Raw genomic sequence first — 144179 nt, forward strand, 5'->3', positions numbered from 1 at the left:
CTCATCTATAAACCTTGCTGATTGTCGTGACAGCAGATTCACCAAGGAAACTGAAACAAAACAAAACACACACTTAAGTGCAGGATCAGAGCATAACAGTTCCAAATCGAAATTCTGTCGTGCACAAAGGACCACTGCACCTGTGTTTGTCATTTTGTCATAGCTTCAGAAACCTGATAAGAGACCTGAAGTACATTCCTTCCCAAATATGTAATGTGTATGTGTTTTAAAAATATAACATAAATTTGTGGTTATTTGAAAATCAAGTTTGCACACATAATGCCCATTCATTCAGTGTTTTCATTTGGGCTGGTTTGCACTTGGTTTTGTTTTGCTCAAGTAACATTTATCTAGTGCGGTGTTTTTAGTGCAGTGCCAGGGAGTGTAGTGTGTGTGAAGTGTAATTGTGGTAAAACAGAGACGAATAACCATCCACGCACCCAACCACACCTAAGGACAATTTAGTATGTCCAAAACACCTGCCATGCTTGTTTTTGGAGTACGGGAGAAAGCCCTGAGTGCTCAGAGATAACCTACACGGGCTTGGGGAGAACATGCAAACTCCACACAGGAAGATAGGAGAAATGCTGATTTGAACCAGGACCTTTGAACTGTGAGGCAGACGTGCTATTCACTGCGCCACCGAGCCGCTCTGCCAGAGAATCAGTCATTGGTAAATAATTCACCGGGCGGAACTATTGTTATGAATGGTGGGTTCCCACCATTTGGGTTTGTTAGGATGATTGGGTGTTAGTAAAAGTTGTGTATTTTAATGTCAGTAAAATGCCTGTTTTTGGCTCCATTATTCACACTGTTGGATTTGGGCTTGAGTCCCTGAATTGCGATTTACCTCTGAAAAATCCCTGGGACTCGCAATACTAAAAAAAAAAAAACTATGGGTCACGACACCAATGTTTGGAGTTCCATAAGTTGGCCAATACAAACGACAAAGTAAGTCCAAAGTCCAAACTGCATTTACAAGCAAAATGAGCAAAAATCAACATCAGATATTAACAAATGTCACAGTAAAATTTATTAAAATAGAAAGGACTTACATCTAGAGTCTGTGATCCTTTTATTCATATCACAACCACTGATGTAACAGTCCATTTTGGTAGAAAGGTCCTCTTTTACTTTGAGTGTTCGTTTCTTTAATTTGTCACTGATACTAAAAATTTACCAGGTTTAGATTCTTTTTAGAAAACATTTTTAGAAGGGTGGGGGGGGGGGTGGGGGGGGGGGGGGGGGGCAGATCCCAGAGTCTTTGTCAGGATCGACAAGTCCATTGTGCAATTTACCTCTGAAACAAATGTGAATGATTAAAAAAATTGGCCTACAAATTGATGATAGGGAAAAATGTTTTTCTTCCTGAAGGTAGCCCATTTGAGAACCATTGCATACTATCCAGAGCAGGGCCGTCAAACTCATTTAAGATTGCAGGCGCATAGAGGGAAATCTATTACGATAAAATCACTGAATACGTTTATGTAACTTTAAAACAACATTGTTTTTAAAATACTGTCTAAAACAAATACAAAATCACAAAAAAAATTAACATTACTATTAATCATAAAACCTTTTCCAGTTTTTTATTTACTAAAAACTTCAGCTCATTTTTACACTTCACAAAATCATCCCGCAGCCCGGATTAAATCCATTTGCGGGCCCGAACAGTTTGACAACCCTGATCCAGACGCTCTATCTGTCCACCAAGACAAGCTTAATGCGGTATTGTGAAAATGATCATCGTTTCATGCTGGTGAAACTCACTGCAAATTCCCCCGACAGCTCGTACAACAAGTGAATATGGTTGTCTTAACGCAAGAAATAACGTTAACGCTAATTTAACATGAACTTAAGACAGACTTGTGATGCCTGGCTAGCTAGGACTTCATTTTCACCATTCCTTGCTGCTGCGGGCAAATAACTTACTTTCTGATATCTATCTTGGAGTTACACTTTAAGTCAATTCAAAATAATATTTTGAACATGTTGTTGTATTTTGCTGCTGCTTTCCACAGTGCTTTCACCAGCATTTTGAAACCTTGTCAGTGAGATCCCTGTCGCAACTTGCAATAATGACAGGGTAAGCCAACACTCATTGTCACTGTACAATTTCCATTAATAAAAGTCTATAAACAGTTGTGGTCAATGTGTAATTGTGTGGTCAATGAGTAATATAAAAGTAATATAACATTAGTGAAATGCCATTTGTAATATAACAAAATATATGACATTATTATTTTGAAATGACATTATGATGTAAAAAATAATAATGAAGCATACAAAAACTTGTTAAACAATATATTAAACACAATAACGATGATGTGGCCTAGCTGCTAACATTAGCCCCACCGAAACCATCTATTTTGGAACGTCTGTCCATAGCCGACTGTACTAGCACTGTTTCTACCTAAAGCATAAACAATGCATCACTATGCTGTGAAGCTAAGTAATAAAGGGATTAAAAAACAAAAAAAAATTCTCTAATCTAAAGGTTTACGATACAATACAGATTAAACGATTTGCACTGGGGTTTTTTTTTTAGGCTTAAACCAACCCACCACTAAATGTGTAATGAGCGAATACAGAAATATTGTAACAAAATACTTTGAAATTACAGTAATAAGTAATAAATCATGCATTACAGTATTGAAATAACTTGCCCAACACTGAGTTTCTGATAACTGACACATTTGTTCAGTGAAGTAATACGCCAAATGAACAGATCTACTTCACTAATCAACAAGTATAATTCGGTTGTTTAGTGATGAAGTGCTGCTCCATGAGTGATAATGCAGATGATGCTTTTACCTCATCTTCATGGAGTCTGTTTTTTTTTTTTTTTCTACAGAATTTGAGCTAATAGCGAGCAAGTGGCTTCGTCTCAGTGCCTTTGTTCTGATCCTGGTCAATAGGGTAACAAAAGAGGCCCCGTAGTACAAAGGGTGGATGGGGAGTTGTGGCTCGTTTTTTCATTTGTTTTATAGTGTGGAGGGAAACAAAAATGCATAACATGTCATCTCGAATTGTTAAGGGCACCCAGTCACTTTCTCCAGATTACCTTACAACATCCTGCAGACACAAACACTTGAGGTTTAAACAGTTGTGATATCAGATGAATGCGCAGGATTGCATTACTTTATAGCCACTACAGCTGCAAATGGTCATTTCTTTAGCTAGTACTTTTATGCTCCAAGCTCTATCATTTGACATATTGGCACTATGAACTTGCTTCCATAAAAAAGAAGCAAATATTCAGTGAATGAAATAGAGTCAGAGGCAGCCAAACAAGGCACAAATATGTAACTGTTAAAAGACAAACTTAGTCAGTTCTAGAACACCCAAATTATTTCATGGTCCCTCGGGCCACGGTCCCCGAGGGGTCTACGGAGACCACTTTGAGAACCGGTGCCATAAAATAACATGTTAAAAAGATTGACCTTTAATTGTAAGGACACCATATCAATGTCAATGGTCTTTAATGGAAATTTTCAAGTGACTGTGAAATGCAAACCCTAGCTGAGGCTGTGGTTGGAACTGTAGTCTGTGTGACTCAGACGGTGCCGTCATCATGATGGGTCTCACTCGGCTAAATTACAGAAAAGCTGTCCAAGACAGTTTCCCCCAAAACATTGAACTACAGATGGAAATCCATCATTTTACTTGTTGAAAGCCTCAATGGAAGAAAATAATCGCTCACTGATTTCCTGTTTCCAATATGTTTAAGCTATAATAGTACTTGATGACCCTCAACACTGATTCTGTAATAATACTTTGCTTTGGCCATCTCAGTATTTCATGCATAGAAATGTATTATGCCCATAACAAGCATTATACCTCACAGTCTACAACATCTTTTTATAGTTCTTGTCATGTTTAATTTGCAAGTACTGTATCCATTTTGGAACGCTCAATACAGGAGTCCCTTAAAAAAAAAAAGAAAAATGTGACAAAGAAATCACGCTCTTTCCTTCCAAGCCCCAGATTCAATCACTTTCATGTTAAACAGACAAACACCAAGAGACTTCACTAAAAGCCAAGACAGTTTCCTGTGTCCCAGTAACCTAAATTTGCTTTTAAAAGAATTGGACTATAATTAGACTGCATTCACAACCATTTGCAATGTTAATGAATGGATCAACCTACTACACAAGTCCCTTTTCTCTTTTGAGTGTTATGCGTGTTGCGACACAGAGTGACAATTCTATGAAAAGGATATTTAATTGCATGCATGAGAGAATTAGGATGGCTAAAAAGAATAAAACCACTTCAAAATGCAATGCAACTGAGCACTGGTATTTTATGATATACAGATACGGTAAGTAATGCAATTAATTAAGAAGATACTCTTAGTTTTGCCATCACTAGTATCCGATAGCAGCCATCCTCCTTGGTTTTTGGTTTCTGGTATTGCCACTCCTGTTCTCATTGACCTTTTGTCGGTGGCGATTTTAAGTGATACTATGATTGTGCATTTTTCTATTCATCGTGGTTGGTACTTTGCATTCTCCTTTTTTTGGAAATTCATGCATCAGTGCACGCTCGCTTTTGTTATTAAATTTTTATTACGGTACAGTCATTGTCTTTGTGTTCAATCTGCTTGGGTCCTGTTAATGAACTACTCATACGGTCAATAACAATCCCTATTTTTGAGAACAAAAATGTGTTTAAAGTTTTGGCACATTCATCTTTTAATGGCGCACATGGTCTACTAATCCCTTAAGTTTATTTATACACTCTATACACTTCAATTACAATTTTGACCTTGTGGCCGCTTGGTAATGGAAGTTGAGACCTTAAGGATGTTGCCTTTGTCGAGTCCTGAAATGGATATCTGCCTGGAAAATTCATCTTTTTCTCAATAATTCAAAATTAATCACTGTGGCATGAGCCTAGTTTTATGAAACCACTCAAGCTTAAAATTTAATATTTGTGTTGAAGACAGACAATTTAATGATCGTAAAAAGATCTCATGAGGCATGTTCGATAGAACTTACACTGATATCCTGACATATGTGAGCCACATGCGGACCCATAGTTGCACACACAACATATCTTTTAGTGTGTGTTGCCCTGGATCTCAAGGAACTTTCCAAAAGTTCAGAAGCTTTGAGTCTCAAAGATATCACTGTTGTTATGTTATTTGCGCTTGAGAGTGCCTATAAGAGAGGGGAACGGTGGAATGGCCTTTTAAAAACTGTGACAGAAGATTTAATATCAAGTCTGCATTCTCATCACGAATTTCATGGAAACTTAAGAAATCATCAGAAGACGGCTTGATGGATAGCATCATGTCACACATGCATCAAGATGGTGTATCTAATAATATGCATATTGATGATCCATGTCATTTGGCAAATGAACCATCAGAAGTCTGTCTAGCTGTCGAAGAAAATCCGTTCTTCAGAAATGTAGCAATTTTCTATCTCAGAGTGCAAGCCAAGTTCCTCCTTCAAGCCTCTGAGTTCATCTCTTCCGCATTATAATTTGTTTGAAGACTGGCATGCAAATGAGCACATGCAACTGGTGTTTCTCTGTCAAGAACAGGACTTGAAGTAATTTGGCCAAGCGCTTGTGCTGGGCTCTCTGTTAAATGATCTAAAAGATCTTGAGACAGGTGGCATTACCAGACCTGATGGTAAGACCTACAAAGGAAACATCTGAGCTTTTATAGGTTCACACTGCCCAGGAGGCTTTATTATATTGTATATAGACTCAAAATGTTGGAGTCAAATTTGACTAACTTTTCAATGGAGTTATATTCATGTTTGCCAACCTGGCTTACCTCCCTGTCTAGGCCATGGCTGTTTTCAGGGCATTATTACTTCTGATTGGGGGCTCTGTATTAAACATCTTGTCACAGTGGAGAAACAATTCACATATCTAGATTTTAATTGCAACATTACTCAGTTCAAATATTTCTCCAGTGATGCAAGCTATAAACCCCGTGACGTGACCCCAGGAGCAGAACCTTTCTGGACATGCAGTTCAAAACTAGAGATTTCACATGATATCAGTGTTGATTGGTGACAAAATGGAAAACCCAGACAGTGAGATATGGTGTTTCATTTTATAGCTGGGGGGGGGGACCTTATCACTGCTCCTGCTATTTCCACAGGTCGGATGCTGACAAATATAAAAGCATTGCAGGTGTTGGATCTTTCCATGGAGGACTGTGGACAAGTGATTTGTGGAGTTTTTCAAGACCAAATCCAACAAGCATGGTGTTCAAGCTATTGTTTTCTAGGGTTTGCATGAGGATTTGACACTTTGTGTGGTCCATCTTCTCATTGCTCATTTTGGTAAGAGCCCAGATGAACTGGCGATTCATACCATTGTGAGTATTGGAATGATATTGTGGTGTAATATTTGTGGCGGAAAATTAGTTGTTACTAAGTAAATTCTATCTCGTACCTTCACTGTTGGCTTTTTCTCCATTTGTTTCCTTCTCTTCTCATCCCCTAATTTATTTGGTTATTAAATGCGTCTGCAAACGCTAGTGTTCTATTGATAGTATGTCCTTAAATGTTCCAGAATATATTTTCCTGTCTCCCCCTCACTCCACCCCCACCTGCTTCTCAAACTCGCTCCTTAAAAGTCTGATCTGATTCAAGGTCAGAGTTCATAATTGATTCAAAATAACATTTAAACACCATTTACTGATGATTATTCTAAGAAACGGCATCAGTGTGAGCTCTCTGTATTCTGAGAAGCATTGCTGTCAACAATTTCATTGTCACTAAATTTGATGTGGTCACAGCAATCCAAAATCCTCTGCTAGCCTATCCTGCCCCACCAGAACAAAAATCTAATGTTTCTCATTCCAAAGTAACTCGTTTCAAAACAAACAAACAAACACAACTAACATTTGAATATGCAGCAAGTATCGAGAAGATCCTACGGAAACATAAAATATGTAAATAATGGTGCATGGATGCATTGTGCTGGATGTGTTTGTGATAGGCTTAGAAACACAGAAAGGTCCACAGTTTAAGTAAAATACAAGAAAAGTAATGTTTTGCAGGACTTCCCTGCTGTGAGCATGGTTTATGGACAGGAATGGGTCCAGAATGTACTATATTGTATAATTTTCAATGGCATTTTATATTACATCAAACAACTTTAGAGTGTAGGTGTAATTTCCTCTTGATCCTGTAGTTCTCTGAGACAATCATATAACTGGTGGCAAAGTTAAATTATTAGTCCTAGATAATGTTTAGGTAGGGTGTTATTCCTTCTGATCGACCCATATTACAACAATGAAAACAAAAAAAGAAGTACCGTAATTCAAAAATTAAAGTTGGATGGATTGACGTGGGAGGTGCTGACCTCAACTCGAGATGACAGGAGGAGCAGGTAGGGAGAATACTTCAAAGGCCTCCTCACTGACATATAGAAAAATGTGCATTTTTAGTTGAGTTTACTGAGCAAAGGGAAGTAAAATAAATAGTCATCTCTGCAGTGTGGCCCGGGTCTAAGATCATTAGCAAATGGGCTTGGTATGACCTGGACGCTGTGTATCGAGCGGCGTTCATCACATTTAGGGAGAGAGAAAAAGCAGAGGTGGGCCTCTGACATATTTTTTTTGCTGGTCCGTCAGTCTTCGGTCCACCATTTTTTTCAAGTCGAAAATTGACTTCCTCATAACAAATCGGGCCAATTTCCCCCCAAAAGGTCAAAAACAGGATCAGCAAATAAAATGCCACTTTAGCTTTGATGGCTTCACTGCCTCGTTTAGCAAGCAATTGAAGACACAAAACACATTTTTGCAAATTTCAAAATTATTACATTTTTTAAAAATATATTAAACTGGTTGAATTGATTGCTTCATTGAAGCATTATGAATACTTTGAATATACAATTTAAATTAGAATGATGTTCTGTCCTTTCTAGATGTTCCAATGGCTTCTATCTAAGTAGACTGCAAGCGAACAGCAAATGTGTGTAAACCTTATTCCATTTAGTTGTGTCAGTTTTGCAGCTTTCACTCATTTATATTGTAAAACTGTAAAGAAAAGAAAATACACCAAACGACTCAGGTAAATCTCATACGCAAAAATTATACATTTTACCAAATGTAAAAAAATTGCATGGATTAAATAAATCATATAACCGAATTACAAATACTGTATATTATAATCCTTTCAATATAAAACGTTCATTAGATGCACACAAGTATGATTATCGATGCAAAACATTTGCTTATGTTAACATTTAACAAAATGAAATACCTAGCACAAACGAAAATGCTAACGAGCTAAAAACATATAAGGCAATACTATATAACACGCTGTTACTGGAATGACATCCTGGCTAAGAGTCAGTCAGTCTCTTTGGGATGTGCCCATTGGTTACTGGAATGACATCATTTCGTTGCCCACAGCAAGGCATCCCAGATTGTTTTGTAAATTAATGACTTAACTTTGCTTTAATTACTTAGTTGGTTTAGGCAGATGTAAGAGATTCTTAAAAAACACAATCATTAATAAAGTTCTGTATGCTTTTAGAACAAAATGAACCCCCTCAGTGACCTTGGGAGACTACTATTGTAGATACATAATATAATGCAGCAATACTCTTGTATAAAGCATTCAACTAATTATTACCCACTAACATAGAGCAGTTTTTCTTGATGAAAGAGAGGTTATTACCCTCAGTATTACCCTCCCTAAAAAACAAAGCACTTGTTGATGTTTTTGTGTGTGCGTGCGGAGTAAGAATTTGGAGCAATCTGGATCTATACATCAAGCAATGCAAAAATGTTTAAACTATTATACAAACAGACAGTCTGGCCACAGTACTGTACTTGCAAGGAAGGTCTTACACATTGATACTCGGTTTTACTAGTGTATGTGTGTCGCTGTTGTAACTATTGCTGGTGCATTGTTCATTATCATTGTTGATAATAATCATGTTTTGTTGTTTTGGGCTTGTTTCTTACCTTGTGGGAACTGGATATTTTTAGCATTGTTGGTATGAAATAATGATTGCTCTGTATTCAGTATTGCCATGCTAATGCCACCATGATGTAAATCTTAGTTTTTTTTAAAATTATTAACATGTTAACAGCTAAATAGTTAATTGTTCGAGCTTTTTCAGCTTAAAAACATATATGGAGCACATTGAAGTAAGACGGATATATCTCTTTACTGAAGGTAGTATAAAAAAAAAAAGTTGTGTTACACTTATTAAAGAATCTGTGAGGGATTAGATACAATATTTTGCCTACTCCCTTTTCCGGCTTGGCTGAGTTGATACTGTTAAGTTGTAAATTGTTTGTACAAATGCCTGGAAAAAAAATGAAAAAGATATAAATAAATAATATACAAAGGCATTATGTCAATGTAAACTGTCACATGTGACATGAGCAGCTTTTCTTTGATCAAGTCCATCAATTTAAAACTCCCATAGGGAAAACACAAAAGTATCCAATCTAATTTTATGCTTCTTGTTCATTTTCATAAGCTTCAGAAATGTCACTTTAATGCACACCTGTCACACCTAGGTTGTTCTTATTCGCTTTTTGTCATTGTAGTGAAAATTTGCATTTACTTTCATCCCAATATCTCTTTTTTTTTCATGAAAGGCAATAGAGAACATATCACATTCATAAAAGATGCACTATCTGATCTTGCAATGCTATGGAGAGAAAATAACATTTTGTGTGTGCATGACGTTTCACAAGATGAAGCTCATAAAAAAAAAAAAAAGTCCTTTGTCAACATGAGTAGGTTCCTTCTCATGGTGGTTAAAAGACTGCACCCTTATAAAATGTTTTTATATACTGTATATACTGATAATTTGTATTCCCCCATAGTAAGGAAAGTGTGGTGTTTATCAAGGTTGCTTATTCAGCTTAAAAACAAATTAACCTTATGGTGCATTAATGGTAAAATGGATGTGTCTCTTTGGTACAAGTCTCAAAGGGTAATACATTAATAAAATGCATTCTACAGGACCATCGAACTTGAAATAAAACTCTCTCTGGCTTTGGCATAAATGTTTGTTTGGCCAAAAGGAATTCTACTGTTTTAGACTGATGCTTGTTTCCACTCCCCTTTAGACTCACATCTTTGCATATAACAACACACACAGTTATTAACTGTTATGGAATGAATCTTTTATCACCTTGAAACAGATTATTTCCTCAGGACGAGGTAGAATTAATAGAGAAAACAGTGGCTCCAAATGAATGCTCATCTTCCCTTGAGTGCAGTAAACATTTATAACCTGTAGTATAGTCCATGCTTGAACTATTGAAACATTTGATTTTAATAACAGTAAAATGTGCGCAATCTAAATTCACTTAATAATGCACTTCACATTGATTTTAAAAAAAAAAAAAAAGTATACCAGTATAATTTTGATGATGTTTTTCATCAAATTGTGAAACCTTGACTGGCAGATATCTACTGCATCCATATTTCCATCAGGTGTGTCAATGTGGTGATTCCCAGATAAATTAGTAAGGAAAGGCAAAAAATAAATGTCTCTTTCTTTAAAGCTCGCCTGTGATGTTATCACAGCATGCCTATTTAGCCAACTAAGTCTCCCTCCTATCTAGGGTTGGGTAACAAAAGCCGGTTATTAATTGGTATTGGGACTAGCATGTTGGATCCGGAACCATTACAGGGTTCGTGGTATTTTCCGCTTTCCACAGCAAAATGCATGCATATAAATTACATCTGGCACATAGGCCATTCATTTTCTTGTTAAATAGTTTCAAGGTACCGATATTTCTAACCAGGAGGTAAAATGTCTTGTTTGCAGAAGTCGCACATGTTACCATGTGGCTGCCTCGCTCCCTTTATCACGTCGTTCAATGCCAGCTGACCACCAAACATTTATCCTCTTCACCTATTACTCTCACAAGGCTTGCAGATGATGAAGACTATTCAAACAGTGTGAATAATGGAGCCAAAAGCAGGCATTTTATTGACATTAAAATACACAACTTTCACTAATACCCAAATATCCTAACAAATACTTTACTATGACCCTGCCTGTCCCCAATGTCACCCACCTCCTGAGCCTCCATATTCAAGCCAGCCAATGTCACCTGTCTGCCTCCTGTTTTTGCAATCACTAAATCAGCTGTCCTCCACTCTCACACGTCTCTCTAACTGTGAAAGAAGTACACAGGGGCAACCGTCTTTTTAAGTAATACTCAAAGCTCAAACTACTCTGAGCATACTTTTGTTAGTTCTATTTCTTTCAATGCAACCCGCCCAGGTTCTCCCTAAACCTAACCCTATAGCAGCAGTAGTGAAAATGCATTTCTTCTGCAAACTCCAGTAATCTGCAGAGAAACGTCTTTTCCATTGTGTTGCTCTATGCCATTGTCAGTCAACAAATTTCTAAAGTTGCCTCAGCATTGTGGCATACATATTCAGGTCAATAAGTGGCCGATGGATAAGAATAGTGAATGTAAATGGGTGTTTGCCAATGAGTGTTTACTTTCAATGTAAGCATTTGTGTTTGTTGCCTTACGGTCGTTATATTAATTGTTCAGAATATAAAAATTATATTGACTAGGGCTGAGCACTTCAACCCCTTGTTGACTGGTTGGTGCTTTATGATATGCAGCATTGTAAAAATCCACAGATTGAGAAAGGCTGTTTGTACCAGCCCGGCTTGAAGGTTGTGAACTTGATTCAGTTGGTGCTTAGTCGGTGTTTTGAGGTGGAAGAAATAGAAGCTTGATAGATAAAAATTATTCAAGGATATAATTGTCAAGGGCAGAAGACTGAACTGCGGTATTATTCAGCACCTGTAGACATTTCAGAGGAAATCAGTTCTCTAGCAGGTAATATATATTCACAGCTGAACCGAAAAACAGGTTGACACACTCAACGAAAAACTGCCTCGTTAGCCAAGTGTAGGCATTAGCTCTTCAGTTCTTCAAGTACCATCTGCATTTTTCTGTTTCAATTTTGTGGCATTTCGAATGCTATTCTGTGTAGGTTTTTTTTATTACTACTTTACATTTTCTTAGTCGTCAAAAGCATCCCTTTGTCCCCACCGTTCTTTCATATTGTAGTTTCATGTGTTACTTGCACCTTTTGAACATTTTATTTTGCTACTTTGATTGTCTAGTTTCTGTTTGGGTCCAAATATTATTCCTCAGTATACCGTTTGCCACAACATTTGTGACTGGGTTTGTTGACATTCCTTTCAGAATAAAGAATATCACCCTTTCGGATTTGTCACAAACCAGACTCTCACCATTATTTTGTCCATTAATCAAATACTGTATATTAAGTGTAAATGATTTTTACATGATTCATATTTTATATCTAGTTCAGTTACTTTACTTGTGGAATCTCCTGGAATTAGGTCACATAGGATTTGGATTGTCTTTCAAGTACTGTATCTGCATGTGGCTCAAAGCTTTGTCCTCTCTCATTTACTATGTCCATGAGGGCAACCCTCAGTGGTGGTGAGGTTTGCCCCGACTAGCACAGGTAGTAAATATTACCCAAGAATGACAGACTGACCATGAACTAATTTAAAAAAACGAGGACAGCAGGATTTATGTAACTTTTGCGGACTCTCACATTTCAACTTCTATGGAAATGTCTATACTATGCTTAAGTGCTGAATAGGGGAGTCTGCCAATTAGTCAATGTTTGTGTAAATTTTTATGACAGCAGATCTGTGGACTTGTGAAAAGATTTTTTTCCACATTTTTCATGGTGGCGAAACGATTGAGATCCCGGGGGGGAAAAAAAAAGGTACCCAGTTTGCATTCATGGCAGTAATTGGAAATTGGATGTTTAATTCTGCTCATTCTGTTTATACCATCACAGCTCTCGAAATGTGAATCAGCAACACCAAATCTCACTCGACATTCAACAACAAAACCTTTGCGCTTTTGAGTAACGGTCTGTCTGTATTTATTGATAACATGTGGGCACCTGCTTTGAATGTGTCGCTGTAAATCAAAGTGAAAATGATGTCAAAATGTTAAACATTGTGAAAACCTCATCCTGCTCAAGTTCAACTGAAACATCAATGACCTTTCATAGTTATTTCAGAACGATGAATCGTGTGTTTTGACCAAGATTTTCCTGTCAGCAGAAAATATCCTCCATGAATACTCAAGAGGCTCTTAAACCCAGCAGCAAAACCCTTGAGTAATTGCTTTGCCTCATGCCTCCACATCCTAGAAGATGCATGACACGTTATTTCATATCTTCTAACAGATGTTTTGAGGATTTGGGACTGATGATACCAGTTAATTGTGGGGTTAATAGCTATGCTATGTCTAAATAAATCCCATTTATCCTTGGAGACTAATCTAAGGTGTGCAATATATCTGGTCAATTATCACATTCTATAATGGACATCAATTAGGACATCAGTAAAGCAAGTCTGTCACTCTGCATCGAGTGCATTCATTTTTATAATGTGTGCAAAATGTGGTTTAGCATCATCTCACTAAAATATGCATGAAGGCAGCATATGCTGCTCCCAAATATGTGTGTCCAACATAGCATTAGTTGTGCCACCAACTGAGCGCAGGTTAGTGTTGCCAAGGGCATTGACCCTTAACATAAAAGACCCCCAGCATCTGAGCTGTTAAACAGTATGGGTTTGGGTTTGTTATGAGCACAAGACTTTGGTTTCATTAAAAAATAAAAAATAAAAAAAAGGAGAGACAAAATTTAATGATACATAAGAATCATACTTGCATTGGTATTTGCAAAAACACTACTATTTGTAACCAAGGATGAGATCCTGAACTTCAAACTCCGTATTCGAGATGTTTTTTAAAGGAACAGATGTTTATGTGATTGTGTTGGGCAGGCCGACTCTTCTGTGGTGTGTAAATATTCATGGACAGTAAGAAATACTTATACGATGGACAAATGTAATCTTTTTGTACTGCGGCAATGAATGGATACTGTAGTTATTTGTAAACATAATTATAAAACCTATTAAAACATGTAGGCACTGTTATTGCCCATAACAGTTACTGTGCATCATAAATCTCTTAAAATGATGATCAATTTCATTCCACCGGTAGTGCTACAAAAAAAAGAACCATATTAACGCAAGAACAGCAGTGTCAGAATTTAAATTCTCTGTATTCATGGAGGTTTCGAAGGCCTTTACATTCATGAAGATGTGTTAGGTTCATAAAATTTGCAGTCAGGGGAATGAAGCAAAGTTCAAACGAAAACAAAACCAACAACATTAAAAAGCTAAAAACCAATCTATTATTACCTTAGTATAACGACTTGATGATTATAAGCTGTAATGGAACACAAAGGTCAACAGGACGCTGCAATAAAAAGAACACTGAACAAGTTTTTAATGACAGATGACTCGTCATTAACTGATGGCGTGCGTGTGCTGCTCTGTGAAATCTGACCTGGCTGGCCATTATGGTTCAGAACAGCCGCATGGGTGTGTAACATGATCAATGATATCCCCTTCTCTTGGACACCTACATATTAGGAAGGCCATTGGACAGCTAGGTCTCTGTCGCAATGGAAAGATGAATGTTGCTCTTTCATCATTTGTCATGTTAAAATGAGAAGGCTACCTGGCTCACTATGATCCACGGACTTGAGTCACAAAGGTTAGTCAAAGACAACAAAAGCATTGCCACAAGAAAGGAGCAGATGTATTGACTTACAACAGTCCGATAGTTTCACTTTTGCTACTTGTATTGAAGGACATGTATCATGAGATATTAAACTTTCCACTTAGCTGTCTGCCTCTAAGGTCTTGTGTTTTAAAATTGAATTGTCAGTGCTTAGACTTCCATAGTTAAATATTATGCATATATTTGCTGAATGTTTTTTTTTTTTTTTTTTTTTGGTAGCAACATTTCTAAGCAGAAAGTGAAACATCTCAGTGACTGAAAGCCCACCTTGCACTGTGTGGCTGTCAGTGTTGGGATTCATGCGTTACAAAAGTAATGTAATTATTGTAATGCATTACTTGTTGCTGTAACACGGTAGAGTAATGCATTACACACAAAAAATAGTAATATTTTACTCGGTACAAATGAGCAATGCATTAGAATGCATTTTTAACAGGAGAGTGGTGTTTTTTCCCAAATTCGCCAAAAAGACAGCAAGATCAGAGGAGACAAGTCTGGTGCAAAATGTTTACTTTCTGATATTAGTACCTACTACAGCAGAGACTGCAACCTCACGACTGTTTATCTTAAGCTCTGTCGGCACATAAGCTTTCAAACGAGAGAAAATAACACCCTGGACCGAGTCAACAGCAACGTTAAAGGCGTTTACAAGGCTGTCCCAAGCCCTCACTTTGGAAGAGATGACCACATCTCCATATTCCTTTACACATCCTACAGGCAACTTCTCAAATGGGCTCCCCCAGTGAGTAAGGATGTTAAAATGTGGATTAATGAAACTATACTTCGGGACTGCTTTGAATGCACAAACTGGGACGTGTTTAAAACCGCAGCCGTGTGTGAAGCCACTGACACCATAGATTTGAACAAATATGCTTCCGCAGTCACCAGCTAAATTAGCACATGCATAGAGACAGCCACAAGTACTAAACATCTCACAATATATCCCAACCAAAAGCCGTGGATAAACTGTGATGTGAGGGTCAAATTATGTACACGCGCATCTGCTGCTTTTGTTTCGGGGACCACTGAGGTCTTCAAAAAGGCCGGATATGATGTGAGTACAGCTATCAGAGAGGCCAAGACACAGTACAGGCAGAAACTGGAGGGCTATTACTCCACTGCTGAACCTCAACGCGATGCTGCTTCAGCAATGCCTCAGCATTGCATCTACTTTTTGCGGATGATGTGGTGCTGTTGGCTTCTTCAGGCCGTGACCTCCAACTCTCACTGGAGCGGTTTGCAGCCAAGTGTGAAGCAGCTGGGATGGAGATCAGCCTCCAAATCTGAGACCATGGTCCTCATTTGGAAAAGGGTGGAATGCCATCTCCGGGTCGGGGATGAGCTCCTGCCCCAAGTGGAGAAGTTCAAGTATCTCTGGGTCTTGTTCACGAGTGAGGGTACAATGGAACGGGAGATCGACAGGCGGATCGGTGCAGCGTAAGCTGTAATGTGGACTCTGCACCGGTCTGTCGTGGTGAAGAAAGAGCTGAGCAGAAAGGCAAAGCTCTCTATTTATCGGTCGATCTACATTCGTGCACTCACCTATGGTCACAAGTGGTGAAGACCAAGATCCCAGACACAAGCGGCCGAAATGACTTTCCTCCACAGGTTGTCTGGGCTCTCCTTTAGAGATAGGATGAGAAGGTCGGTCATCCGGGAGTGGCTCAGCGTCGAGACGCTAGGACACCCCTGGGCTGTGTGCTGAGCCCCTGCTTTACACACTCTTCACCTATGACTGTGTTGTCTTCCAAAACAACACCAGATAATTAAGTACGCAGACGACACTACAGTCATTGGTTTGGTGGGGATGAGACAGAATACAGGAAAAAGGTGGCCGACCTTGTGGTCTGGTGTTGCAGCAACAATCTCCACCTCAACACGGACAAAACAAAAGAACTGATCATAGACCCAAGAGGTGGAGCCACACAAACCACTATTCGTCGATGGGACTGAGGTGGAGAGGGTGAATTTCTAATTTCTAATTTCTCGGCACCTACATCAGCGATGATCCCACCTGGTCTCATAACACTTGACAGATCATTAAGAAGTCCCAACAGAGACTGTACTTTCTGCGGAGACTGAAGAAATTTTGCATGTCAGCAAAGACGCTTGACAACTTACACAATCCAAAGTGTCCTCTCCACCTCCATCACAGTCTGGTAGGGTAAATGCACAGTACAACACAGGAAGGCTCTCCAGCATGTGATCAGGTCCTCACAGCGTATCTGTGAAGCAGCCTTACCCTCACTGCAGGATATTTAACACACCAGGGTTCCCTGAGCAGCAGACTACATTCCATTCATAATAAGAATATCATTGTGTGTGTCCAAGCCTGCATGGGATCCTTCCGAGCACCCCGTCTTCCACCCACATTTAAAAAATCATAGACGGCAGGAGTATTGGACACTCTAAATTGTCCTGTCATGTTTCTGTTGTGGTTTCGGGTTGGGTTTTCTGTTTTGGGGGAGTTTGGTATTTCCAAGTTGTGGGTTTCTTTTTAGCTCTTGTGTCTTGCTCTCATTCGGTTTCCCTTGCGTCGATCCTCGTGAGCATAAATTGTTTCCACCTGACTGTGTACCTGCCCTCCTTGTGATCCAATCAACTTCCTCTGCCTTTTGTTCTTCCCCAGCTGTTTCGCATTTCCTTGTAAAGTCTCTAGTCTATTTAAGACAGAGTTTGCATTCAGTTGGTGTCGGGTCATTGTCTTTGTCACATTGTCGTTATGCGCCTTGTCCGAGTTCATGCCCAAGTTGCCCCACAGCACTAAGATAAGTCTTTTCGTCTGTGTTTGTGTTAATTCCATGTTTCCCCCTTCGAGCCTGCCCTTGTCTGCTGCGTTTGTTCATAATGTCCTTTTGGTTGCTACTTTACTGTTGCTACCCTGATTTTTGGTCCTCTCTTTTTATTAAATACAATTTTTTGAGTTCAACTCGCGTCCCGCTTCCCTGCCTTGGGTCCACCTCTGCGCACCACCATGCCAAATCATGACATGTCCTTAGTGTGAATGAATGCATGAATGATTGGTCGTCACGGCGTGTGCTGTGTTTGGCAAGCAACCAGTTGAGGGTTTCCACCGCCTATTGCATGCCCAAAGACAGCTGGGATAGGTAGATCTTCCAAAGGGAGATGATGCCTCTTCATTGCAACCTGGAAACATACAACTGCCATCACAATGATAATGTGCATTACCCCTTTATGTACCAGAGGTTTTTTTCTTCAATAAAAGATTCAATTTTCATGAAGGGATACTGTAAAAATTGCTTGTGCAATATTGCTACTTTGGTGCTTAAAGGGTATAAGCAGTTAATGCCATGAAGGCATCATTGTTTATTTTAAATTACTCAACCATTTTTTTTGGTCCTATTTATGTCAAACAATATTCATGTGTAAATACAGGAGAAGGGTCAGAACCTCTGAATTGAATGACGCAATGCTGCTGCTATTACACGTGGTTGCAATAAGTAGAACCATATTCAGAGCAAAAATATGCAATTAAACACGCAAATTCATGTGTCCCCTTTAATTGCAAATTGTTTGAAATTCACAATAGTTTAGGGTGTTAAGTGTTCTTTTTTTCATCGGAAGAAGTTATTGCTAGTCTGACAAAGGTGGAGTAAAACAAATAGAACATCAAACGGGATAGTGATTGATTCAAGTCAGATATCAGTGTGTCAGAATATTAACAAATATGTGCTTTATTCCGATGGTTAGAAAAATGGAATGGAAGCCGCTTCATATTGCATGCCTTATTAAAAAAAAAAATAATAATAATATTGATAGTACATTGAGCAGTATTGCAACTGTAATTATAATGACGCCCATTTCAGAAAATGTTTCCATGCAAGGTATCGTTGAGCTTAACAGAGCACATCAGCATATATTTGAGATTCTTTCCTGCTGTGGAAGCTGTGAATACTTGAGCCGCATGGCGTGCCACAGTAATCATTAAAGACTCAACACATACTACAACTCTGCTGCAAAGACACTGGGGACATCTGTCATTCAGATGAAGATGAATGTAGGTCAGCGTTCCTTGTGCCTTAGCTGAGCTGGATCTGATTAATGGAGGAACATGCATTAAACCAAAAAGAACCTAAACAAATTTGGCAATATTTGCTCCTTGGGGCATCCTTATTCAGTGTCCCTCATCACCGATGAGCTTTACGCTGTGTTACTCCTACAACAGCACAGACTGGATCTTCCAACTGTCAATCAATCATAAAGGAGATGATACGAGCCCACAGTGAAAAATGCCAAACAGATGGCCGGCCACCAGCACATGCACACACCCCCTTCCAGCTTGGACACAGTCCTTTGATAAGAGACTGTAAGCTCCTTAGATTTTTTTTTCATGCTTATCACTAATTTAGTTTATTCTATCAAAGCTATCCTATCAATTATTGTTATTATTTTTATTTTTTTACAAGAAGTGTCTTTGCAGTAAAGTAAGCCGCTGTAATTTGCATTGCCATATGATCGTGTAACAGCTGAGGAATGTGTGGAAAAGTATTGATGAGTGCATAAATCCGCTGCAGTGCTTAAGACAATAGCATGTGAGGGGGCTGAGAGATGGGTATGATTTGGGGCAGGGCAGCGACCCCCGACACCCGGGCCAAGCAGGCAGCATTGAAGGAGGCTGAGCCAGAGCAGGTGTCCGTGCTGACATCTGCTTCGATTCTCTGGGGAATCACAAGGACGCAGCAGCTACAGCACCTACTACGTATGCCGCTGGAGTGCCCTGCCTCCCTATAAACAAGGTAGACATCTTCTGGCTTTACCTTTCCTACACAGAGGGATCAATCATTAGCAGTTTTTTGTTGCGAACTGCTCTTTTGTGACTTTATACAAAGTGGATAATATACATATGTTTTTTCTTTTGATAGTTTGATCATCCTGTTTCATAGAAATAGAGAGAGTGGTTGTAGCAACTAAAAATGCGCTATACATCTGCTTTGCAATTTTTTCCAGAATTACTCTTCTCATTTGAGCTTCCTATGTCTCATATTTTGATTCTAAATGTAGCTCAATATGTGAAAAAAGGAGCCTTTCATGCAGAGTATTAAGACGATTCGACCCAGATCTCTTAAAGACATTAAAGAAAGAAATCCTTGGATGCTCAGGCTCATGTAATATTGATGCTGTCATGTGTACTTATCAACCCACTTTGCTCTGAATCTAATCAAGTTGCCAAACATTCAAGGCTGTTGATTTAGGCACGCCATCGATCTTAGTTTGTCTCATATTGACCCAAGTGCATTCAAAAAAGACATTGAGGTGTAATCAAAGCCTCTGTGGACCCCCTTGCTTCTGGCTGACTTGCACCAAGCGACTGTAACAGATACTGGTTATTTTTGTCGTGCTAATTTGCATGCACATCAGAACGCTTTTCCTTGTGAGTTTACTGAAGTGACATCGATCCCCCAGAGCTCCTTTTACCCAAGGATATCATAGGACAATGAATGATGTACAATGTGGGGGCGGCAGGTGGTGAGGGGGTTGAGCTGATATTGAACTAGGAGCAAAAGGGGAGGCGGGAAGCTTCGAAGGGTACCTGTTAAAGAGTCTGAGCATGCAAAGGGGTTGCAGTGAATTCCATGCAAAGTGTGAAAAAACGTTTTGGACATGACCTATTTTGAAACTCAGTGGAAGAAACAATAGATTTGAAAGTGGTCCGTGTCAAGTTGAAACTGAACTGAAAAGTAGAAAGCTGGGTAACCTTTACAATTTGAATTCCAAGCACTTGGAAATAAAAGCAATAGAAAAACACACAGTGACTAGATGAAGTGTCCTTGTGATGGCCTGTTCTCAAGCATTGTAGCCATCATTTCATTCTGATCACGCAATCTTTTTTCTTGAGCCAACACGGTGTCTCAGCATCCCGCCGTTTCCATTAAGCACTTGTAAATACCAAATGTCAGAAGGTGAAATTGATCTTATATTATAGAGAGCTTTGTGTGTTTTGACGATGCTTGAAAAACAGTGGAATGTGCCATAGCTGAAACACTGTGATTGTAGAGGAAATTCAGGTGGCGGTGAAAAGTGGGATGGACATGTGTATAATGATGATGTTGAGAATAAATATGGCTCCCATTCCAATGATAGACTTTCGGGAGGAGTACAAAATATCGTACCGTTGTCTTGATTGTGGGATGAGTATTTTTTAAAGAGACGCATGCCCCTTGTAACATTTGAACAGTGAAATGTAAATGTACTTTGTTGTTCACAATTAATGTCAATAATTCATTTAAAGACCAAATATCAGATTTCATTTTTATACCCCGTTCCAGCGCATCATTTTGCATGATGATGTGCAGGAATAGCAGAAAAGTTGCATGACACACATTCACCAATGCATTTTAGTTTTGAAACTTGTAGAGTGTGATTCGTTAACTAGCGAGCAGTATCGCTGTAATTATTGAGAGAGGGGTCCCTTCAGGCTGAAGTCAGCTGGTCTGCCATCAGTCTGTCTGGGGACAGGATTAGGGGGGCTGTGGAGGTGAGCGCTTGCTGTTAGATCAACAGACACTGGCTGAGCCATTCATGCAAACAAGCGCATTAGATTCGCAACAGGAACACTTAGCTCAACATACCACTTAGCAAGTGCTCAGTACCATTGGATTTTACGAGCAGGAGCTTGATACATTCAGTGGGGCTAGAACATAATATCAGAACACAGGAGATATGTCACGTATAAGTGATCTTACTGATCATATGCGACAAAAATGAAATGACATCTCATTGTGGTACGTATGATCAGGGCGCTTAAATTCTTGCACATTTTAGTTATATATTGCATGTGGTCACATTATTCAAAGTGGACAGTTGTAGTTCAAGTGTAAAGGATTATTTTAGTTGGCCTTCACCTTTGGCCCAAAGGTGCAGCGTTTTTAAATGTTCCTTTGTGTTAAGTTTCTTCAAGGCGTTTGGCTAACTACAGTAAGTGATGTTTTTATAAAGGCTACGGCAGTCTAGTTATCACAAACCTCTTAGATGGAATAATGAAACTTCAAGATGCTTGTAGATGGCGCTGTTGTGTTGAAGAAAGAGCTTTAAGTGCAAATGGTTCAGCTCTGAGTTGAACAGACTGCCACCCAGAGCGGTTAACTCTTTGAGTGCCAAGCGTTATCTGAAAAGGCAACCCCTGGAGTGCCAGCCGATTTCGAGCATTTTGACACATCTTTCAAGGCCGATAGAAAACTGTCTTGTATGACCATATAGACATTGGTGGCTTCATATGGATTCCATTCTTTACCCAGAAAAAGAAAGTAATACAGTGATCCCTCCTACTTCGCGGTCTTAGATATCGCGGTCTCAGTACTTCGTGGATTTTTCCAGGAAAAATTAAAAATATTTCAAAATAAAAAATCATTTAAAAAATGTGCAAAAAAGTACATTATACAGTACTGTATTCATCAAATAACGAAGTAATATTAGTTAATAACTATGTTAAGAATTCTTCAAGCGTTAGAGTTTGTGATGTTTTTTTTCATCTTATTTTGAAATGCATGCTTTTAATTTGTCGGGTCGCGTTGCATTTCCGTTTCCTGCTTTGCGTTCCCTGTGCGTCATTCGGCTCGTTACGGTGACGTAATGAATGACAACGTAAGCTCATATTTATAGTTTATTATCATTTATGTTGATAACGCACGTTACTGCCTATGTTTAGTAAGCGATGAGTGTTTAGTCTGTCTATGTGTTCGTTTGTGTAGAGGTTGCACTTTATAGTTAGTAGTTGTTGTTAGTTGTTGCTAACCCGCTAATGTCGGCTAAAAATACAGTAAATTCATAGATTAAGTATTTATATGTTAGTTGACTGACTTTCAGATTGTTGTTGATTTATTATTCAACAGATACTTCATGATACACCATACATGAGCCAAAATAAATGTGAAGTTCAACGTGATGACTTGCTTACTCTTTCTTGGTGCAGATAACCAGTCCTGAGAACAAATTCTCAACAAACTAAGTAATATTAGTTATTTAATGAATAAACAATAATGTTAATAAGGATAATGTAATGTTAAATAATAGGAGAAAGGAAATAAAATAGGCAAAAAATACAAAAAAAAAAAAGGATTGTTTATTGTTACTGCGGCTATATTGGAGTGTACATAGACCCTACTTCGCGGGTTTCAGACTTCGCGGGGGGTTGACAAGCCCCCATTAACTGCGAAGTAGGGGGGATCACTGTATTCTATCTTATTCCGCTCTTTAGTCTTCATTGTTTGAAAATAGGTCATTTGAGTGACACCAAGCTACTGTACGTTTGGACAAAAGCAAAATTGTGCTTATTTTGTTAAAAGATGTTTGTTTTCTGCACAACATTCACTTTTACACAAACATATTTTTAGTAGCATCAGAGAAATCTCAAACGTGAACAAAACTACATTCGATATAACTACTCGATTGGCATAATACAATTATTAAATTGTCTCACCGTGTTTATACATTTCATATCTCCTTTGTAGTACCTGCTTACTGGTAAAAGTGCTCAAATAACAACTGAACATGAAGCCCACGCACCACAGAGTTGGCTGGAGGAGCGCTCACAATGCTCTGAGCAGCCGTGCAGCTCCTGGCTGATAAGTACATCTCCCTTCTCCCTCTGATATTGTTCCATGTGATATTTTTTCTCTTTCCCAAGCTCAAGGGGGTCATTACACCGACGCAATTTGAAAAAGTGAAGGACATCAAGATGGCCATGATGAGGGAGCAGCAGAGGATTCTTCAAAAATCCTCCCAGGAGAACATTAGGGCATTGCAGAGAAGTCTGAGGAAGTGTGTTTGACTCCAGAAGGATTACTTGGATACGCGGAAGGGAAAAACTTGTAGTTTGTAGTTAAATTGAAAAAACGTCTTCTGTGACGTCCAACATCTACAAGTGTTTCCAAGGGCAACAGACACAGCGGCATATTCCTATTTATGTTGCTATGCGACAGCTTTGCAATCGATAATAAACAGACAAAACAAAGTTTGGGGTCAACCTGTTTCAAAATGGGGATTTTAAGGAAGGATAGAAAATGAAACGTGGGTTGGAAATGGTAATTTAAGCAGTTTGAAAATGGAGCAGACCAAAGCTCTTGAACGCTGGCTCACTTTCGCACTCTGTCGCTGTCACTTACACACACATACATGCATTCACTCACGCAAGGAGGGTTTTCTATCCTAGTGGGGACATCTTATTCACATAATGCATTTCCTATCCCCTAACTCTAACCATCACAACAGATTGGGTAATCCTAATCCTCACCCTAAACTCAACAAAAAACTCATTCAAACCTATATCTCTAAAAGCAAGTTTGAGCCTCAAAAGGGGTCTGAACTTGTGCCATCCTCCAAAATCGTCCCCACAAATGCAAAAGGTCCCCCACAAAGACAGTGAAACCCAGAATTTAGTCCCTACCACGTAGCAACAACCAAGTGCACTCGACCACACACACACACACACACACACACACACACACGGGCAAAGACTCACGCACACGCCCCTCCAGCAACGAGATCTGCAGGAGATTTAGTTTCCTTTTGAATATATAATGAGTTTAACATTCATACTGAGCTGGTGGTAGACTCCTGGCAAAGCAGCTGTGATCCATGCAGCAAATACAGGATTATCTGCAACCAAAGATAAGGGGCTCTACAAAGCTTGAGAAATACTGTAGCTTCAGGCAGAGGAAACCATGGCCATTCAACAGTGCCAGGCCCTCGCAGCCAGTTGATTGGAAAGCGCCTTTCCATGCATACGCTACCTTTGCATGCCTCCAGGCGCTGCTCCACTTAAGAGTAGGTGGCCTTGGGCATGACGGTATTGGCTTCGAAGACAGCACGCATATGCTTACGTCTTTAGAGGATACGGCATAAGTTCTAAGGCCCGCCTTCCATCAACCCAGCTTTGATCTTTGCCGGGCTCCCGGGAAACTGAGGGCTGATGAAGTAATGACATTCATCTGAGGGATCTACACTGTCATTGTATTTTTCTGATTGAGACTTTTGCAATTTGGACATACATAATCATACAGTGGCCGTAACAGATCATTATATTTAACATGCAGGAGGGGTTTTTATATGAGGTATGTTACAGCACTTCAGGAGGTACATGAGATATCAACCAGATTTCAGAAGTTATCAGCAAATCTCATCATGCTTTTGAATACCGTAGGAGTAATATTACATTTTTAATTTCAAGGTGTAACATGAAGCAACTTCTTTGTTAAGTGTAATATAGTGATTCCTTTGCAAAACGTTGTATACCCTTATTTGCTTAAGTTCTACATGGATATGCAATATCATTAGTGATGCCATTTTCCTGTAGATGAGCCAGAAATAAAAAAGATGATGTTACACAATCTGTCTTCTGGAATTGCTGAATAAAATACTTTCTGTAGCAATAATTCATTAGACGTGGATGGTGCAGCTCTGTTTTAAGTCTTTTCTCATTCAACCAAAAAATGCTTTGACATTGTTAGTGGGTACTTAGCTGTGAAAAATATTTCACAGGAGTTAAATCATTCAAAAAAGGTTCAGAACCACTTGATGTGCAGTATAGTGTAATACAAGAACTATTGCTAAAGTCAAGCACAAAGACTTTTTGGGGTCAAGCTCTAAGGAAAGTCTGCACATCCCATGATTCAACCTTTCTGGTAACACGATTAGTGAAAGAATTTTCCAGGAAATAACAAAAATCTTCCTTAGCCACAAATGACTATGACAATCACTTTTTTTTGGCTAACATCAAGGTTTCTGGAGAAAGGCCTTTTAACTCCATGAGACCTTATAACCCAGAACTAAAATGATTTAACCACTTTGCAAACCATTGGATGAATCTACGATTAACTACATGAATATGAAGCTCAGCAATACTACGTGATACATGACAACTTATTGTCATTTAGTTTTGTGAAGCATGGAAAGTCATGTTCACATTAATAAACCGTTATAATTGATATCTGTCCGTTGTCTCTTAAAACAAATGAAAACTATGTGTCCTGTTAGAATAATCGTGTATAGTTTATCCCATATTTGTTTCTGCAACATGTAAATTGGTATACATGGAAATTTTCTGTTGGAATTGTCATGTTTCCTGCAGCTGTAAGGAATCACAGGCATGAATGACCTAACAACCTAATCACAGGCACGATGACCTAATCACAGGATGGAACAGTATGGGTTCTGTTGCCATGTTCCTGGGAAAGTAGATAGCAGTAATTGCATGGACTGCTAGTTATATGGACTTTCACCTACATCCCCACCACTATCAGAAACTGATTGTTACCTTGCTATCATAATGTCTCCCCTAATGTTTTAGGGCAGCAAGTGCTTTTGTAACTAGGGCCAACCCTAATGAATAAAAGAGGGGCGGACAGAAAGTGTATCGAGACTGGAAGGGGCTCTGAGAAGGTGCGGTTGTTCCTCTCTGCTCTCCTTGCGAGTAAAAGGCCCTTGTCTTCCTTCCTATTTGTACTTTATAAAATGTTTTCGGTTGCCTGAACCTGACATCTCCCTTGTTCAGTACAAAAAAATAATTAAAAGATAGAGAAAGCTGTTCAAAAAATAGTTGAAATTGTCTTTGAGAGAACAAACAAAACAAGAAAGAACAAAGCTGCTTCAATGATGCCATGGCCATTGCCTCAAATCACTTCCTATGAGTCTAACCAGATTTCTGTGGTGTCATCCCAATGCTGCTCTTTTGGCGCGTCATAATTTCAAGACATGCGGGAATTGCTTAGTGCTATCTATGTCTGAGATTCCTGAATTGAGCTCATAGACATAAAGCGCATTTTATGCTTGGGTTAATAGTTTGAAAACTTCTAAAGAATTTAGACATGCAGTCACTAATTATCTCGTGACATCAAGGCCTCTTCTGTTACCAAAGGTTGGCTAGTATGTGTCATGCTTTGAACGTCCTTGAGTGCAGATGTTTCAAATTAGCCTGTGGGCGCATGGTTGAGCAACAATTTCCCTTCATAGTTTTCGGTGCCACCTATTAACAAGCTCTACTGTGGTGTGAGTGTACGTGTATGTCGGTTTGTAGCGGTGGTTAGGGCAGTTGCGCGGGTGAGTGGTGTGTGGTGCATTCTGCTATCCTGACTCTCGCTTGACTTGATCTAGTGACCTAGTTAGGAGATCAGTAGTTTCCCCGTCTTCGTCAGCTCTTGCCTGGGAGCGACAACATTTTGCAATGAGTTGCTGTAAACAGGGATTTCCTCTCAAGGAAGTCCAGAAGTCCTTCCAAGCTAAGCCCAGCCTTGTGTGACCCATAATCTTAATCTAACTGCGAAGCAGCCAAGCATTCTTGCTTGCTAGTATGTTGGAAGTAGGAGCTAGCAAAACCTTTATCTCATTTGGCCCCCAGCTCTGGCTGGACTAGGCATATTTTTTTTTTTTAACTTTATGCAGTCATCAGTTGATCTTGGCCTTTTTTTTTTAGTAAATGGAAAACAAGATTGCATTGTAAGACACACCTTTCTGCTCTGCTCTTTGACATTTTTTTCTAACACTAGTCATCTAAAAGACTGCATTTGGTCAAAAGAGGTGACCACAACACAGCTTCAGCCTGCTTATACCGCAATTCCCCAAATATATCACTTTTTTTTCCCCAAAAAATTAGGGCTATAAGTATTCCATTCAAGGAAGATTGATCCATCAGCTACATAAATCAAGTTTTGACGCAAGGATTATCAGTTTTATATGGGCCATATTCTTACTTACAATAATTACCGTAACAGGATGAGCTCAAGGGCGGAAGTCTGTTAGCTGTTAGCAGCTAACAGCGGCTCATGTTAGCTTAGGTTGATACAGTTAGAGAACACGAAATTGTGTTCCTTGTTTATTCCATAATTGCGGTCTTTTGGTATTAAAACATAATCATGAACTTGATGAAACTGCAACTTCAGGTATTTTTGGTAAGATTAATTTGAGTTGTGTCGCAAAGAAAATGAAAGACAATTACTTCAAGCTCATTGGTGAGGCAATAACTCACCCCTTACGATGTGGAAAATTTGATACACACTTAAAATGCAACAAATATATATGAACACAAGAAAATATGAAGAAAGATGAGATGTATTCTGTTTTGCAATAGTTTTTATATTGTTGCCAAAGTGTTGGTGTGTCTTATTCATTGTAACGTAGAAAATACCAGAATTTGACCATAAAATTAAGGGTGCGTCCTATTCACAAGTGCGTCTTATACAGTATTTAAGGAATTACGGTTGTTCCAATCCAGCTTTTTCAGAATGTTAGTAGCTGTCAGAAAATATTGGAACCTGAAGACTGCTGGGATGAATGAGTTTTCCTTGCCCATTTTTGTCTTAGTTCTCTTAAGAAAGCCTCTGTTTCTCATCACTTTTTCCGCCCTTTTTGCTCCCCCTAAGAGAAGGTGGCACTCTGCCTCAGGGAAGTCTGCCAGCAGTACCAAAGTAGTGCCAACTCCTTCTCATTCACACAGAACAAACAACTGCATTATTTAGATTGCCATCACTCAAAAGAAGCACTTCCCAACTACTGAGTGACATGCTTGTGAAGAGATAAATTCACTGCTCATTTTAGATCTATATCTATTTAAAGGTCTTTTTCAGGGCAACATATGTGATTTCTGATGTGCAGTCATGATGTTTTCAATTGCATAATACATTTTTGCTATGGGAATAAAGTAGCCATAGTTTGTTTGTTAGGAGTGTCTCATATTTTACCTCACAAAAAAAAAAAAATTGTTTCATAGATGGTTTTCTTGGTTTCTTTGCTAAATCATGGCAGCAGTAGCTAACCTGTAAGTAATTAGTCCTTTGCAACTGACCTCTTTTTCAGAGTCTTTGCTGTGGATGAAAAGATATTGATGCTAGTTGTTGCAAAGATGCAAAATAAGCCAAAAGTCCCTTCGGACAAATCTTGCATTTGTTGCTCCCTGGGATGAGCAAATGGAAATTTAAATAAAAATTGAAATGTAAATACTAATTAATCACAGATTTATTTCAGTTTCTTTTCATATTTGTAAATATTCTTCCCACAAATGTTTTCAAATACATTTCTGATGCAACAAAAGGCATTGAAAATAAAATGTTTAAAATGGGAACTTGTTTAAGATAATATTAAACCTTTCTGAAATTGTAACTATTTAGAGCAAAACCCATGAAGCTAGGGTTCAGTTTCATTCACCTCCATAAAGCAGATTCATTCATTCATATCAGTCACGTTCACGTATTTTTCACATGACAAATGTTTTTTGTTGTTGATTTCGAAGAACTGTGTAACAAACCACAATGAGAGACAAAAACCAAACAGTGCACACTAAATAAGTACTGTAGCAGCAATTAAAGGCAATCCTTCTTCTCAGCCTGGTTAACGGCCAAATGTTGATGTGCTGAAGGTCATACAGTAAACTGCTATGCCAGACGCCCAGCGTGTCTGCTAGCCCGCCTGCTGTTTGTTGTCATTGCACTTTTGTGGCCTATCTTCTTTCCACGGATAGTGTTGTTTCACTGTATCTTAAAAAACGTAATGATTCATATGAAAAGCTTGTAGTTGGTGAGTACATATACAGTATAGAGGCCATCAGGATTATCATTATTGACATACTGTTCTTATCATTACACCAATATTCAAAACTGTAAATGGATGGATGGATGGATGGATGGATGGATGGATGGATGGATGGATAGATAGATAGATAGATAGATAGATAGATAGATAGATAGATAGATAGATAGATAGATAGATAGATAGATAGATAGATAGATAGATAGATAGACAGATAGATAGATAGATAGATAGATAGATATACACCACATAATAGATTCAAATCCAGAATATTTGATCTGGAGGCAAACACAACAACCAGATAAAGATAAACTCACAGTTTATGAAATAGTTATTATAGGTGATGCAGCATACGTACAGTATACAGTGATTCCCCCCTACTTCGCGGTTAATGGGGATGTCAACACCTATCAGCTCCTCAATTTCTATGTACGCCGCAATGTAGCCGCAGTGACCATAAACAATCAGTTTTATTTATTTATTATTTTTTGCGTATTTTATTTCCTTTCTCCTATTATTTAACATTACATTATCCTTATTAACATTATTGTATATTCATTAGATAGCTAATATTACTTAGTTTGTTGAGAATTTGTTCTCAGGGCTGGTTATCTGCACCAAGACTCCGGTGAAAGAGTACGCAAGTCATCACGTTGAACTTCACATTTATTTTGGCTCATGTATGGTGTATGGTGATCATGTAGTATCTGTTGAATAATAAATCAACAACAATCTTAAAGTCAGTCAACTAACATACAAACACTTAATCCATGAATTTACTGTATTTTTAGCCGACATTAGCGGGTTAGCAACAACTACTAACTATAAAGTGCAACCTCTACACATACGAACACATAGACAGACTAAACACCCATCGCTTACTAAACATAAGCAGTAGCGTGCATTATCAACATAAATGATAATAAACTATAAATATGAGCTTACGTTGTCATTCATTATGTCACCGTAACAAGCCGAATGACGCACAGGGAACTTAAAACAAGAAGCGGAAATGCAACGGGACCCGACAAATTAAAAGTATGAATTTCAAAATAAGATAAAACGTCACGAACTCTAACGCTTGAAGAATTCTTAAAAATAGTTATTAACTAATATTACTTAGTTATTTGATGAATTGTTTTTCTATTTTTGCGCATTTTTTTAAATGAGTTTTTATTTTGAAATATCTTTTATTTTTCCTGGAAAAATCCGTGAAGTACTGTGACCACGTTATCTGAGCCCGCGAAGTAGGAGGGTTCACTGTACTTACCAATGGCATGAAAAACTGCAAACACTTATACAAACTCAAAAAATGATAGTGTGAAAGATCCAGGAGAAAAACTACTTTTCTCAAGCCATGCGTGTATCAAGCATTTCTAACAAATCGTTCCCCCCCAAAAAATCCCTTTATTCAGTTTGCACTAAAAACAACTGATAGCACATAAGGAAAGCTGATCACTGTTTGACAACTTTGAATGAAGAATAGAAATGTTTTGCTCCAACTATCTGAAGCTAATTGATGCATTCATGTCAAAATTTAGGTGGTTAGATTACCATTACAGTCAAAGACAAGGCCTATCAACATCTTGTTTATAAACAAAATTTGTCCAAATTCCTTGCGATGTCAGGAACTGAACCCCTGGGGAAATTTTGACCCAACTCAGGCTTTTATTATTTTTTTTTTATGTGTGATATCAAAGGAAAAGCATACACGAAAGAAAGAAAGAAAGAAAGAAAGAAAGAAAGAAAGAAAGAAAGAAAGAAAGAAAGAAAGAAAGAAAGAAAGAAAGAAAGAAAGAAAGAAAAAAGAAAGAAAGAAACTTGGAGTCTAAAATATTGCATGGATTGTGGAAACCCTGTCTATTTTCAATACGCCGTGCTGCCATCCCTTCTATATGCTTGCAAACGGGAGATAGAGAGGTACAAGCTGCAGATGTGATATTTAGCCCATGTCAGGCTCATTTACTACCATTAAAAATTAGAAATACAGTGTCTGGTTTTTCACAGTTAATGGGGACCAGAACCCCCTGCGATAAGTGAAAAGCCACAAAGTAGCATCAACACCACCACCACCATCCCCACTGAATTTTCATTTTTATTGTATTATACATGCATGTGTTATGTTCATAGATTTTTTTTTAATGTGAAAAGTCTTCATACTATACATATTTAAGACAAATACTACAACAGCCCATACATTTACTGAAATATTAAATTCATAAACCTGATACAGTAACAGTACTGCTATCCCTTACCATCCATTTGTCTGTAGTCTCACGTTATATTTATAATTCTAATTAAAGTGAAATCTGTAGATGAGCAAACATGATAACAATAAGAGTTTACACTTGAAATACCAATTTATTGCAAAGGAAATCTAGGTGTGAGATTTTGGAGTCCGGAGAAAGTCTGCACTTCTACTACCTTGGTTCTATCCAACAGCGTGTGTGTTTTACGATTGAGACCGGCAAGGCAGGAAAGCTTTTTGTTGTAGGTAAATGTTTAATTTTATGAAATGCTTAACATTATATCTGCATAATTCCATCTGGGAATAATGCAACATTAATTAGCTGTTTATGTAATTTTTTTCCTCAAAAAAAGTACTGTGTTTTCACACTATAAGGCACTCCTAAAAGCCTGAATTCTTTTTAAAAGCTGATGGTGCGCCTTATAATCAGGTGCACCTTATATATGGATCAATACTGAGATTGGGATTCGTAGATGGGGAATGAAGTGATAAAGTAAGCTTCACCTGTTTCTTTTGTGTGTTTACAGTTGAACAAGGTTGCTCATATTGACTGAGTTATGCTTTTGAGAGTTTGGAGTTATTATTTGAGTTATTATTGTTATTACTTTGAGTATTACTATATTGTGATTGAAATAGGTTTAAGTTATGTCATTAATTGAGGGTGCACCTTATAATCGGTGCGCCTTATATATGGAAAAAGTTTTAAAATATCTCATTAATTGAGGGTGCGCCTTATAATCCTGTGCGCCGTATAGTGCAAAAAATACAGTATATATGATAATGGGTAGTGTTGATACTACTGAAGTAAAAATATATTGATATTTGAGGATGTTATGAGCCTTTCAAAGTCAGCCCAAGTTTTACGTCATTTCATTTGTGCATGTTGCCAACAAATGTTAAAGATCAAATAAACAATAGCAGTTCATATTTCAGTGATAAAGAGGAACCTAAATAAGACTAATTAAGAACCTAATTAAGAGGGTAGTGTCGATACTACTGAAGTAAAAATATATTGATATTTGAGGATGTTATAAGCCTTTCAAAGTCAGCCCGAGTTTTACGTAACATTTGTGAATGTTGCCAACAAATGTTAAAAGGATCAAATAAACAATAGCAGTTTATATTTCAGTGATAAAGGGGAACCTAATTAAGACGCACCAAGGTGTCATATATCCAAAGGCGCAATAATCACCTAACATACGGCACAGCTTCATGGATATCTTGTATTACATTATATGAGCAGGTCCACAGAAAGGCAATAACTTGAGAAGCACTCCAGGGACTAATTCACTGAAATGCACTGCTTATCTTGGCTCTACCACAGGAACATATGAACAAAAACAGAATTGAAGTTATCATTTAACGATGAAAAATATTACTGAAATGTATGTGTTTACAAACTCTCCAGATTAGTGGTTCTGGTTAACTAAATAAATTATCGTGTGGGTCATCTCTGGGTTTGGAATGGCCATTGTTGTGTGAATGTTTTCCTCAAAATTCTTGTTTTCAGGATGGATGCAAAAAATATGTGTTGATACGAGAATGGAAACAAAATAAGACAATATTTCAACTGCCACGCCTGAAAATTGCTTTCCTGATACTGGAAAATTGCTTAAGATAAGGGCTTCAAACAAATGGTGCAAGCGAACAGCATAGCAAAGAAGCTGTGCCATCAATCTGAGCTTCGGTTGACATGTCATCACAGTATCTGTGTAGAAGCCCTCAATCAGCCCATGGCTCAGAGCTCTTAACATTGTAATACTTGCACTTGTGTCCAATTTTGCTGTCAGATGATCATTTTTAGGGTTCATGTGAGTTTGTGGCACAAAAAGGTGGAAAGTGGAAGACAGCAAAAGTTGTTTTGAATTAGAAGGAGCTCAAATTGCATTCATGTGCAAGCAAAGTTCACCAAAACTAGGCCTCGAAGTAACGTTCAACTGAACCAGCTGGTGTCTGGTGAGAAAATGTGTTTGTGGTTACAAGCGGAAGGTTGTTGGCAACATTGATCCCAACTAGGTATGGGAAGATATCAGAATCTGTTGGTATGGTAACCTTCAGCAAAAATATCATGGTTCTTTTTTTTTCGGTAGTGATTTTTTTAGATTATATAAACTATTTTATTTTCAAACAAAATATATAAAATGCCATTTGTCACAATAAAAAACATTTACCATGCACAATAATGAGAGCGAAAGCGAGAGATAGAATCCTTTATTTGTCCCATAATGGGGAAATTGCATTAGCAACAGCAGTAGGGACAATACAAGTAAAATGCAAGAAAAGAAAAGATTACACACAGACACTATATATATATATATATATATATATATATATATATATATATATATATATATATATATATATATATATATATATATATATATATATATATATATATATATATATAATGGACATCCCTGGCTTATGTTTTTTTCACTTCACAACGAAGATAGCACCGTTTATTTGTCCCCTTTTTACGGCATATTTTTCGCCTTACAATACCGCAAACACGGCAGTCAGTGCGCATGCGTGTCTCCGCAAGTCACTGCGCGCTCATATTATGTCACTAAAGTGCTGGCCTCCGATTATGTCACTAAAGTGCTGGCCTGCTATGGGTCAGCGTCATGACTCCCTAAGACACTGGTCTACTATTGGTTGGCGTCCTGGAAACACTAAGATCCTGGTCTGCTATTGGTCAGCGTTCCAAAATGGCAGAACGTTAAAGCTTTGTTCTCCTTTGAGTGATTACAAAAACAAATTTATAGTGTATTTTAGTGCTTAATTCAAACTTCAATTGGTTAGCCATGAGTCCAAAGATTATCTGGTGATGTTAGAGAAGTAAGAAGATGATTTATATGGAAACGAAGCTGGAGATAATCAAGAAATACGAAGAAGGCTAAGCAAGCCTCACTATGAAATATGGCCATAAGTCTCTCAAATAAATCCTATATATATTTTTAATTTATGATGTTATTTAATTGTATGTGTGTATAATATACATAAGTAGCACTCACTATATTATTTTGATACCAATTTTTAATACGTATGTACAATTTAGATGTTTTTACCTGGGGTTTTACACCCATTAGCTAATTAACATAGGTTTGGATTGCCTGCAATACGGCAAAGTCACGTTACGATCCCAACTGCGGAATGGATTAGTCTTGTAAACGGGGGGCCCACTGTGTGTGTATATATATATATATATATTATCATTACTTTGTATTGCAACAATAGTATGAGAGTCCCCTGGGTATTCCATATTAATATTGATTGAGGCAATTGTTTTTTAGAAGTTTGAAAAAAAAAAGAAACTTAATTTGAGCCTGAAAGGCTTAAAAAAAGCATCTTTAACTTTAATTTCTGAATGCATTTGTTTGCTTATACTGTACAGCCTGCAAAGGGCTCCTTTGTTTTGTTGCACCATGAATAACACATAATATTTTTCGATGAAGTATGTTGGAATTTCACTCGTCATCATTTTCAGTGTTATTATGTTTGGTCAGCTACAAGCTTAAATCTAATTAGACTTCCGAGCACCGCTGATACAACCGCAACTACAGCCAAAGGGGAGGGATAACAGTACAGTTACGATATGCGGTCTAGTAATTTAAGATTTAAGTCAGTGTGTGTACTGCAGTAATATTTGTCTTAAATAGTTTCACATTTAAAAGATTCACGTACCTACATATACATGTGTGAAGGGGGGGAGGGGGGGGGGGGTGGACAATGTTTGTTGTTTTTCACGTATGGCAGGGAGGTTCCGGTCCCGATTAATCGTAAAAAAACAAGGGATTACTGCATTGCCATTATGGTTATCAGTCCATGCCTAGTCCCAACCATAATTACTTTAAAAAAAAATACATTCTTTGTATTACTGTCCCATAATAGTACTTACACTCATTTCACTAAATCACATGTTTTCATTTGTGAGCATAATTTATTCCTTTGTAGATTTCCCACACTATTTTCCAGGTTTTTTGCTACTTTGACTTTTTGCTATAAAGACTATGAGATTCAAAGCTTGTCAGCCAAAAAAAAAAAAAAAAAAATCGCTGTTTCCTCATTGCGGGTGCATTTAGAAATACATTCCAAGCAGACTGATTCACTCAGACCATTCGGAAATTCAGAATGTTGTTAAAATATTCCATTCCCATTCGGAAATTCAGAATGTTGTTAAAATATTCCATTCCATTTTTTGCCATGCTCCAAATAATGGAGTACTGTACAAGGAAAGTAAAGTGTAACTTCGTAGCCAAAGGTACAGTTCTGGTATATTGATTTGCCTCTTAAAACCTTGTTGCTGAGCAAACTGTAACCAAGTTGCCATGAGTACTGTTTTTTTTTTATTCGCCTTGTTCTCATTATGGCAACTTAGTTTTGTCATGGCTACGTTAATACCATGAGTGAATGTTGGTTCAACCTTGTCTTCTTTAACTGAGGAAAGAAGAGGAAGTAGATGACGACAAGGAATGATAATGATAGTGTGGGATTCTTATTAACCTAAACATTTTTAAGATTTAAAGCCCTCTACAGGCAGGGTTTACTTGCAGGGTTCGCTCATTGCAGGAAATGTTTCTGTCGCTTTATCGCCTTTTCTGGCTCTGTTTTTTTTTTTTTTGTGCTCTTCCTAATTTGAGTTTTGGTATCTTTTCATCAAAAATTCTGTACTTTCTTAGTATTTTAAACACCAAAACCCAATTGAGGGAGATTTTTCGTTTGCCTAAGGTTTGGTTACATATGACTCAATTGCAGCTACTCAACCAATTCTATTCCTTGTAAATCCAACTAAAACTTAGACATAGACTTAGGCAGCACAAATCTTCAGAAAAGCCATATTGTAAGATCTTTTCACCATCTGTAAAGTCAGGAGTCTTGGTGTCTGTGTTTGGTTTGACACAGACCTACTGTATAAACATTGTTCATGTCACTCTTTTCTTCACCTACACATTCACACACTGAGCTCTTTGTGTCAGATCTCAACAGGCACTTGCCTGATTGTGTATATGTTAGTTGAAGGGAAGAGAAGTGGAAATCACTATGAGGAAACCACAGCTCTCTAGCTATTCAGTCCAAGGACTAAGTCTTCATTCATACAACACGGATTTAGCCGCTCACCCGTGCAAAACGATTATTGTAAGAGAAGAATTTGTCAATCAGGCAAGAAGCACTATTCAATGGACTAATGTGAAGGCCAAATATTGTGTGTACGACATTTCTAACCTTTAAAATACTGTAATTCCGGAAATAAAAGGCACACCGGTGTATAAGGCACACACTTAATTTTGGGGTCAGATTCTGGTATTTTCTGTTATCGTGTATAAGACGCACCGACACTTTGGCAATGATGTCAAAACTATAGTCAGGGGTGCACATATTTTGGTTTATCGGCGTGGGACAGATTTTATGCAACGCCTACCTTCTGGAATTCCCCCTTCTGCGTGGACAACATGGCAGACGAACTATTGCTTATGGAAGTTTGCCGGTACAAACATTTTTAAGATTCGGCTGAAAAGGACAACCATGACCTATATGCCGTAAACAATTCCTGGCAAACATGCACACTGCGGAGAGATGAGGAGTCTGTTAACAAAAGCTTGGCAGAATTTAGAGTGTTTGAACCTACAAGGATTCTCTACCTCTGTTATAGAGTAGTGTTGTTTGCATGCTGCAGACTCCCATTTACTGCCACCTATAGTATGGGAGAATATCAGCTGACTGCCGGGGAAAGCCGCTGCGAGTATTAAGTGCTGCAAAATGCATGCCAGCGAGATTCCAAGTGTCTCCTTTCCGCGTGGAGCGTTCATGCATCAAGCATAAACCAATTTGGTATTTGGTACACATCCTTTCTTTCATTAAAAAGTCTTCCTCCATGTACGCCGTACCTCACAAGCTATGCCGCCAGCAAGAGTGCTGGAAAGGTAGTGCACATTTCCTTCTGAAGATCCCCCTCACAAAATAAAAGCTTCTTAGTTAATATGCTTTAAGAAAATATTTTACAGTATGTGTAAATACTGAACCGGTCACCATAAGTCAAAAGCATATCGAAATATTAAAACTTGCTGTGAATTAATTTGGTATTATTATTGTTGTATTCATTTAAAAAATGTAAAGTATATACATCAGAACTCTTGTTTTGAAAGGCACGTAGCAAGGTAATGCCAGTGATGCGTGCCCACAAATGCGCACTTGGCTTTTCCTTCTATTCATGATTATGAAAGCCAAAGTTGTGCAGTAAGTCTCTCGACGAGTATCTGTTAAACCATGGAGAGAAAAAATTCTGGAAACTAATCATTCAAAGCTATTTTTGTGCCACAAAGGAGATTTTTTTTTTATCTTGTGCACGCACTACAAATTCAACACAGGTATGAGCAGCTTTTTTGTGAGTGTAGCGTGTCATGCGTGAGCTGCTCCAAACACTTTGCGTTGGATGGGAAGGAAACACAGCACTTGTATTTTTTTGAGAGCAAAACAGCTGGCAACAGTTTAGTCTACCACTCACGTCATCACCCCGGGATATCTCCCTTCAATCCACCTTACATTAGCAATAAAGTGCACAACATTCACATGCTCCTTTCATATTTCATATAAAGAGAGAAAAAAAATTTTTCAGCTCAGGTTCGGTTTATAATTGATGAAAGTAGGTAGGTATGGCACGCCGCGTTACGCGTTTGTGGTTTCTGTCATGCATGCGTACCCGCGTACCATTTATGTGCACCGGTGACCATAGCAAAACAGAATAAACTCATATTTTGTAAACTCATCTTTTTTTGTGTGTACATATTTTAAGTGTGTTTCAGATTTCCCACATTGTGAGCGGTCAGTGAACAGTGAACGTTGCTACAGTAATTTTTAATGCACTCCAAGTTGTTGTTTTTCTTTTCTTCGTGACACGGTTCGAGTTTGTTTTGCTATGAATACCCGAAGTTGAGCGGCATCTGTATTTCACCAAGTTTATGATTGTGTGTGTGTATGGCAAAAAACGCAATTAATAAAGGAGTCAAGTTGATTACCTTTCCGTGTTCTCTAACCAGTGCACTCCAAAATGAATCAGCTGGAGAAATCACGCATTATTCCTCCTTCATTATTCCTAACACGAGCTGCTGTTAGCTGCAACAGGCACTTGATGCTAACAGCCAACTGACATCCACCTCCTCGAGCTCATTCCAATACGGTAATATTTTTACCTAAGAATATAGCCGATATAAAAATGCACATCGGTGCATCAAAACTTGGCTTATGTGACTGACTGATCAATTTTCCTCAAATGGTTTCGAAAAAAAAATCAAAAATTTAAGTTACTTTTAATAGGACGCACCCGTACTTTTGACCTTCATTTTGCGGGAAAAAGTGCCTCTTAAATTTGGGGAATTATGGTAATATGCAAATATATTACACATACACATTAAAACATATAACACACAAGCTTCGACTGGCAACCAATTCAGGGTGTACCCAGCCTACTATCCGAAGACAACTGGGATAGGTTCCAGCTCATCTGTGTCCCCCGTGAGGATAAGTGACTTTGATGATGGAGGGATGGACGATGCATAACTGCACACACAGTTTTGGGATATTGTGGAATGATTTAAGGTCGCTGGTGGAGAAGCTATCCTGTATTCTGTGTGGTCCAGTCAAAGTTTTCACTGCTATTTTTTTCTTTGGCCCAGTAGAATGGAATCGCACCACAATGCTGCAAAGCCATTGAAGGCTGAGTTTGCCAATATGAACCCTGAATATATTTGGCTTCAGCAAACCCCTGCTGACTCCATGCTATACCCGATGTTGCACTTCTTGGGTATGAAGGCTTCTTTACAAGCCTTGTTCACAATTCTTGTTCACAATCTAAGCGTGAGCAGGAGGCATATTGATTGATACGCTGACACAAGGTAAGCTCAAATCTTTCTTTTCTGCCTTTTTTTTTTAACATTGATTTACAGACGTACAAATATTTTGCTCATTCTTTCCCTGGAAAAAAATGTCCATAGGTCTGTATGTGCCCACTCAGCGTCACGGCTGCCAGCTGTCAAAGCAGTCTGTACATTTTCAGCACCTAATCTGTGAACCTTTAGTGTCCATTAGATATGTGACATTCACCAACGAACCGGGTTTTTGAACGGCATTTCTCTGTGAACAATGGGACTCAAGTCATACAGTAAATCGTTCATACCCCCCCCCCCCCCCCCCCCCCCCCCGAATGAAAGATAATTCAAATCCCATTTGGAAACAAATGTCAAACTAATACTCCAGAAGTTAGAAGGTTGCAAGGTTTCTTTATTGTCATTAGGGCCTCTACGACAGCAGATGTTGGGACTTGTTGTGCACTGTCGGCTTGGTGTGGCGAAACACTGCCGGAGAATCGGAGTTGCCAGCAGGGAGTCAGTAAAAGGTTTCAGACCGATTCAACGTCTTGAATCGTATCATTCTTTTTCAACATTATCACTGAGTGGTCTGTTACCTAGTGAATCGGTGCTCGAGAAGAGGGCCTAAGTGGTGGGTGCAAACTATTTACCCATTTTTTGTCTTTTGCGGTTATATATTACACAAGTTATTCATTAATTTGAGCAAATGACCCTCAGATAGTTCCAGTGTCCAAGCAGCTTCATTGAGGGTGTCCAAAATCCGGCTTCTCTACCAGAAGACAGAAAACATGTAATATAAGCATGCTTAATGAAGGCTTACACAAATATTGTGCATGGTGATATGAATGTTTACTTAAAAAATTAGGGGTCGTAATCATTGATTCAGTCGCGATTCAATTCAATTCTGATTTTGGGGTCTCCATTTCAATTCCGACTCAATTCAAAACGGTTTTCAATTCGAAACATTTTGATTAGATCCATTTAAAAAGTATTTCTGCTTTCATCTACAGATGTGCAAAGAAACATCCTACTACTTCAGTCTGCCTTGCAAGACAGAATTACAAAGAGACAAAGTGTCAAAACATACAAGAATATCATCAAATACAACAAATGTCTTGTTGCAGAGAAACATGTGCAGGGCTCCCATTAATTACAACCTCTAAATTCAGAGTAATGGGGAGCTAATGTCATGCCATTTGTTTTGTTTGGTGTTTGTTCAGGTTTATCTCAACTAACATAAATCCATTGACTTTCACTTGACTTGAATCACATTTTTGTTAGTAAACGACAAAATAGCTTTAGTTGTTCAACCTCTACTCAATTGCAAAATAGCAGAAGAGGTTGTTATTATCAGGCATGTATGCATGCCGAATGCCCCTTTTACAGACAGAAAAACAAAGAGATGTAGAGAAAAACAATACATAGAGTATTTCATGTAGACTCGATTGCTTGACTTGATCCATTACAATACGTGCTGAAAATAAAGGAGCCATACTTCCTTTTGCACTCTTGGTGGCAATTACCCAGCAGGCAATCTCTCTTAGAGCTGCCTCTATAATTATATGCTTCTTCTATAGCTTGTCCTCTCTGTAGACCAGTCTTGTGTAAGCAACATGAGCGTGCACGTACAGGCATCCAAGCACCAACACACACAGCTATGGAATTTGCAGAAAGCACATTTACCATATAGGCCTATATGCATTTAAGTAGTAAACAATGTATTAGAGGTTGTGTGAATAGAGATAACACAGCTGAACATATCTTGGTGCCTGAGCAACGTGTGATGTCTTTTTGTCTGAGCCACACTGTGCATGTGTGTAACATACATATGGAAGCCATTACATTCCTATGCTACTGTTTCAAAGAGTGCACCTCTGCAGTATGTAATCATTATCCTGGACAGGCAGAACAGCAGGCAGCCTTCAACTGCACTCACTCCTTCTAGGATGCACTCGTAGTTTCTGCTTGTGGCAAACAGATGTGCAATAGAGATGCTGATTCATAAAACGGATGTAAATCAAATTTATTTAATATCAGGAAAACACTAATTTGTTAAAAAAGAAAAAAAAAAGAAAAGTGAGGGAAAAATAGTCATAGACTCCCCCTTCCCCCCACCTCAACTCATTATCCAAAGTTACTGGATTTTTTTTTAAATGTGCCAACAAAGCTCAGATCCAACATTATTACTACAGAAGTCCGCGGCCTCGTACCGGTCTGTGGATCGAACAGGTACCGGGCCGCATGGAGTGCACCTGAAATAATTATGGTTTGGAACCAATTTACCGGTAATTGATCGTTTAACAGTTCATTCATTTGTGCTTTGTTTGGCTTGATCTTTGTTTTTTGGCCTCGCTGCTGATATTGCATTTTGTAGAGAGGAAGGACAGTGTCGCTTCAATTGAGAGCAGTCACTGTCTGTGACGCACATGTTGTTCTTTCTCTCTGTGCAATCTGGCCCACGGGTGTAAGTTGTACATTCTTTGTAAGAATGTTGTCATTTATGATAATATGCCCAAAATTAGTTTGTTGATCCAACAACTTGTGACTGTGGATAACATGCTAGCTAATGTTCTTGTCTTCAGCATGATACATAATGCTGCCTTGTATGCATTTAGCTCATAAGCATTTTCGTTTGTGCCAGGTATTGGCCTTTGGTGTATGTTAGCATATGCAAAGATTTTGCATCAGTAAGTAATCATTTGCATCTAATGTACTTTTTGTAATGAAATAAATAGCATTTGTTATTCAGTTATAGATTGATTTGATCAGTGTAATTTGTTTACATTTTTCAAGATTCATGTAAGCTGAGTGCTCCTATTAGTTTGTCTTTAATGGTGAGCTCATATTTTATGTGCACTTTATATTTACCATTCGAAGCCCCCCCTCAAGTGTTAGCCGGTGATTAAAAAAAAAAGCTTGGGGGCCCCTGAAATACACTGTTTGGGCTAGCTGTGATAGAGATACCACATATGTCGTTTATTTACACATGAATATACACGAAAGTAAACACAAAAAATGATAATATTTTTAATTTAATTATTCACTTGTGGAAAATTTGCATAGATCTTTTGCTTCATTCACACCACAATTGGGGTGAATGTTGCATCTTGCAGGACTGCACAGGGAACCAGCCACTTCATTTGCATGCCCCTGCGAAAGGGAGGGGTGTTGCTTGATAGACAACTATTGTACTGCACTTTAGCGGGTTGAAAAAAGAGAGCACCATGGAGCACTTTCCCTTCATTCATTGGACTGTGGCAGAGACACTTTTTTTTTCCTCTCCGACAGTACCTTTTTTCTATGACTTACACGTCCCTGGAGCACTCCGCTTTACACTAAAACTGACAGGAAAAAATCAGTTTCACCATCGCAAGTGAGCAGCCGATACTGTACTAAATGCGATTGTTTCTGCTTTCAACACGTAAGTTTTGAAAAAAATAATAGAATAAAACAAGGATGACACTAAATCATAAAATAAAACGATGCAATTTTCTACCACAAATGCATGAGCTACTTCCTCATATAAATACTGATGACAGCATAAGGAGGTTGGTTGTTCTGCTCAGGGACTCTTCGACTACGGTCATTGATTGAACCCATGCCCCCTCTTTTAGAAGGTAACCACTCTACCATTAATGTATGCAGGACAAAAGTAACATACTGTACATACTAGGTCTCCCAAGTTCCTCGCTCCAAATGCCATATTTATTTATAGAGCCCTTAATCACAATAGAGTCTCAGAGGGCTGCATAAGTGAAAGAGTCACAGAGAACATCACAGATTCACAATGGCGTTCCCTTATCCAAGCTCCGACATGGGCAAGAAAAAAAACTCAAAGATGTTTTTTTTTGCCCCTTCCCAATGCTTCTTTTCTTTCTTTTTAAGAGCTAGTTTGTGTGACCTTTAGCATGATTGGTGTGCTGATAAGAGCGTTTATAAGAAAAGCTTTAGCCAACCTGAAATCGCGTCATGTGGTCTTGATCCCAAAACGTTGTACGGTGAAGCTTGTTGAGAATGGGAAAAAAAAAAAAAAAAAACATCGTTCAAACCTTCATAGATTGGACACATAACAAATTACTAATTGTAGTAGTTAATGATAGTAACTCACGTGTATTTCAGAGATCCTCAACCTTAGCCAAATATCAACCATTTTTACAATAATTCAACAGTGAATTAACATCTTTTGCAATCTGGGTATACACGTAAGCGAGGGACCACTGTATTAAATTCATTGAGTCAACTTTTGTGAAAATATGCACATCAATTTATTGTAGTTAATTTTGGGCTCCTGCTTACCCAGTTTTCTGCCATCTTTGAAAATCAATTTGAGTGCAGAAGAGCCTGTTGGTGGGGGGAGTGGTGGTGGAATCACAGTATAGGTATGTGTTGTGTCATTGAGCATTCGAAAATTGAAATGTATGAGGGTACTATTCTGTGCATTGGTACCATAAAAATAGACATATAAAAGACATTTAAAAACACATTTTTGCTATCGAACTCATGATAGACAGTATGTGATACTCTGTGGCACCCAAGTGCTGATGAAAGAGTTCCCCATCCCTAATTTAGACTGATTTGAGACCGAGGGTAGACTGACTCAGTCCCGCAACTGATTAAGTAGAGATGAATTTTCTCTGAGTTTGGAAAAGTCATGTTGTTATTCCGAAGACTTGGATGCTGAGGAGATTGACAACCTCTTGTGGGATGGGTGCACTCATTTGCTGAAGGGAGGGTGCACAGCTATCTCAATTACTTCATAAATGTACATCTGTCATGGGGGTCATTGTGTTGGGTGCTGAATGATGCCATATTGTGGAAAAGACAGACATATCAGTCAGTAGAGAGGACTCGTCTAGTTTGGGGGATGACCCTCGGTTGAACCCATTTAATTACTATTTTAATTCCCTAGTAAGACTGTCTCTTCTGACCTGAACACTCGGCCTTTAGCTAGCCCTCTTTGTGTTGTACCTTTTTCTCCTATTGGGGTTGAACAATTTCCTTTTACTCTTGATGACTTCAACAGGTGAGATATTTCGTACAGGTTTCCTTTGAACATTAATCTCGCAGCAGATGCCATTCTGGTTCTGAAGGGTGTTTCTATAGGTCAGCATGAAAATATCAAGACTTTGATGTTGAGTTCCTTGTCCTTGAGATTACTTTATAGCACAACACTATCAGTTGAGCCATTCCATTCATGGCAGTGTGATAAAGTGATGTGGTGTGTGGCCTACAGAAAGAAAGACATTTTCTGAGACACCAATTTGAGCTCAGCTCCGCCAATGAGTTTTAAAGGAAGTGAAGACACTGTCAATGTTTCAGTAAAAATGCCTTTGATGGAGGTGAGCTAATGGATGGTTGGCTCTGCTTGGGTGGTATGTGCATAGGGCAATGAGGATGTAACTTTTTTATTTATTGATCATCTAAAAAGTTAAAACCATGACAACCTCACCTGTAAAGAAAAGTTAAACATGAGTTAAACTAAGTCTCGTCAAAAGTTATATATGGCTTGTGATATTCTGGGAATTTTTTTAGGTGAGATAAAAAAGATTAAATACATCAATTAATTACACATTTTAATTAATCTCATTTTTTAATCTCTTGACATCAGTAAACTATAAATACATAAAAAAAAAAAAAAAAAAAATATATATATATATATATATATATATATATATATATATATATATATATATATATATATATATATATATATGTATATGTATTTATATGTATTTATATGTAAGAAATACACAAATAATGCCATGTCCATGTCATATCCCCAATTTCCAAATGAAAACGGTTGAGATTGATTGCCTGCTATTGTGCCACTTAAATTTACGGATTTGAAATCACACCTGCAATTCAATAAGTGTAACGCATTAAAGAGAAGCAAGAGGTTTTTTTTTGTGACTTGCTAGGCCGGAAGTGCAAAGCAATACACAGATGGAAAGAGAAAATATTGATCTGGAGGATATTGAAGAAGAGGAATTAAGGGATTTTCGGTATTGAATGCAGAGTCTGAAGTCTACAAACAAGCTCCCCGCATACGTCTCTGTGAACTCTGGTGGACTGCATCCCCATGTTGAGTGCATCATTCCACAATCTATTTTGCCTGGCAGGCAAACTGCAAGCAATCCTGAAGGGGTCCGGTGATGCAATTCATTTAACCCAGCCTGTGGCATGCAAAGGATTTAATGACCACAAACGGCAGTCCAACAGCCTCATTTAAAGTCCCAAAGGTTTCTTGGGACTGGTGGAAAAAGGTGGAGTGTTTGTAGCAGGATGGGACTTCATTGAGCTCCAAAGAGGTGTTCATTATCTGAGTTGGACTGGAGCTAGATGATCAACACATATTTTCAGGCAGGAGGGAGAAAGGTGATTGAGCTCAGATCTGTATTGATGTTATATTTAGTTACTTGAAGAGTGCTGTGGAATTTTTTAGGATTTAGGTGAGTAAAATACTCTAGCCTGGAAAACAAATGGTCATTTTCTTGTTTCTTTCATTTGAAACTTCAAAGACACAAGGCTTAACAGAGCAATCTAGTGTTATATAAGAAGGAGTGAAGGGACAAGTAAGAGAGAAGATTCTTAGTCACTCAAGTGAGTAGAACAGGGGTGTAAAAACTAATGTTTACTATGGGCCACATTGTAGTTTTGTTGGAGGGCCATTATTACTGTGAAGTTGAAGTACTGTATTATCATCACATATTTACACATTTTAAAATCAAAGACTGCTAAAAACTGTTCAAAAACAGTATTGAAAACAAAGAACATTGTCAAAATTGATGAAAACTTGAAAATTTTGCATTTTAACCAGAAACTTGAAGTGAGCATTTCGAGGGCCAGACAAAATGACGTGGCGGCCCAGATCTGGCCCCCGGACCTTCACTTTGACACGGGTGATGTAGAACATATTCAAATCACTGGCCAGGCCATTAAGTTTGGGTTATGCTCTGCGCGGTGCCATTCGTCAAAATGACATAATTTCAGCAATCACACCCCTCCGAGTGGGCCAGAATTTCCGCTATGCGTACCTTCTGGAATTTCTTTATCATGACCGACTAACTATTGCTTATGGAAGTTCTCTGGTACAAAGACCTTCATGAATTGGCTGAAAAGGACTAGTGTGACCTGAATACAGTAAACAACTCCTGGCAAGCATGCCACTCTACTGGGTAGAGATGAGGAGTTGGTTAAAAAAAAAAAAAAAAAAAAAAAAAACTTAAGCTTGGAAGAATTGAGATCATTTGAATCTACTAGGATACTCTACCTCTGTTATAGAGTAGCGTTGTTTGTATGCTGTAGATGCCATTTACTGCCGCCTACTGTATAGTATGGGGGAATATTCTCTGATTTCGTTGGAAAGCCGCACCGAGTATAACGTGCTGCAAAACCCGAGGTTGCGTGCGTCTCATTTCCGCGTAGAGATTTGACGTGCATAAACCAAGCATAAACCAAGCTTTATCTTTCTCTGCTTGGAGGTATGGTCTCCAGTGATGGATTGTAGATTTTCCACCCTCTTGCGGTCGTTAACAGGTAACCTTTTACAGTTTACCTGCTTAGCCTTTTTTTGGCATGTTAATTTTGTTTGTCACTTGGTTTTGGGCTTGTTTGCACACTGCTCTATCCCCATTCCAAAAGGCATCCTTCATAGCATTTCAATGTTGTCAAAGTTTGGCAGTGAACCACAGCCTATTGTTGGTTCAACATGCAGAATGCTTTTGTCATAAAATTACTTTGGATGTCACAGTGTCTGGCTATTTGTCCTAGCTCACAATTGAAGGTAAAACACATTTCAGTTTGTGAAGTCCATGCAGTCCTATGGTGCTTGCTTAGCTTCATTGTTCTACTTCTTCATTGATTTCTGCAGGTTTGTTGCATTTAGGTTTGGGACAGTATGTTGGAATTTAATCATTGAAACAAAGCAGCACGGGTTACAGAGTAAATACATCATGGTTTTGCAGTGGTCCAGAAGATGCTGCTTAGATTAGGAAAATTCATCATTAGGTTTGCTGTTAGTTGCATAGGATGAGATTGGTTGAATCCGGGTAGTATAGTTTTAGTTTCTTTTCTTTTCAGCGAGCGTTGTAGACAGGGAATTTAAATGTCTTTAATCTTGGAAATCTTGAATTAATGTGAATGATGAAAACAATATTTTGAACAGCCAGTCATTATTTCAGCGTGCAGCACAACCTTGACATAGCATGTTTGCCAACGGTTCATCGTGGCAGCTGACTAAGAAAAATAATGGATGGAGATGGTACTGTATGAGCTGCATCTCTTGCACAAGTGCTTGGTGTGATTTGACACAAACAGTCTCTTAATGTGCTTCTGGCTTAAAGTATTAAATTTAATCGAATTTCTTTTTTTTTTTTGTCATTGCTTGAAAACCACATGAAGACGCTGTGTTATTGTGACATAACTGAAACAACACATTGACATTCAAGGACCACGAGCACTTTGTCAGAGCGTGTGTCATATGAGCTTGTTCCACACTGTCATCTATACATGTTCATATCACACTCTTGCAAATGAAGGCCCATTATTCATCACCACAGCTCCTGTCACTTCGCTTCACCTTAAAATCTGTCACATCACAGTCAGTGTACCACCTGTAGGAACCTCATTATCATGCCGTTGTGAATGTATGGTTTTTGCATTGCCCTTGAAAAAGGTGTTATTATTGGAATCAGGTTGTTTTGTAGAACAAAAAATGTACACACAGCCACAAGTATGTTATGTCTTCACTGAGTGGATGATGTCCAATGGCATTTATGTGCAGTTCATTCACTCCGGCACCGATTGCAACAACATTGGTTTTTTTGTTGTTGGTTCTTTCTGACCGTCGACTTTTGAACAACATCATGAAGGGCGTGTGCCAGCCACACGGTGAGAGGCGGGGATTCCGTTAACAAACCGTTTTACTTGGGCTAAGGTAAAAATTGGTAGATTCCAGAATATGTCTTTGTACATTATTTTAGTTATTTTCCTGTTTTGTAAGATTCTGGTCATTTGAGCCACTCCAATTCAAATTTAAAAGCCTTGACCAGAGATGGAAAGCAGTTTGGAAGTATAGTGGTACCTCTACTTATGAATGCCTCTTGTTACAAAAAAAATCAGCTTACGAAACACCTCGGCGAGAAAATATCATCTCTCGTAATGAGAGCAAATGCAAGATACGAAATGCAGGATACATTCTTCTACTTTTCATCTTTACTCGTTTCATCTACACTTCCCGCAAACATTTTACCAACATTTACATCGTAGAACTAACAAACATAAAATTGACATGGCTAACATTTGTACATATTCACATAAAATACATATGTTACGTACCACTTTGGGCTGACGCGTCTGAAGTTAGCATTGTTACCACGTTGCTAGTACTTTAGCAATGACATCACACAGGAAGAATTTCGCATGACCCCAAACTAAACTTTGGTACGCTACATACTCAAAACAATCCCAAAAAAATATATAGATTATTGCTTTTGTGGATTTGAATATGATTGCTGGATCACTGGAAATGTAAAATCAAAATGAACACATTAAACGTCTGAAAATGTTTCTCGATCTCTCTCTCTGCATTCATCAACAACACACCAGCACCATATTGTCAACTGCAACAATTAACATGATTAATTTCAAGGGTTTACAGCAGGAGTTTTTTTTTTTCTATACATGATATATTTGGGTTATTATGCACTAATATAATTCTAATGTGTATTTGTTGCCATTTTATGCATTTTTATAGTTTAATAATATTCATTTAAAGGGTTTAGGAGCATTTTTGCCATTTTTGTATCATTTTTGTATTTTTGTTTTGATGTACTACTGTACATTTTCCACTTTCCTGTCCCCTTCCCGCGTACATACAATAAAAGCAACTTACACTGCTTTACTGTATAACATTGTGGTGCACCATGCTATACATCAATTTCCAGTGAATAAAAGACAAAGGTGGTGTAGTAAAAATGCAAAGTCTGTAACAGACAAATATTTCACAAAATTGTAAATTGTTGCCTGAATGGCTGGGGTGAAATGTACAACTGCATTCTGGTAACATTTTATCATTAAGTAGAGGCATGTAGTCAAGAGGCTGCCATTGGAGCGGGTGCAGCATTTAGGTGAAAACCTGCCTTGGTGATGAATGAAGTGTTTTGAGTGATCCTAGCAGCAGTGCTCCACATCTTCCCCCTGGAGGTTTGTGGCAGCAAGCCAGATTGGTTTTGTATGTGCGTGTTTAGTTGATCTTTGCCAATATGAGGCTGTTTCTCATAGCACAGACAAATGACTAAATGAAATACAATAGCAAAAAGGTATTAACGTCTGCCTGAAAAGGCAACCCTACATTTATACAGACATGCCAGGAGTGTTCTGAATTACAGGTCATAGAAAAAAACAAACAATTCATTAAAAGTACAAAACAACAATGCATCATCTCTGAAAGGCAACCATTTACTAGCTTTAAAGAAAGCATTAAGGACGGAATGCGGCCATCCAAGACCAAATTGTTAACACCTGTTTGCACCTGTTTGTGTTGAAAAATACAAATATTTTGTCAAAAATATGATTTTGTCAATATCGAAAACCACATCACCTCCTTTTATGTTATGTTCTTTCTGAAAGTCAAACACAAATAAGTCCTGGTATTATAATTACACCATTTATTAACCGATTAACCGATGTCCTTCTGGGTTCTGAAAGGTTGTTCAATTTTATTGATGGGAAAATGAAGCTACATGAACCAATTGCTGTATTTTATTATTCTTTGTATTTTATTATTTTCTAGTTGCCACCACTGAGAGAAAAGTAGTGTAAATGAAGTATTCCTCATATAGTTTGCATGAGTATAAGTATAAAGTATTGTTACTTCTGAACTTGTATTGTACCAGAATGTATATTAACTTAATAATAGTTCATACTAAATTGGAACAAATTAGGTTCTTAAAGTCTACTATAAGTTTAACCATCCAATGCACTAGCATTCTAGTTGAATACTTCTAGTTCGCAATTTATTTTACAAGTTCATGCTTAAAATATAACAGCACATTTATTGTATCAAAGTATTATAGTATCAAAGTCGTATACGAAACACTTCATTAACTTATTTCATGCTTTGCCCATTCTCTCTCAGCTGCTCACTTGAATTCTTTTTTTTTTTCATATTTTCTAATAAAGAAACATATTAATCTTTTTCATTTGTGTTTTTTCACATTTTGGTACCGTGACTTTCTGTGAAATGACAGCCTTTCAATTGTACAGGTGCACTTTAGATTTTTTTTTTTTTTTTTTTTAGATTTGTTTTGTTTCATCTTGTTTTAAACTATAAAATCAACAACATTCACAGCTTGCTTCCTTATAAATCAAAGCTTAATAGATGTAAAAAATAAAAAGACACTTTGTCTTCTTTTGTTATTCTGTATTGCAAAGCAGACTGAAGGAATATCATTATTAAACTGGTTCAAGCAGAAATTTTGAATTGAAAATTGATTCTGAGTTTAATCATGGATCCATTCTGAATCGAATCATGGATCCAAAAACCAAAATGGTAAATGGACTTTCACTTATATAGAGCTTTTCTACCTTGGGTACTCAAAGCGCTTTACACTAACTAGTCATTTACCTACTGATGATGCAGCATCAGTAGCAACTGGGGCTTCCTTATCTTGCGCAAGAACACTTCAACATGGTCTTGATGGTCAGGGAGATCGAACCCACAGCCTCTAAGCTGGGAGGCGACCACTCTACCAGAAAGCCAATCGACTCGTCCAATCATCAATCAAATCCAATATTGAGACAAAATTCACACCTCTAGAAAGTGGTGGTGATTTGTCATTTTTTAAATCATATAAAGGATTTTAGGGTCTTATTGCAACTTTTTGCTATTCCCGTTATGTGTGTCTATTTCAGATGCATTCTATTGCCGCAGTTTTTATTAGATGGTCAAATGAAACTTCAAGATGCTTCATGAAATAGTTTTTGTATTTTTTTTATTTCTTTAAATGGCACTCATAGTGCTGAGAGCACACTGACTTCCATCCATCTGGTTTCTATAACCTCTTATCATCCTCACGAGGGTAGCCGGCAAGCTGGTGCCTGTCCCAGCTCTCTTTGGGTACAGCCCGAACTGGTTGCCAGCCAATCGCAGGGCACAAACGATCACTCACAATCTCACCTAAGGGCAATTTGGCATGTCCACTACAACTAAAATGCATGCTTGCAATTTGGACTGTCAAATACGCCTACTATGCATGTTTTTGAGATTGTGGGAGGAAAACAGAGTACCCGGAGAAACCTACGTTGACACAGGGAAACTCCACACAAGGAAGGCCGAAGCCGGAATCGAACCCGGGACCTCTGAACTTGAGAAGGGCTTGCTAACCAGTCTGTGGCTGTGCCGCACACTGACTTGGCATTTCTTAAACATTTTCTTTAAACTATCAGTGCCACTTACAGGAGTCAAAAATCGCTGAAAAAAATCCTTCAAAAATCCTTCAGCAAAGTTCAAGCTTCATTTTCCAATCACTGGTTTTTATGCAGGATGTTCTTCCTACACCCATTCATATTTAAGGCAGGCTGATGAGCCACTGCTGGGTGTTGAGCCGACTGAACATAGACCTTCTGCGTGAAAGGCAGTAACAGTGCAGTCAGTTTTGGTGTAATTATCACAATTCAGAGGTCATGGTTCTGGCGACATTTTCCATTTTAACTAGATTCCTAATCAGAGCTAACGGTTGCCATAGAGAAGCATGCAATCAGCTGGCATTCCTCTCCCTTTCACCACCCGTCAGCTCAGTCCCTTCCTCCACCCGTCAACAGTATGGGCCTGTTGTTGTCAGATAGTGACGGAGCATGTGCTATGTGGAAGGAGGATCTCAGCTGTTCACCCTGAAGAACTCATCTCCCCTCCCGTTCCGGTTCTAGGTGAGCCTCAGACCTCCCTTTCCTTTTGGCTGATATTACCCAAACTAAGCTCATTTGTCCCCTTCAATAGACCCATGATCGGCCTTTTGTTTGGGCCCCAACCTTCCATTCACATCCTCTATGAGAGCAGACAAAAGAGGAAAAGACACAGGCTTGAACCCTTTACCCAGACAGACTGTGGTAAAGCGACCAGAAAGAGACGCTAGGGTTGAATGGAACTGCAATGACGCAGTGCTCACAAGTTTTAACTGTAGCCTCTGTGTGCCCTGTGTTTCCTAAATTGTGGGGGTAATGAAAGTATGCAGACAATCAAACGCAGAGCTGCCTACTGTTACTGTTACATCAAGGAGCGACCACCGTTTAGCTAGTTTCGAGAGACATCTATATAAATAATTATACTATATGTATAATTCACGGAAAACATGATTTTTTTTTTTTATACAGAACAATGGGGTAGAACTCTATGTTGTAAACTCCTTCCTACTCCTTTGAACAAATAATTGCACTTAATATGTATTGAGCTTTACAATTGCTTTTGTTTATTTTGATCAACCGATCCTGCCTGCTCCTGACTATCCACCTGCCTGTTGTCTTGCTTAACCTTTCCGAGCCTGGACCCTGCCTGTCTTTGACTGCCCAAACGCCAGCTGCTGCGGTAAGGAAACCTGTCCCACCTGCCTGACTCATCTCCCACCTGCCCCTGATTAGTCTGTCTCCTGCCACTCGTCTCTTCGAGTGCAAGCCAGCTATTTCCTGCTTCCCTGTGCACAGTTAAAGAACGAGTCCCAACTCTTACCTCCCTGTGGGTGCTCCTGGGTCCTCTCCCTGTCCGTAATATCAATATGATGAAACAAAAATAAAGTGCATCGGTAATTAAATTAAAAAAAAAAAAAAGATATATTGTCATTTCACAGAAAATTGCAGTATCAAGATAAAAAACTGTTGACCAAATGAAAAAAGATGAATATGTCTCATATGTTTATGACCAAAAGAAAACAAAATAAAAGAAGAAACTAAACTTTTTCAAGTGAGCAGCTAAGTTGACAGTGTAGGCAAAGCATGACATGTGAGCCAGGTTGTTAAATGTGTATCGGCGAGCCTAAATGGAGCATTATCAATCACAGTTACCAAATCCTATGATGCTCAAAGCCCATACGTTAGCAATGGAGTGAAAAGTTGCATTCACATTCGCGGCAGTGTGGCTTTCATGCATCACATAACATAACTGCGTTGCTCTTATTGTCCATGCATTACATATGAGTGCCACTCTGGTCGTTTCGGTCAAGGCATTGGCGACATTTCTTTGTAAATTATATGAAATGTCATAGCATCCCTTGGCTCTGCTGTCTGCAACATTTTCCACCACAGGGGCATTAGATCTTTGCATTCAAAGAGGACAGGGCAGTTGAATTTCCCACATCATGGTTTTTATCAGTCTTGCTGTGTTGACTTCTCCAATGGACTGCGTGACGACATTATGATATCGTCCGCCTCCAATGGAAGCCAACAAGAAAGCAGATTTGTTTCAAATTGATTTTTATTTTTTCATGGTATCAATTTTGGGACATTTTAAATGTATTCTAAATCGTAATAAATGGGAATCCCTGATTCTTATGTGAATCAATTCTTTGGCACACCCCTAGTATTTAAATAGTACTTGTTGCTCCATTTGAACATTTATTAACTATTGCTGCTACTGTAATTTCTATAGATAACCTTTTTTTCTGTTTTTTTTTTCATCGATCAATCAAACAATAAAACCATAATAATTTTTACTAAACAATATTTGTATCATTTATGCCGGTGCGAGTTTGCCAGTCGATAATGTTTACTTGATATTCGCAGATTCACTTTAGCACTTGAACTGATTGTTCAGGGGTTCTGTAAACAGTGGATACTTGTATTTGAGCCGTGTGCAAGTTGTTGAAGGAATACTACATAACTTTTATTATCCCCGTGCAGAAGGACAAATTGCTTCAGATGGACGGTGAAATATCAACTCTGGCTCCATGTTGTCAAAATGGCTTCTTTGCTTATTATTTGTGGCAGAAACTGCTCCTATTTAAGCTATCTTCTATATTAATATAGTTCAGACTTTATAGGCTTGCTGCAATGTTCTGAACTCACTGACATTTTAATCTACAAAGCAAGATAGGCTTACATATAGTATCTGTCTCCACCTGTTTGATGCTAAATGTGTGCTGAGGTTCAGCTAGAAGACAACGGGTGGGATCTGCTGTCATGCTCTATAGGGGCTGCTTGGCAAAGCTTAAAATAGAAGAGATAAGCACGTCTCCTGAGGCGTCAGGGACATATCATTATATTTTAAAAAAAATCATATTCGCTGATATGTGTTCCATGGAGAAATGAGGCATGTAAAATGGCAAGATGAAAAATATGGTTTACAATTCAATAAGGTTTGGTACATTGATAGAAGTGACGTGAAGTCCTAGAAAATTGTCTTAGCATGAAAATCAACAAACTTAGCAACAATAAATAACAAATAAATAAATAACACCATTTGTCAGTTGCATTTCCTTTACAGACAAAGACAATTTACCAAGCTGCTACATTCTACAAAATTCTCTCTCATCACTGTATTGTTAAGTAGTGTTGTTCCGATACCATTTATGCCCCCCGATACCGAGTCAGATACCCAATCCGACGTTGCACACTCACTAACACACTCATTTGGATGTGGTCAGACACTGCTTTAAAAATATTTTATGGAACAAGAAAAATAATAAGACAGAGGGAGGCCAGGAACTTTTTTTTACTGTCTACCTGGTGTGTATGGTGTATGGTGTGTCAAAATGTGATCAGTAGAAATGGTAACTGTGTCAGGCATAAAGGTATGCAGTCAGGGAAGGTATGCAAATCAGGGGTCCCCAACTACCAGTTTGCAGTCAGTACCAGTCTGTGGATCAACTGGTACCAGGCCGCACCCAAACAAACTACCATAACCCCCCAAAGAAAAGACACTTTTTTTCCCCAAAAAAAATGATGTCAAAAGTATGGGTGCGTCTTATAAATGGCAACTTAAAAAAGTAGATTTTTTTTTTTTTAAATCCGTCACCATTAGAGGAAGATTGATCTGTCAGCCACATAAGCCGAGTTTTGACGAACAGATATGCATTTGTATATTGTCCCTTATTTTTACTTACAATAATTACCGTAGCGCCAATTAGCAGCAAGTGCCTATTGAGCTTACAGCTGCTCGCGTTTGGTGAGGTTGTTACAACATTATTTTGAATAAAGGACTTGAGGAGAATGAACCAGCGTCATGCACAGGAATTTGACTAAAATGAAGAGGATCATGTAATTACTGTAATGCAGTACTTTTTGCTGTAAGTTCACACCAGAAAAAGTAATATTTGACTTGGTGCATATGAGAGTCACACTGCTTTACAATGCATTACTAACCTGAAACACACAGGCACCATATTCACGAAAAACAGGGATCGGAGAAGAAAAGTCTCAGACAAAATGTTTACTTTCTGTTATTAGTATCTACTACAGCAGAGATGAATGAGGTAGCAGCAGACAACATGTTGAATATGGACAATATGTACACAAGATGGACATAAGCCCTTTACTTTCAGTTTGCCACAGATAAAGACAAGAAGAATTGAACGGTTAGGCCCATATAAAGCGATTTCCACTTTGCCAAATAGCACCAGTAATTTGACAAACTATTTAGAGTGGTGCCATAGTAACATGAAGTTCGCAAAAACGGCAAAACACACAACTAGCAATAATGACAAGATTATTAAAAGTGTTTTTCAGTGTTCAATTGATATAGTCTATAAATAGTTCTGCTCAATGTTCATCAAGATGAAGCATACAAAAACTCATGTTAAACAATACGGTAAACAATAATGATGATGTAGGCTAGCTGCTTACATCAGCTATTGATGAATCAAAAGCTTTATGTAATGAGAACACATAACCCACAAATACTTTTGATAAGCAAAATTTCTGCACAAAAAGTGACAGATCATTTCAAAGAAAGAACTAAATATTCCAATGTGACAATTTTCTTTAAATTTCATAGAATTAATGACAAATGTCTCTTCTTCTAATTACTAATTTGTAGTTTGTGATTGTAAAACTGCTCCATGGGAACTGCTAATACAAGTATTGGCTGCCATCGTGAATACTGACACTTGAACTAAGGCCAGAAATTGAAATCTGATACTTGGTATCGGTATTCGCCCATCCTGAAAAAAATATAATGTAGACATAAAAGAATATAGTAGATAAGCAATACAAAAGGCATCATACAAGAACACAGTACAAATGAAATCCATCCACCAAGAATAAAGAGCATTAAATATTGACCAAATGTAGATACTGCTCAAACAACAAAAACAAAGCATTCTGGTATATCATATCACAACACCAGGGGTAAGATGTACAAAGTCTACTGTATGTGGAGAGAAAAGTACTGACACGGCAAAGAAGGAAATCAACGGAACTGCCAACAAAGTCAATTTGAATTGACTGAGAGTCAATCTTGGACAGGCGGGTCAAAAACACTATAATCGTGGACCAAATTGTACGTTTAGTTTGTGTTAGAGGCCCGTTATGGCTGTGAAATCCAGTAAATTTAAGTGTGATCCTCACACAGTTTTGAAATCAGAGCCCAGTAAAAACGTTCAAAAAGGGAATTGGCAAGAAAAACTGCTTGGTGTTTCCTAAAAAAAAAAACCTCTTTGAAGTTGAAGGCAACTTGCAAAGTTAGAAACTTGCTCATTATGCTAATTATGCTCATTATGACAATGAGCATTTCGCAGGCCAAATAAAAAGATGTGGCAAGTCCAGTTTGGCCCCCGGGCCTTGAGTTTGACACCAGTGATTTAGGATTAAGGGCTGCAGCAAAACAAACTTTAAATGGCAACCAGGTGCTAGATTTGAGATTTTTGACATCTTAATGTCATGAAACATATGACTTGTTAGAAAAGCTGAAGTTTTTGGCCTCTTTTTGTACCCCTAATTTGATATACAACAAACGTTCACACTGAAAAGTAAAAAAGAACACCTCATCAATTAAACAAGATTTGGTATGTGGAAAAGATTTGTAATGATTTATTTTTTGGGGGGTAAGAGTTATCGTCAAAGTCGGTGGCGGTGGTGTTATGTGGAGGGTGGCTGGGGTAATTATTCCATTTGAAGTGTTGGGTGTCCCAGTGGACCAGTTTGGCATTGCTTTTTTCAGCTTACTATAGAGCGAGGTCAGACAGGGTCATTTCACCCAGGAGGTCAAACCTTCTGCGTAAATTCCATGTAATGAAAAATAGCACAAGCATGCTTTTTTCTGCTCAAGAAATTTACGCCTTGTTGGGTAACAAATATTTGATATGTTTTACAGTTATATTTTCCTTAATTCACTTGAACGTCACTTTGTCAAACGGCTATAATACTTGAGAATGTGTGTGGTCCTAACATTACCCCTAACTTGTCAACAGAGGTTCCTTTTGCTTAGTTATACGTAGTGTGGAACAAAAAGCTGAAAAGATGTCTTTATCATTTTATGAGCTGTGTTAAATCTGTTAGCATTCACACATGTATGTCAGGTGTTTAGCCTGTTTGGCAATTCATGTGACTGCCTTTTGTGCCAAGAATGTAGCTGTTGTCACATTTGACACAAATTAAAAGGGCCTTAACAACTTGATTACAACTAGATAACATGATTCTCCACGCACATGAAAAATTGTGAGTCTTGTCACCTTTGCCTATTTTCTGCCACAAAGGGCTTTGTTTCGTACACTAACAAATGTCAACCAGTTACACAAAAGCACAATTAAAAAAACAGATCACAGAGACCAGACAACCATTTACAATCACAATCACAGTCACTAAGTGGCTGCACAAATATGACCAAATTTAATACTAATTGAAACAGCCCCTGGTATGATACAATGCCGTTTTACGTTTGTGTATATCAAATGAACAATACATGAGCAAATATCTAATTAAAAAAAAATAAATTATGCATCCATCCATCTTGACCGCTTATCTTCACAAGGGTCGCAGGGGTGGTGGAGCATTTCTCAGCGGGCCTCTTCATTGGGCTATACCCTCGACTGGTTGCCAGCCAAACGTAGGAAAATACAATGTGTACAACTCATTTTCTGGAACTAACTAACGTATTTCTTCATGTACAAGCCGACCTCGCTTATAAATTGACTTCCTCTTTCTTCCTTTTATTTGGGTGAATTTTCCACAAAAAAAAAAAAAAAAGATTATACGTCTATCCCTGACTTTAGTGGTCACATAGATCATGGCTATCCAATTATAACACGTAGTTTGTATTATTAAAATGATGAAATGACGGTACTTTTAGACACATTTCTACGTCATATATCGAATAACATACTGTTGCGGTTATGAGAGGGGTGCAGGAGTTAGAGTAAATGCCAGTTAGGAGTAAGTGCAAGGCAACGTGCGCGTTGACGCAAATGCTAAAACTACTGTTGCATCAATCAAATTATTTGAAGATTCAATGCTTTATTTTTGATACATCTGAATATTAATTTGTTGAAAAGCCCTAAAAGTCATCATTATTATATGACACACCAAATAGCTCCTCCCATTAAAGATCTGGACGTCCTTTTCTATCTCCTGTCAATTGTTTAAACATACTCGTTACTCCTCCAGGGGTCGTTATCTTCGGACTCATCCAATTTTTTTGAAAAAGAGGTCTTCGGAGATGATTTGCTGATCATCTTACTTGGGATGTTCTTTACCCAAGTGACGACTATTGTGAGATCAGAGCGCTTAAGGTTGCCTTTCACTGTTTCTCCTCCCACCTGCTTGTTCAAGGACACTTCTAAGGGCTGAAGGAGACAAGTCAAGCAGTCATTTCCTTTTCATAATGTGTCAAAGTCCATTAAAAAATTATCTACGCAGTCTCGCTATTGACAACAAAGAGGCAATCAGGCGACACATTGCATTTTTGCAATGTTCTGTGCAAACTCTAAAACGATTGCATACTATATCAAATTAGACGAATATACTGTATTATTGTTTTAAGCCTTGTTAATGACATGATATAAATTCTTTCAAATTCATATTACGGTAATGTTATTCAATTAATGTGCGAAAAATTGTTCTGTTTTGAGTTATGCGTTTTTAAGTTGTCCCCTTCTAGTATGGGCGTTGAAAAAAAACATTCGACTTTCTTAGAGAAATAAGGTATTTTGGCCAACTGCTCTTGGTCAAACTTTAGCTGTCTCTGGTTTGACAGGGGAATTCTTCAGACGGCATGTTCACTCGGTACTTAGGTGCTCACAGAGGGCCAAAGGCCAAAGGTAATTTTCTTGTTGGCTACTTTTGCATGTTTTTGGATGTGCGTTGTGGTTTATATCCAATTGGAGGACTCATTATAGCCCTTTCTGAGAATGAATTGTCATTTAGCTTTTGCTTATTACAGCACTTGGTGATAATGGATTGTCATTTAGATACTAGGTGATGGTGGTTACCTACTTCTTTCTCTCTCTCTCTGTCTCTCTCTGACTCTCTCTCTCTCTCTCTTATACACACTCTTTCTCTCTCACTCTCTAACACTCTTTACAGTAGTAAAGTAGTGAAATCGTAACAGTGGCGGGCCGTGACTTTCACACGTACGCCTTCAGTGATGTCAGACTCTCAAATAAATAGCCCTCATGGGCACATGTACGCATTACACAGGCTATTTTTCTGAACTTTTAAACATCAATAAACCCGTATCAGCCATTAAAACTTGTCATTACACGAGATGCTGTCAAAACTTTAAAAAATTTAAAAAATTAAAAATAAAATAAATATCCTCGAAATTTTATGGAGTCCAAATTACAAATTGCAGTTTAATATAAAAAAAAACATCATTGTATTTCTTTACCATTAATTGAATGAACTAAATAAAAAAATACAAACATATTACAAATGAAACAATACATAAAGAAAAGGCTTGCACTCACCAAAGCAAATGGAATTTTGGAATGATTTATATGTAAAACACGATTCATAATATGACAAAAATTATGATACGAAAGTCACTCCAGAGCGGATTGATTGAAACGAAATAAGGCGTTTCAAAACAGATACTCGATATATTGGAAGATGAATGTCATATTCATATGCGTAATGCATAATTTCGTATTGCAATATATCAATATTATCTCCCAGCCCTACTATCTATCTATCTATCTATCTATCTATCTATCTATCTATCTATCTATCTATCTATCTATCTATCTATCTATCTATCTATCAATTGTTTGAATTTCTTGAGCTCGATGTGAATGAGATCGTTTAAATTTGAAGGTGTTTTGAAACTTTTGACTGGCACTGTAGTGTATACATGTCCAGTATAAAGAGTTTGTTGGATATGGGGGGCACACACAATCAGTTTCCTTTATCTTGGAGTCCGTGTACAGTACTTACTACCTGTAAGCCTGTGCAAGCCTTGTAGACTCTTTCCATCTGTTTTTCAGTTAACACAGTGGCTGGCTTATTGCTGACGCCTGCTTCCTCTTGCACTACTATCCTCATCACCATCATCATATGCTGCATCCCTTTGCTATTGTCTCATTAAAACATCAGAAAGGCAAACACCGCAGAAGAACTTGGTCTGGTCTGGGTAACCCGTCCAAGTAACCCTCCCTGAGGACTTAACCCACTCTGTCCCACCTCGCTGCTACATAATGGATGAAGGACAGGCATTGGAAGGGAGGAAGAGTAAAGGAGCCGGGCCCTTATTACCTTGTGATTCATTTTTAATGAGGTAAACAGGTCTTTGCAGGTCACCTGCAAACTCACACACACACACACCCGTGGCTGTGTTCTCACCATCGCCTTATTACTGCCCACTCTTGACATCCTCCATGGCTACAGGCGCTCCATAGCATAATTGGGTCGCACTGTCATTGAGAGATTGCGTCTAACTTCTCACAGTCTCTATGCTCCAGGTTAAGACGCCACCAATTATATAGAGCCAAGGAAGCCTTCTTTTAGCAGCTGCAGGCAAACTTTACCAGTTTTCATCAGTCTATAAAATTAGTTTGAGAGAAAAATGAATACATCTCTGTTGGTGTGTCATTTATAGATTACAGAAAAATTGCACCAGGAAAAAAAAACATCGTGGAAGGGTAGCACAAACCAGTGAATTAAATTCAATTTGTCTCACTATACTGTAAATGTTTCCTATAGACCCAAGACTTTTACTGTGAATTCACCAGTTGAAGGGTCAACACGCACATGCATTGTTTTGAGGGATATTGTAAGTACAGTAGACCCCGGTTTACGATGTCCCTGGCTTGCGTTTTTTTTCACCTTACGATGTCAACCGCTACATATTTTGTCCCACCTTAATGCCATTTTTTTCGCATTATGACAAAACTTCCTCAAACATGGCGGTCAGTGTTGTGCGTGCGTGACTGCAAGTCGCTCCGAGCTCATACATCTATACACGCGTCACCACTCATGTCACTAGAATGCTGGTCTGCTATTGGTCACCATCACAACTTCCTGAGATACTGATCTGCTATTGCTCGGCGTAACGGAAGCACTAAATATGCTGGTCTCCTATTGGCCGGCGTCACGGTTTCCAAAATGGCGGAACGTTAAAGCTTGCTTACAAAGAGTGCTTACAAAAACATATTCATAGTGCATTTTAGTGCTTAATTCAAATTTGAATTGGTTAGCCATGGGTCCCAAGATTGCTAGTGATGTTAAAGAGAGAAGTAAGAAGATGATTTATATGGAAAGGAAGCTGGAGATAATCAAGAAATACGAAGAAGGCTAAAATAGGTTAGGTTACCCCTCACGTCACTTAAAGATAAATTAATATTTTCTATATTTTTTATTTATGATGTTATTTAATTGTATACATGTATATTATATATAAGTAGCACTCCCTATACTATTTTGATACCACATTTGAATATGTATATACAATGTTTTATGTTTTAACCCTGGGTTTTACATTCATATGCGATTTAACATAGGTTTGCATTGCTATGGTGAATTTGCGCCACGACCCCAACTGCGGAACTGATTAAGGTCGTAAAGCGGGGGCCTACTGAATAAGTATCAGTTGTTTACATCAATTTTAGTAGGTTACAACTAAACATTCAGAAGTTGGGGCAGCACTCCGTCAAGACACATGATTGGCTCCCGGTGTGACCATCAACCAATGAGGGCAGATGGCTTTATAAGGATTAATAATTTAAGAGCACCAGAAATTAAAAATAGGGGGAAAAAAGTACCATGACTTTTAGTGAAACTCACACACGCTTGTTAGGTAGACACAAAATGAGACTTCCCGTCTCACTCATGAAACTTTCATACACTGCAGCAGAGCGTTGTAAATCTCTTACCTAGATTTGTTTTGTAATGAATTGGAATTTCAAGTGTAAACTCTGATTGTTATCATGTTTGGTCAGCTACAAGCTTCACTCTAATTAAACTTCCGGGTGCCGCTAATATAACCACAGCTTTCTGTACACCATGGCCAAAGAGATCGGAACGGGTAAAGGATAACAGTACATTTACTTAATAAGGATTAATAATTTAAGTTCGTATGCATACTGCAGTAAAATTTGTCTTAAAAATGTAAAGTATAAATATGTTTCACGTTTAAAAAAATTCAGGTAGCCACATACACATGCATGAAAATTCCTTCGGGGTGGGGGCCTGGAGGGGTGATGCTACTTCGTGGTTTTTCACACATTGCGGGGTGGTTCCGGTCCCCATTAACCTCGAAAAATGAGGGATTTCTGTATCTATTGCTGCAGGACCCTTAAAAGAAGCTCTTCTCAATTAATTCAGGGGATGTCGTGGAAGTTGTGGATGTGAAGGAGTTCAATGTGATGTTCATCTAATTTGGTATTATATCTGCCCTTGGTGGAATGCCGGTCGTGTTGTCGTGGTGTTGTGCCTGTCTCCAGACTTTATGTATGTTGAATGACACTTGAAAAACAGAGCGTTGTTTGTGTTTTAATGGAACAAAAATGGGTTCTTTTAAGAAAAGCGATGACCGGAGTTGTGCACATTCAAAGCTGTCATTGCTGTCGTGGGGAATCAAATCTGCTCAGTTGTTGCAAATCAATGTACAAAGTACGCTTCCATAAACAGGGAGGAGGAGAGCTCCCATAGCAATTTACTCACTCATAGGCTTTGTGAGGCTGTGAAGGAAGGACTGAGAAAGAGAGAGAGAGCGACAGGAAGGTGAGAGGAGGAACAGATGGTGTGATGCAGGGACTACACTGACACCCTTTTCAAACAGGTGCTCTCCATAGACAAGCTTTCAAACCATCATCTTATCTAAATGACATAATTATCATTAGAAGTAACAACAACAAAAAAAAACTACGGTGCCTCCCCCAGGCTATGTAGAATCCCTTGGGGAATAGGATAATGATTCAGTAGGTCTTAAATCATTGCATTTTGTTATTTTTTTTATCATCCAAAAGCTGTGCTTCATATGTGTCAGTGTACAGATATAGGATTAAAGAGGATCCTTTCTGCCTGACTGGCTACAGCAGCTCTCAGCAACAAGATGAGGATCATTTCCCCTGCTGAGAAAAGCTCTACACATCCAGGATGGAACCTTCATCTCACACACACGCACATACACACAAACACACACACACAGTCACTCAGTACGGATCATCACTCACATAGCACCAGCATTTATCAACATGCGCTGTATTTGCCGTTGGAAATTATAAAAGCCTTTGCTTTTATAGCTTCAAATTGACATGTAAGCACTGGCAAGTTTCAAGAACGCAAAATGACATTACAAATAACCCCAATTCCCACCACATAAGGATCATCCCAATAAAGCTATTTCCTAGACCGCACATATTATACATATACTTGCTTAATGAGTGTCATATCACAAGGAAATAAGATGGCATATTTTATGATTACCCTTTATAAGGACTGTATAATTTTACCATTGTAAAGCTGTACCAATAAAATCGCAAAAACTGCAAACCTGCATTTCATTTTGATGCGGTAAGTTTACAGGATATTCTGCATCAATATAAATTTATACTGGTGATTTGTTGTTTAAGCGAGCTTTTTGTGCTCAGGAGGAAAAATAGATGATTTATTGTTTTTTGTTGAGCCGGTTGCGTAAAAATCAGCTTAAAACAGCTCGATTTCCAAGACAACGTGTGCACATTCATACTTGCCAGGAGGGGATGGACACGTGACACGACCTTGTTGACAGCTGTCTTTCCTTCCATTCATTTCTCATCAATGCGTATCATTTTCTCAGTGAGATTGTGACAGTATGTCTGAGTATAGTAATTTTTCAGAGTCAGTTCTTCAATCCAAGGACACAAGTCCAGTTCAAGATTCAATAGACATTGAGAAATGTCATGTTACAAGTACAGCAGACATGGACAGTGAACTTGACTACATATTTGGGTATTAATGGAACCCCATGTGTAAAATTATACGTTACATGTTGATAGAGCAGCCAATTTATGACAAATGGAAACGTTCCATAAATGTGAAGGTATGATGGGAAATGAGTTGGTCATTATTGTCATACTCATTATTGACAGTCATTTCAAATCAAATAATATGGACATTTTAAACATGCAAAACAATGTGTCTGTTGTAACGTCAAAAGTGTAATCTCAAGGCTCATATGGCGTGTTTTTTTGTTTTTTTTTATGCTTCTGAGAAGTCAATAGCGTGAATTAGAGGGCCAATACCTACAAGATGCAAGATTGTTTGCGAGTCTAATGCTAGAAACAGACCCGTCCTTCATTATTGCTCAGAATTTTTTAAATCAGCCAATCATCCGCTAAAATAAGGTGTGTATCTTGGTTAATTAGTTTTTCAATATGTCAATTATTACATTGATTGATAAAAGTAATTTTTACAATAAATTTCAAAACAAATGTAATGAACTAATGAATAATTTGAAGGTTAGAACTACTGTATAGCTATTTGGAGGTTTTTGGTCCTTGACATGACACTTGTGCAGTCTTGAGAAAAAGTGTTTGATTCAAAACATGACAAATAAAATTGGGATGGGGGGTGATCTGTTTTACTAATTGACAAAGATCTTGTTTTGCTTATATATATATATATATATATATATATATATATATATATATATATATATATATATATATATATATATATATATATATATATATATATATATGGCAGCCATATGAATTTTGTTGTGTTTTAAATGCTCAAATGATACATCAGTGCAAACTAGTTTACTAAATACCACTCATTGACGCTGCAAATGTGAGATTGAACGATTGTGTCTGTCTGACTCACATGTGTCAAACTCAAGGCCTGGGGGCTAGATCCGGCCCCGCCACTTCGATTCATGTGGCCCGCGGAATGCTGATTTCATTTCAAGTTTCTGGTTAAAATATCAAATTTGCAAGCTGTCTTCAACTTTTAAAATTTGGGGTGGGGGGACACCAAGCATTTTTTGTTCCAGTGTCTCTTTTGAAAAGTTTTTAACGGCCTCTATGATTTCAAAACTAGTTAGAAGTATGACAAACATGTCTTAATTTTTTGTTTGGTTTTTTTGCCTTAGAGCTTGACAGTTTGGCGTTTGAGTTCATTTTGGGATTTACAGCAAGCCATCTTCTTGATGAATTGAAATGCATGTCACTAAATAAAATAAGCAAAATGTCTGTTGACATTATTTTGTAAACATGCCTGCATGTGAAAAATGTCAGCTCATTTTAAAAAATTTGTCTTTGTACACATAAGTAAGCAGTGTCTATGTCCACTTTACAGGGCCAGTTCCTGGGAGAATAGGAGGAGAAAAATATTGCACTTTTTATTTTTTGTCTAGTGTATTTATTTATCGTTATATGGTTCTAGGGAAAGCTCTACGTTCTTTTAAACTGAGTTGATGCTGTCACTGCTCTCACATCCTTAAACACTATGCTAATGTTCAGTGTCCATTCACTCTGTTCTCACTTACCATTGGCTTGCTGTTACAATTAGCAGCTAATGGACCACAGACACCCTGCCACCCCCATCCATCTCCCAATCCTTACCCCCTTGAAAGTCCCCCCCCCCCCCTCTCTCTCTCTCACCTCCTCCTCTTCTCTCTCCAGCCTTGAGGCATCCTGTTTCAGCTCTTTCGCTTTCAGTCACAATGCTGTGATGAGGTGAATGGGTGGGGGGCGTTTGGGAGAGCAGTAAATGGGAGTGGAGTCTGACCGCAGAGGGTCCACTGTTTAAGCAAAAGGGCATTCTCTCTTTCATTTGCTCTCTCTTTCCTCTCTCTTACTTGTTCCAGACACACACTCTCCGGCTCTCTCATCCTCTCTCTCTTTTCTCACTGGCTGCATAACATCAGCTGGCTCTCTTGGTAGACACCAGTAAGCCCTCAAAGAGAGGAGAGAGAAGCAAGATGATGACAAAGCTGTCAGCGCTCTGAGATGTGCAGACTGCTGAGAATAGGCTTGGCTGATAAGCTCTTCACTACTGTTTGGGCAAAGATTCACAAATCAGTGTAGAGCCGGTGAGTGTTGTGCGTGAGGTAAGTTACACATCTTTACCTGTATGGACAAAAAGCAAAATTGATTTGAATTATTGGATTGACTAATTAGGATAATACATGCATGTGATGTTGACACATTTCAGACTTTTGATCGCAGTCTCTGAGCTACGTTTCCTCAATCTGCCTTGGTCAACATTAAAACATTGTATTTGTCGGGCTGTCGCAAAATCATTTAAGTAATTATTCAGCTTGCTTCTCTAATAAGTATTATTTGTCCAATGTGGAATGTAGTTAACAGAGGTGTAGGGTTCCAATCTTAACAGGGTAGATTGTATCTTCTGTTCATTACCAGCTAATTGGCTTCTTGTTTGGACTATCGGGTAACTGTGAATAATACTATAGGAATTAAGAAGAATGTTGAATGATTCTGTTGCAAAATGACACTTCAGGCATCCATTTTAGTAAGTGAGGCTTTTAAGCTTCATGCACTATGGCACCAAGTTTTTACAGATTAACTTTTTTATCTTGTCCCACAGTTGAAAAATGATTTAAATGGTGATGTCTTCAAAATTGTGTTAACAATTTACTGTGTTATCGGAGTACATTGGCTGATGTGGAGCTGTGCTTGGGGAAATATTAGAACCAAAGGTGTGGGTTTTGTGTGCATGTGCCCAAGTGTCTGCTATCCAGAGTAGGTCCAGATGTATACTTTATGGTACATGGCAGCAGACAGTGGGCTTGTGTAACCCAGGAAACAGACAGCTGCTTTACATTAGATGCTGCCGGTTGGTTCCTCTCTCAGGTCTCCAGCATAGACACTGCAGGCTTTAAACTGGCAAGCTTCACAGAAACACACAATCACTGGCTGTTCTTCTTGTGTGATTCCGTAGCCCCAATTTCCGCATCAGCATCATTTGTTGGTTACTTCAGTCTCATGGGCAGGGTGCAAAATGGAAAATACGCATGATTAGAGAGAAATTTGCATTTGTGTACAAAATATGGGTGTTCAATTGGGTCGATTGTATGCACCAGCTGTTTTTTGATTTAATGTTGAAAATTTTGTCAGTTAAGCAATGACTACACATCATTTGCAAAGCAGTGTCCACTGGTCAGAGGGAATTATATGATGATCCTGAATGCTAAAGTGGGTGTAAATAGGGACCAACCTGGGAATACTAAGTCCACAGAGTGGAAGTGAGTGGTTACAGATAACCTATCTTTGCATAAGCATATTATATTTTGTGTTGCATGGCAGTCGTCTATGAAACCGGTTCAATGTTGTCATTAACATGTTATTTGCTTTGACCTGCCTATTTTAAAATACACATTGTTTAGTATATATTTAATTTGTCTAGACTAAAACTCATTTTTATTCATTTAACCGCTGGGTGTCTGAGGATTTTTCACTAGCCTGGCCTTATTATAATCCAATTTGGGCTTACTTTGAAAAGGTCATAACATCATCAAATATAAATATATTTTTTACTTCAGTAGCATCAACCCTATCCATTATTATGTATATCATTTTGTGAGTTAAAAAAAAAAAAAACGTTAACAGCTATTCAGTCAATGCTGCAGATTTTGCAGTTGGAAATATGCAGATATAATGTTATGCATCGCAAGAAATAATACGCTTCCCTGCAGCAAAACAAAAGCTTACTTGCAACATTTAGTTCTTGGATCAAAACCTTTCGTCAACTATAAGTCCCACAATACAAGAACTTTGCATAATTGAAGTCAGGATAAACCACTCAATTAAGTCATTGAAAGGCTACCAAAATCCTTAAGTGGTCCGCTAGCGCCCACCTGGTGGTTTTGGGGTCACATTGCAAAAATTTCTTTTGCATCCTGTTTGTGAGTTGCTGTTGAAAGGATTAATGCGAAAATCGTGGGAAATGCATGATTAGACATTGGGTTTTCTGAAATTTATATTTTCAATTTTTAATGGCAGTAAATGAACCCGACATAGGCAAAATTTGACATCTGCAGGGTGTGCCTCTCAAACTCTCATTTGCAAGGGTTTAAAAGGGATAGCAGGATGGGATACTGAAAGTCGACACGTTTTCAATACTTTAGCCTCCTAGTGTTTTTTTATTCGTATGCTTTTCCTTTGATATCACTAATCAAAACATATATAGCCCGAGTTGGGTCAAAATTGTCCCCATGGGTTAAGTTTTATTTGAAGTACAGTGGACGCCCGTGTTACAACTTCCCTGATTTACATCATTTTCATGGAATACTGACTTTTTCATCCTCTCTTTATGACATTTTCCCGGTTATGAGACCACAAACAACTGTCATGACCCGAGGGGCTTGGCTGTATTTGTGTTGTTTTTCCTCCATCTGCTGGCTTTTTTAGCTAATTGCACTTATTTACTATTGCCGTCTAACTGCTTCCATGCAACGTGTGATTACAATGCTGGTTTGCTATTTGTCGGCGTCTCCTCACGTAGATGGTGGTCTGCTATTGGTCGGCCTCACTCGTTTCATAATGGCAGAATACCAAAAGCTTTATTCGATTGTGAGTGGTTACAAAACCATATTTGTAGTGCATTTTACTGCTTAATTCAAAGTTATAGGGTTAGTCATGGGTCCTAAGATTGCTAGTGATGATAACGAGAGAAGTAAGAAGATGATTTATATGGAAACGATGCCTTATTAAGGAATATGGGCATAAACAAGGGGCACTCAAAGGTAAATAAATCCTTTCTAAATGTTTTATTTATGATGTTTTCTGATTGTATACATGTATATTATGTACATGTAGCACTTAATATACTACTTTGACACCAATTTTCAATACGTATGTACAATTTTGATGTTTTTACCTGTGGTTCTAAACGCATTAGCCATTTAACATAGGTTTGGATTGCTCGTCGTACGACAAATTCGCCTTACGACCCCAACCGCGGAACGGATTAATGTCGTTACACGGGGGCCCACTGTACTTGTATTATAGCTTCCACTGCTGGAAGCTGTTTGCAAGAAATCCGAGACTAAAGGTAAGATAATCGTAAGTGTGAGCCAGTGAGAGGAGACTTATAATAATGGGAGGTGGGGAGTGATGGAAGAGACTCACAGGGCACCAGAGCATTGTGTACTGAATGCTAATTATGTATGATGAAGAGCTTCAAATACAAAAAAGGAGCAAGTCAGAGCTCATCAGCTACAAATCAAAGTTCAGTGAGGCTTTTGTACGTTACAGCTCATCTACCCTGCAGTTGCATTTTTGGTAACTTTATGACATTGTTGAGAAATGCCAGCTCCGGACTCTGCTTATATACAGTATATATAATAACTTCAGAATGTGCACTATCAATTCATAGGTGGTCTTTTTGGATTGTTTAGTTACACATGTGAGTAGCCGCTGTCAGACAGTGACACAGAGCATAACGATGAGTGGGAAATGGGCCATTGTTTGGACAGCTGTTAGCTCCCAACGCCCCGTGCCCTACAAAGCCCCATGAGAGGGCGGTTTTAACCCCACTTAGTTCCTTGACTAGTGATGAAGTGCAAACAGTAATTGTAGATATTCACTAATACTCATGATTTGAAAGACTCAGAAATGATGAGATTGGACCAGCCTTGTGAAGAAAATCGTCTGTCTTCCAAAAACATTCAAGCACATTCTTTAAAAAGTCACCTGACTTGATGTAATTTATGGCAAGGTTGTTTGGATAATTTCACCTGGACCGCCTGTGGACCAGATGGCTCCAAAGAACAAATACTTGTATTCCACAAAACCCAAACAACAATATACTTCCAAAGGATGAAATGTTTGAAATGAAACCTCTTTTATTTGTTTTTAGTTTAACTGACATTCTAGCAGTTGGACATCAATTCAATCTTGGAGAATGTGCATGATCAATTTCAAATTGAGTTTACTGTCGTCTGTGTACACTAGGACTGGATAAAGAATACAATTATTTTTCTCAATTTGTTATTTTAATCACGGAAGATTCAAAAAATTAGCTAAATCGTGAAATCAATGTTTTGGCAAATTTGGGAAATTGCTGGATGGGTGTTTATAAGACATGTTTACAACTATTTATTGAACCATTTATGCAAGTTATGAACAAACTAGTCACCCTTTCTTTACATTAACTATGATTAAGCTCTTGTTTACATTATTGTCATCTGAATATTTTGCAAAAGATTAATTTTAGAATAAACCAAATCTTTAAATGAGTGTTGGATTTATTACTTCCATTAAAATCAATTAAAAATAGTCTAGGATTACAATAAAAACACTATTTTGATTTTATTTTATTTTTTGGCCAGATCACCCAAACCTAGTACCCAATCATTATTGAGTAATGACTCCAAAAAAAGTATTATTTGGCTTAACAGACAGAAAACTGTGACATTTCCAATCTCTAATAACAGAAGGTGAGTGGAATGCTACTCACGAGAGATTTAGAAACCATGCACGGCAGGTGTATTGGACATACTAAATTGTCCTCAGTGATTGGGTGCACGAATGGTTGGTCATCTGTGTGTGCCCTGCAATTGGCTTGCAACCAGTTGAGGGTGTCCCATGCCTACTGCCCGAAGTCAGCTGGGATAGGCACCAGCAAGCCTGTGACCCTTGTGCGGATAAGCGGCTATATAAAATAAATGAATGAATGGATGGATGGATGGATGGATGGATGGATGGATGGATGGATGGATGGATGGATGGATGGATACCTTAAATGTGTTTCCAGACTCACCCAGATAATCCTCTCGCCATCCCCAAATATATCTCTGTTTAAACCATCATTGTGGTGCTAATGTGTAAGTAAAATATAAGAAGAATGTAAGTCTTGATCACTGCTATTCAGTACTGCTATGTGTCAGCCCATCCCATTGTTGGAGGCAGCCAACAGATGAACACATATGTTAGACTCTTCACTATGACACTATGCCTCCACTGGTGACCTCACACATTTGAATATATGCACCATGGGGTTCTTGGAAATGGATGGGGCTCTTTTTGGAAAGGGGCAAAGAACTTCGAATGGTGGAAAAAAAAAAAAGCCAGTAGAAGCCAATGAGCAGCCGACCTGAGGATCTAGGGTCATTAGACTCATACAAGTGTCTGAATGCATGACACTCCCAATTGGGCCACGCAACACGCTTCAGGCTTTCATCACCGACAAGGACTAACAGATGTCCCAGTATCATTGCCAACTCACACAGAGGAAGGAGAATTACTCCTGCTATCTACAGTACGTATATGGAAGCAAAGAACAAAGTGTTTAACAAAATATCTCAAACTAAATGACATCAAATCAATGAAGTGTCTCCATCATTAAATGTATTAGTCTTTAGTGTGTGGAGTGTGGTGTTTTGTTTCACAAATTTTAACATCGTTGTTTTGGATAGCAGTGTGAAAGATGAAATGGGTCACTGAGTGTATTGAGTGATGGGATCTCTCAGCTTTCCATTTAGGTCCTGTGCAAGATCTTTTTACACAAATGGAACAATATACCAGGTCCCTACGCCATTCACACTGTAAATATGCTTGTATGAGCACAAAAAAATGATGTTGCTGAAATAACTTGCAGCTGATTGTTGTGCGAGGGAACGCCAAGGGCTACATTTAGATAAGTACTTCATCATTAGCTTGCGTCATTAGCTCGTTACAGTGGGCAGCCAGGTACAAGGCAGATTTTTATTGTAATTATAGTGCAACGTAAATGCCAGGAAGGAGAAGAATTGGTGAGAACAAAGATCTAAGCAATTACAAGTCTTTGGACAAAACAGCAGGTGGATCTGTAAAATGCTACGCACAAGGGTGCCAAGTCTCTCCGCCACAAAGGGGGCAGACTAATAAAGCAGCATCCTGTAAAGTTAAAAAGATAAACAATGACTTGCGTCCAACTGCTCCATCTGGACCCAGCAAGAGGAGGCGGAAGACGGCGGCACTGTAGGGGAAGAGTCATAAAGAATATTGATGGGCCCCACAGCAAGAATTCATTCAAAAAACAATACTATACAAACGGAATTGTGCTCCGATTGCTGCACGGTTGACCTGGTGCGCGCTGTCATCCACTTTACATCCTTTGTCTCCATATCTGAGTGTCAAAGTCGAAAATTGGATTTGCTTGAGGAAATAGTTTTTGGGGAGACTATCCGGCTAGTTAAATGAAGCTCTCAATCACTCCAGCAGCTCTGTGAGGCCGATTAGGCTCAGCCTTGCCAGTGACTTTCCATATAGTGTTTCTGCTGCATGGTATCTTAGATTCAGTGTGTTCAAGTCTTATCAGCTATGAACACACTATCCCCCACTACTCCCTTGTTATCTGTGTCATCAGACCCAACGGGGTCAGAGCTAAGAGCCGATGAGTGTAGCCTCAGTTTGATGCACCATTCTCGTCCAAATCATCTTCTGTTTGACAATTCGAACCATTCTAAATAACTTATCAAATGAGAAAACATGGTAGCAGAGGTTTTTATTTATACTGCCTCCAGACAGATTTTAAAGATGAAAAGAGTCAAAGAACACTTTCAAATGTTAAAGTTGATGAAATCCATCCCCAATGGGAAATATTACCACGTTGCATGATTTCATTTTTTATCAATATTGGAGTCATCGAGTTAACTGTAGCTATTCCTTATCTTCCCTACTAATTTCCTGTTCAATGAATCGCTTCACACTCATACTCTGCAGCAATGCATCATTTTGTCCATGAGCACACCCGTTATCTTTTTTATGCAGGTGTCAATGATTCTTGTAGTTCAGCACAACAGCGACTGCCACATCTGTCATAATAGGCGGAAAGAGAAAATGGCGTGTGCCCTCCAGAGCGTGCGGTGATAAAATGTTATAAACCTTTTCCGAGAAGCAGCATAAAACTCAGCCATCAATCCCGATGGAGCGGTCGACTCAAGCTATAGTTCCCGTCCTGGAAATTAATTTCTGTCTTTGATTATCATAACTCACAGTAGTAGTGCTGTTCTCAGCAGCTGAATAGCTCTCCAGCTATGACCTTGGTGGAGATGCAGGATCCAATCAATACTCACCTGCTTGAGCTTTCTTTCACCTCCCAGGCACATTGACTGTGGTCAAAATACTTGCCTGCAAGTTCTGGAGGCGATGCCATTCCTTGAAGTTATGCTTGGAAGTAGTAATGCGTTTGATGATTCAGGCGTCCATAGTTCACTGCTTCATGCCATGTCAAGGTGAAAGGAGCTCCAGGCAATCATCCCACATTGTCATAACTGTGACCCACATTCTGTATCATTGAAGGCAACTGAGTTTTTGTCATGGGTGACCTACAAAACAAGACAAGCTCGATAAATTCTTCAGAAATTCAAAGAAAACGTACATCCGATCACATCTTGCTACAGTACATCGTGGGACTTGGATTGTTGTTGTATTCACTAAATATTTACTGCTTTGACACACCGAGCGGGTTGCATAGCTCCATTATTTAGTCTGTTTGTCGTCAAGCTATCAAGCAGATGCTGTGCAGTCTTACACAGCTGCTGATACTTTGTAAATGTATTTCATTTCTGCATAAACGCAATATTTGAAAAACACAGAAGTAAAAACAATTGATTGACAATCTCTTATTATTGAGGTTGTATTTTATTGCTACATTACAATCAAAATATGAGACACAGCTATGAATATGATAAAGTGAAGTTGTATGCACATTGCAAGGTACAAACACAAAAACAAACAATGTACTGTATATTGCTCATTTTCTCAACTCAACATGATTGTATTTAGAAAGGCTAATTATTGATATGAATAACATATATGATCTTATTGGCTTCTTCATCATGTTGTAGCTGCTCAGTTTGTCTATTGCAGAATGTCTGTAAGGTTGAACAATCTTTTCCATAATTTACCTCATACCTGCTGGATGTGAAGGTCTCACGAAACTACTCCTATCAATGTGTGTGCATGTGGAACTATCTGAGTTTAAGCAAAATCATAACTTTAGCTTGTATTATTAAGACTGACTTGCTAGAAGTCAGTTAGAATTGGAATATTGAAGTTTTATTTTTCATCCGTCATTTTAATCGCCAGCATCGCCATCAGTCCTCCATGCCCTTTTTGCTTACTGCTTTTTGCTTACTGAAATATTATTCAACTGACTTGGATGTTTATCTGCTATATTTATTGTACAAACTGCAATCAGCCTGCAGTCAGTGACAATAGTCACTTTACAACACCACCAAACAGTGCAGAAATATGTTCGGTTGAGGGAATAAACTGGGTTGGTTCAATTCACTTCTTTTCATTCACAGCTATAACACAGCTGATGTTACCAGATATTCATTTGCAGTTGCTCCCTTTCTTAGTCCTGGTTTCAGGTTTCTTGCAAGTTAAGTGCATTCTGGGAATGCAGAACAAAATTGCATTCGTTGTCTGATTATCTCCTGGCCAGGAAATGCAAGATAGAAGTTCTTGATTTCTCTAATTAAAGACGTGTTTTAGTAAATTCAACCTCGGCAATACTTTGTTTTACTTGTAGTGTATGTGACATGAAATTTAGACAAATGTTAATGGACATGATTGTTCATTGCACTCTTGTCACCTACACTTCTCAAATGTGAAATAATAAACATGATGGTGTACTCTAGCCTTGGGTTAAACCCCTTAGTTTTCTTTGTTTTCATGTTACACGTATATTAATGCAGTGGAACTTGTGTCTGAGCGCAGACAGAAGTAGTCCAGCGCCAGATGAATGACAGACAAAAGACAGAAAAAAAAAAAAGAGTCAAATGTCACATTTTAGTGGTGGTGCAAGGCTGGTCAAGGGGGCGGGGCTCTGACGAATGACGGACCAGCAAAAAAATGTAAGTTGCCCACCTCTGATGAGTGGTAGGTGAAACACTATTTGACACATAATTATGCTTGTCATATGATTTCAAAATTGGCTGATATTTCCTAGGCCTGATAGAGTGTGAAATTGACAAATAATTTGATCTATGGCAACAAGCTTGAAGTCTTGTCAACTCAATTAACTGAGTGAAATTCTCATTTTACAGGTGCAATGATTGCTGTCAAATTGAATTCATGAATGGACACAGAACTCTCAGGGGTCAGTTGGTTAGTCTCAGTGTTTCCAGTATAAGACTGGGTGTTTATTATGGTGCTTATTTTGTTGGAACGTAGTAGATATCTCCTTTCTCCAGGCAGAAAACTGTCTGGCATTCATTTCAGGCATCATGTGAATGGTTGCCTCAAGTATAATGTGCACATTAAAGTATGTTAACGAATAGGTTAGTGGCACCCTTTTTGTAGACTAAAGAAGTAAAATGTGATTTTGTTTTCAATTAAGTATATACCGTAGGATATTCACAAGTTGTATTTTACGACAATCCATAACTCTCCCCAAATCCCATATTTCCACAGACCTCTCGCACACTTAGACTGTCAATCAACCAACAGTCTGTCCCTTCCACCTGTCTGTCCACCATAGGGGGCATACTGTAGCCCCTGGCTTTTCTGTTCTAAACCCTCATTTTGGAACTCATTACTTTACCACCTGATCCCTGCAAAAGTGATCTATGTATTTTTTTAAACTCTTTTAAAACCCAGAGACTCTTTTGAATTCACAATTATTACTTAACTTATTTTTCACATCATTTGCATCAAATGTGCGTTGTCCATTTTCTTTCAATGGATGATTTTCTAAAATGTACCACATTATCTAGCAGCCAGCAGTGGAACGAGAATAAACATGCTTCTCAGACTGAACTTTGTTTCATCTATTTCTGAATAAAGTGGTGTCCTGGAGCCAGATTTTCGACAAAGCTGCTCTAGTCTGTCCGGGTTGCCTTGTTTTAGTGGTCTATGTGGAGAGCAGCCAGCCTTCAGAGTGAGAAAGCCAACCATCGGGCCAGAACTAAAACCTAAGCTGCAACTCAAAGAATTTGTTGGGGCCATTTTGTCGATCTTATCCCTAGTTTGAGATTCTGTGAGTCGGCTGTGTTTCTGTTCTGATGTGCATGCACCAATGAGCATAAGCAACATGGTGTGTCAGCAATTGAGATGCTGAGAGGATTTCTGTGCCCCCCTGGGTCCTGTTCGTCATCGCTCCCGGCAGAAGGTTACATTATCACATTTGCAGTTTACTCAACATGGGGGAGCTCATCTCTACCCGTCTAATCAGGAGATTGGTGGCTAATGCCAAGGGACCCTTCCGCACTGAGCTCATTGTCAGCTTGCCTAGTCCCACGCTTGCCTAGCCACACGTACATACAAGACCAGTGAACATGTCTCGGTGTATGAAATAAGATAACTGCCCAAAAAACATACTTTATGCGTGATTTGGATTCCTCACAGCAACAGAAATTATTTGTTTTTCTTCTTGCGACTATCAATCTAAACCCTATGATTGCAAAGTACTTTCAATACAACTTTACTATGATTATGAGGCTTCGACACCACTGTGGACAATATACAAATTGTGATGACATCACGTCAGGCTACCGGCAGTAAACAAGGAATGTAATAAAGCCACGAGTCCTCCACCCACGCATGTTTCAAAAAGTGAACAAAGATGGCAGACACCAATGGCATGGAATGCAGAGCGTTCCACGCCTCACCATGATTCAATGTTAAGGATAATGCATGCTCGTTTTGTAACATCTGTGGCTCATTTCTCAAGTGAACATCATCACAACAGGTAGTAAGCAATGCGCAGAACCCTCAAGCTCCCAGCTTCCAGGCTTGAAAGATAAACTGACCAGGTGGGCAAGGAAATAGTTTGTGGGCGGTGAGTCATGAGTCATGTGTCACGACTCTCGATATAAACAACATTGTGTTGTTCTAAAATCACAATTGCCAATTGAGTGCACTAAGAAATTACTTAACTACTGTGACATTTTATTGTACGGTGCCTATTGCCAGCATTTAGCCTAAATTCTAGCATAAAATAGCCGCTGGATAGCAGCACTCGAGTGCTCGATGCTGCTAGTGAGAACAGTAAGATTACTTTTCAAAGACATTGTAATAGACATGAATGACTCTTCACATTATACTAACAGCTGGACACAGATGCCATTCCCACTGATCACTTTTGAACAAACCAGGCTTACTTAAATTTGTGTTCTAGAGTTGTGATGTCACCTCATCTCACTGACCAAAGTTTTAGAGAGTTGTCTAAAATCTCACACTTATAATTTAATAAATTTTGAATATCAGAAAATTGTATTAAATTGGTCAGTCAAAACGAATTGGAAATGTGCTGTTTGGTCTTCTGTGTGCTTGTCCCACCTAGTGTCATGTCAAATGCATCATCAGTGTCACCTGCCTCTGTAATGACCATATATATAAAATACTGGAGGTAATTATACTCCTCAATTTCTACTCTGCTATATACTGTAGGTTTTTTTTTTGGTTTTGTTTTGTTTTTTTTTAAATATTGCCTATTACTCAGAATCAGAGCACAGAAAATTAAGCATGCAGGGAAAGATGTAAGATGCTACAAGGCTATTGAAATGCTGTTGAATCTCTTGAGTTGGAGTTGAGGATTATGCCTTGCTCCTCACCAGTAGAGTCGAAGCAAACCAGCATCTCTCCAACATCTAGGTGCCTTTTTTTTGTCTGCAGAAAAACGTTAGCCCTCGAATCCAAAACAGTTCTTCCACATGAGCTATTGATAAGTTGGCTTGATAATGACCCTGCTCATTTGAATGAGGTGCATCCAAGGAAAGAAAACTGGAGAACATGCAGGATACCAGCCCTCGGTTTTGGACAACTCAGCTTTAGCAGACTTTGACTTAAATTAAGTTCCCCTCAAGCTTTTTTTTTAATTTATTTATTTTTTTAAGTCACCAATTAATTCAGAAATAAAATACACGCTATCTGGTAAATGTGTACTGACTGATGTAGTAGCATTCTAAAAAAAAAAACAACATTCCTTATATTAACATGCATGACAACGATTTTAAAGTTACCTTCAAAGGCACAAGCTACGCACTTTTTCCCATCAGACCTTTTAAACAAATTATGTCTCAGAGGTTTAGTAGAAGGTAATAAGAATCATGTTACAAAACACAAAGATGCCCCAGTGGTTGCCGGGAAGGCCATTTGGGAATGCTGACCTGCTATTTTCTAGATCGCAGTGAAGCTACAGACCAGTGTGCTTTACAGCCAGCCCACAGATGGTTCGGCCACTCTGTCAGCTTATATCTACAGAGGAATGAGCAGACTGCTAAACACCAAAACTGTGCAAAACTAAAAGGCTTCTTGTCTTAAGTTAACATATTTGAAAAATAATAATAATATAATAAAATAATCTATTTTTGGACCTCCATGTTTGCACACCATCTTTGTTAGTGGGCATTCACCAATTTGGAGGTAATGGTCAGCTGTATGTGTCTTCCTAGGAAAAAAAAGTAAGAACAAAAGAAAAAGCTCTTTGCAAAAAAAAAAAAAAGATTTTGCATAATTTAGTTAATTTCGATGATAAAGTTAATTATTCTCTAATAATGTGTTGGACATATAGCATAAGACCAATTCCTATGTTGTTTTTCCACCATGGTTAATAAATCAGGAAGTAGAAGCATTTGGAAGTACAATAGATCAAAGTATTGAAAATATGCTGTAATTAATACATACTGTAATTAATACATTAATACATACATACTGGTGATGGGCAGAATGCTTACATCTCAAAGCCATGAAAAGTAAAATGGAGAAAGAAAAAAAATCGGCACTTTTAGTGAGCCAATGTCAGCAAGAGCAAGCCACCTTCAACTCTTTAGATGTTGGTCAATATAGTGATTAAAAAAAAAAAAATACAACAAAACAAATGATTAACCCAACATTAATGTTAACAGAATAAGAAAAATAAAATACACAGGGGCAATGCCGATATGCAGTATTTCTCCATGTACAAGTCAACTTTGCACATAAGTCGACACGCGTTTTTTTTTACTTCAATGTGGGTGAATGTTACAAAAATGTAATTATACTTGGTCACACATATCATGGCCGTCCAATCAAAACACATGATGTGAAAATGAAAAAATAATGCTACTTTTAGACTAATCTCTTCATCGTACATGAATAGCATAATGTTACGATTATGGGGGAGGCGGTGGGGCAGAAACGACAAGTGTGTGGTGAAGTGCGCTCATATCCGTAGACGCAAATGCTGAAACTAATGTTTCAACAATAAAATGATATGAAGATTCAAAGCTTCATTTTTTTTGACACCACTTAATATGAATGTGAATGTGTGGATATATGGATATGGTTTGACAATGTTCAAGAAAAGAATCCATCACATGATCCTTTCCTTTGCTTCTGTTTCCATTATCTTTGATTAAAGGTTACAAAAGAAAAATCGGAACACCTCCGACATATACTCCGTTCTTGGTGCAATAGAAGGTCATCATGGGGATGAAAGGCCTCATCCTGGGCTGCGCGATTGTGGCCATGCTCCTCCAGGAGTCCACCGCGGGCCTGGTAAGGAACGTCATACGGCATCGCAGAGAGGCTCTAATGTCAAGGAAGAACCAAGAGAACCACACCCTGCCAAACCCTGACCAACCAGTCGTCTTCAACCACATCTACAACATAAACGTTCCCTCCACCTCTCTCTGTTCTGTGGACCTTGAGTCACCTGGTGGCACTGTGCCCAGTCACAAGAATAGCCCACTGGACATGCAGAACACGGAGCACATGGAGCATACGGTGGATGGTGACAATCAGATCATATTTACTCACCGCATCAATATCCCAAAGCAGGCGTGCGGCTGCAACAACCAGCTACCGGATATAAAAGAAATCCTCAACAGACTGGAGATGTTGGAATCTGAACTTTCCAGCCTGAGAGAGCAGTGTGGCAGTGGTGCAGCTTGCTGTGGATCTCAAGTTACTGGTATGTTAACATGACAAATTGGATGTGGGATTTGCTGTTGTGCATGTGATATAAATAAGTCTTATTTCAAAAAAAAAAAAAAAAAAAACATCTCAAAGGCAGGCATGAAAAAAAGCCATCACTACTGTTCAAGCAATTCTAACATCATGGTGTAGTCAACTCCAAACTCTCGGCTGTTGATGTCAAAATCAAAAGCTCAGTAGCAAACTTTTAAATGCAAATTACTTTTCACCATTCTTCAGTGCCGTCTAATGATGACAAAAACAATATTCAATGTTTTAGTGTGATACATAAACTGTGTCCGTATGTTTTGTGGCCATTCAGAATTGGCAACTTGCAATATCAAATGAAGATCTCACTGATGTTGAATGACACTGACTACATTCAAGAAAGCATTATTTTTTTATATACATACTGTACACACACACAGTACACACACAACAATTGTCTACTTGCAATCTAATGCAACAAAACCCATTAAAATTACTGTGACAAAAAGAGGATGGAGCCCACTTTTTTTCATACCAATACAAATATGAGGACTCAACTTTTGAGTACTCACCAATTCCAAGTGCCGATACCACAAATACTTTCATCAACCTTTGGAATGAATTTGCAGTACGGTCAAATGACCAGCCAAAAATATTTACTCCACATTGGCAGTTTCACCCTTGTGTATGAAGCTGCAGCAAACAACAACCACAATGAAGAGTATCAAATTGTTAAGAAAGCACCTATTGTGGATTGTCTTAGTCAGTGCATGGGGGCCTAATAATATACTAGAGCAGTGGTTCACAAATGGGGATACTAGTACCCCTGGGGGTACTTGAAGGAACTTCAGGGGGTACTTAAGGTTTTAAACAAAAACAAACAAACACATGCAAAAATCCTTTCAAAATATTATGTAATTATTTTTTTCCAGAAAAATCTAAGTTCATAAAATAAATTGTATGTTCAGTTTTAATTTTATTTTATTTTTGGAAAAAATCTGATTCTCCCCCATACTAGTTTGGTTCCACCCAACTTGTGAGGTGCCACCTCTCATTACCTGCCACGTTAATGATTTATTTTTATGAACACATCTCTACTATGATTCCAAAAGAGGACACTTTAAGTTGAATATTTTTCTGTGGACAAATAATAATTAATAATTAAGTTAATGATTTACTTTTGTGAATAGATCTCTACTGTAACCCCAAAACAGGACAGTTTATGTTTAATATTTTTCTGTGGGCAAACAATATTTTTTTTTAGAACAGGTCTGACATTTTATATTTTTTGTGGAAAAATATTTATTAATTGTTGTTAATAAATAATGACAATTAATAATAAGTAATAATTAAGACCACAGATTTCTTCTATGATCCAAAAGAGGGCGCCTTAGGTTGATTTTTATTTTTTTTTTTATTTTGTGGAACAATACATATGAAGATTAAAAAGATCTAAAGTTTTAATAAATCAGACATGGAAGGCAAACAAAAAATGCTTCGCACTGGTTAAGGGGCACGTGGCTGAAAAGATATTTCAGAGGGTGTACATCACTAAAAAAGGTGAATGTTGCTCCATATTATGGGAATTTTGACCCAACTTGGGCTTTTAGATATTTTTGATTTGTGATACCAAAGGAAAAGCATGAAAAACACTAAAAGGCCAAAATATTGCATACATAGATTGTCAAAACATGTAAACATTCAATACGAAATTACTTGCAAATGGGAGGCCGAGAGGTACAGTACACCCTGCAGATGTCAAATTTAACCCATGTAGGGCTCATTCACAGATATTAAAAATTGGAAATAGTCAAGTTTGCACATATTGAAAACCCCGTGTTTTATCATGCGTTTCCCTCGATTTTTGCATCGATCCTTTCAACGACAACTCACAAACAGGGTGCAATAGAAATTTTTACGAGGTAGGTTGGTGGGTGTGTCCAAACTCTGCTTAACGTATGCCTTATTGCTTTCTTCTCATCTACTAGGAGAGATCTCCACAAAGCCCTACTGTAATGGCCGTGGGAACTGGAGCGCTGACACCTGCAGCTGTTTATGTGAACCAGGGTGGAAAGGTCCCAACTGCACAGAACCTGAATGCCCCAACGACTGCCAGGACCAGGGCCGCTGTGTGGATGGCAAATGCGAATGCTTTGAAGGCTTCAGTGGTGATGACTGCAGCGTTGAGCTATGCCTCCTGGATTGTGGTGATTACGGGCATTGCGTTGAAGGTGCTTGCCTGTGCGAAGAGGGCTTCATTGGTGAGGACTGCTCTCAGACAAACTGCCTCAACAACTGTCTAGGTCGTGGACGTTGCGTCGACGACGAGTGTGTCTGTGATGAGCCGTGGACGGGCTTTGACTGCTCTGAGCTCATCTGCCCAAACGACTGCTACGACCGAGGGCGCTGCATCAATGGGACTTGCTTCTGTGATGTCGGCTTTGCCGGTGAAGACTGTGGCGAAGTCACTTGCCCTGGCAACTGTAACAACCGTGGTATGTGTGTGAACGGATTGTGTGTGTGTCAGAGTGGCTACAGTGGCGAGGATTGCTCCAAGCTCACCTGTCCCCAAAACTGCAATGAGCGAGGCCATTGCTTCAACGGCAAATGCATCTGTGACCCAGGATTTGAGGGAGAAGATTGCTCTGTTCTATCATGCCCTGAAAACTGCAGCAACAAAGGCCAGTGTATAAACGGAGAATGTTTGTGTGATGAAGGATACCAAGGCGAGGACTGCGGCGATCTCTCCTGCCCTAACAACTGCCAAGATCACGGGCGTTGTGTTGCCGGTCAGTGCATATGCGATAAAGGGTTCACCGGCGAGGACTGCAGCATCAAGACTTGTCCGAAAGACTGCATGGGACGCGGGGAGTGTGTGGATGGCAAGTGTGTGTGCTTCGCTGGATTCACTGGTAAAGGTTGTGGTGAGCTGACGTGCCCCAATGACTGTCTCGGCCGTGGCCACTGCATGAATGGCCAGTGTGTTTGTCACAAGGGCTTCGCTGGTGAGGACTGCAATGAGAAGACATGTCCTAAAAACTGCCTGGACAGAGGATATTGCAACGATGGCATCTGTGTATGCTACGAAGGCTTTACTGGGCTCGACTGCTCCATACTAACTTGTCCCGGGGACTGCCAGAACCAGGGGCACTGTGAAAATGGAGTGTGTGTCTGCAATGAGGGTTTCATTGGTGAAGATTGCTCTGAGGGTAAGAACAATGACTGGATCACTACTTTGTCTTTGTGATGTTGTTGTACTTACCAAATTGCTTGTGATGTGCATTCTCGGTTAAAATGTGAATATCATTAACTTTAGACATAATCACAAATCCAATGATGCAAAAATGTAGATTTTACACCTCCACTGCTTCACTAGCCATCCTCATAATTGTGGCACAAACTAAAATAAGGATTATCGTGATCAAATAAAATAAAATTGCACTCATTGTTGGATGGATGGATGGATGGATGGATGGATGGATGGATGGAGAACATGAAAACCAGAACAGCTTTCTTCGCAGGCTTTCACCAATGTTGAAAATATGTATATACAAGTTTTATACAAGTTTTTCTTTCACATCGAAGCAAATACGAAAAAAAACAAAGTTCAAATGAAAAACAAATCACACACATATACATACATGTGTTCATTGACTCGAAGTGACATGAATGCTAATGTCGTGAAGAACGGTTGATAGCTACCAAACAACTGAATTACATTCAGTGCCCACTTGTATGTAGAAGTGAAACATTGCTGCATCAAGGCTTAGCTACTGCCATAATATTCTTCATCACACTGTGAGTGACTTGTGATCAGTCCAGAAAGTACAATACAGACATCACTTGTCCCCTAATGGGAAGCTTGTGTAACCACTATAAAAATTAGCAATAAAGAAAAGCATCAATGTCACGTGTACCCTTTTTAATGCATATCATATACTATCTGCTTGTGCAGTTTCACCTCCAAAGGACCTAACTGTGGAAGAGGTCACCCCTGAGACAGTGGATCTGTCTTGGGATAATGAGATGCGTGTGACAGAGTACCTCATCACCTACGTTCCCACTGCTCCCGGAGGGTTGGAGCTGGATGTGCGAGTGCCCGGGGACCAGAAGACAGCCACTATTAGAGAGTTGGAACCTGGCATTGAGTATCTGATCAGCGTCTATGCTATTCTTAACAACAAGCGGAGCATTCCTGTTAGCGCAAGGGTGGCAACACGTATGAGTTCCAGTTTATGTGGGATTAAAAGAGTCTCAAGCCCTGTAAAAAGGTTGTATATTAACAGTTTCTCATCACCGCAGACCTTCCTGAGCCTGAGGGACTGAAGTTCAAGGCAGTGCGTGAGACGTCTGTGGAGGTACAATGGGACCCCCTGGACATCCCCTTTGATGGCTGGAACCTCATCTTCAGAAACACCGTGAGTCTTGCCGACAAATCACTTCTATATTTCAGAGTTTTATCTTACAAATGCCAAATTAAGAGCCTCTAATTATTTAACACTACAAATCATTTACAATTCAAATCAATTCAAAGTTCCACATCCTGAATGTGCTTGAGCTTACAAGGAGAAACAACAGAGATGCACATCAAACCAAATATAAACTTGTGTTGATATGTATTTGCCTCCATGCTTCAGAGACATTTGAAAAAACTACCACTCAAATCAACTGAAAGTCTTTGAAATGATGGTTTCTGTCTTGTCACTCATAGTGTAGTCCGACACAATGCTGACAATGCAGCCAGTTGGACTGATTTCCACTCACTGACTGCAGGTGTGCAAAAATGGTTGCCTGAGCACAAAGTCCCATAGAGGATTCCTTCTAAACAGAGAATATGCATCATGCAGACATATTCATAATAGCAATCATTTCAAATAGTATATACATCAATACACGGCTGGAAGGTTTGCTGATAGTTACAAATTACTCTTTAATAGTGAACTATTGTAGCGAGAATACATTGCATTACTTTTGGTTTTGGATTGCACCAGTACTAAATATTGTATTGAAGATAAAATGTAAAAAAAATATCGCTACAATGCACAGTTTATACAAATATTTGTCTGGTCTTTTGGTCTCATGAAATTGAAAAGGCATTTGTAGCTGCTGGCGAATTCAGTTAGCCTCTAAAATGTCTAAAAGCCTCAGTCAGTGAGCCTCTAAAACAGATCAATGAAAACCCCTACATCCAAAAACTGTCATCGATCTCACTCAAATTTACGTGCACATGTATATGCTTGACCCATTCAAAAACTTAAAAATATCAAAAATATCAAAAGAAGCCACATTATAATTTGTGAAGGTTGAAAACGCCACACAGTTTTTTTTTCTATCTTACTTGCATTGGTTTCTAGTTGGAGTTCTGAAATTGAAATTGTTGAAATTGTAAAAAGAGCAATGTTTTAGGCCATTCTTTGATAAAACAGCACAGACATTGAGACATCTCTTCATGTTTTGTTTTGTTTTGTTTTTGGTTCTGTCAGAAAGAGGAAGATGGTGAGATTCTGAGCTCGCTCGGCCGACCAGACACAACCTTTGAGCAGTCTGGCTTGGGCCCCGGTCAGGAGTATGAAGTCAAACTGGAGGTAGTCAAAAACAAAAAGCGCGGACCACCTGCCTCCAAGAATGTTGTCACAAGTAAGTATACATGCAGCAGGCTATATTGGTATTATTTAACTGTCTTTTCACTTGTATTCTTATTCTGCAGAAGGGGCACTTTGTGTGTGCTATGGGACTATTTGAAAACAATTGCAGACCTGTGATAATCTTGTAGAAAGGTGGTTTGGGGAATTGGGCTGAAAATAGTGGACTGCCATTCACAAAACTCCATAAATTTTCTGAAGGTTTCTTATTTTCCCCAGATGGGGTTTTGAGTTTTCATTCCCCTTCTAGGAGCTTTGTTCAGGGTACGCTGTTGTGTACTCATGATGTTCTATATGACTTTTTTTCATCTGTGAAGCACTTTGAGACTGCTGTGATTCCAGGCTATACAAACAAACTTGACCTGACTAAAGTTCTCTGCTTGTTGTCTTGCCAGCAGTCTCTTTTTCGCTGCTAAATTGTGCTAACCAAGCGCCATCCCTTCGCAGCTACATCTGAATGTAGTCTGGTTTGAGGATGCAACTAAACAAGACAATACGGTGTTGACATTTCATCTTCATTTTTCACCAAACTGAATTTAAACTCATGAATTTGTCAACAATATTGCATTTAATCCATTGCTCCTAGTAACGTACTTTACTGATCACTTACTGGGAAAAGTTACTTTACTGCAGGCGTCTCCAAACACAGTCCTTTGGGGCCGCTGTCCTGCATGTTTTCTGTTCCCAACGCACCTGATTCAAATGATCAGGTAGTCAGCATGCTCAGCAGAAGCCTAATGATGATCCTTTCTTTTCCTGACACACCTGATTCAAATGATCAAGTCATCAGCAAGCTCACCAGAAGCCTGATTATGTTCCTGATCATTTGAATCAGGTGTGTCGGGGAAAGAAACCGGGAAAATAAGCAGGGCAGCGGCCCTCAAGGACCGAGTTTGGAGACCCCTGCTTTACTGATTGGGTGGTACAGTGCAGAATGGTTTGCATGATTGCCTCACATGCGGAGGTCATAGGTTCGCCTCCAGCTTCAAATGTCACTGTTGGCGAGGCAGAGAGATAGGCAGGCGTGATAGCGGGGGTGGTGGGCCCAGATGCAGGGAATCTCAGAGATGGGAAGGGTAAGTTGAAATCCATAGTATATTTGTAACAGGGCAGACACGATCGAAAGGTGGGGAAAACAAACAGCAGGGCAAAAAAGTCCAAAAATACCTGTAGGCAGGTGATACTGGAAAGCTAGTGGACAGGTGGCACGGGAAAACACAGGGTATATGCGACTATGATCCGACACTGGCTCTCACAAAGACTCGGCTTAAATACACTCACACACACACTTATTGATAGACACGCACAGTTGGAAAGAGAGGAGGAGTGGGAGCAGGAGAAGCAGGTTGTTCGACACATGAGGGGCAAGTAAACGCAGACAGGTGGACCAATTCAAAACTTACGTGGTGACATGAGATGAACAGACACAGGAACTACGCAACATACGAACTACGAACATAACCACCCAAATTAATCCCATTACCAACAGAACATGACACCGACCATCCTTTGTGGAGTTTGCATGTTTTCGCCTTGCCTGTGCGTGTTTTCTCCATGTGAAGCAGTTTCCTCTCACATTCCAAAAACATGGGGGATAGGCAAATCGGACACTCGAAACTGTCCTTAGGTGTGTGCATGTGAATTTTGTCCTGCAATTGGCTGGCAACCAGCTCTGGGTTTACCCTGCCTACATCCAGCTGGGATAGACTCCAGCGTGCCCGTGGTCCTCATTAGGATAGGCGGGAGGAAGGGTGTGGCTCATTAAAAAAAAAAAAAGTCTTTTTTTTATGGAACTATATCCAATCAAAAGTACAATTAAATAAGATTACTTACTATGTTGGTCTTGCCGAATGCATTATCAAGTGCTTGACACAAGTATCTTGCATGTTATCAATCATGCACCTCCTGGAAAAAAAAAAAATATGTGTGGTAAGCACAGTACCTACTTAAAATTATATAAATCATTCCTCAGCTCTGTGAGCTCATAGAGTTCAGTAATCGCCTCGGATGATAAGCGAGAGCAAAAGCAACATCGTCTTCTGTGCCTGCCAAATCCATGACTTGCATGCACAGATAGCGTGCATCACCTTTTCGCCTCGTAGACTTCACTATTAGCTGACGGGAAACAAAGCCCAGGGGCAATCCGTAGGGGGCTGATTTTCAAGGGTTAGGGTTAGGGTTAGGGTTAGGGTTCAAATCCGAAGCAGCTAGTGCCTTATTGTCTTCCCTGCACATCAGCGACTCCCACAACGACATCCTGAAGGATGCCATGTGGGTCATAGGGAGCGATGGACGCTTTTGGACCGCCCAGCCCGTCTCCAGCTGTCCCCTGTTGACCAGCTCAACCAGGGCGTCAAACATCACGGGTCGCCCCCCTTATTTATGCATGCACATAGTCCTACTTTGTGCATTTCACTTTTCGTAGGGGTTTTTCAGTGCCCATTAAGTGAAAAAAAACAAGGGAAGACTGGATATGCTTTACTAATAGAGTCAAAGTGCAAATTTTCCAAAACGTGCTCAAAAGTCAATTCTAGATCATGTAATTGCAGTTTTCAGAAGTGACGTATAGCATGTGATGTTTCGCATCGAAGTTTTCTGTCGCACATGCATACATGCATACCAGTTATGTGCACCCCTGGTTTTATATTTCCACTCTATTTACCAATGTCTCACATATGAATTGAGAGTTCATGAAGTAGCAAGGTCACTAGTCTCTTTGTTTATGATCATATCCTACCGTGACATGTGATTAGGAAGCGGTATTGAATTGTTTTCTTTTTATGCTGCAGGAACTGGCATTTTCGAATTGTTTAAGTCTAGAATTTTAGTAGAAAGTAGACTCGCACACTTCCCATGTAAAAAATAAGCTGGTTATCTACGCAAGAATTCGCCTAATTCAGGCAAAGGCTACCGAGGGTAAGAATATAGTGGATAGGATTGTCTGACAGTATTTGAGCTCAAAATTCTCAGTGAAGTCAAGCTCTCAACCTTTCACAACAAGGCGCCTTCCTCATTCCTTCCAAGTTAAGTTTCCAAATACATTTTCCCAGTCAAGTTTCTGATAGGTCCTGTAGGTACATTGAATTTTTGTATATAAAGAGATTATACGTTTCCACTTCCATATCCTGTTTTCTTCTTAGTCCACATTTCTCCTCCTCACATAGATTTTTAATAACTCTATTCTTTTCCTTTCCAGTTTACTCTAAAAAGGAGTTTATCGCAGCTGACATTAGGCGACAGATGTGGTTGTGGACAAGTCATACTTGAAAATTACATTTTAAGAAAAATAGTTTATTTTGTTGTTTTTTTTTCCACCACTGCCTAATAGACAGAAGAACTGTGCAAGATCCTGAACTGCTAATGAAATATTGCAAATACAAATGCTGTGAAGTGTTTAACTAGTCTCGTTTCTATGGAGCCTGTTTACCTGGCCTGCATAACAATGTTATTTTCGAACGTTTGTCCTGCTCTTCCATTGATGTGGTTTTTAATAAAACTATAAACTCCTAGGAGATGGAAAAGTTGATTATTCGAATGTTAAGTGCCTTTACTTGATTCTTCCAAGCGTTTAGCATGTTTGTTTTACTTCTCCAGAGATTGACGCCCCGAGCCAGGTGAACATACGTGATGTGACAGACACAACAGCACTGGTCACCTGGGTGCAATCTGTGGCCGATGTGGATACAATCAGCATCTCATTTGGGCAGGGCTCCAACCCTGCTGATCACAGTATGGTTGAGCTTCCCGCTGCAGACAGCCAATACCACCTTGGAGGACTAATCCCAGACACCCAGTATGAGGTTTCTCTGACAGCCCGCAAGGGAGAGCGGTCCAGTAACCCTGTCTATGACTCATTCCTCACAGGTAAAAACCATAGACATGGTGTGTTTTGTTTTTGCTTTTTATTCCCTGGGAGTTCGGGGATTTTTCACTAGACCGGCCTTATTACCCAACTTGGGCTGATTTTGAAAGGATCATAACATTGTTAAATATAAATATACAGTATATGTACTTTCAACCCCCCAAATTGTTCAGTGGCATGGTTGAAAGAGTTAATGCAAAAATCAGTCCAAATGCATGATAAAACATCAGGTTTTCATGTCCAAAATTGACAATATTTCCCATTTTGAATGACAGTAAATGAGTCCAACATAGGCTAAATTTGATACCTATAGGGTGTACCTCTCAACTTACCGTTTGCAAGCATTTACCATCAAGTGATAGTAGTTTATTTCAAATCAATTATTCAAGTACTATGTGTACTGATTAATAATACAATGTAGATTCTGTCATTTTATGTTGACAAATGTTCGTTTGGGGAGGGGGGGGGGGGGGGGGGTTACTGGTTTTGTCAGATTTGGACGGTTTTAAATTGACTATCCAAATCGTGATACATTGCCATTACGGTTATGCGTCCATGCATACATATCACACATCAAAAACATCAAAAGTAGGGGGTTAAGGCATATTTTCACTATATGCTAGATCAGTGGTGTTCATTGCGTCACCCACAATCCACCGGTTGAAAGTCTAGCTATTGCTGGTCACCCACATGTCAACACACAAAAAACGCAACTGAACGAAAGAACATCAAACATAAAAAAAAAATCTAATCATCAATTTAAAAAAAATAAAAGAACAGCAATCATCATTTGCCTTTTGTTGTTTTTAATTCCCTGAATTGACAGCTGAACTTAATTTCAGAACAACACAGTAATGTTCACAATTATGCCTGCTCACTGTGATCCAGAGCCTGCTTACTTTCTGCGCCAAAGATTATCAAGTTAAATGAGCATTGTCGCGTCTGTGCTTTCGGGAGGACCTTCAAAATAAAAGCACATGAAGGGCATACGTGTCATACAATATTCGTACCATAAGTTAAGTTTATTTTTTTGGCGGGCTTCCTCACAATGTTTGGCTTTTACTAGGATGCAATGGCTTGATAAGGCAGCGCATTGCTCCCCCCCCAGATGCAGTCAACATTAGTCCCTCTTGTAGATAGCTAGTATAACTAGCTAGGCAGTGGATACCTAGTAAAGAAATATGTATTTTATTATTTTCTTTTTTTCTTTAACACAACAGAGACATAGAAAGTTTCCACATGGAACATAATTCGGTAAGCAGCAGGAAATGTAGCTGCCTTGAGCTTTAGCCACTAATTTACTTTGTAAACAAATTCAATGCAGCTCAGACTCTGCTAGCAGATATTCTTTTGGCTGTACAGTACATCAAACGTCTTTTAAGCAACCTCTGAAAGTATTGTATACTATACATGTGCTGTCAGAGGCTATTAAAGAAAACTGGATCTTTACTTTTCCTAATGTCCTTTACAGTGGGACACAACTATGCAACAGGAAATCTGGGTCCATAGGTAAAAACAGTTAACAAATCTTTTCTAAATGGCAACAATGTAGATTTGCATCACCCTAATAAAACAGACAGCTATTGTAGGTATTCACAGCAAACCAGTTTAGAATCTGTTGCATTATTACAGTCCATTACATCGGTGAGGTAGAATAAGAAGGATGTTTGAAGGACCACCCATTCCATTGGTTTATGAGGAAAGAGATCCTACTGTGAAATATTTAATGATGGTTGTTCTTTAAAAGGACTACATATAGTACCCAACCAAGTTCAGAATATCATAAATAGGTATTTCCTGTGGTAGGAAATGTTCAAGCATCTGTATAACATCAACTTGTTCTGTGTGTTAGACTTGGATGCCCCCAGGGACCTACAGAAGCTGGAGCTGACTGATGAAAGCATTACTCTTGAGTGGAAAAATAGCCAAGCTCAGGTGGACAACTACCGTATTAAGTATGGACCTCTTTCTGGAGGCGAGCACAGGGAACTGCTGTTCCCTGCCGGACCCAAAGAAACAACACAGGCTAAGATCATTGGTATACACAATCCCAGTACTTATACAGCACTTAGATTGTTATTTTTGCACCTTAGACGTATAAGCAATTTCACCAGCATCACATATGACCATTTGAGATATAAATATTAATATCAAAACCCAATTTTTACGATGCATAATGCCATTGGTATTCAAGGTTGGTTTCTAAAAACAGCTAACCAGAATCAATTTGAGGGTCACAACAGAGGTAAAAATATTGGCTCAAGAATATGACTATTTATGCAAACAGATGCAAAGCATATTTGCTGTTATTGCCCACCTATTTACCATCTCCTCTTTAAAAAATACAAAACACAGCTGTTCTTTTTCTTTTTGCGATTAAAAAAAAATTAAAAGAAAAAGACACATTTATGGCACTTAAGTGTACGTGTGGTGCTGAGAACAGAAAATATATAGGGTTTATAAGAACAAGTCCATCCAAACGCAGTTTTGGTTTCTCTGGTTGCTTTGAAGCAAGCTTATAAAAGCTAAGGTAACCTATTTCTTGTGACAGCATACACGCATCCATACTTGACAGCACGGTGGGTGGAGACGGGACAAGGTATTGTTGATAGCAGGGATGGACAGATCCGATCTACACGATCGGCAATGAGCCCAATCCAGGCCAAAGTAACTGTTTTGGTATCAGATTTTTTTATTTCAAGCCGGTCGGATTCAATCCTCAATTTCCCTGTGCCCCAGTTTATTGTTCTGGGTGATAAATTAATAAATGTTTCCACGTACCCTTATTATATTTTCCCTTACCCAGAGGTGTACAAATACCCCTGGGAAACATTGCTTTAGTGGACCAATAGTTGCATACTGAATGGAGTGTTTTTAGATACCAGTTCTCAAGTAAAATATATCGACGTGTTACTACCAAAAAAAAAAAAGGATGGTAAGATAGATATTGGGCAATTCTCGAGGCTGCTGTATTGGCATGAGAATTGGACTTGAAAAAGTTGGATCGAGATTGACTCTGGTTTGTCTGACCGAGATAATGAGGTGCAATGAATGGCAGCCAGATCCTCATCAACGATGCCTTGTTACGTTTCCAGTCTCTGGGTTGGCAGGTATGGCCACACATATTTTGTCTCGACCAATAGGTTTCCCCAGCTGTTATAAGCCTGTTTTTATACAACGAACAACACCAACACACATTTAGATGCAGTATTTTTCTTGATAAACCATATATATTTTTCCTACCCAGCACCACGGGTACATTTTAAAGGCCCACATCTGTCTTTTTATTTGACTTTTTTTTTTTTTTTTTGCGATAGAAGAGTTGTGCTTTGTCCCTGTTTCAAGAGCTTCTCTATTTTTCCTGCACAGGGCAGAGTGAAAAAGCAATCATAGTTTCCAATACTCCGAGCAAGGTTTTTGTATTTAATATTTATTAACTGCTAACAAGAATGATCTTTGCATCCTGGTGACACAACTGGAAAGATTTTCCACCAAATTAAGTTGTGCAGGGTTTACTATCACGACCATATGGGCAGTATTTGCAGTCTGTCTTGTTAAATGGACAGTCTTATGCTCTGCTCACTCATGTGTACAATGGCTTGCCTTTGTTTTTTTATCGCGAAATGTTTGCCCAACTAGAATAGGCCCACTTTATGAGAAAACCACCCAGGGGGATTTGGCATTCACTGTTTAAATTAAATCACACTGCAGCTTATTTCTCTTTCGCTCAAGCAAGATAAGTGGACATGTTTTCATCTCTCATCACTGCTGACATTATTAAGCAATGCTTTGAGACTTTTTTGTTTGTTTGTGTGAAGATTAGAAACAATGAGAGCGAGAAAAAACAACTTTGTCTAATAGTGCCTTTGTCTGGCGCAATTCTTTGTCCTTGGGAGGCCCATCTCATGGAAATAAAGCATTGTGTCCATTCAGCAGACACCCCCCTCTTTGCCACACACCTCAGTAGTGCTTTCACACAGTTATTATCTGTAATTGCCTTCACGCTCGTGATTTTATTGATAATGAGTTTCCTGGGTATTAGGTGTAATTTCATGCTGCACAACTCTGTGTGTGATGACCTCTGTGGGAGTTAATAAAGGAATTAAAGGCGATCAGGCCTCGAGAGGGCTTGATTGTGGAAGCCAAAGGGTTTCCAAAGCCGGCTGTATCATTGGGAATAGTGTTTCTGCTGCGCGACAAGGGCCCTATAGATCCATCAATGCAAATACACCAGCCGTGTTCCGCTGAGCTCAAGCTTACCATGAAATGCAATTTGGCTCCAACCTATTGTGCTATCATTCCACATGAAAGTGTTTTTGTGTTTGCCGTGGCTGCCGAAGACATCGGCAGAAACAGCTGGCCACTCAACCACACAGCCATTCAACTGCTGAAAGATAATAGGAATTGAAGCCAACAATTATGTGAGATTTTTTGTTTTAAGTTCTGAGTGTAAGTTTTTTGTTTTGTTTTGTTCTTTTTTGACATGGTTACATAGGTCTGAGACCGGGCACAGAGTATGGCATGGGAGTGACGGCAGTGAAAGGTGAACGAGAGAGTCTGCCCACGACCACCAATGCTGTGACCGGTAGGAAGCTTTCACTCGTCTCCCTTTTCTATAATACAATCAATACAACAATGTCTGTAAATGTCAGTAATGGCTGTATGTTATTCAACAGTGACAGGGCAGTTGTACGTTTGTTTTTTTTTGTAACCCTGTAACTATATGCTCTCAGTTTGGTAGTTGATCTTTATTGTATCATGTACATAGCTCATTCTTCATGCTGAGCGATAATACTGATATATTGTGATATGTAGTAATGCAATATGCGTATTGTAATACAAAGTTCAGTTTCCAATACATTATTGTCATATCATTTCTTTTTTTTTTAAATCAATTTGCTCCTGAGTGGCTTTAGTATCATGATTTTCGTCATATTATGACACTTTTATGTTTTGGCAGAGAAAACTTTATGAGAGAGACTTTTCTCAGAGGCAGAGCAAACGTTTCTTTGTTTCTGCAGTTGTAGTCCTATTTTAGGCTTCCGCAGTGTTCAGGTCAACCATAGTAATGTCCCGTATGTGTTCCAGAGAAGTGCAATAAGATCAGAACAGACATATTAACGAGCAGTAGAATCTCATGTATTTTTTTTAAATGGGAATTTTGGGATTTCAAGTTTTGTTTGTTATTGTCTCGTTTTGTTTCTTTAAATGCTAAGTTATTTCATAATATGAAGAAAAAAATGGTAGTGACCGTATCTCAAGGTTTCACTGTATTTGATCAATTCTGAAAACAGATTTCCCCTTGTTTTTTGTTTGTTTGTTGTTTGTTTTTTGTTTTGTTTTTTAAGAGGCTCTGGCTCACCCTTGGCCAGGGATTGATGTCAAACCTCATTTTACACACTCTCGCTATCTCTGTTTCAGCCCTGGATGCACCGAAGGACCTAACTGTTGCAGAAGTTACAGAAACAACAATGATGTTGGAATGGAGGCGCCCCCTGGCCAAACTGGACTCCTACCGACTCGTCTATGTTTCCGCCGATGGCCAAAGAGCAGAGGAAGCGGTCCCGGGAGGTTCTGAATCTTTCACCTTGAGAGGCCTGACACCGGGCCTGCTCTATACCATCAGCATCACTGCTGAGAGGGGTCGCAGAAGCAGCGCACCAGCCACCATCTCAGCACCTACAGGTCAGTGAATAAGAACCATTAGCAGTGTTTTTAGACAGATAAAAACAAGTGTCACATAATTTCTCATAGGACTAAGTCATTAGTGCGGTAGCTGTGCACTTGTGTCTGGTGACTTGGTTTTCATGAAAGAGAAGAATATTTTGATGTCTCCCTACCATGCATAAGCCATTTTAAAGATTTCATTATGTCCCTAGGCAAAAAATTGATCAATAAATAACCTTCTGCCTCACTTGTTCAGCAGGGTACATATATGGAAGTTTATTTTCAAGAACTTAGGTCTGTTTTTTTAACATACTGTGCATTACTTTTCATCGAAATCTAATCAAATTCCTAACAAAACAAGATTGAAAATCAGGATAGTTTCATTTCATTATTCAATTCACTTATTATATACAACTGTGCAAGACTCTGGTACTCGCATATGATTATTTACACAGATTCCCCACTTATACAAAAAAAGGAGTGACATAAATGCTTTTGTTAGCATGATCCAAGACAATTTTGAATGCGCTTTACGATTGTTTTATATTCTGTCATGCCTTTTCTGTCTGCGCATGGACTGGACCGTTTTTACCAAAGGGCAGTGGACAGCAGCAATATTTTAGCTGAAACATGTTGCAGAACTATGGCTTTTCTACTTCGATTAGACTTTTCAACATCTCTAACTGGAATTTTTTTCCCATCTGGAACGTATAATGAGTAGCTTTCCCCAACACATTATGGACCACTAATGACCTCAATATCTAATACTGCATGTGTTTTATCTTTAACATTGGAGATACTGTACATACTGTATAATGTTCATACGAAATAGCCATAGGTTTATGTATATTATTTGCCTCACAGACAGTGGCAAAAAATGTGTTTATTTGCTTGCTGAACATATAAACAAGTAATAGACAATTCCCTTTTAAAAGAAGGTAAGAGTTAATAATAAAATAAAACAATAATAAATAATAAAACAAACGAGTACACATCAATTGTCATCATCAAAAACGGTTTACTTGTTCACATGGATGTAGGAAGAAGTAATATAATAGTCTAGTCCTTCTCCATGGTCTTTGTATATTTTGACTAACGTATTTTCCCAACTATAAGGCACACCAGATTATAAGACGCACCCGAAAATTAATGACATAATTTAAAACTTTTTTTCATATATAAGGCGCACCGGATTATAAGGCACACCCTCAATTAATATCATATTTTAAAACTTTTTCAATCACAATATAGTAATACTCAAAGTAATAACAATAATAACTCAAATAATAACTCTCAATAGCATAATAACTCAAAGTCAATATGACCAACCTTGTTCAAATGTAAACACACAAAAGAAACAGATAAATTACTTGATCAGTTCATTGCCCATCTACGAATCCCAATCTCAATATTGATCCATATATAAGGCGCACCATCAGCTTTTTTAACAAATGCAGGCTTTTAGGTGCGCTTTATAGTGCGGAAAATACAGTAATTTAATATAAATTGTTCACAATCGCTTAATTACAGAAATGCATTGAGTGCTTGAAGTAATTATGGTTATGCCTCTCACTGGGGCTTGTGTATAGCACGTTGGAATTCATGTCAATCCAATACTCTTATTTTTTTTCCTCCTTCTAAAAATACAACATAAACTAATTTCGGCACTCTTACACACAGTGGTCAAATTTCCCCCAAACCACAAATTCTGAGGGGTATACCTATGCTAGAAGGTCCCGTGTACTGAAACTAAACTAGTCAAGGGGAAAAAAAAAATCTACCCTGAAAAGCTTATAAATAACTGTTCATTGTGTATTTTTGGACTGCACTCTAATAGGTAGGGTGATGGCCGTGGTGGTGTGCAGGGGCATTGAACAATGTTCATTCATGTGGTAATTGTTGACGTGAGCCTTGCTCCCCTCTGGTTTTCTGCGATTTGACCACGATGAACTCTGGGCCTGTCAGATAAAAGACCACATGCTGGGACTCCTGTTAAAACATTGTTCACTGAAATCTGCAGCCTTCTAATCCACAGGCTGTGCTGATCTGCAGCCTTTATCATCTTCTTACATGAACATAGATCGGATTCCTTTTGGAGGAGGAATAGGAGAAAAGTCGAGGGGTGGATATGAGACGAGTTTTGTGCGGATGTTTCTGAGATCTACTTTCTGCCTTAATGTTATTGAGAGGATTAAAAGAATTCAACTTAAGTGTGTTTCAAGCAAGTTACTGGGAGGTAACAGTCGATGCAAATATATCACATGAAAGCAACATTTGAAATGAATGATCGAGAAACAGACCAGTCAGTATTAGGTTAACACAATTTTTTTTCCTGATATGCATGCCTTGTGTGGTCTTTCTGAAGGTTCACTGCATGAACAATAGTTTGCTTCAGTTTAGTTTTTCCCTTGCCGTCATGCCACAAGTGTACTTTCATACATGCTTTGTGGCTTCATGTCCACTGTTGCCTTTTGTTTTAAGCGCCATGTGCCTTGTGTTTGACAAATTCATTGGTGGGTGTCTTCATGGTATGATGTCTCATTATAGCTAGCTACACTGCACGCCATGGAAAAGATTAGAGCAGTGGTAGTCAAACTGAGGCTTGAGAACCGCATTTACGTCTTTCATCCTTGTGCCATGGCTCTCCGTGACTTTGGAAAATCCATTCATTTTCTAGGGCCACCGAGAAGCGACTGGAAAATCTGTCATTTTATTTGAATTTTTTTACTTTCAATTTAAATTTGAAAGTTATGGATTTTATAACATTATATAAGATTTAGTTTTTGTTGCTCAGAGTGATGTAGCCACAGATTTTATTATACACCTTACACATCTTAGTAGGCAAACTTCGGCAACATCGGAGTTAAAAAAAAAATAAAATAACCTCAGGTTAGATCAGAATTACAGTAGTTGAACTAGATGAAATAAGTAGTTTTATTGGCCTCTATTTTGTAAAAATGCAATATTTTAAATATTTTAATGTGAAATAGACATTTTTGATTCTAGTTGACAGCTAACCCCATACTCCACAACTGATATGCATTTTTGGTTCACTGCAGGATGTCAGGTTTTGTTTTATGGATATGAGGAGGACTCAAAATAGGCAGTGACTTATTTATTCAAAAGAATATTCAATCTAGTATCTTTTAGTACAGTTTAGAATGTTTTTGTTGCATGCAGAAATAAGATTTTCTGTGCCCAAAAGACAGCCCACGACCCTTGTGTAGACTGCGATTAAGAAAATGGATGGATGCATGGATGTTCTCTGTAGCAGTTTGTTGACTTGATAAATGCAAACCAATATCGTTTTTGTTCATAACCAGACAAAATCATCTGAATGCCGCACTAAGAATGGACTACGAATAAATGTTGTTGCACATGGCTTGGCATGTCTTCCGCATAGGTTTGAAGAAGACGGCGTACTTTCTACCGTCCTGGCAGGGCGATGCTGCACTCTTCAATGTTAATGGCTCATTCTTGGTCGTTAATGCACGCAAGATGCACTGCATGTCTGGCTGCTGCTTTCAGTCGTCAAGCATTCTCTCTCATATGGTAATATGGAGGGGATGGCTATAGGCTCCCATCAATAATGAGATGCTGTGTTCACTCTGGTCTTTTGTAGTGAAAATTGCGGAATATTTCCACCCCAGTCAAGGGAAAGCGGCTTTTTCTTCCCAGAAAGCAAAATTAAATGACAAATGAAATGAATACAAATGTGACTGCCATTAATGTCAACAGCCATTTTCTGTTGTTCTGATCCGCTGTCTCACAAAACCCCTCATGTTTGCTTGGGTGTTCAACACATGCATTATAACAAGCATTTTGGAATGCTTTGTTTGTAAGCTTTTGTTAGACCAATATGAGCTGGATTTTAACTAAATATTGTCTCTACACTACTGGCGATCCCGTCCATTCCAGGTAAACCTTGAAAGCCATATTGTTCAAACCTGGAGCTTCCCAAAGTGTGTTAGACCCTTAGAGGGACCCGTAGATATTGCAGGTCAAATGGTGGCAAGGCTGCAGAAGTGACATACCATATTTCTTCGAGTACAAGTTGAGTGTTTTTTTTTTTTCAGCCCTCATATTAGGGGCGTCGACTTATACCCGCATAACTCAAAACGACCAATTTTTTCCACTTATCTGTGTTTGAATATCATGAATTCAAACGCAAATTAAGTTGTCATTTACAAATATGTGTGTGTGTGTGTGTATATATATATATATATATATATATATATATATATATATATATATATATATATATATATATATATATATATATATGTACACACCTCTAATTTGACATAGTATATATCCGTTCACGAGAATGTGTGGCTCTTTTTTTCAATGGACTTTGACGCATTATGAAAAAGCCAGCTTGATTTGTCTCCTTCAGTCAGGCATGGATGTCAGCAGGTGGGGGGGGAAACAGCGAAGGGCAACCTACTACACTCTGATCTCACAACAGTCCTCACTTGGGTAAAGAACATCCCAAGCAAGATTATCAGCAAATCATCTCCTAAGACCTCAGTTACAAACAAATAGGACGGGTCCGAAGATGACGACCCGTGGAAAAGTAACGAGGATGTTTGAATAATTGACGAGGAAATAAGAGAGGGCAAACCGGAGGTAAATGGGAGAAGTTATTTGTTGTGTCAGATAGTGATGATGATTTTTAGGGCTTTTTGACAATTTCACATTCAGCTGTGTCAAAAAATAAAGCATTGAAATTTCAAATCATTTTACTGTTAGTTTCAGCATTTGCGCCAACGTGCGTACATTGCCTTGTTTCGTTTTTGACCCTCCCCCCCCATAACCACAAAAGTATGTTATTTGATATATGATGTAGAAATGACTCTAAAAGTACCATAATTTCATGATTTTAATAACACTCACCATGTGTTTTAATTGAATAGCCATGATCTGAGCAACCACTTAATTCAAGGGTAGACTTATTATCGCATTTTTGTAACATTCACTCAAAATTAAGTCAAAGAAAGGGGGGTCAATTTATAAGTTACAGTAGGTCGACTTGTACTCTGAGAAGTAGGGTAACTTCAGTTTTTGAACTATTAAAATTATGTTTTACATTTATTGTACTATGTTTAATTTGCTTAATTTACATCAGTGGTTCTCAAATAGTGCGGTGGGCACTCCAAGGGGGGCGTGAAGTGATGCCCGGTGGGGAGTGGATGACCCCAGGGAAAAGGCATATGAAGTGTAATCACAATAAAATAGGAATTTTCGTCTTCTTTTTTTTTAAGTTTCAAGCACTGTGTTGGTTATTTTGTTCAGTTTTAGATTCATATAAACCCTGTAAAAAATAATTAACAGTTATTGAAAGTTTATTTATATTGCTTTTTCTTCCTTTGTTAAAAGGATGCAGGTTTAGATATACTCAACTTACGAAAGGGTTTGTCTTTCCTGGGGGTGGTGCTGCAAAATACAATTGAGAAGCACTGATTTAAATGAACAACATCTATGCAGATGATGATTGTGAGGACCAAAGAAAGCTGTGTTTTTGGTTTGTTTGTTTTATTCATCAGGAATCAGCATGTTTAAACGTTAGCATATTTTCAATCTTTTTCAGGGGTGGCAGAGTTCATCACCCCGTTAGTGGTGGGGTGAAAGATAAGTGGAGGGGGTCCAGGGTGGGGGGATTTTGGGAACTACTGGTGTAACCTGCTCGTTCTTTTTACATCACTGTCCTATCTTGAAATTCCATCTTGATATGTTTTTCATCACCCAGCGGACAAGAAGCCCATGGTGACCAATGTCACTGTCAGCGATGTGTCATGGGACAGCTTCCTCCTATCCTGGTCTGTAGAGGAGGGGGCCTTTGAAGCGTTTCTGATCGAGGTTACTGACGCAGAGACAGGCACTGGGTGGCAAAATCACACTGTGCCCTCCGATGCTCGCAGCATTGTCATCTCTGGCCTCAGTCCTACCACCTGGTACAGGGCCAATCTGTACGGGGTGTACAGGGGCCTCTTCTTAGATCCTGTCTTTGCAGACACCATCACAGGTATAAACGCCGTCAATGCTGGGGCCTTACTCTTTCCTATGCTTGATTCCTCTTTTGCCGCTTCACTTTGCGAGAGACACTATCTGCGTAGACTTTCCAAATGAGAGGTAGTTGAGAGGGTCCCATTGTTGTCATGGACTTCTGCTCTCTCAAAGTGTTTAATTGAACCTCTTCTTTCACTTTTTTCTTTTTATTCTCTTGTTTTTGATACCTGACAACTGAAACTCAGCATAGAAAAGACAAGATGAGCACAAACATTTTTGTTGTTGGAAAACCATGTTAAAAGGAGAACACAAACACAGACTAACCATCACTAATTCTGCCAGATGAGTGCAACAAATCACTCATCGACGATATAATCCTTTGTGTCCGTCTGTTTTAGCAGAAAACCTGGTAATACGGTACTGTTTTTGCAGTCATTGTTGGTTTATAAAAGGAACTTTACCGAATGCCCTGAAGACGTAAGAAGAATTTGTATCAAATGAGGGTATCACGTATGACAATTAAACACAAAAGAATAGTTTATACAGCATTGTCTTACCTGGACTTGAAGAGTGTGTAGTTTTCACTGGTTGAAGGTGCTTCACACATGAAAACAAATGATCTCCATATGTCACAGGTGACAAACACTGGTCTTCGAAGGCCACTGTCCTGCGTTATTGCGCTTTACCACTGACGTACACTGGCGACCAAAAATAGGGCCCCTTATCTGCTATGTGTCAGGGAGAAACCTGTCTAAGAGCATCTTTTGAGTGTTTTAACAGGTAAAACAGGTGGATTGGTGTTCATCCACTTCGCCAATTCCAGTCAATATCCGTAATTAGAATGCTCTGAATTTCACTGTCAGCGGGATGTAAATAATATAGCAAAATGATTAATTATACATTGCCCATTGTCTATCAGAGCCTTTTAAAACGAAACATAGCCTAAAACAATACTTTTTGAACAATAATAGGAATCTTGTAGGACAAATTTGCATCATAGTAAAACTGAACCGATCCAGGGTTCATTTATAGCTTTTGTGATTATGTGTCATTCGAGCATTAATCATCATTCAACATTTTAAAGACTTGGATCAGTCAAGTGGGTTCAAAAAAATGGAAGAACTGACAAGAATTAAATTAAAACTGGAGGCTTTTGTTAATTTGTATGAGGCTGCTCGTCTGTATGCATCCCTAGTCCCCCAAAGACTGCTCTTCATTCTCAGCCTGCCATTGCCCGTGAGCTCTCGTGCTTGGGTGCCAGGGATTCTGAGGCCAAAGAGAATATGGCATACACTCAACACAGTCTATTTATTGTCTACATGTTAAGGGTTGATCAAACAAACTTTTTTTCAAGAGCATTAAACATTCCAAGTAACGAAAGCAAACGCTGACTAACTTAATGATGTCATGCACAGTAGTCAACACTAATCAAGAGGAGAAAGACATTACAAGAGAGATTAAGTCCACTAAATGAAACACACTAAGCAAGGGAACTTTGATTCGCCAAATAGTTTTATGTAACAAATGACAGACGGAACCACAAACACATGTGGACAGCATGCTGAATTATCTCGGATCACTCAAGAATTCTGTCACAAACTAACAGTAAAGTTGTTGGGTGAAGCTCCAACATAGTTTCTGCTCGCAGACAATTGTTGCTGCAGGCATTGCTGCACACCCTCATCCAAATAACAAGATTGCTTTTGTGAGCAAGGAGCTGTTCCCCCAGGATGTGGGGGTGTGCAGACAGACACGGTGGACGTAGCAGTAGTATTGAGAGGGTGAAATCAGAAGCATGCTTGTGCTTGTAAACAGATGGATGTGAGCCTCTTTCTGTTGTACTGACCAGTTAAAGCTGCCACTGGTGGCCAATGAAGAGTGACAGCACCCTTGGATTTGTCTTCTCTGCTTCTCATTTTCACTGTTACTTCTCACAACAAATGCCTTATGCATTATTTTGCCCATACAAACAAAGGGGTTTGATACAAACCCCTGAGACCCTCAGATGTTGTTGTGTTTTTAATGAGCAGGGGCACTAAGCTTTATTCTTGCTTTTTTCTGACCCTTTAATATGCATTCTTATTCCAAGACTGGTTCAAAAGCTTTTTCCGGTCCATGTGTTCTTGTATCCATATGAGCTACTGTACGTTTCTCTGGCTAATTAGCTTGTGGTTTTTCACTAGCAACTGTAGACTATTGTAGACTATATGCAGGCTGCTCATAATCAGTGTTGGGCAAGTTACATCAAAACTGTAATGCATTATTTATTACGTATTACTGTCATTTCAAAGTAATGTGTTCCATTACAATATCACTGTATTTGAAATGAAATGTTTTATTACTTTCAACAATATAACTGGAAATATGGATTTGCCATTCTAATGTAACTCATTACGCTCATTACACCTCCAATGGAAGGTTGTCTTAATCTTAAAAACAGTACAAATCAATTACCGGTAATCTGTAATGTACAAACAATTGAAGACAAGATACAAAATGTATTTTTAATATTTTAATCCCTAATTTCTTTATTATGAGCGTATTTAGCTGCACAGCATAGGGATGCACTGTTTATGCTTTAGGCAGAAACAGTTAGTGCGTTTCACAATTTCAGTATTCTGATTGAAATTCAGTCGGCTTGGTAAGGGACAGACTAGGGCTAACGTTAGCGGCTAGCCTAAGTCATTGTTATTGTATTATTGTTTAACATGAGTTTGTGCTTCATCTTGATATACATTGATCACAACTATTTATAGACCATAGCAATTATACTGTGAAGATTAGCGTTAGCTTATCTTGTCATTATTACTAGTTGCGACAGGGATCTCGCTGTCAAGGTTTTGAAATGCTGGCGAATCCACTGTGGAAAGCGGCAGCATATCTTCTACGTTCTACATACTCTGCCACAAGTCTCCCAACCTCTGGAGGTCAAAGTGGTACCCCTGAGCGAAAGAACTTTCTGCGAACTTCCCATTCGTAACTTTCCGCGTGTTTTCTTTGGGCGAAGTGGACAGCTCTTAAAATGTCCTGGGCGAATGTCCATTTTGTGTAGGTACAGTATTGTCCATATTCAACCTGTGCTGCCGCATTCACCTCTGCTGTAGTCGATACCAACAACACGATGTAAACGTTTTCCTCCAGACTTTTCTCCTGCGATCTTGTGGCGTTTTGGGCGAATTTGGGACACGCACACGCACGCACACACTACTTTCAGATTAAAAATGCATTTTAATGCATTGCGTTGCTCTCATTTGTAAAATATTACTTTTTTGCGTGTGTGTAATTCATTAACTACCACTTTGCAGCGAAAAGTAATGCAGCACAGTTTTTGTAATGCAATACTTCCAACACTGCTCATTTTAGCTGCTCGCTGAGCCGCTTTTCATCAGCCCATAGGCTCATTTGTAAGCAGTGCTCAAAACCCTTGAAGTGCTTCTCCTCTAGTACACTATACGCAGAAAGTACTGAAACACCTGATCATGAAACTTCCGTTGGATTCGATATTTGTGCACGCAAAAACAAGAAATACTCGATTGTGTATTTGGAACCTGATCTGCTAAACATGGACACCCAGGGTTACATCTGTCAAATCTGCAGTTTGTGCAGTTCATGTTGTGAAATGGGCAACAAAGTATGTGGTCTGCAAATCAGGTGATAACTTGCACATACGGTGGTGCCAAAATCATGCTTGAAAATTAGAAGTGGCAGGATGAACTTTTCTAATCAAACACATTATTGTGATGTCTTATTTAATCAGAAATGAAATGTTGAAACTTATGTATGACCAAAGGGCTGAAGCCAACTTGAATTCAATTTTGTAAGCCAGCCGGATAATTGTTGGTGTTTGAAAATAAACGTACACTACACACCTAGATACTCTAACTACTTTTTTTTTCTGAAAGCTTAAAGTCTAAAAGTGATTCATAATGCACAAGTTCACACTTTTTAACTCAAAAGCACCAACACGGCTTTGTAACTTTAGTGTGTGAACACAATTCACTGCTTTAAACATGATTTTCTTTTTTTAATTCTACATGATTCTTCATGATTTCTATGATCAATACACTCCTTACAAACTTTATACATGTTCTGCCACTGTCTGGCCACACTGTCACAGGAGAAAACAGTTTTAGATCATTACTTTGCTTTGTAATCAGCCTGAGCACTATAAATCAATGCTTGATCCATTGCGTATTTATCACAATGTTTCTTTAACATCTAAGCCTTACGAGTTTCACAGAAGAGCAAAACTGACTTTTCCTTGTCACTTAGAGACTGAACCACAGGTGCAGGCTCTCCTACTGTCTGACATCACTCCTGAGAGCTTTAGGTTGGTCTGGACGGCAGAAGAAGATGCCTTTGACACCTTTGTGATAATGGTGAGCCAGGCTGAGAGCCCGGACCAACCACAAGAAATAGTCTTGGGCGGCGAAGAGAGAAGCACAGAAGTGAAAGACCTCAGCGAGGACACAGAGTACAAAATTGAAATCTTTGGACTAATTTTGGGAAGGCGTTCCAAGTCTGTAATCGAGGGATTGAGAACAGGTACAACTTGAAAGGACGATCCTAAGGAATGAAAATTAGTTGAGGAACTTCGTTTGTCTTCTCGTCGTGATCAGTGTTTCTGTCTTATGTACTATTAGCTCTCACAAGCATGAACAAGTTATTAGTACTAACCAAATGATGAACACAGTATGTGTCCAAGCCACTAGATGCAGGAATTCAAAGGATAAAATCCAAGTATATTTCATTTAAGTGACAGATTTAGAACATGCTTTTTTTTTATGCCACTGTTGTGTTCGTGTGGCCTTGTGTCAGTGGCTTGGTTTCTATCAGTAATTCTGAGTGGTTGAAGTGAACTGCGACCATCATTAAAAAAATGAGATTGCGAATTGGGTCCAAATATTTATCCCAAACTTGTCAGAGATGTCAGTTGACTACCACTCAGGATATTTACTGAGCAGTCTTGCAATTCTATTATGATATTTATCTAGTTGAATGTCTTTGATTTTTTTTTTTATGGTGAGGAGGCGGGGCTACTGTCTCTGTCCAATAGAATTGGTGTCTATGGCTGTGCCCCTTTTCCTGCCTGGGGGTAAGGCTTTACTCTTGGCTTCTGTGGCGGATGTTTTGTCTCTTGATGAAATGGGGGCAAGTTAATCTCCTCAGGTCTGTCACGCAAGATACTGTTACTATTGGCCGTTACTGGGACGGGATCTCTGTCAGCACTGGCTTCCACTCGTCTCCTTTTGTCTGTCTGCATCACAGTATCTCTTCCCTTCCTTTCCTCTATGCCTTGTAGGGGAGGACTGTGATCAAGCTACGGCCTCCTTTTCTACTTTAACAAATATGTTCTAATGCTAAAATGGTTGATTTTTGGCATATTTGCATATACATTGACCCAATTTACTCTTTTGTGCCAGTTCCATATTGCTCCTCAGTTTGAGATTGCAATGGCCGTATTGACTCACAACCTTCTGTTTTGTCGATTTTGTGGCTCATGTGTCATTTCTACCAGATCTGGGGCCACCCAAAGGTATTCGCTTCTCTGATGTCACTGACTCATCGGCTACTGTCCATTGGGCAGCTTCAAGAGCCCGAGTGGACAGCTACAGGGTCACATATGTGCCTGCTCATGGAGGTCAGTCTCAACACGTGTAGGCAAATAAATTTGATGATCTAGAACCTAAATCAGACTCTTTTAACCAAGTGCTTTCACTTCTTTCACTTTATAATAGTAAGTGTTTTGCGCTGAAAAATTCTAAGCAAAATTTTACGAGGAGAATTTTGGCGTACATTTTACTCCATAGTATTTTTTTAAGCCACTTCAGGGTTGAGGAACAAGCCCACAACCTTCAGGTTGCCAAAAGGCCCTTCTACTACCAGTAGAAGGTAGTGCTTCTCAAAATGGGGTCCATGGCCTGACTGCAGGGGGTCCGTGAAATAATTTGGGTTATGAAAAAAAATACACATTTGTGTTCATGTAATTTTATTTTATATCAAATTGTGAATGTATTCATGACTTTTCGATAAAGCAATCAATTCAACCAGTTTAATAATATATTATTAAAAATGTAATAATTTTTAAATTTGTCAAATACACCCACATATTCCGCATCATTGTCAAAGAGCTTGAACCACACGCCCACAGTACCTCTGTTATCTACTTAGCTATGGATGTGTTTATAATACCATCCACTTCATCTAGTGAGAAAAAAAAGCAGTTTGAACAAAAAAATACAAAGACGATGACATCAAATCTGGATTTATTGAAAACAACATTGGATGACCAAAATGCCTTTTTTTGGTTGTTTGTTTTGTTCCTGCAAACATTTGCAATGGGGGTCCTCCGAAAATTATTTTCCTAAAAAGGGCCCTTGACTCCAAAAAGTTTGAGTCTATCACTCGTGTCTCCAAAAGGAGACCCCAAAAAATGACTTGGATTTTTTCCCCCAATAAACTAATACTCCACAATTAGTGGAAAAACTCCCAAGTTTTTTTTTTTTTTTAAAAGCTCGTGTTACGCTGTGAGATTAATTGACACATTGTAAATGTAATTTCGCTGTGAAATGATGTAATGGTGCCTCCTTAAGTGATCTAGAATCTGTGTGTTTGTCTGGACACTCAGGAAATGCTAAGACTCTTACAGTGGACGGATCAAATTCACAAACTGTTCTACCCAACCTGACACCCGGTGTCACCTACGAGGTTACTGTCATTGCGCTCAAGTCTCAAAGGGAGAGTGAGCCTGGATCAGACAGTGTCACTACTGGTAAGATTTGTGTTACGCTAATGAAAAAGAAATCATGTGATCATTGCCACACGGATGTCAGAAACATCAATAGAAAGATATGCACAGTAAAATAAATGCAAGATCCAAAAGTTGATGCACCCAATACAGTATTTTTACAATAGATTTAATTACACTTGTGCCAGGTGCCAGATCCTAATAGGGGCTGGTGAGACATGATCGACATCCTCCAGACTTTCCCACCAGCTACTCATATTTTACTGTTTGTTTGTGTTACAGCTTTAGATAAACCCCGTGGACTGACTGCAGTAAATATTACAGACACTGGAGCGCTACTTCTCTGGCAGCCCGCCATTGCGACAGTGGATGGCTATGTTATTACATACAGTGCAGACTCAGGTAAAAATTTACATACGGTGCATTGCTTGAAACCGTAGGACAATTCTCTACAACCAGATGATCTCCTGATGGCAGTGTTGAATGCCACACATCCGATTTTTTTAAAAGCTACCCAGGCCACTTGGGTATGAGGTACTAAATTCTATACCTTTCCGATCTTTATTCATGCAACTTCAGTTTGAACGACCAGGTCGCATTCATTCGACTCACACGTCACAAACAAGCAACAATTCTGCACTCAAAAAGGCGCAAGCAGGTTAGAAAAAACAAAACAACAATACCGGACGAGGTGAGGACAACTCAATGAAGGGAAAGCAAGGTGTATTTTGTCTCTTTCTCCCTCTCGGAGCAAGGGAGAGAGACATTGATGGTACGGCAGGAAATGCCATGACAAAAGAACTCCCACTTCCACTTTTTGTTTACTCCTTAAATTTGACAGATGAAAAATATTCTGTCTCCGCTATGACAGAAATTTCAACATTACCAGTTCCTTCCAATAACACATCACGTCTGTGATGTCATGGGACAATATTGGGCTGTTTAGAGTTCAAACATACGTCATATTAAGGTTGCATTCATTTGGAAATGTGAACAAAATACAATTTCACAAAAATAAAAGAAAAAGAAAACATGAAATTCAGCATTAAGCCCTGTAGTGTGACCTAGCCTTATTTGCTTCACTTAAGAAGGTAGTTGGAATAATCAAGTGACCCTAAGAGCTTCATTGTCTAGGATTTGTTACATGTAATGGTTATAGCTGTCTCAAATACTCATAGGAAAAAAATCCAGCATTTCCTTTATGGAAAACACGCACAAGCACTCTCATACAGCATTTTTTTTTCTTGCCTTTTTGTGTCCCCTAGTGGCTCCAGTGATGCAGCGCGTGTCAGGAAATGTGGTGGAGTTTGCAATGAGCACCCTGGTACCAGCAACACGATATACTGTAAAGGTCTTTGCAATTAGGGATTTGGCCAAGAGTGCAGTTACTACAACAGAATTCATCACAGGTGGGCTTTTGTTCCGCCATAAAAAAAAAAAATGCATTACATATCATAGATTGACTTAATAAACATGTTGATGAAATAACAAATTGTGATGCATTAGCAAAGAAATCTTGACAGCCCCTTCTCTGTTCAAGATGTCGATGCACCCCAGGACCTGGCAGCGAGCAACATCCAGACAGAGTCAGGCATGTTAACCTGGAGGCCGCCACGTGCCGACATTACTGGCTACATCCTCAGTTTTGAATCTGCTGATGGCATCATTCGGGTAAATACATACTGTAATTTCTCACTTTAACTGTACCGTAACACATGCAGTAATACAACATATTTTGGGGTCATCTCAGGAGGTAGTTCTCAGTCCCACTGCAGTTTCCTACAACATGGTTCAGCTAAGTGCCTCAACAGAATATTCTGTTAGGCTGCAGGCCATCGCCGGCCCCAAAAGAAGCAGAGTAATCAGCACAGTCTTCAAGACCAGTAAGTAAATCCAAATGCGCCTACCCGTTTTGAGAGTAATGCATTACAAATGTAATGTAATGTAGGTTGAATATGGACAATACGGACACAAGATGGACACGCGTTTATGACTTTCAGTTTGTCACAGATAGACAAGAACAATATACAGTAATAGTTAGTTAGTGCACTTTGTGCGCGACACCTAAAGACCTGTCCATTTCGCGAAATAGGACCAGTCATCAAGTTTAAACTTTCTTTTGAATGCATTGATTAAACTACGCACATTTCCATAACCATTCCATTGGTTTTACACGTTTAACAAAGATGCATCTTTGCTTCATGTTACTCTTTGTCAATGCAAAACCTTTGTATATGCTAACATATAGCCAAGAGAAATACCTGGCACAAAAGAAAATGCCAATGAGCTAAGCACATACAAGGCAGCATTATATGACATGCTGAAGATAAGAACTAACATTAGCTAGCATGTTTTCCACAGTCACAAGTTGTTGGATCAACAAACAAACATTTTGGGCATATTATCATAAATGACAATATTCTTACAAAGAAAGTAAAACTTACTCTAGTACTAAATCTAGCACTCTTAGGCTGGATTTCACAGAGAGACAGAACAATATGTGTGTCACCGACTGCAACTACTCTCAACTGAAGCCACACCGCCCTTCCTCACTACAAAATGAAATATCAACAGCAGCTAGAGGTGGTGCCAAAAAACAAACATCAAGGCAAACAAAGCAAAAATGAATAAACTGTTAATGGATAAACTAAATCAGTTCTGAAACATTGGCCTGGTACCAGTTGATCCACAGACCGTGTTATGCAAATTTGAGAACTTTAGAGACGTTGCATTAAGTCACTTACATATCTGTGGAATTGTGCTGTGTGAAAACTGAACATTTCAGAGTGTTCTTTTATTGTGGCCAATCTAAGGCACACCTGTACATTAATCACACTGTCTAATCCGCATCTGGATGTCACAAACCTTTGTGTGGATTATCTTGGCAAGGGAGAAGTGCTCCTTATCATAGATTTAGGAAAAATTGTGAACAATTCATCCATTTTCTATAGCCTCTTATCCTCACAAGGGCCGCAGGCTTGCTGGTGCCTATCCCAGCTGACTTCGGCCAATAGGCAGGGGACATCCTGAAATGCCAGCCAATCGGAGGGCACAGAGAGACGAACAACTATTCATGCACCCAATCACACCTAAGGACAATTTAATATGTCAAATACACCTGCCAATGCCTGTTTTTGGAGTGTGGGAGGATGCAAGCATGCAAACTGGCCGGAGCCAGGTGGATTTGAACTCGGATCCCTGAACTGTGAGGCGGACGTGCTAACCTCTGCCCCACCGAGCCGCTCTTTATGATCAATGCATGGAGAAAAAGTTTTGCATCTCATAATGTGCTGCATTTATACTTATGTTTAGTGTGTGTGTGTGTATATATATATATATATATATATATATATATATATATATATATATATATATATATATATATATATATATATATATATATATATATTAGAATTACTAGCTTGATTAATTGAGCTCAACCTAGAGCAGAACTTAAGTAATGCGTGTGTATGTGTGTGTTTGTCTTTGTGCGTGCATGCATGTGTGCCTCCATATTTGTGTCTTAGCCGGCGTGCTGTACAAATATCCAAGAGACTGTTCCCAGGCCTTGCTAAATGGGGACACCATGTCTGGCCTGTACACCATCTATCTGGGTGGAGATGAGAGTCAGCCCCTTCAAGTCGTCTGTGACATGACCACTGACGGAGGCGGATGGATTGTGAGTCCCTGGCATGTTTGTAATATGTTGGACAGAGACAGTAAACGTAGTTGAGACATAATATGTCGAATTAAGAATTGCCATTTACTTGTGTTACGTGAATGCACTATGCGCACTACGGTGTGTCAGAGAGACCGAGTCAAATACAATTGACCATCGGTTTCAGTGCATAAGAGCGCAGAACCTACAAATATTTGGGCAAATATGTCAACACTGGTTAGTTAGCCCAGGCTTCCACGGACATAAAAATGGAGGTCACATCTAGAGGAGGGAAGTACATCGGCACCGAAATATATATAACGACTAGGGCTGGGCAATAATATTGATATATCACGATACGAAGTGACACAATAGGCGTATAGCAATACAACTTTGAGTTTCCAATATATCGCGTATCGGCTTTGAAACGCCTTTTTTTTTTTTAAATCTGTCTGTGATTTTATTTATACATTTATGATTGTATATGAATTATGTAGAATGTGTTATTATGTTCACCAGAATAAACTATCAAAGGGAGACTAAAAAAGATGCGATTGAAGTATTGATTTCGATTTTGATCTGCTATTTAATTAACAGATATCCATCCATCCATCCAGCCAGCCATTTACTATAAATGTGTTAAGACTAAACATGCAGGCATGTTCAGTCTATTAAAGAAAGGATGTTGCTGTTGGCAGACAATTACAAAAAAAATTACACAACTAAAAAAAAAATGATTAACTTCATACACCCTCTTTTTGCGTAAAGTTCCGATGTTATTACCTGCGTAATAGTCCAGTGTGGCTTATCCGTGATCAAAAAATTTTTTTGCTCATATTTTGCTGATGCGGCTGATATAAGAGTGTGCCTTATAGTCCAGAAAATATGGTATTCAAACCAGTGGATTTTAAAAGTGAATAACTGTGTAAATATTACACATTTCCCCTTTAAAGATAACGATGAAAGATTTGAAAATTCAAAATTTTCTTTCTAGAAAGTCATGGTAGTAGTAGTAGTAGTAAGACTTTAGTTTTACTTTAATGGCTATTTCAAAATCATCAAGATTATTTATATAATAACTGAATAACAGACAATGAAAATGTTCTTTCTTAATCATGAAATAATCTTAATTACCACGATCACACATCCTAGGTTTCGACCACCATATAGAGACATTTGAGCATATAATTTTAGATCATTTTTATTTAATTTTATTCTATATGTTTTATGTATTTTGACATTTTGTCACATTCTTAATATACTGGCCTAAGTCATTTGCAAAGTAACTATATGACACTGCTGAGATATTAAACCACAGAAATCTAATCTTTTTCTTTCATTTATCTTTTTTCATTGCAGATTTTTCTCAAACGCCAAAGTGGCAGACTGGAGTTTTTCCGCAACTGGAAGAATTACACAGCTGGCTTCGGGGACATGAATGATGAATTCTGGCTTGGTAATTTCTAGTTAAAAAAAAAAAAATGCATGTAATAATTCGTCCAAGATTCTATACTATACTGCACAGGTGTCAAACTCAAGGCCCAGGGGCCAGATCCGGCCCGCCACATAATTTCACGCGACCCACGAAATGCCCATTCCAATTCAAGTTTCCGGTCAAAATATCACATTTGTAAGTAAATTTGAAATTGTTTGGGGAAAAAGGAAACGCTTTTTGTCTTCACCCTCTCTCTGATTTCAAAACGAGTTGGAAGTGTGACAAATACACCCAAAATGTATTTTATCACAGTCATCCCGGCCCTCTGACAGAAACTAACTGCAACGTGGCCCTCGATAACGAGTTTGACACCCCTGCTATACTGTATTTCATTGGGCTTCTGTTTTAATTTTTTCATAAGAAGTGTTGTGAGTAATGCATTACAAAAGTAATGTAATTACACTGCAATGCATATTGTTTGGCCCTCAGGTCTGTCCAACCTGCATAAGATTACAGCAGGCGGTCAGTATGAGCTGCGAGTGGACCTTCGGGACAAGGGTGAAACAGCCTACGCTCATTACGACAAGTTCTCTGTCTCCGAACCTCGGACACGTTACAAAGTCCATGTTGGTGGATACAGTGGAACGGCAGGTAAAGATGAATAAAAGGATAAGGTCAAAGTATTTCAGTATTTTTCTCAGAATCTTTGACACAAAAATGTAGTACAATCACAGTTGAGCCTGTTGTCTGTGTTTGAAGGTGATTCAATGACCTACCACCATGGCCGTCCTTTCTCCACTTATGACCATGACAATGACATTGCAGTGACCAACTGCGCTCTTTCATACAAGGGTGCTTTCTGGTATAAAAACTGCCACCGTGTCAATCTCATGGGAAGATACGGTGACAACAGTCACAGCAAGGTAAGACTGGGAGGAGGGAGAAGGGCACACATGCATCAATAAAACACTAAGCCAGGGGTTCTCAAACTTTTTGGAGTTGGGGACCCTTTTTAAAGAGAAAAGAAAACAAACAAAAACAATCATCATATTTAGCGATTTAGTGAAACTGCTGACTTCTCTGGTCATTGAGGTGACATTCCCTTGAGCACATCTTCATCTAGTGGATACATAACAGAATGCAATTGTAGCGCCAGCCACCGCTGTAGGCTTTGATTCCACGTAGCTTTGATCCCATGCGCCTTATAAACCACTGTGCCTTATATACGAATTAAAAAGAAAATCAGGCCATTCATTGAAGGTGCACCTTAAAATACGGTAATAAACCAAATTAATTAATTACGACATTAATTTGGTACCAGGTGTTTTTAGCCTAAAATCTGAAAAAAAAAATGGGAATAAAATAAATAAGTACTTGGAATTGAATGTCTAGACTTGAAAAATGTAAAGATATGTATTTGGAATTGAATGGGTTGAGTTCTAAGGTAATCAACTACTTTAGGTATTTAACCCTTTCACTGCCAATGACTGTTATAGACGCCAAAGATCCATTTTTACTGGCCTGGTCGTGAATGAGTTAATTACCAAAATTGTTTTCACAGACCCCCTGGAGTTAGGCCACGGACCTCCATAAGCAATATTTAAAAACATCAATTCATCAACAAATTTATGGGTTCAATAGTTTCACTCCTATTTTCATTTTATCCAAAGTCTCCCACTAAAATATGTACGTCAGACCCATACGATTTTTTTTAAACTGAACTGCAATTGTTCTTCCTCAGGGTGTTAATTGGTTCCACTGGAAGGGCCATGAGCACTCCATTGAGTTTGCAGAAATGAAAATCAGGCCATCCAACTTCAGGAATCTGGAGGGGCGAAGGAAACGCTCCTAGGTTTATCGCCGACGACAGCAGCGACAGCAGCATTGCTCCTACTCTTTTAGGACTCCCCGCAAAACATCTCAACCTAAACCTCGACCCGCCATGCGACGACCAAAGCCACTGCCGAGGCCCATGCTGCTTCCACGCAGATCAACACATCCTACTGTTCTCTTACAGGCTGCCTATATCTTCTGCTGCCTGTGCCAAAATTGATATGCATGTTGCAAACTGGACTTAAGTCAAGGCCGAAAAGATCATACACCAAAGAGAACAGAAGAAGTAGACAAGACCTGCTTATTCAAATTGTCTTGTGTTTGCAGCATTCGTCACGAGGCATGCGTGTAGCTTGGGCATTATGCTATGTACAGTACTGGATAGACCCCATCAAACGAGCCGAGCCATCTTAGGTTTGCGATAGCACATTTGTTAGTAGCGTATATGGCATGCAAAGCACAGCGATGACGACAAAATTGGAAACGAGATAGCACAAGTCGAATCAAAGACGCTGCCCCCTTTCCCCTCACCTTCAGTACATTCACCTCCCACCCACACCTAAATCGCCATTTGTTGGTCTTTGTGTGATAAAGATCCTGTCGTCTCTGTGCCACTTTACCCTTCCCTGGTTTCCTCATACTCCTCTACTCAAGCTCGATAGGATATATGTCGATATGAAAAAAGGAAAACATGAGATGGAATGCTTTCCGCTCATTTTGGGAGCCCCCGAGTCAAGCTCTACTGTATTGTGCATTAAAGGAGACATATTAAGTATTTTTCACCATTCACAATTATTTCCAGGTGGCTTGATAAAAGGCCCTTTTGTATTTCTTGGTCAAAGTACCCATATAATTAGCAGAGGTGGGCAATTGACAACTTTTTTGCTGGTCCAACAGTCGCCATTCGTCAGAGCCCAGCCCCCTTCTCGTAATCGCCGGTCCGTCATTTTTTCAAGCCAGACGAAATTGTAACCGTCGGTCCATCAGTCCATCTGTGTATTTTTGCACAACCTTCCGCCACCACTAGAGGTCAACAGTTTACTTTTTTCTGATCCGTCATTCCTCAGGCGCTGGTGTACTTCTGTCTGGACTCATGCTAATTCTTTTTTTTTCTGTTTAGTACTTACACTTAGTTAACGCCATGCCTTTGATTCTACAGTTACACTGCAATTGAAACACAACACAGTAAGCTTAGCATCAAAACAGAGCCAGCTTAGGGGTTTAACCCTCTCGGCTATAATACAGTACACTATAATGTTTCTTATGCAGGGGATGGGAGTGCAATTAGCAATCATGTCCACTGGATGGCATTATCATGCTTTACATGACACTCAAATGGTGTATGTTGGTTCCCATTTATAACTGCCTGCCCTACAACTATAGAAGACAGGTTCATTAAAATTTCTCTGAATTTGTCTAAATTTCATCTGTCACATACACTACAAGTCAAACAAAGTAATGCTGAGGTTGAATTTACGAAAAAAAAAAAACTCTTTAATTAGGGAATTAAAAAAATTCTCTATCTTGCATTTCCTGGCCAAGATCCAATTAGAGCAAGAATGCACAATTGGTCTGCATTGATTGGTTAGTCGAAAGACTGACCGCCATGCAGTGGAAATGCATCCCAGAACGCTCTTATCTGCAACAAACCTGAAACCAGGACTGAGAAATGGAGCAACTACAAATAAATCTCCTGTAAAGTCAGCTGTGTTATAGGAGAGAATGACAAGTAGTAAATTGAACAAACCCAGATCATTCTCACTGAACCTACAGTATTTCTCCACTGCTTGGTGATACTATAAAGTGACTATTGTCACATTGACTGCAGGTTGATTGCAGTTTCTACGATACAGGTGCAGCTATATAACAGATAAACATCCAAGACAGTTGAATTATATTTCAGTAAGTGAGGAAGCAGTAAGCACGGCGGGCTGACGGACCTATGACGAGCGTCTGACGTCATTTCTATCCCGACGAGTACAACGTCTGATGAAAATTGCAAATCAACATTTTTCATTCGCCAGGTTTTGTTTTTTTTTTTTTTTTTAGCATTCCAGTCATCCGTTGGTCTGTCAGCAAAACGAGCGTCCATCAGCGACAGGGTGCCCACCTCTGATAATTACAACTCTACTTTCATAGTACCAAAATTTTAACACTGTGCTGTACTTTGCTGTATGCTTTCAATTATAGTCTTCTTGGGAAAGGCACTGTGGATGGTTTATCATGCAAATAAGCCACAGGCTATAAAGCCCTTGTCTTCGGAGCCAATAGCGTTTCTTTTTCATGAAAACTTAGGGTGAAGCTTAGATGTTGTCTTCTGCCTGAAGTGAAAAGCAAATAGAAAAAGAATAAACCAGACAAAGGCAACCATTTAATAGCACTTTAATACCAAGCCGCAAGAAACAAAAAGCCATCCATCATTGCAGTGGATCCATGCATGTGGTGCATGTAGAAGACATTCCGCCAGACATCATTATTCCAGTCGCTGTCATTCAGAATGGCATGCTCACAGACACATTTACAAAAATGGACAACTCAAAAGATTGATGGATAGGCACGCACTCTATGACCCAACTATTTATATACATGCAATTACAGCTTTTCATAATATGTCCCCTTTAAAACACTGAAATACTCATTTATAATAATGTGTTTGATGAAACCAAGGCAGGACCTATTGATTATATATATTTTTCCCCATAGTTGGAGTAGTACAAATAAAATAGATATATGTCATAAATAAAGAGGATTTGTTGTGTTGTGACACAAAAGATTTTGATGCTCTTAATGTAAAAACATTGTAAGCTCATTATGTTGTTGAAAATGGTTGGATGAGCTCACTAGAAAATTGATAAGTGTTTTCAAACGCCCTCCTTCCCATAGCTGGATACTTACTAAACCACAGACCATCAATAGAATGCCTGTGTGTTTTTTTTTTTTTTTTCTTGTTCGTACTGATTTGTTTGTTTATAACTGGGTGAACAACAGGTGTTTCTCTGTAAAATGTATTACAATAAAACTTTGTTGTAAACGATGTTTTTTTTTTTCTAACAATTTGCATCACTCCAAACTTGCTTTAGTACAGATATTGTTGCATCATAGGGAATTGTAGGCCATAGAAACCTGAAACCATAATTATTTATTAGATCCTTAAGGCCCCTAAATTTTCATCTTTGTAGTACCATTTGTGGTAGCAGTGGCAGCAAAAATATTTCACTGGGGTGTCGGGGGCAACAATACCTCTCACATTGAGGGGAGGGGCACTGTCATATGTTTTTGAAGGCGTATAGTAGGGATGCACAATTGATTGCATTTTAATCGCGATCACGATATTGGCTGCCACGATTTATTAAGATGATCCTATGCGATGTTAGCATTTAATAAGCCAGCTACGTAGTACATGTCAAATCAAGCACTTTCAGCCATCCTATCACCAGGGGGCAAATGCAAGGTTAAGACTTCACTAACCTAAAGAAATAGCAAGCAAGCAAATCCTGCAAGAATGGCAGTAGCTTTGTTTATGCTTGACGCGTTTAGCGTGGCTCCACACATCAAAATGACATCTTTTTAGTAACCAGGCCCCTTCGTGTCCGCGCTGGTCAGATTTTCCGCAACGCATGCCACCCAGAATTTCTTTACGGCGTGTAAGAGGCAGGCAGAAAACATGGCGTACGAACTATTGCTGATGAAAGTTTGCCAGTAAATACTATTAAAAAAAAAAAAAAAAAACCTCCTGCTGAGCACGCACACAGAGGTAAGGGATCTGATAAAAATAAATAAATAAATAAATTTAAAAAAGCTTGGAAGAATTTTGATCATTTGAATTTACTAGTGTTGTTTGTATGCTGTGGGCACCATGGGAGAATATCAGCTGACTGCAGGGTAAAGCCGCACCAAGTATGAAGTGCTGCGAAACACATGTCGGCGATATATCACGCATCTTCTATCACGGTTTAGGGTTAGAGTGGGACGCGAAGACAACACTGAAGTTGAAAAAGGCAATTTAGTATATTAGTATATATATTTTCAGCCACACAAAATTTTGGAAAATAAAAATCCCCAATTGCACGCCTCCTTATAACAAACTGGTTTAATTTCCCCAAAAAAGGTTGCTGCCAATTATTTAATCAAAAACAGATAAAAAAATAAATAAATAAAATGTTGCTTTAGTTTTGCCGGCTTCATTGCCTTGTTAGCAAGCAATTGTAGACACAAAACTTACATTTTTTAAATTTTGTTAAATTTAAAAATTAATACATTTTTAAACCTATATTATACTGGTTGAATTGATTGCCTTATTGAAGAGCCATGACTACTTTAACAATTTAATTTAAAATAATATGAAATGAACACATATGTTTTTTAATTAATAACCTAATGTTCTGTCTTTCCTAGATGTTCCAATGGCTTCTATCGAGGTATACAGACAGCGTACAGCAAATAAGTATAAATCTTCTTTAATTGTATTGTGTCAGTATTAAAGCTCTCTCTCATTTATATTGTAAAACTTTAAAAGAAAGAAAGAAAGGAAGAAAGAAAGAAAGACAGAAAGAAAGAAAGAAAGAAATACACCTAATATAACTCAGGTAAGTCCCAAATGCAACAATTAGATATATTACTAAATGCACACAAATTGTGTTGATTAAATCACTCATATAAGTGAAATACAAATATTTTTTTCAATACAAAACTTTAAAAAGATGCAAACAAGTATGAATATCAATGCAAAACTTTTGCCTATGCTAATATTTACCAAACTGAAATACCTAGCATACACAAAAATACTAACAAGCTAAACACATACAAAGCAACGCTATCCAACAAACATCAGCTAGCATGTTATCTACAGCCACAAGTTTGACCAACAAACGACTAATTTTAGGCAAATTGGCATGAATGACAACATTCCAACAAAGAAAACACAACTCACAGACACTTGTGGGCCAGATTTCACAAAGAAAAGGAACAATGCATGCGCACTGACAGCAACTGCTCCCACAAAATACACAATCAATAGCGGCCAGAGGTGGCGCCGAAATACAAAAACTAAGCCAAAAAGGCACAAATCTGTAACTGTTAAAAGATAAACTAAATCAGTCCAATTATCTCACAGACCCCCTGCAGTCAGGCCAAGGGCCCCAACTTTTGAGAATGACTGATCTAGAAGAGTTAAAAAAAAAAAAAGAATAACTGATTCATAAAGCAAAGCTTATCCTATCACTAAATTCTATTTAGGCTTGTTCTTGCTTGTATGATGAATGTGTTTAGCAAGGTCCTGTATATTTTCACATTTCATGAACGCATGACTTGTTTGATAACTTCTCAACTGTGTTGGATGTTTGCTATGGTGTGAGTGTTATTAGTCATGGTCTTAATTATTTTGACTAAAGACTGTCCCTGCTGGACTCTTCATTGAGCTCAATTGTTAAATTGACATCTAATGCTATCGTATTGATGTAAACATGGCCGTAGTTGTGTACGGGTATCCAAATCACAGTCAGAAAACATAGTAATTGATAAATATTAGTATAAAGATTTATCCTATGTAAATTTAACCTCAAAGACACATCGCTACAACGTAAAACGTGATCGTAAATAAACATAAAAATTATGGATTGGAGAATTTAAATTGTTGGTCAGCTTTTGCTGACTTGTTATCATACCTCTTTAAATTTTCGGAGGGAGTATATTTTCTTTGTATGTGTCTCTCTCTCTTCTCGCTTACTCAGAGCGAGCTGCTTGCTCCAAACCTGTGAGGGAGAAATGCTGTCACAGCACTAAATCCCGAATACCAAATACTGCATTTTCCCCCTTCTTTCCAAAGTAGATGTAATGGATTAAAAATATTGTTGCTCCAGTATTACAGCAATTCATCCATCTTTTATGGTACATTCCCTGAACACGAACGTGACATATCACGGGTTCTTGTGGCGTTTAGTGTTTACACGCAGGTCACATTTATTTGGATTAGTGAATGACTTCACGAAAAAAAAAATCGATTTCACAAAAAATTTGGAATGGAGCATTAAGCCCTGTAGCATAAACCTAGCCAAACAAACCCAAACACACGGCAACATTATCCATGATGTTTGTCACTTAAGTAAGTTAGAAAGACCACGGCTAATTCTGATTTTTGGGATCACTATCTGAGTCTATGAAACAATGTCTGAACATCAATGATGGCCCGGTCCCTCAATCATACCATGGATTCCTGAAGGTACTATGGTCACTGCACTGATAAGTAGACCAATAATGTTGATCGCGTTGCCAGCCAGCAACGAAAGCGAATAGCTGTTTTCCAAATAAATATTTGTATTTAATTTGCTTATGAATAATTAAAAACCCCAATATTAATTAATAGCTCTGCTCTTCGTTAGGCTAGAGACTGCAAAAACATTCTGCACATCAATGATTTCCTCGTGCTTTCAGGTGGAAAGCATGCATGATGACATTAATGATCCAGGGAGACAAACGTAATTTGGAAAGAGGGGAGCCCTTGGAAGTGCCACCGTGGAATACAAAAAGCTGAGACGACTTACGAAATGACACAGTAGCGTCTACATAAAAACGCTGTGCCCGCACAGGAAACGGGAGTTTGGCAGAGGTCCCAGCCTCCTCAGGCAGGGACACAGTGCAATGCATAAAGGGCTGCCGAGATAGGAAAAAGACCAGACCTTCGGAACGAAAGCCGTATTTGATCACAGAATGACCGCATCACCATCAGTGTGCCACGAACAAAATCAGGTGGGTAGGCAGGCAACACAAAGAACCACGGCCACTTCACAGCCAGATCAAAAACAAAGTCCAACTTAATGGTGAACACGCACAAGTCAGCCCGTAAACACCATCAGAGGCATGCAGTAACAAGGTATTAACGCCGAAGAAGTAAACAAGAAACGGGGAAAATCACAGAAGAAAAATCACCGGAAAGTGATCGAAAAATTAAACTCTCCCCATGAAGTCAAGCCACAGCATGCAAATGTTGCATAACAAAAAACAAACAAACAGGGATAAAACCAACACAAGCATCGCAGCCACTGGAGGGCGGAGAGAAAATCACAACCCGGACTGAAACAGACAATGGGCTACAAGCGACGAAAAAAAAAAAGAAGGAAAAAACGTGGCACTCATATGGCATGCAAACCAACGTGCGAGAATGTCCTGAGAGACAGACAACCGGGTGACACTGCCTTATGTCCCCAGTGTCATATAAGACATGTTTTGATGGTATGTATTCTCGTCCTGCGCTTGTGCAAAGGCTTATTCCGTGCTTTAAGCATTGCCTCTGGCGTTCTGGAAGTGTGAATTAGAACGAGTGTGTCAAAATAGCCACACCATCCTTCTCACTACAAAATGTAATACCAACAGTGTCCAGAGGCAGCGCCAAAAAACAAAGAACAAGCCACACAAAGCACAAATGAATGAACTGTTAATTAGTTTGTAATCAGTAACAAAACATCATTATTTCTGGTGCGGCCCATGTAGCCCGGTACCAGTTGATCCACGGTCCGGTGGTTAGGGACAAGTGCTGAGTGGTCTGAAATCAAAGACTCGATGTGGGGCTGTCACATCCCTGGCTTATGTCTTTTTTTTGTTGTAGGCGAGGTCCTCCTGCCACGACGAGAGGGCGGGGTCACTGGCCTGACGACCATCGTCATCATGGCCTTACTTGAGGCGGCCGGCGCAGGAGGACAATCGCCGGGTTATTCCATGAGCCACTCTTCATTGAAGCCTTAGTCATTCCATGTGTTTTCTAATCCCGAGTCTCCGCAGTTGCGCATTTTGTTTTGTACTTTGCCTTGTGCTTTTTGCTTCGTTGCTCATTTGCCTTTTGTTTCTCCTCCGGGTTTTTTGTTGTTCCTAGTTTTTTGATTGTCCTCCTGCTGACCTCGTCCCCTTGTGCCAGACTACTTAATCGTTTAGACCCGTTTGGTCTCTCTTTTTGTTGCACCTTTTTCCCCACGCTTGTATTGCGATTTTTGTTAATCAATCCTTGAAGCTGAACCCAGCGTGTCGTGTCGGGGTCCTCAACCCACTCGTGTCTCGGGGTTATCCTTAACAGGGGCATGGTAATTCAAAATCAAGTTTTTGGTTGTACCTCAAGGATGTTTTTGTGTTCAACCTCATAGCTCTTATACACAGATATTGAATGCCTTTTGAGTTTCAGAACCATTCACAATTTGGAAATAGTTATCTCACATTAATTTTATTACATTCATGTTTCAAATTTGCAAATGATAATGACAACAATGTTTCTCACTGAGACTTCAACAAAGACCATTGCAAATTTACATAAACAAGAATTGGTTTGTTATAAAAGCACATTCATTGAGGTTGTAGAACATAGAGCAAAATTATACAGGCACTTTTATGCAATAAATTATTAGTCATAAAGATTGTAAAAATACTACCACAAGATTTTTTTTCCTTTGTCAGGCCAATTGGTTCTACAGTTCAAGTCTCCATGTTTGTGAACATGAAGCAGGAACAAAAAAAAACAAGAAAATGTATTCAGATGTGTTCTTACTTGCCAAGTAATGTTACAGACCTATCAATTATAGGTAAATATAAAACCCACATGGCCAACTTTGACATGACTCAGGGCAAGAAAAACAAATCTGATTCATGTGACAACAGAAATTAGAACACAAATAAAAACGTGGCATTCAATGAGGATATCATAATGGTAATCATGATTATTTCTGAAGCTATAACACACAAACATGGAATATTTGCGTGCCTGCTCTCAAGTAAACGTCATCAGATATAGTACATATTTTCATCCATGTACGTATTTCTATACTGCTTATCCTCATTAGCGTCGTAAGGTGCAACCCATACAAACTGACTGTGGATGAGAGGTGAGGTACACTGACTGTCCGCCAGCCAACTGCAGTTTATGCCGTCAATAATTAACACCAGAAAAAAACGACAGGGAGCCCCATTGATACAGGGGGTTCACACTACTATAAAGCAAGTAAAAACAATGATGACATAATTAATATCTGATAGTTACTCAAACATCAACATTGCAAAAATTTTTTTTTAACTGACTATGTAACTGAAATATCGTGCATGAAGGTACGTGAAGGTGCACGATTATGTCCACAACAATAATCACAATTATTTTGGTCAATATTGAAATCACGATTAATCACGATTATTCATCATGTTTGTTCAAACATGTCTATTTATTGCCCTTTTTTGAAACAAGCGGTATACAAACAAGGCTTCATACTTACAAATAATAATAAAAAACCAAAATAAACAAAGTACATAAGACAAATTCACTCAGGACATGGCAAAGCTTGGCACACAGGGCAACACAGCTAACTTACTTGAAAGCAAACCAATGAAAAAAATACAGTCTACTTAGAACCAAGCACACTATTTATTTTGAAGCAAATTTTTAATTCAATTAGCAGTCAAAATGTCATTTTCAGTCCTTTCGAACAGAATTTATTTCAATTTTTTTCCAATCGGGTTTTGCAAAATGGGTCTTAATTGACAGCTAGCACAGTATATTTTTAAGGTGGAATTGAAAGCTGAAATCTCAGGAGGGCGGCGTGAAGCCAATTTCAGCATCTTCCAAGCTTTTTGTTTTTTAACACTCTCAACTCTTCAGCCCTCCCCAGTGTGTATGCTCCCCAGGAGTTGTTTACAGTATTTAGGTAGTCTTTTTCAGCCAAATCAGGTGTTTGGACTGGCAAACCTCCATAAGCAATAGTTTGTTCGCCATGTTGTCAGTAAGGTTCGCTTTGCGGGAGGTCTGGCCGTGTGGATGCCAAAATGGCATAATTTGATGCAGGAGTCACGCAGATCCGGGAAATCATTAAATTACCTTAAAAGATGAGTACATTTTGAGTTAATGATAATCTCAGATTATTAATATGCAGATAATTCCCTAATTAAATACTTTACTTTTTTAGTAAATCCATCCTCAGCAATACTTTGTTTTACTTGTTGTGTATGTGACAGGTGAAATTAAGACAAATTTGAATAAAAAGTTTTGAAAACAGTCTTCAACAATTGTTGGCCAAACAGTTATAAATGAGGACGGACATTCACCAGTTCCGTATCATGTAAAGCATGATAATGCCATTCAATGGACATGATTGCTAATTGTACTCTGTCCCACCTGCATTCCCTCAGATGTGGGTTAATAAACATGATGGTGCATTATAGTCTAGGGCAGGTGTGTCGAGGGCCGCTGTCCTGCATGTTTTCCAGGCTTCTTTCCCTGACACACCTGATTCAAATGATCAGGATCACCATCAGGCTTCTGCTGAGCGTGCTGATGAACTGATCATTTGAATCAGGTGTATCGGGGAAAGAAACCTAAAAAACATGCAAGTCCTCGAGGACTGGATTTGGACACCCCTGGTCTAGGGTTAAACCACTTAGCTGGCTTTGTTTTCGTTTTACACTTATATTACTGTGTTACGTTTCAATTACAGTGTAACTGCAGAACTACAGACATCGTGTTAACTTTAAGTACAAGTAAATACAAATGTGTTAACTATAAGGACAAGTAAGTACAAAATAAGAAAAAAGAATTAGTATGAGTACAGAGTATCATGAGTGTAGACAGAAGTAGACCAGCGCCTGACGAATGATGGGAAAGAAAAAAAAAGTCAGACACCGCCCTCTACTGGTGGCAAAAGGTTGGACAAAAATACACCGACGGACTGACAGACCGACGATTACAATTTTGTCTGGCTGGAAAAAATGACAGACCTGTCACGAGGGTGCGCGGCGAGTGTTGCGGAGGAGGAGGACCCAAAAGCAGGAGGGCGTCGAGATAGGGGCTTGATGTAATCCATATTTATTAACTCAACGAACAGGAACAAAAGCTGGAAAAACAGGACGGCAAAAACTAGAACTAAGGGCGCAGGCAGGCTGGCAGAACAGAAAACAAACACTACGGGCAGGCTAGCAGGAAAACACGGGACTGACTGACGATGGGCGAGATGGGACTACAAGACGACAGTACGACAATGCAACAGAGACAATATGGCAGTATGACAATGATCCGACACGGGCTGAAACAAAAACTCGGCTTAAATACACTCACACACTGATTAGACTAACGCACGGCAGCTGGGCAGGGAACAATAGGCTAAGGGAGCGGATTGGAGGACACACGAGGGGCAGGTAACCTGGACTAAATCAAAACTAACGCAGGGAGACCCGAAAGGAGCAGAAGCAGGAACCATATATGAAAACATAAAGGAACAAAACCCCTCAAAATAAACCCACAACCCAAAATCCAACAAACCATGACAGGACCGACAATGACTGAAAGTGGGCCAGGCTCTGATTAATGATGGACCAGCAAAAAAAAAGGAAGGTTGCCCATCTCTTGTTAGTTACTGTTTTAATAAAAGTGTCACTGTTAACTGAAGTACATAGATGGTGCAATATAACAATACATTTTACATACTGTCAGAAAGATTTCCCTTGGTGGAATTTGACAATTCAGTTTGACTACTTGTGTGACATTACTGAAGAAATAAAATTAAAAAGTCATACATTGAGACACAGGCACACACACACACACATACACAACTACACAATATTACATTCAATGCACTCAGAATTCATGGAATTCAAGTCCTGTCCACCACCACAAACTGATCATTGTTGGTCATTGCAATCAAAAGTTGAAAAAGCGATGCAGTACTGTATTATCAAAGTGCTCACAAATCCAAGTAAAGTAAATGAATGTGGCTGTAGTTAGGTTAGGACAAAAATGAAAAGCACATGTTGGTATCTGTTTTGGTCTCAATCGTACATTTGCACCCTATGTTAGAGAATCACTCATTTTCCAGGGGAAACTCAAACATAGGTGTTAAACTGAGCTACACTAAATCTTGGTCTAGTTTTCCTGAATCTTATGAACATTATGAGTGTCAACAACATAACATGAAGCAGGCACAATGTCGTACTGTATTTATTTCATTAACTAGCTAATTTGTGATGGTCAAAGTAAAAAAGACCAGTTCCTGGTAGTACTGGTTGAGTCAACAATATATTTGGGTGGGAAATAAATATTTGTGATTATGTTTTTAAAACATCTTCTTTGATGAACCATGAGAAATAAAGTGACAGTGTGGCGGGCATTAGGACTCTGCCTCACACCCAGTAGGCAAGTTGAAAGGCACTTTGAAGCTTTGAACCCTGAGTTTTATTCTTTGAGGTGTGAACAATGTTGGACAGTTTTTGTGATGACAAGTGCGGAGTAAAGACATGCTAGAACAGCATCGTCTGTTTCTTCATCTTGCCACATTGGATCACGTCAGGGTCACCAATGTGGCAAGATGAAGAAACACGATGCTGTTTTAGTATACGTCTTTACTCTTCACTATTCAACACAAAAACTGTCCAACAATGTTCACATCATCAAAAAATACAACACAAGGTTCAAAGCTTCAGAGTGTCTTCCAACTTGCCTACTGGGTCTGAGGCAGAGTCCTAATGCCTGCCACAAGTTAATTTCATATCTCTTGCATATTGCCAAATGACAAAAACACTAGAGAAAAATGGCACTGGTAATACATATGCTTGATTACAACCTAGAGCCCATTGAGGTCAACGATTGCCTTGATAAAGATGGTGTCATCGCGAATGTAAGAGTTTTTAGAGTCCAACTTGGAAAGTGGACAAAAAAGTGGGCAACCACTGGCAATGTTCATATCGCTGACGGGCCTCTGGAAGGACGAGGATGAGATGTCAGGCCGGAAAGCATCGATTATGTGCTCCCTGTTGTTCTGGTCGAGCAGCATTAGGGTGACCTGGGTAAAGATGTGGCACGCTTAGATAAAACAAATGTATCAAAATGCATTACAAAGTTAAGACAGTTATCATACAGTGGTAATTTGAAATAGAGATTAATCTGCTTCGTAAACAATTTTGGAACTCAAATGATCATATACCAACTCAAATTTCCCAAATGAAATTGAAAAGCCCATTTCAGCCCTCCTATCCCCAAAACACCACCACAATGCTTTTATTAAAGAAAATCAGCACTATTGTATTGTATATAAAAGAGAATGCAAAAAAAGAATAAAAAAACTCTCAAGTATAATTATGGCAAGTCATAAACACACTGCAGTATTTTCTTTTTGATGTGTGCGCCTGTAAGAGATGTGGTCAAGTGAAGAGGTCCCCAACCGTCGATATGCGGCCCGGTACCGGTTCGTGGATCATCGGGTACCGGGTCGCCCACGAAATAATGAACTTGTCATGGCTGGTGTTGGGAGTACAGTGATCCCTCGTTTTTCGCGGTTAATTGCGACCGTAACCCACCCGCGATAAGTGAAAACCGCAATATAGCCCCCTCACACACACACACACGCACACACACAATATATAGATATATACAGTCGGCCCCCGGTTTACGAACACCCTGTTTTACGAACAATTCGATTTACGAGCGTGGACCACGGAGAATTTTGCCCCCCACTTACGAGCAAACCTTTCGTCTTGCAAACAATCCGACATGCCGGCCATTGTGTATGCAAATATATTTTCGCTTAGCTGCATCAACAAAATCAGCAGTTGACGCTTGTGACAGTAACGTGAACGATATTGCTCTTACAACGTCACAGTCACTGCCTCAGTCACGGTGTCAGTCACGGAGTCAGTCACGGAGACGCCATATGCTATTGGTCGATTAAGGTCACCCGGTCTCACTCACGGAGATGCTATTGGCCGGCGTCACGTCAATCACAGAAATGCCGATATGCTATTGGCCAAACGCCTTTATCTAGCTTGATGGCACAGCTGGTCGAGATGGAAGGAAGGAGAGAAAATGAGTGAAAAACGGAAGGAAGGAATGTTGTGAAGACTTTACAAACTTTATCTGTTAGACGTAGCTTCTAAAATTGCTAGTAGCGGTAAAGGAAGAAGTAAGAGGGTGATATGTTTTAGCATTTCCGTGACTGACACCGTGACTAAAACAGTGACTGTGACATTGTAAGAGCAATAGCATATCAGCGTAACTATGCGGGTTGGTCGCTGCTCCCCTCCGCCTCCATCCAGCTCAAGTCACGTCGCTCTAAAGGTAAATGTCATTAGTCCTTTGTATATGTTATTTAATGTAACTGTGCAGGTGATAATGTTACTCATCTTTAACATGTGTATAAAGTCGTGATGTTTTTACCTAAGGTTTTTGCATGCGTTGCACGCATTCATGGATTAACATAGGTTTGGATTGCCCGTCATACGAGCAGTTCGAGTTACGAGCGTAGCCGCTGAACGGATTAAGTTCGTAACCCGGGGGCCCACTGTGTGTGTGTGTATATATATATATATATATATATATATATATATATATATATATATATATGTGAAAAGTCTTCATTCTATGCATGTTATTGAGAAAAAGAAAAATATTAGTGCAGTATTGTACACATATTTACTTAAATCTTAAATAATTAAACCTTATACACGAACTGAACAGTAGTTACCACTTTCCATCTTTTGAACTCTCGCGAGCAGCAGCCTAGACATCAAATTAAAGTGAAGCCTCTTATATCATCGCAACACACTTGAAATTTCAAATTATTACAAAAGAAATCTCGGTAAAAGTCCGATTTCCAAAGCTGTGCATTTCTCAATTGCTGTCTATGTACTTGCATGCCTACAAGTCACGTGATCAGCTCCCAGAGACCAAGCTGTCAATCAATGTGCTTACTAGCAGGTTCGTAACGTATGCGTGTGTGCTGAGCTGAGCGCACACAGGCGGTTACAGGAGAGACACAGGAGACACGAAAGCAAGCTTTTGGATCCTCTTGCCTTTTGTAATAAATTGGAATTTAAAGTGTAAACTCTGCGTTTCAATTATGTTCGGTAAGCTTCTTGTTACTCGCTCTAATCGGACGTCCGAGGAAGTGCTAAACGTATAGGCACGTGACTAGACACGGAAGACATGGAAAACAGAGGGCATATCAGTACATTTACGGTATAAGGTTTAATCATTTAAGATTAAAGTAAATATGTGTACTGCAGTAGTAGTTCGATTTCCAAGGAGTGCCAGTGACAAGTGCATTTATAGATAACTTGCCTATCTGGCACGTCTCTCCGCATTATAATTGTTTTCATCCCCCCAAAAAATCTGCAATGCACTGAGGGCGCGATAGGCGAAGCGCGAAGTAGCGAGGGATCACTGTAATTACCATTACCAAAGTAACTTTTTGCTGTAACGTGGTAGTGTAAAATATTATTACACTATTATTACACAAAAAAACAGTAATATTGTATTCATTACAAATCACAGTAACACAAAGCATTAAATTGCAGTTTTAGCCTGAAAGTGAACGCTCATTTTCACTGTACAATTTCAATAAATAATCGTCTATGATTGAAGATGAAGCATACAAAAACTCACGTTCAGCGGTAAAATAATGATGATGACGTAAGCTAGCTGCTAACATTAACCCCACCGAAACCATCTATTTTTTTTAAACGTCTGTCCCTAACCTAGATGACTGAACTTGAATTTGAATATTAACATTGAAATTGTGGAATGCACTAACAGTTTTTCTAAAGCATATAAACAATGCATCACTATGCTGTGAAGCTAAGTAATAATGGGATTAAAATACATAAAAAAGATTCTGTATTTTTTCATGTCTTTAAAGCTTTACAATACAATACAGATAAAATGATTTGTACTGTTTTTAGTCTTAAGCCAACCTTCAACTAGATGTGTACGGTGTGTAATGAGCAACATTTAGAAAGGCAAATCCATATTTCCAGTTATGTTGGTGAGTGTAATATACAAGTAATGCAATAGTAATGTGTTGCATTACATTTCAAATAGAGTAATATTGTCATGTAATTAATTACTTTGAAATGACAGTAAAAAGTAATAAATAACGCATTACAGTTTTGAGGTCACTTACCCAACACCGGTGATAACTAAACGTTTGAACATTGACATGTTGTCCAATGCAGTTTATTTTGCATTGGTTGGCTTTCTCATGTTTGGCTGTTTAACTTTAATTCATTGTCTTGACAGGCAGCGCATTGACCTGGAAGGGGGGTCCTTGGGTTACGACAGTCCCGATTTACGATGTTTCAAGGTTACGTGCCCCATAATTGCACAAGACATAACAAAAAGCACCAGCCGGGCGCTACCAACAGCTGGGGCAAGGTTCCAGTTCACACTTTCCTGCATCAATAGCTTTATCTAAGGACTAAGGTGTAATGAACTCGGACTGCTTAGATGGATAGCAATGCATGCTATTTTAGACAAGAAATAAACACATAATGATACCGCCGAATATATGATTGCCTTCACACAGGTGTTTCAGGCTGAAAATCCAAGGGCACTCAAGGGCATTTGGAAGAGTCAACTCCCTGTCATTTGGAAGGCAAATAAGAAGGCATGGGTGACACTTGCAGTGTTGGTTTATCAAACATTTTGTGCTTAGCGTGGCGCGGCATTGCACCCTTTAAGGTGTTGCGACCTGGGAGACTTTCACCCTAATGTCAAGGTGGTTTACCTTCCACCTAATACCACGGCCCTCTTACAATCTATGGACCAAGGAGTGATTGCTTCGTTCAAGGCCTACTACCTCCGAAGGACAATTGCTATGGCATTACAGGCAACTGAAACGAAAAAGGACTTGACTCTGAAGGACTTATGCAAGTCCTACAACATCCTTGATGTTGTTAGAAATATTGCTGATTCCTGGGAGGAGGTAAAGATTACAAACATGAACGGTGTTTGGAGGAAACCGTGTCCTCAATTTGTAAATGATTTCCATGGGTTTGAGGACACAGTTCACCATGTTATCAAGACATTGTTGCCCTGAGTAAGGACATCAATCTGGATATGGAGGTTGATGTCATTACAGAGCTGCTGGAATCCCATGGAGAGGAGTTATCTGCTGGGGACCTGATACAGCTGGAGAAGCATATTAAAGGGGAAGAAGAAGAAACCCCCACCATAGAGCCAGGCAGGGTTTGTCAAAAAGTTTTGCATTGGCAACTTTCGAGGCTCAGGGTGCTAACATGGATAGGTTCATTAGGGTTGTTTAAGGAATTGTTTTCTATTTTTCTAATACAGTGGGCCCCCGTGTTATGGGATTAATCCGTTCCACGGCTGGGCTCATAAGGCGAAATCACCGTATGGCAGGCAATCAAAACCTACGTTAAATAGCTGATGCGTTTAGAACCCCAGGTAAAAACATCAAAATTGTACATACATATTAAAAACTGGGACCAAAATAGACCCCCCGTATGTCTCATTGCACTTCTGGGCCAACAAGCTATTTAAAAAACAACAACAACAACAACATATATAATATACATGTTTACAATCAGAAAACATCATAAATAAAAAATATAGAAAGGATTTATTTACCTTTGAGTGCCGCTTGTTACGCCCAGATTCCCAAATAAGGGTTATCTCCAGCATCGTTTCCATATAAATCATCTTCGTACTTCTCTCTTAAAATCACTAGCAATCTTGGGACCCATGGCTAACCCTTTCAAGTTTGAATCAAGCAGTAAAATGCACTATAAATACGGTTTTGTAACCCCTCGCAATAGAACAAAGCTTGACCGTTTCGCCATTTTGAAATGAGTGAGGCTGACCAATAGAAGACCAGCATCTCCGTCATGTGACAGCAACAGAAAATAAGTGCAATTCCCTAAAAACGCCTGCAGAAAAAACAAAACAACACAAATACAGCCAACCCCCTAGGGTCATAACAGTTGATTTTGTCGCAAAACTGAGAAAACACCATAAGGAGGGGACGAAAAAACTCAGTATTCCACATTGCAAAATGAAAAAAACGTAAGCCAGGGACGCTGTAACACGGGGGTCTGCTGTACTGTTGTTTTGTCATTTGTTACATTTAATTACAGTACAATACTTTACAGTAAAATTCAGTACGTATAGCGTAATCTATTTATGGTGTTCCGACTTACACTGAAATTCGGGTTACACCGCGTCTTAAGAACGGATCAGCGTCATTAGTCGAGGACCCCCCCGTATGTCTCATTGCACTTCTGGGCCAACAAGCTATTTAAAAAACAACAACAACAACAACAAAAACACAGATCTCGCCCCATAGTTACTGCTTGGTAAATCTGTCTATTCTGCCTGCGTAATTTTACTCTTCCCTGTATGAAAGGAGAAGCGATGTGCACTGCAATCCTAGGTAAGCTGACTGAGTCAGATTCTTGTCCCTCACTGCAGTTGGACAAATCTATAGATGTGAGTGACACAGCCCAGATGAGTTTTTCCAATTGTCTGTTGTTTACTAAAATGTGACATCACAATGTCTTATCATATCATGAGGAATTATTACACAATTTGAAAAACATCAGGTTATAGAAATTAACTCCACTATGGATTATCTTTATATCACCAATTGTGTAAATTTTAGATGTTTGCATAAAAAAATTATAAACTTCTTATGACATTTTACTTACTATCTCGTCTATGAGTATTCATTATTACCTTCTGATTAAAAGGCCACTTAAGGAGTGCGTCACTGTGTCCTCTCATCACCACAAAGAACAGCGATAAATGAGTCCCTCTTCCTGTTCCATCTCCATTTAGGTAGATACGTAAGCACATCTTGTAGCCATATTTACTAGTGTAAAAAGCTAGAAAACATGAGAATATATGTTACAACATTGGAAGAAATATGAAACTCATTAGTGTTGATAAAATAATCCAAATGTTCATCATGAGATAATTACCAGGAGAAAACATAGCAGGAGCACGGCCAGCGACAGCATCTTGCCTCTTCTTTGTAAAATCTGAGATTTTCCACACAAAGATCCCATCATACGTGGCTGCTGACATCTCCTTTATCTTCCCCTCCATCTCGACGATGGACAAGTCCCTCAGGCTCACAGTTCTCTCCAGCTGACGAACCTTTACCACGTTAACAAAACGATTAGGCTATCAACACAGTAGACACAACTTTATGATATATTCATAAATTTTATATATATATATATATATATATATATATATATATATATATATATATATATATATATATATATATATATATATATATATATATATACACACACACATACACGTTTCTACAATGATAGGTTGATTTTTGCTGTATTTAACATGTAACTATGTCTCACACTCGCCTCTGTGTTTCAGACATGACTACTGTAACTGTTTCATTATATTAATCAGAAGCATCCTCCTGGAATTTGAAACAAAAATGGGAGTCACAGCCTACTGAATGACATGACTTAAAATCTATAAGAGAAGCTCAAAGCTCAAAGTTTCCTGAATAACCAATGTGTATGCTTCTTGTCAGCATGTACAGCTACAGTTTGGCTGTTGTTTTCCCTAGAATAATACAGTATTACTGTATTTGAATAAAGAGTTAACTCTTTTGAGAGCCATTGATTCAGCAAAATGCAAAAAACGACTTAAGTCTTTCAAACAAAACCCAACAATATGGGGTACTGTAGCAACTATGTGTGCTTTTCCACTACGACATAACATGTTTTGCCATCAGATAACTACGCTGGTATCTGGAGCAGCATAAATATTTGTTGAGACAGTGAAAACTGCTTTGAACAGAAGGGGGGCAGAAAAAGTCAGTCTGGGTGACTTTTTACCTTCACAAGCTGACTTGCAGAACAGCTTTACAAAAGATGTGCCAAGCATGTTATGGCTCTAAAATGATCTTTGAGAGACATTAATAAAAGGGGAAAAATTCTCTCCTTGTATTCCATGTCATGCCATTCATACAGAACAGCAACATGGGGGGAAAAAGTGGAACATGCCTGCTTTAACCCATTAATAATTACATTTTTTTTATATACAACTAATCACATTTAAGTAAAATTCAATACAATTCCAGCGTTACATTTGTCACCTTGTTATTAAGGATCTCAATTTTGTCCTGGTCCAGTCTATGTTGCCGATTGTAGGCTTCCATGGTGGCATAGGAGCGTTCCATCTCTCGATTGAGGACGCAAACAATGTTCTCAAACGTATTCACTTTAAGCTCCAGTTCTTGGCACCGTCGGCTCAGCTCGACTACCTTGGTCTTTTCACTTTGGAGCTGCAGCTCTAATGCAGCGCCAAAGGTGCTGGGCAGTGGTGCGAAGGAGGTGCTGAGGGTCTGTGCACATGCACCCTGTACAGAAGCTGTAGAGCCACTTCCTCCAAGCTGGCTCATCTTGAGTTCTAAGTCTCTGAGGGACTGATGGAGCTCCTGCAGCTTGTGGCCAGCTATTTCCAGACTCTGAGGCTGTAGGCTCTCCAGGCTCACCTTGATGCCCATGATGAAATGCAGAAGCAGGTTGAGGTGTTCATACGAACATTGACGCTCGTGATCATGGATCTTCTCCTTCTCCATCTATATATTAGAAAAAAAAAAAATACTGTATAATGTACTAAGAACATAAGAGCCCTCACAAAAAGCCCCAGGGATCAACAATCTTTTTGAGACGAAGCTTCTCATTGGGTACTGATTATTGCTACAAGTTTGAAAAAACATTCTGATCTTACACATTTGCTCAAATCATCTTTCATTATGTCATTATTCATAATTGTCATTCATCTATGTGAACAAACTTATCATGGCAATGAGCTGTCACCGTAATTACCAACAATTAATTTGTTGACAATGTAGAAAAGATGTACATAATGCAACATTTGAGTCCAATAAATCTTAACAAGTGTTTACATTTTCAAACAATATTGTCTACAACAGTCATAGGAAATACAAATATCCTATTTAATTAGTGTACTATTGTTAGAAGAGGCCAGCCAGTTACATGCAGGTGTTCCCTTAGCGGCTCCCTGCCGCCTGTGCGCATCATGTTTGTGACCCCTAGGATACGCAACTTCAGCCAAAGTAAGATGGTGATGAATGAATAATAAAAAAAAAAAAGTTAAGAAAAAAAGTGTTAGCCATAATAATTTCAATTTTAAGCATACAGTATACACACACTATATTCACACTTATAGAGTATGTTCAACTTATAACATTGACACTGAACAGACAAAAAAATAAAATGTACAGTGTTCCCTCGCTTTGGTTCCCAAAGGACCGTCGCTTCACTGCAGTGCATGATGCATTGCAACACTCCCATTCTCTGTCCTATTGTGGAGTCTAAAACAATCTAACAGCTCTAATACACAATCTCATTCAAATGAAGGCACTTTTGCTTAAAACAAAACCACTGCTCTTCTAAATATGGCACTATTTAAGGGTGTTTCGGCAACAACTACACAACTTCAGGCTCAGGCTCTGTGTGCTTGAGCTGTGTGGAGAATTACATGTTGGGGAGAAGTGAGGGGTATAGGCAGATAAAACAGTGACAACACAGACTGACACACTACGTCAATTTCACTTTTTGCGGGGGGGTTTTAACTGCGAAAAACAAGGGAACACTGTAATTAAAAATGTATTTTTTTTTTTAAATATGCAACAATACCACAACATTTCAATGGGACTGTTTCATAATTGAGGATAGTCATGATTGAGAGCTGTTTGTAATGGGAAAATGAGGTTTTAAGATGTGTCATGAGCCAGTAATGGTATTTATTGACTCCTCTAGATGCCCCACTGCTTACCATAGGGCCACAGGCCATATCTTAAAACACAGGAGTTACAAATGCCCCTTAGTCTCTTAACTTCATAGGATGCGCAGCAGTTCATTGTCATGTAATGCTCTTATAAACTAATTGATAGGCATTTTAAAAACTGTTAATTATTACATATTTTGTTCTTTCATTACAGGCTTCAACCAAGAGAAAGTACAGTAGTATATTGTATTTGCTTTAAAAAAAGTGTTAGAAGTAAATTATTTTGGCATCCTGTGTCAACAATTGTAGTAAAATGATTGTTTCTCTGTGACCTACCTTGCACTTGGAGGTAAAATTATACTATGTGGTTTAGCATCAAAGGTTTTGATAGTTCTAAATAATCAATCTCAGAGAAGTAGTAAAAAAAAAAAAAAAAAGGGAAATATAATGTATATTTGGCAGCAATCTGTAATAACTGTTGAATAACTGTTGATTTCCAATCATAAATGATCTGATGCATTGCCAAGAAAGTTTTGCTATGGTCTTGCCACGAGTGTCACTATGATGTAAAGATGTTGACGTCTTTACGTTGAAAAATGATTCAGCAGTTATTACGTTAGGTTGTGTCACACACAGCAAATTATGATGAAAATGTCTACTTACAGACGCATCGCAGCCAACAACATGAAATCTGCACGGTGCTTTAAATTTACTGCAGAACTTAATATGGTCCATATACTGCAAAACAAAACAAATTAAAGAAGCTAATGATCTACAGATTACTTAGTTGTGTTAGATCCCCAGCTAAATGAGAGTAAATGAGGAGAATTAAATATTTAAAAAAAAAAAAAAAAGATTTAAGGACCATATTTGGGATACCTTTTCTCTGGGTATCTTTTTCTTTGCGCAACCTTCACAGATCATTGGGTACTTCGGGCAAATTTCATCATGAGCCTAAAAAACAAATTACAAAAGAACATTCAGATGCCTGACATAGTATTGTAATTGCTGTATAACTATTATTTTAATCATTTTAATACAAATTATCTGGCATAGTTTCCTACTTACGGCACTACAATTTTATTAATTGTGTTATTTTAGAATTAAAATTATTGAGTAGAAACGTAACAATACATTTAGTGAAAATACTCAAGTTTGAATGTGCTTAACGTTATGTCATTTGGTCAAAAAATACATTTAAAGCATAATCATTCTTGACATCAGCATTATCCACTGTTGCTTTTTTGTTATTTTGAATAAAGACAACAACACATTCCTCTCTGAAGAACCCAAAGCTTAATTCTGTGGGCTCGACATCCAGGCCCAGTGGATGTTATATGGTGAGCGTGATCCAAATGTGGTAACAGAAGAGTTTTCGTTGTTTTGGGAATTTTCACAGTAGTGTATGGTTAGGAACAGGCATCTTGTGCTGTTCTAGGTGTGAACATACTGGCTTTGTGGCCAACAGAAGCGGCTCATCTCATTTCTTTAAAAATTAAGCAAGCATGGGGTTTGACATTGGAAGAAGTATCTGTGACCTGCTTAAGTCTATGCAAGAGATTCAAGCATGCAAAGTATGTTTGCAAAGAACTGCAATATGATCTTCATTGATGGATGACATAAAATTGGCTAGAGCCATCACAAGTTTCCATTTGACACCCACTTCACAGCAGGTGTGCCAAAGCTAGAAAATGATTATATGAACAAGTTCAAGGAACTGATTACTGTCAAGCTTATTTTACACTAGCTATGCCAAAACCTACACCTTGTTTCAGTAAACGTGTCTACTTCAGTCACGAAATTGTCAGGTGCACCATGGGATTGTAAAATAAAACACACTCGGACAATTGCAGTCATCTGCCAGATTCCCCCACACGTTAAATGAGACTTGTAGGTGCATAAAATGATGATACACAACAACTTAGCAGCGGCTCATGTCACAGAATATGGTTTGCATGTGGCTTTCGAGTTCTGCTAAATCACGAGCAAGAATAGACTGGACAAAAATAGTGCCTGCAACTAGAGTGAAAGAATATTTCACAGGTATTAACTCATAAAACTGGAGTTAAAAAAAGAGTTAAAAAAAAAGAAGAAAAACCTAAAAGAAAACAAAAAAACGTTTTGTTTTACAGTGACCCAATTGAATTTACGGTTCAACTTACTAAAGGTGTTCTGGTAAAAACCGTACATTGCAGTAGATGTAACTTGTGAACACAAAAAGTAAGAAATTGAATTGAGTGTGAGTGCAAGAATGAATTAATGAATTAATTAATGCTTTATTTCGAACATGCGATTATACAAAATAACAAAAACAAAAAACAAGCAAACAAACAAAAGAACAATCGAAAAATGAAAACAGTTGAAACAACATTGGCTTAACATGTTCGAAAAGGAGTAGGAGGAAGCATAAACTTATTTAATCCTACCCCTTCTCCACTTAATAGTTAATATGTATCTTTTCTATGTATCCTGTTTTTTTTTTTAATCACACACTCATAACATGAATGTTCCCAAAATAAGGAACAAATAAAATAAATAAACAAGTAGACAGACAATATATGAGAACACTAATGCTTGTCACACACTTCTTCTTCCCTACACCTTGTGAATACTATGTGTTTGTACCACTGTTTGAACTTGCTCATGCTTGGACATTGCTTCAGCTCCCCCGTCAGTCTGTTCCACAGTTTCACTCCACATATTGAAATACTGAAAGATTTTAACGTGTACGAGCACAGAGATGTTTAAAATCCAGTTCCCCCCTCAGATTATATCCCCCTTCTCTTTGAAAAAACAGTTTGTGAATATTTCCCGGAAGTAGATTGTTGCTTTATACATGATTTGTGCTGTTTGAAAATAAACCAGATCAGTGAGTTTCAATGTTTCTGATTTTAAGAATAGATGATTTGTATGTTGTCTGTAACCAGTGTTATGAATTATCCTTATGGCTTTTTTTTTGCAGGATAGACAGTGGTTGTAATGTACATTTATAAGTATTGCCCCAGATGTCTGCACAGTACCTTAAATATGGTAATCTTAGAGAATTGTAGAGAATGATTTGTGGTCCAGAAAGTGTTTTGCTTTACTTAGAGTACTGAGATTCTCCGCGACAATTTGTTTTGCACATGTTTTATGTGATCTTTCCATTATAGTTTATCATCCATAATTACACAAAGAAATTTATTTTCGTGAACCCTCTTAATGTCAATCCCATCTACCTGTATTAGTGCTTGAAAGTCCCTCTAAGAATTCCCGAATAACATAAATTTAGTTTTGTTTAGATTTAATGATAATTTGTTTCTGTCAAACCACTTCTTATTTCAATTGAACAATTGAAAAGGTTATCTGTAGGAAGAGTGATAAATACTAGTGCACACATTATATACTTGTTTTTTCTCAACTATGGTTCAGTGGTATGTTTAAACGCTGACTCACTATGAGTCAATATTTTTGTCCCGTTACATTTAACCACTAGATTTCACTCCTTACAATATTTCACAGTGCTGTGATTGTATAAATAAGGAACATCAGAGATTTGTGATGTCTTGGGAGTGATGAAAAATAGCCGCCCTTAACCAAGTAGTTAATGAGCCCAATATAGCCTTAGAATGTATCAATTCCAAAAATAGTTGTTACCTGTAAGCTGGTAGAATATAAATTCAACATAATACCCTTTTAATCAAGCTTGATTCTGCTTATTACGTTACATGATGTTCCCAAACTATTTATATTACCATACTTCTTCCAGTACAAGTGTAATGACAAAATTATGGTACTTTTAGAGGCATTTGTACAACGCATATCGAATAACATATTGTTGCGGTTATGTGGAGGGGGGGATACTAATCATCTTTAAATTTAAAGAAAAGAATCTTTGTCATCAAGCAAACCAAGCATCAAGTCAAATTTGTGAAATTCATAGGGTCAATGAAATAAAAATATTTTGTGCTATAATTGATGCATTGAATGATAGAAAGGTCACATTTAGAAAGAGACTGCAACACCTGATTTATTCTGTGGAGCTATGTGGTAATACCACTGGTGGGCCATCAGAGCCTGCAAGGGCTTCTCTGCTGACCTAATATAACCTGACATCATTATCATTACTATAATAAAAGTCATTTTATTTTGTATTTATTTTTTCTATATATACATACACACAGTGGACGACCACCATACAAAATTAATGTGTTCTGGAGTTGGAATTGTAAGCCAAAATCATCGTATGTCGGAAAGAAACCTTTATAATAATTAGCTAAAGTGTATAAAACCCCAGGTTAAAACATATATATATATATATATATATATATATATATATATATATATATATATATATATATATATATATATATATATATATATATATATATATATATAAATCGGATAGTAAGTGCTCTAATCATCTTCTTACTTCTTTCTCCCTTTAACATCACTAGCAATTTTGGGACCCATGGTTTACCAACTAAGGTTTGAATTGAGCACTAAAATGCACAATAAATACGATATTGTAAGCACTCACATGAGATCAAGTCTTTAGCATATCTTAGTGACACCATGATGCCAACCAATAGCAGACCAATATCGTTGGACGCAGTGACGCTGACCAATAGCAGACCAGCATCTTAGGGACGCCATGACGCCAACCAATAGCAGACCAGCGTTTTAGTGATGTATGCAGTGACGCGTGTAGTGACATATGAGTGTGTTGCGATTTGCAGAGTTATACACGCGCGCACCGACTGCCAAGTCTGAATTTTCTAAGTGATGTTGATGCCATAAAGCAGAAAAATGCTGCAAAGAAGATATTAAAAACCTCCACTTTGTATTACACTTTGTAACATGAAAAACACGTAAGCCAGGGACGCCGTAACCTGTATATATCTCAGTGGTACTGTTAGGCCAGCAGAGAAGGCCTGACAGTACCACTGAGATATGCTGAGATGCTGACATCATTATCATTATTATAATAAAAGTCATTTCATTTTGTATTTACTTTTTCTATACATACATAGATACAGTGGACCCCCATCATACGAAATTAATCCGTTCTGGTGTTGGGATTGTAAACCGAAATCATCGTATGTCAGAAAGAAACCTTTATAATTAGCTAAAGTGCATAAAACCCCAGGTTTTTTACACTTTAGCTAAGGTTTTAAAATCAGCTTTGGTCATGTTCAACGACTCACACAGGGGGCAGGAATGAATCATGCTGACCGGTTTGCGGTCACTGGAGCAACCCAACACGGCCAGCTGAGCTTTTAATACAAAAACGGAGCCAAGCAAGAGCACTCACCTGGCATGTAGAAAGGCGAGGGAGAACTTTGGACAACTGATATGTACATTTGCTTCCTTTTTTAACAGCTGTTGAACCGTAGTTACTGTGCTAAGCTAACAATAGTGCAGCACTGACAGCACAGTATTTAGCACGGTGTCGGCCACTTGATTGCGACATTGAAACTTTTTTTTTTTTTTTTTGGCAGACGAGTATTGCCGTAAAGCGAGGGACACGCAGTGTAAAAAAAGAAGAAGAAAGGTGCTGTCTGAGAAAATATTGGCTCTGACATATCCCCAAAAAGTGAAAGTTCCCAGCAATGCTCTCCTTTCCGGATCCACTGTAAAGTGCACAGCAAGCTCACGCCCCTTCCCTCGCATGACACTGTTGCGTGAAAAGTGAACTTCATCTTGACCTCGCGACAGAACGCCTCGCGTAGAGCTTGACGTGCTACATCTGAATTATTATTATTTAAAGGAGAGTGAGTGAGATTTAGAGCGTTTTTCAGTACAGACAACAGGAGGTGCTGCATTTCCCATTGTCCGTAGCTATAACAAACATGACCACCTCCGCGGAAGTGCCACCCCCCCATGTTATATAATTTGATGATAACTAGACCTATGATTACATTTAAAACATACTGTTGGTCATTAAGAACACATTAATTTGCAAGTTTTTGAAATTCACTATAATTGAATTTATTCCTTTTTATTGAGAAACGATCTAAATGTTACACACTGTCCCTTAATGTGTGAAATGGCGTTGAGTTTCTCACCTGATTCCTAATATTTACGGTGCTTAGCTGTCAATGGTGACCCATTTTGAAAAATCCGATTGTCGAAAAATTGGAAGAAATTTGGTTTGAAATTACCGGAAATGACATTTTGACTGCTAATTGATTAAAATTTGCTTAAAAGTAAATAATGTGCTTGGTTCTATGGAGGCTTATTTTTTCATTGGTTTGCACTCAGCAAATAAGTTAGCTGTGTTGCCGTGTGTGCCAAGATTTTGCCATCAATTATTATTTACTTTACTTATTTTAATTTATTATTATTTCTAAGTATCAAGCCTCGAAGCCTTGTTCATATACTGCTTGTTTTGAAAAAGGGCAATTCTGTAAATAAACATGTTTGACCAAACATGATGAATAATCATGATTTCGATATTGACCAAAATAATAGTGATTATTATTTTGGCCATAATCATGTAGCTCTACATTAGAATAATTCCACAAGATTGAGGCACTGCTGCAATATGGCTGCACTGAGTGACCATCTGTTAATCTGTTAATAATTGCGATTCATCCATGTTAAAACAGCCAAAACACATGATTTCCGATGAATCAAGCTCAAGCGATAATCATCAGAGGTAAAGTGGACACATGGACTCATCAATCACGCAGTTGAACCCCAAATAGAAACACACACCTCACACTTAAATTAACACCATAATTTAGTGGAAACTCGTGTTTGGAAGAATGAACCATAACACCAATAGAGACTACTCATAAGAACTTCCTCTCACAATAGCATAATATTTTTTTAAAAAGTAATTCCACAAAAAAAGTAAGGATGGTGAAACATCTCACCTTGATGTTCTTTAAAAGGAATGGTTCTTTACAATATTTGCAGTTGAGTGTCCTCTCAGGACAGTCTCGCTCATCATGGCGTTCCTGTTCATTGGCTCTCATCAACTCTTTGCAGGAAGGGCACAAGATGATGGCAAAGTCACATTGGACCTCATGGCAAGCCTGCAGGGAATTAGCAACAAAGTTTTGAAATCAATAAACAGACAAGAAAAAAACAAACACATTTTAAAGCGTCACAATTCCAGGTTAGGTTTTGACTTGAAAAACATCAACAATTAATTTCTGATAAGGTTTACACTCAGGGATGACAATTTGTCCGAGCTCATTTTTTAGTTATGTTGCTGGAGGCCTGATGCAGTATATTTTCTCCTGGAGAATCTCTTACTTCAGGCATGTCCAAAGTCCAGCCTGCGGGCTAATTGCGACCC

The 144179-nt window shown here is 38.7% G+C and overlaps 2 protein-coding genes across 5 annotated transcripts in view; one reads left to right on the plus strand and one right to left on the minus strand.

Annotated features, from left to right (window-relative positions):
• The first annotated feature begins 66572 nt into the window (after window positions 1-66572).
• Window positions 66573-118384, plus strand: tncb (tenascin Cb). 2 transcript variants are annotated; one of them, XM_088423908.1, is made up of 22 exons: window positions 66573-66713; window positions 79958-80509; window positions 82488-83708; window positions 84455-84718; window positions 84802-84917; window positions 85983-86136; window positions 89736-90005; window positions 91856-92041; window positions 94499-94588; window positions 95425-95688; window positions 101420-101695; window positions 107198-107320; window positions 108308-108451; window positions 108710-108829; window positions 109693-109836; window positions 109968-110098; window positions 110178-110310; window positions 111955-112106; window positions 113445-113541; window positions 114010-114171; window positions 114280-114443; window positions 115262-118384. In XM_088423908.1, the coding sequence occupies exons 2-22, from the start codon at window positions 80023-80025 to the stop codon at window positions 115370-115372; spliced, it is 4809 nt and encodes a 1602-aa protein (XP_088280034.1). In that variant the 5' UTR covers window positions 66573-66713; window positions 79958-80022; the 3' UTR covers window positions 115373-118384. The 2 variants fall into 2 exon arrangements, with proteins under 2 accessions (XP_088280034.1, XP_088280042.1); XM_088423916.1 differs by lacking the exon at window positions 101420-101695.
• Window positions 118385-127559: 9175 nt separating this feature from the next.
• Window positions 127560-144179, minus strand: part of LOC148430184 (TNF receptor-associated factor 2-like) — a 23015-nt gene continuing 6395 nt past the window's right edge. The window contains exons 4-10 of one of the 3 annotated variants that reach the window (XM_088415783.1): window positions 143752-143913; window positions 137771-137845; window positions 137555-137629; window positions 135231-135716; window positions 134077-134254; window positions 133832-133980; window positions 127560-128147 (exon numbers count right to left, since the gene is read on the minus strand). In XM_088415783.1, the coding sequence (XP_088271909.1) occupies window positions 127929-128147; window positions 133832-133980; window positions 134077-134254; window positions 135231-135716; window positions 137555-137629; window positions 137771-137845; window positions 143752-143913 (1344 nt within the window). In that variant the 3' untranslated portion in view covers window positions 127560-127928. The remainder of the gene's footprint in view (window positions 128148-133831; window positions 133981-134076; window positions 134255-135230; window positions 135717-137554; window positions 137630-137770; window positions 137846-143751; window positions 143914-144179) is intronic. The other 2 variants (XM_088415791.1, XM_088415799.1) reach the window with 2 other exon arrangements.

This window comes from Hippichthys cyanospilos, chromosome 1 (assembly GCF_059441005.1).
Source record: "Hippichthys cyanospilos isolate Australia breed blue-spotted pipefish chromosome 1, RoL_Hcya_1.0, whole genome shotgun sequence".
NCBI classification, from domain to species: Eukaryota; Metazoa; Chordata; class Actinopteri; order Syngnathiformes; family Syngnathidae; genus Hippichthys; species Hippichthys cyanospilos.

Bases quoted from the DNA above. Each gene is read 5' to 3' on its own strand.
- tncb (XM_088423908.1), top strand. From the start codon at position 80,023: ATGGGGATGAAAGGCCTCATCCTGGGCTGCGCGATTGTGGCCATGCTC. The intron at 90,006-91,855 runs GTAAAAACCATA...TCTGTGTGTTAG, and splicing joins CTATGACTCATTCCTCACAG to ACTTGGATGCCCCCAGGGAC. The intron at 108,830-109,692 runs GTAAAAATTTAC...TGTGTCCCCTAG, and splicing joins TACATACAGTGCAGACTCAG to TGGCTCCAGTGATGCAGCGC.